Genomic DNA, 144,179 nt, shown 5'->3' on the forward strand with positions numbered 1-144,179 from the left:
CCGAAACGATTACTGCATCACGCTATCTGGACATTCTTCGTGAATTTGTGGCGGTACAAACTGCCTTAGACGACACTGCGATCACCTCGTGGTTTATGCAAGATGGTGCCCGGCCACATCGCACGGCCGACGTCTTTAATTTCCTGAATGAATATTTCGATGATCGTGTGATTGCTTTGGGCTATCCGAAACATACAGGAGGCGGCGTGGATTGGCCTCCCTATTCGCCAGACATGAACCCCTGTGACTTCTTTCTGTGGGGACACTTGAAAGACCAGGTGTACCGCCAGAATCCAGAAACAATTGAACAGCTGAAGCAGTACATCTCATCTGCATGTGAAGCCATTCCGCCAGACACGTTGTCAAAGGTTTCGGGTAATTTCATTCAGAGACTACGCCATATTATTGCTACGCATGGTGGATATGTGGAAAATATCGTACTATAGAGTTTCCCAGACCGCAGCGCCATCTGTTGTTGACAATTGTAACTACTGTAATTTCGAAAGTTTGTCTGCCTGAAAATGTACTGTTGTCCCAAGCATATTGCAACAAACGGTGTATTTCTATCGCTGCTCGTTTAGTTTGTATTGCCGTTTCAAATATACCGGTCATTTTTGAAACACCCTGTATGTTTCTGTATGCGCCGACGTGCGTCAATAATGAGGAGAACGAGAAAGCCGACGAACAGAGTGCTGACGAACGAACCGTTTCCTTTGAAGTACAGCACCGACACTGAGCCTAACTTATTCGTCGTTGCACAGAGTGGCGCGATTTTAGGTCCACAGCAGCAGCGTCGCGCTGTGCTGGACCTTTTTCTTGGTTTTGCGCCGCTTAACAGATGTGTTAAGAGTAACGTCCTTGTAGAGACGTGAATAACTAATGAAATGTAATGCAGTATTACTGTATAGGCTCTTTTCTGCATTATCGAAATGAAATCCCATGCTTCTTCACAGAGCCTAGGGGAATGATGCGGGACACCCGCAGTGCTGTACTAGGCAGGGTCCTAATTGAGGTGGTTTGTCGCTGCCTTTCTCCGACCGTAACGATGATGAATGATGATGATGGAGGCGACACAACACCCAGTCGTCTCGGAGCAGGTGAAAATCCCTGACGCCGCTGGGAATCGAACCCGGGACCCCGTACCCGGGAAGCGAGAACGCTATCGCGAGACCACGAGCTGCGAACTTCTGCATTACACAATGAATTATCAACTATGTTCTAAGATTTGCTTTCAGTTCCCACGTTAGGCACATTCCGCGTTATACAAAAAATCAGCATATAAAAGTGTACTAAATTATTTTGTTTTCATCGTATCCTACTACTAGAAGCTTCCGAGTCGTCTTCGCTCAAATTAAGGGAGAGGAGACTCCCTCTAAACCGTTTCCTCGGAGGCTCAATCACGTGCTATGAATCGTCTTCAAGTGTGTCTTCTAGTATCCGGAACGCCCAATGGCAAGAGGATCCTCGAATAATAGTTGTGTCTGATACAATGCCTGGCGGGGAACGCCTCAAGACTCGTCGTGAGGTGGAATCACGAGTCGAGAGCGCTTTCGGGCTCAGCTTGCAGACTGTACCCACATCAAAAAAAGTTTTGCATGACCTCGGTTCCGAGAGTTCCGGTACCTGTACAGAGGAATATAGATCGTCATAAGCATCATTTCCGCCCTTTTTATTGCTCGTGAAAACCAAACATTGCATGTTGTACCGCCAGACAACTTCAGAGGTGGTGGTCCAGATTGCTGTACACACTGGTACTTCTAGTATCCAGTAACACATCCTCTTGCATTGATGCATGCCTGTATTCGTCGTGTCACACTATCCAGAAGTTCATCAAGGCACTGTTCGTCCAGATTGTCCCACTGCTCAATGGCGTTTCGGCGCACATCCCTAAACCGAGCGAGGTGGCGCAGTGGTTAGCACACTGGACTCGCATTCGGGAGGACGACGGTTCGATCCCGTCTCCGGCCATACTGATTTAGGTTTTCCGTGATTTCCTACATCGCTTCAGGCAAATGCCGGGATGGTTCCTTTGAAAGGGCACGGCCACTTTTCTTCCCCATCCTTCCCTAACCCGAGCTTGCGCTCCGTCTCTAATGACCTCGTTGTCGACGGGACGTTAAACACTAATCTCCTCCTCCTCCGTACATCCCTCAGAGAGGCTGGTGGGTCACGCCGTCCATAAACAGACCTTTTCAATCTAACCCAGGCATGTTCGATAGGGTTCATGTCTGGAGAACATTCTGGCCACTTTAGTCGAGCGATGTAGTTTCCTGAAGGAAGTCATTCACAAGATGTGCACGATGGGGGTGCGAATTGTCGTCCATGAAGACAAATGCCTCGCCAATATGCTGCCGATATGGTTGCACTACCGGTCAGAGGATGGCATTCACGTATCGTACAGCCGTTAAGGCACTTCCATGACCACCAGCGGCGTACGTCTGGCCCACATAATGCCACCCCAAAAAAGCAGGGAACCTGCACGCCGCTGCACCCGCTGAACAGTGTGTCTAAGGCGTTCAGCCTGACCGGGTTGCCTCCAGACACCTCTCTGACGATTGTCTGGTTGAAAGCATATGTGAGACTCATTGATGAAGAGAACATGATGCCAATCCTGAGCATTACATTCGGCATGTTGTTGGGCCCATCTGTACCGCACTGCATGATGTCATGGTTGCAAAGATGGATCTGGCCATGGACGTCAGGAGTGCAGTTTCACATCATGCAGCCTAGTGCGCCCAGTTTGAGTCGTAACACTACGTCCTGCAACTGCGCGCAAAGCACTATTCAACATGGTGGCGATGCTGTCAAGATCCGTCAGAGGCAAAAGTCGAGCGATGTAGTTTCCTGAAGGAAGTCATTCACACGGTGCGAATGGGGTGCGAATTGTCGTCCATGAAGACAAATGCCTCGCCAATATGCTGCCGATATGGTTGCACTACCGGTCAGAGGATGGCATTCACGTATCGTACAGCCGTTAAGGCACTTCCATGACCACCAGCGGCGTACGTCTGGCCCACATAATGCCACCCCAAAAAAGCAGGGAACCTGCACGCCGCTGCACCCGCTGAACAGTGTGTCTAAGGCGTTCAGCCTGACCGGGTTGCCTCCAGACACCTCTCTGACTAGTGTCTGGTTGAAGGCATATGTGAGACTCATTGGTGAAGAGAACATGATGCCAATCCTGAGCATTACATTCGGCATGTTGTTGGGCCCATCTGTACCGCACTGCATGATGTCGTGGTTGCAAAGATGGATCTGGCCATGGACGTCAGGAGTGCAGTTTCACATCATGCAGCCTAGTGCGCCCAGTTTGAGTCGTAACACTACGTCCTGCAACTGCGCGCAAAGCACTATTCAACATGGTGGCGATGCTGTCAAGATCCGTCAGAGGCAAAAGTCGAGCGATGTAGTTTCCTGAAGGAAGTCATTCACACGGTGCGAATGGGGTGCGAATTGTCGTCCATGAAGACAAATGCCTCGCCAATATGCTGCCGATATGGTTGCACTACCGGTCAGAGGATGGCATTCACGTATCGTACAGCAGTTAAGGCACTTCCATGACCACCAGCGGCGTACGTCTGGCCCACATAATGCCACCCCAAAAAAGCAGGGAACCTGCACGCCGCTGCACCCGCTGAACAGTGTGTCTAAGGCGTTCAGCCTGACCGGGTTGCCTCCAGACACCTCTCTGACGATTGTCTGGTTGAAAGCATATGTGAGACTCATTGGTGAAGAGAACATGATGCCAATCCTGAGCATTACATTCGGCATGTTGTTGGGCCCATCTGTACCGCACTGCATGATGTCATGGTTGCAAAGATGGATCTGGCCATGGACGTCAGGAGTGCAGTTTCACATCATGCAGCCTAGTGCGCCCAGTTTGAGTCGTAACACTACGTCCTGCAACTGCGCGCAAAGCACTATTCAACATGGTGGCGATGCTGTCAAGATCCGTCAGAGGCAAAAGTACTGGCCATCCACTGCAGTTGTAGCCCTTGGGCAGCCTGAGCGAGGGATGTAATCGACAGTTCGTGTCTCTCTGAATCTCCTCCATGACCAAACAACATCAATTTGGCTCACTCCGAGGCACCTGGACACTTCCATTGGTGAGAGCCCTTCCTGGCACAAAGCAACAATGCGGACGCGATGGAACCGCGGTATTGCGTCTAGGCATGGTTGAACTACAGCCAAACGAGCCATGTACTTCCTTCCTGGTGGAATGACTGGAGCTGATCGGCTGTCGGACCCCCCTCCGTCTAATAGGCACTATGGTTGTTTACATCTTTGGGCGGGTTTAGTGACGTCTCTGAATAGTCAAAGGGACTGTGTCTGTGATACAATACCCACAGTCAACGTCTGTTTTCAGGAGTTCTGGGAACCAGAGTGATGCAAACCTTTTTTTGATGTGCGTAGTGCAGTACCATGCCATTCAGCCAGCTGACGGCATTTGTTCTCACGAGTGGAAAATAAAGAGTATCTGCCCGTAGCAGTTCGTCTTTCGTGATAGACTGTGGCTGTCGTCGCAACAGGAGCGCTACCATACACTGTATAAGATTCCAGCAGCTGCCCGTCGCAGTACATGTCAAGCAGTGCTCGTCTGAGCCGACGACTGCACAGTGCGAGCACAAAGGGTTGTCCGTAAGATGAATGGAATGGAGGCGCCGGGGTGTGGCAAAATTGCCGTTCAACACCACGTACGACAAGGAACCAGTGACTGTAGGCAGGTATGAGGTGTTAATGGCCCACCCTGGTCCAGCAGAATGTCGGGTGGTGCCGTTCGACATTGTGCGGGGTTGTCGTGCTTGATAAATGCGGCAATAGTCGTTTTTGCTCGTCGCCCTCGTCGCCGATAGATCCTCGGTCATGTAGTTCAGTTCGACCAGGAAATCTAGCTAAGCGTGAGAGACGGAGTTATGTGGCCCACGGCGACCGCCTGTCAAGGATCTCAGGGACTGACGATCTAAACAGTGTCCCCGTCAGTCTGGTGCTGGCTGCGGTCCTAGCGAGTCACATCATATGTATGTATAATGCCCGCTCACGGTTGTGGACATGAGTCAACCCCAGGCCTCCCACCAGCGGAGGCCTCGTTAAAGTAGTGTAGCAGACTTTGAGTATGTGACCTGTGCTCATAAAATTTCCACACGCCACCTGGAAACTATGGGCCATAGTGAAAGTGAGGGGAAGAATGTGTGCAAAATAATTAAGTGTAATGCGTTCAGTGAATCATATCCCCGTTGTAGTAGCTGGCGATATGTGGCTGTCACAGTTCGGTGAACTGTACTGGAGAACTGCGCTCCCAATAGGGTCAGTGTGGGAACTTTCTGAAAGGGGATCGCTGTCAGGTGGATAAGGCCATTTACGTCCTCTTGCACATGTTGACGACGCTGCCTGATACCATGCTGTAGTGACGCAACCACTGAAGCGTCTCTTGGATTTCGTCGCCCGACCGCGCCAAGTGCACTAGATCATCAACGAAGTCACCATATCAGAAGTTCACGACTTGTATGAGGATGCCTTCCAATCCTTAGCAAAGGCTGTGCAGTGCGGGTTTGAGGGTCGCCGTGAATAAGACTCCTGATAAAGGACATCCCTGTCGCACTGACTGCCCAAGAGTGACGTATCCATCTAAGGCCATTGACCGTAATCTGGGAGCGCGCCCCATGGTTTGAACGTAGGATCACCGTTGCTGACGCCTGCGAGAGGCGCATGTGTTCAAGCACTCTGTGAAGGAAACCGTGGTCAGCACGACCAGAGGAGTGATCTAACTCGACAGCGACAAGGGCGCCTCGGAGGCAGCAGGCCACCACCAGCCCCGAGACGTGGAGGTACACGCCAAGTGCCCTGTTGATGTTGTTGTCGCCGCCTAAACATGTCTGGTTAGTATGGATCATGTGTGCGATTGTGATCTGAAGACGGGTGCGAAGGACTAGGACGAAAATTTTATAATCCGCATTCAGGAGCGTAAGAGGTTGATAGTCGTGGCTATGGTCAGAACCACTCGCTTCGGAACCACTATCATGATGACTTCTAGGAAATGCATGGGGACGGTAAAACCGTCGTGGAGGGCTTCTGAATCCACTGACTCCCAACAGGGGATAGAAGGCGTTGTAGAATTCGTTTAGAAAGTCGCCTGGTCCCAGTGATTTGCCGGCCGCGGTGGTCTAGCGGTTCTAGGCGCGCAGTCCGGAACCGCGGGACTGCTACGGTCGCAGGTTCGAATCCTGCCTCGGGCATGGATGTGTGTGATGTCCTTAGGTTGGTTAGGTTTAAGTAGTTCTAAGTTCTAGGGGACTGATGACCAAAGTAATTAAGTCCCATAGTGCTCAGAGCCATTTGAACCATTTGAACCAGTGATTTATTTGGGGTGCCATGCGCCAAGGCCGCTGTTAAATCTTCAGCAGTTATTTGAGCCAGCAGAGATTCGTCCTGTGCCACTACTATGGAGACAGGAAAATCGTGCAGGATGCCTTCATACTCGCTGACAGTCAGCTGATCCTCGGCATAAAAAATTCTGTAATTGGACGAATGCTACACTGTGTGTCGATGCATCTACCCACTGCTGTCTCGGCTGATGTTATAAGTTGGCGCTTGTGGTGGCGTCCTTCTCTGATGACATGATGCACTGATGCCAATTCGGTGGGGATGGTATCCTGTGCCATCGCCCAGATTCTGGCTCCGTTAAGCTATTCCGTAATGAGATGGAGGAGGCGAGCTCTGAGACGATTAACCGCTGTCCGCCGACCTCGTGATGGTGGCTGTGTCATTAGTTCCCTTAGCGCTTTGTAAAACAGTTCCGACATCGCTCGACGCCAGTATATCCCATGAGTGTCCGTAGTAGAGGCACCAACGTGGAAGGAAGGATGTGCAGACTCCAGAGGCAGCAGTCCCTCGTATGAGCAATCTCCCGCTGACATGCGGCGTCATACAGATAGGAAACGTTCAGCGTCCATGGACAACAACTTCGCTAAGTGCGTTGATGGGGGAGTGTGATCAAACAAATAAATGCCAAATAGTCGGTGAAAGCTGTCAGCCACAGTTCCGCATCCCTTATCGCTGCTCGGAGTCCTCGGGATATGTAGATCCAGTCTAGGAGGCTGGCACAGTGGTCGGTTAAGTATGTATAGCGACAGCGGTCCCCATGGAGGAGACGCCCCGCGTGTTGAGTCGCCAGAGCCCGCACGAGTGCTCTTAGTACTGGGTAGGTACAGTAGTGTGGCGTTTGAACTGCTAGATCCAGGACGCAATGGCGCCTGTGACGTTGTGTCCCGTGTTCTCACTCAGGAGTAGAGCAATTTCATCGGAATAAAAGGTGATCCTTTCACCATGGTTCAAAAATGGTTCAAATGGCTCTGAGCACTATGGGACTTAACTTCTGAGGTCATCAGTCCCCTAGAACTTAGAACTACTTAAACCTAACTAACCTAAGGACATCACACACATCCATGCCCGAGGCAGGATTCGAACCTGCGACCGTAGGGGTCGCGCGGTTCCAGACTGTAGCACTTAGAACGGCCCGGCCACCCTCGGCTGGCCTTTCACCATGATGCGTATACATTGACAATAAAGACTGCTCCCACTGTAGTGGCAAGGCCTGGTGCAGGTGGCAGATGCGTGACGTCCGATGCCTCGATGCCATTGTGCAAGAGGATGGTGGTTCCTCCGGCACTGTTGCTAGATGGAACGCTGTAAGTTGTGTACCGGTAAATATTCAATTGCAGCTCTGGGTGGACTTCATGAAGGAGGGTGTTATCCAAATCTGCTGCCTGGAGCATGTGTTGGAGCATGTGTGTTTTGATGACACAATGTGTGCTGTTGACATTGATCATAACCACACAGTAGGATTGGGACATATTAATACGGAGTATGTAAGTGCAAATGGGGCCACTTGGCTACCGACCCTTCTGGTAGGCATGTTTAACGCAACCCTTCTGAGTGTGTTAGGCTTTCCCCAAGTGGAGCATCCGTCCTGTGTGCGGACCATGTTGGGGACCAGTACGGGCGTCTTCTACCTCCATTTCAGCAGCCCAGTCATCAAGCGCGGAAGGGGTCGGTGACGGTGCATCAGCGCCGTCAGTGGGTTCCCTCACCTGGTCTTTGTCTTAAGGGGCATCAGTCATGGGAACGTCTAGGGTGGACAAGGCCACTCTCCTGTCTGTGGCGTCAGACGCCTGCCTTGAGGCAGTAGTGTTAGTCTGTTGGCAACGGCGAGGCAGAGACGGTTTCGGCAGCTTGCTCCTTCCCTCCGCCCCATTGATCGTCTTCCGTCGAGAGGCGTCGTTTCTTATGATGCTTCGCTGACGTTTTCTCCATCCCAGTCGAAATGCTGGGGTCAGCACCTACGGCCATGTGGCTGGCGTCCGGAACCAACGCCCCTGACAGGACGATGGTGGTGGTGACGGGCATTGTGCCCTGCACGGGCGTCTCTACGTCCGGCGCCGCCGTCACGGCGTCGTCGGCAGCTGAGCTTCCGGTCGCGTGCGGCTGCATTACGAGCGCGGCGTCTGTGCACACTGGCCGCACTACTTGCACGTACGTAAGCGGTAACGCGGTCGGCACCGCTGTCTGTACTGATCCCGCACGTGCACCTGGACAAGGCGGCGCTGGAGGCAGTTTGATCGGACGTTGCCTTCCTGTCCACAGCCGCCACACGTCCGCGGTTGTGCGTCTTAAATAATGATGGCACGGCAACCGCCGAAGAACGCGTAAGACGGCACGTGTTTGCGGAGTCTGACGCATACCTGTCGGAGCCATTGTCAACGTGATAGGTTTCAAAGATGTTCCACTTCTCTTCCATGTAGCTTAGGACCGTGCCATATGACCGTAGCGCGTCAGTGACGTGCGCGGTCGGAGCTGTAAACGCCAGTTCGAATATGTGCACTGTACGCGCCCCGATACCCGTGTGGTCCACTGTTACCATGCTGACGTTACCGTCAGCATGTCAGCATGGCGAAGCCGTAGCCGTTGGTGCCTTTTCGTTCTTCATCTTGAGACAGGCCGTACTGGAAGTGATGGCAGATGGATGCCTTTCAGCTCGTGGGGACCGACATGTGTGTTGTCTCTCAAATACCTTTCGGTTTCAGAAGGCTTTTGACGCGCTTAGGAATCGTTGAACTTGACTTTCACCGTCGCCTTGCGGTAGGAGAACGCCATATCTACTGAGACCTCGAATTCACAACAACGAACGCAGTACTTCGCGCAGCGAGTAAAGAAACACACATGCTGGCCGCTGCCCACAGCGCCGTGCGACTTAGCCGTGTCACGGCTAAATGCCGGCTGACCGCTTCGACTATGTGACCGTAGTCAACAGCTCGGAGACTCGAAGTGGTTAACGAGACCACTCGCGGTAAGTGGGAAAACCGGGGGTTCGAGTCCCGATCCTGCACAGCTTTTCACGTATCGCAAACAGCTGACGTCGATTATTAGTTGCACAATCTGTTTCGTAATGTTTACCACAGCTGTAATCCTCAGTGACAGTAACGGTTCCTTCAGACTTGCATGCATGTCTGAAGGACATTTTCTATAAAGATGAACTATGCAGGATGTAACAGGTATAAGTGCAGATTTTTTTTATATGGTACTTTAGTATGTACACACAACATAACGCTGGTTATTTTTTCTCTGTGTCAAATATTCTTCTCACAAACATATCACAAACACAACACAAACTTGTTTTTAGCGTGGCCATACCTGGCCTGCGAAGTGAACGATGTTTGGTAGTACATACTAACCGTTTTGCTTCCACGCGTCGACACTACAACACCTGATCTTAGGCCTAGGGGAAAATAAGGATTAATGGCTCGTTCTTGTCGACTTTTCTTGGAGTTACTAACCAACCTAAAAGCATACGAGTTTTAATAACTATATTTATTAGTCTGCAAATGATGTAGGCCTAAATACTGGGCCGGCCGGGGTGGCCGGCAAGTTCTAGGCGCTACAGTCTGGAACCGCGCGACCGCTACGGTCGCAAGTTCGAATCCTGCCTCGGGCATGAGTGTGTGTGATGTCCTTAGGTTAGTTAGGTTAAGTAGTTGTAAGTTCTAGGGGACTGATGACCTCAGCAGTTAAGTCCCAAAGTGCTCAGAGCCATTTGAACCTAAATACTGACCTAATGTTGTTTAACAGACCGTCCTTAGTCACCAAGAGAAATATCTGCTCTTATACCCGTTACACCCTGTTTAAACACATACATTGTAAACGTCTAGGATGACACTGTTACGAATCAGATATCGCAGGTTCACTTTCACTCCGCTTTCCAACGAACACGATAGAACCGTATCTGAGCAAAACGACCATATAGCTGTTTTTACGTATGGGTGACTCCGTTGGTTGCTCTTTCGTCTTCCTCAAGGTCAGACTACCTTCTGAATTATTTAAAGTTTTTAACTATTACAGTTGTTTTTTTAGGTGCCTATTTGGGTTATCTTATTTCTAAGTTTGATTTTTCTCATAATTTGTTTTCTTTAAGTATGCTTTCTTTTGTTAGATTTGCTGGTTCTATATTTACCATCTTTGACGCAGAATTGTATGCAATCTTTCGGGCACTGGAGCAGATGAGACATTCTCCCAGTGTTAGATTTCTCGTCTGTTCAGATTCTTTGAGCGTCCTTTACTCCCTCCAGCGTTTGTACCCAGTAGATAAAGTAATCCTGACTATCCAGGGCCCTCCTCCAACTACAGCGACTGGGGAAGGAGGTGTCTTTGTGCTGGGTACCAGGGCAATTGGGAATTCTGGGGAATGAAAGAGCTGATCGAGCAGCCAAGGAAGCGTGTCGTGACCGTCAGGTCTTTCAGTGTGCAATTCCCCTGCATGCCCTCACCTCGCTGTTGCGGTGTAAATTCCTGTGTCGCTGGGAACATGAGTGGCTAGAAGTGACCGACAACAAGCTCCGTGTCGTCAAGCCAACATCTCGGCCGTGGCGTACTTCCTCCCAGCCACATCGACGGGACGAGGTCCTCCTTACTCGTCTTCGCATCGGCCACAGCCTTATGACGCATGGATTTTTTACTTCGGCGAGACGACGCTCCGATGTGTGGTGCTTGTGGCGTTCAGATCACGGTGCACCACATTTTACTGGACTGCATTTTATTTGCTGACCAGCGGACTGCAGCGGATTTGCCGGCGGATCTGGAGTCTCTTTTATGCAATGATCAGACGAATGTGGATCGGCCGTGCGGTTCTAGGCGCTTCAGTCTGGAACCGCGTGACCGCTACGGTCGCAGGTTCGAATCCTGCCTCGGGCATGGATGTGTGTGATGTCCTTAGGTTAGTTAGGTTTAAGTAGTTCCAAGTTCTAGGGGACTGATGACCTCAGCAGTTAAGTTCCATAGTGCTGAGAGCCATTTGACCATTTTTTTGAATGTGGTTCGCGTTTTAAAGTCTTGTGAATTGTCCCACGTTTTAACAAGATTTTGTGGAGATGTTTTTAATGTGTCAACAGGATGGCTGGCTCACCCAAGTTTTTTGTGAGTGGTCTGCCAGTCACATTTCCCTGTGCTGTTCTTTTAGCTCTTCTGTGTTTTGATTTCCCTATGTTTTAATTTCTTGATTAGCTATCTTGCCTTCTCATTGGTTATAGTGCATGTGGGGGTGTCTGTGCGATAGAGTAATTGTGTGGTCATTTCGTGCGCATGCGTGTACGACAGTTTTCGTTCTTATCCATATTCGTTTATTTTAATCATTGTTAGGGCGCTGATAACCTCTCCGTTGGGCGCCATAAGATCCCCAAACCACACACACACACACACACACACACACACACACACACACAGTCTTCTGAGGAGTTGGTGTCCATGTCTACATTCGCCATTACACGAGTGGAGATTCTGTCTTGTTGACTTTATTATTCTAAAGCACTACTTTAGGTGGCGGCTTCAGGATTAACAACTATACTGTGCTCACCATTATCATCATCATCATCATCGTCAATAATGCAAACATGACACTAATCTACATACTCACTCACTGCAGCCACCATAAACAAGTAACATGAAGACAACTACTACCCAAGTCGCTCAGGTTTCGTCAACTAGCCAAATGAGTAAATAAACTGCGAAATTGGGGTGTTACGCGGCTGTAGGGTAGATATGTAATAGAGTTCCCTTTTAAGGGATTTTCTGGAAACGTAAAAAATATTTTCACGTGGGTCTGCGACTGTTTCTCGGCTGCATCCTCATACACGTCGATGGAGACGGAAGGAAATAGGTCTGTCGCCCGTAGCTGAATGCCACAGTGGCTGGAGTGACAGCGGAATGTATTCACAGCGGCGCTGCCAACCCCGACATGAGAGCTGCGGCGCCACGTGCGAGTGGTCTGCGCCGCCACCTGCCTGCAGACGGACCGCTCCTGAAATATACATGCGCCAGATCGGAAGAGCCTGTCACTGCAGGTGACTCTCTGAACCAGCGATATTCGAAATCTCCACCGGCACGAAACAAGGCGCTTAGCCCAGGCAGTTAGCAGCGCAGCACTTCGTGTCTTTCGCATTGGCAGAACACGAATAACGTGCGATGTTTATTTTTTGTCATTACCTTTGTAATTTTCCTCCCTCTCCATCACTTTAATGAACTAGGCGCAAAAAGATGGCCCTCTAACAGAAGTACGTGTTTCGCTTAGGTTCATCTATGAGCCTACGTTGCAACGATTTACAAAGTTGTCAAGTGGATTGCTGTAGTCTACAGGGTTTATCATAAGTAATGGCGACAACGCATACAACTGAAAGTAAACGATACTAGGAGCAAAAAAAGTCTAAGTAAAAATACATTCGCAAACGAACCGCTTGCGACATAATTGCGACTTTGTGGTCACCAGGCAACACTGACGTGATTCTGTGGGGACGTCATCCCGCTTACGAAAGTGTGCCAGTACCGTACAACATTAAGAAAAGTTACCAGAGGGTTGAAGTGCAGAAGTTCTGGATGAACACGACAACAGTTAGATCACTGTACTTATAGTTAGAGGTGTTCAAAGTGTCTTCCCTGTACCTGAATGCCTAACACTTCCAAACTTGCCTGTATCATTTCGAAATTCTTGACAAGCTGTGTCGAAGCTGCTCAAATTCTACATCGTAGTAGCAAAATATGTCTGTGCTCAGTCTTGCAGATCGTTGCTCTAAGGGAACATCCTTAAGCAATCCACCAAAATGATTCCGTTAAAACCGAAAGTCATTCCTTCCATTGAGTCTATTGAGACGATCACCTAGTACCCCTACCCATACGTTCAATGAGAACCTTCGCTGATGTAGAGATTCACGTGCAGCATGTGCGTTGGTGTGAAGAACGTGAGAATTGCGATAATTAAACGTACCATAACGGGTGGGCCATGCTTCATCTGTAAATAAAATGTTATCGTCAACCGTGGGTTGCCTCCACTGACACAACGCTAGTCTGGGACCAAAGTACGCCTCGCTAAGACACTGAAGAGGTTCGCCAATTCCATTACTAAATTACGTTGCAGACCTGGACTGTGATAGAAGAAGAAAACCAATTGAATCGGTCACTGTAGAAAGAGGACAAGTTAAGATAGCCGTGTAAGTGTTAACAGCCCCAAAAATTTCTTTGGCCCATATACGTTGCTTTTTAAATGCCGAGCAGACTAGCGCAGGTATTCCGTTCATTTCAGGAATAGTGATTTCTGGAGAAATTTCGATAAGCTGACAAAGGAGTGTGCGATTCGGGGTAAACGTAAGCGTAATGAAAGTGACCATCACAGAAACGTAATCAAAAATAGTAAAGTGAGTGCACCATGTCAACAGCCCTGGAAAGACTGCAGAAGAACCATGTGGGTAAATGACAAACTGATTGTTAAGTAAGGATTGCATACTGACATTGAGTACAGTTCATAAGTGGTTACGCCCTCTTTTTGCCGCACTAAAGAGGTTGAAGCCAATATTAATACACGTTTCAAACTTTTCAGATGAATAAGAAAAGCTAAAAAATGTTGAGAGATTGAACTACGAAGATTTCATGCACACAGTTTCAATAATGAACTTGTTCGATAACAAAACTGAACAAGATATTTACTTGTAAAAAAGCCTAACGGATTTGCAACCAATAAAATAAAGGCAACAAGGGTCAGTGAGTATGATTGTAAGGGAAGATCTTACAAATACCATGTCATTAAAAATGACAGTACAAAGACAGAAGTGTGTAAGAAAGCATTTATTAGTGTGTGCGGCATAGCTTAGAATCAAGTTCAGAGACTGCTTAATTTGCTCTATCAGGGAGAATTCCTGAAGGGGATGGAAAGAAAAATGGAATACTACACCAGGAGGAAAATTACGTCAGATGCAGGAACATACCAAACAAAGGTAGTCATTACTGCGGCAAAACGACAAAGTATTTGGAGATTCGTCTGAGTGTAAAAATAATGTACAACTCCTTTAGTGCAAAACACGCTGATAGCGGTGTGAAATATAATTTTTATCTATACTACTCCACGAAAGGTTTTCAGTGCAGTTTGGCAGACTACAAATGGATGAGTGCAGTAAATGTGGGGAGCTAGGTGCTAAAATAAACTCAAAGTTGTATGAACACGCTAAGAAAGAAGCTATTGGAGAAATTATGGCTCATGAACGTTGCAATAAGAATTCTAATTATAAAATGCAATAAATGCAGGATAAATATAAAGAACGAGATGACTGAATATACACAAAACGAAGCAATTATAAGAAATGGGAAATCTAATGATATGGTGCACATGTACAGACAAAACAAATGATTAAAATTTCAGAAAAATTGGATGATTTATTGAAGAAAAAGAACACAAAGTCAGTAAGTTAATAACGCGCTTGTCCACCTCTGGCCCTTATGCCAGCGGTTATTCGGCTGAACACTGACTGACGGAGTCTTTGGATGTCCTCCTGAGGTATAGCGTGCCAAAATCTGTCCAACTGGTGCTAAGATCGTAAAAATACCGAGCTGATTGGATGGCCCTGCCCATGAAGATCCAAAGCTCTCGACAAGGAGAGAGCCGGAAACCTTGCTATCGAAGACAGGATTTGACAAGCAGGAAGACAAGGACTCGCAGCCTGCGGATGGGCATCATCATGCTGAAAAGCAAACCAGGGATTGCTTACCATGAAGTGCACCTAAACGGTGCTTAGATTATCATCTATGTATGATGTACCGCTGTGCTATAGTGCCACGGATGATAAGCAAAGGGATCCCGCTATGAAAAGAAATGAAACCCCAGACCATCACTCCAGGCTGTCGGGCCATCTGGCGGGCGATAGCGAGGTTGGTGTCCCTCCTCTGTTCGGGGTGTCTTTAGACACGCCTTCGCGGGTCATAGGGGCATCGTTTCTGAAAATCCTGCTCCATTCAGTGAGATTCAGGCTGTATCATATTTATTCGTCACATGTAATTATAATAATGATGCTTCATCTTTATTGATCTACAGCAATATAAAAATGTACATGAACGTATAAACACCTGAGAATGGGCACATGCTCGAAACCGGTCGTGTGACGAATAAATAATCTTTTATTATGACTGGTAGTGGAAATTTTTCTACACCCTATGGACTAAAATGTTTCCTTCAAAGAAGCTGATTACGTGCTGATGTTATGCAGAAATCCGGTGAAGAAAAACGGGAAGCATTTGAAACGTGATACTGTTGAGGTATGTTAAATATTAAACGGACAGATGAAGTACGAAATGAGCAGGTACTGAAAAGAGAGTAGCCGGCGAAAGAAAGTCTAACGAAGATCCTTGCCAGAAGGAAGAAATCGTTAGTGGGATATCTGCTACGGTATATCAGCTCAGTTAAGTTTGCAGTGGAAGGAGCAGAAGAGAGGAGAAGAGAAATAATAGAAGCAGACAATGACTGGAACATGCAAAACAAATTGTAGAGGACCTTGGCCGTAACAGAGATAAAAATAACAGCAGAATATTGGAATAGATAGAGAGGAATATCTAACCAGTTGAATACCTGGCGACGTAAAAAATCGTGTATTAAAAAAAAAATGGAAACGTCGTAGAGGATATTTTGAAGAGGAACAAATTAACGATAGGTAGCTATATTAGGTAAAATCCTACAACGACGATACATAGCGTCAAATGTATAGGGAAAATGCCTTTTCTAGGCCCACCTTTCGGGAGCAAGAGTGAGTTGTACCGCTGACATCTGTGTCGTCACTGCACTCAGCGGTCTCTATACTGCTGTGGACTGTTTAATGACGAACAGATTGGTTTTAGGAAAGGGAAAAGCACCAGAGAGGCAGTTCTGTCACTGTGCTACGCAGTAGAAGCGAAACACATTCATCGGGTTTGCCGACCAAGAAGAAAGTTCGACAATGTAAATAATTATTTAATAACAAATCATATTTTTATACATCATGTTTTTTTTTTAACGGAACTGCAGTCGAATACGAGTCTACAACAGCAGTACGATTTACTAATAACATGAAAATTTGCGCAGGACCTGGACAAGAACCAGGATATTCCGCTTTAGAGGAGTGCTTTAAACAATTATTTTATTTTTTTAATTTTTACCTTAAGGAACCAGAGTGGTCGACTGGGGTCGAAACTCGAGACATTTTCCCCCTTCCCGTTCCTGAACCGGCCTCTCTGATTTATTTATTTAACAGGAAGACAGGTTACACAATATTCTTTTTTTCGTGTGAGTGTGCTCATCTAGGAGTAAAGACGGTGTATAAACAGCAAAAATAAAATTAAAGCATAAATGCAACGTAAAGGCCGCCGTTCTGGCGGACCCAACAGTAGATACAACAGCCACTACTAGCGACATGACGTCCACTGATCCGTGTAACTCGTCATTGGGGCCAGGAGCGTCTTCACGTAGAAAGGGTCCATATGGTTCTGTATGTTGTTCCGCGCCATGAAATTGACGTCCATATAAGGTTAACTTCTCGTACACAGCACAATCCAACTGCGGGGATGGTCCAGGAAGACTATCCAGATACCGGTGGGGTGGCGTCGGAGCCGAGTGAGTCGTTCCAATAGGGAGATCCAGAAATCGAGAAAGTGCTTATCGCCATGCCGGTAAAGATGCAGTATGCTCAAATCCTTGGCCATTATCACTGCATGCTTGTTAATACGTGGGTAAAGCGTCATGTCCAGAAGAAATGTCGGAATCACTGTTGTTGTGGTCGTGTGCTGTATGACAGCCAACAGCAGTCTCGTCAGCCTCCACACCAGCACGGCAGATTCACATTCCGGACGGTGTTCAATCGTGTCAGGTAGATGGCACTGGAGAAACGCGGAGAGTTTGCAATATGTATGGAAAGCAATCTCTGGCGATTCATGTATTTGTTATTGACCAGCAAATATCAGGCCAATCTGTTGTACGAATAGAGAAGAGCGCAGTGCACAGAATTCCAGACCGCTGGCTAAATAACTGAAGGAGGCAAGCTTTCAATCGGATTTCGGGAATGGCGTCGCACCACCGGGCAATAAACTTCACGGGCAATTTGGAGGCACTCACCCAGTATATTGGTGTTAACGTAACACAAGTCCACAAAAAACTAACGTGAGATTGTGTCGGGGAAATAGGTGCCACTGCTGTTGGTGGTTCGTGAGAGGTGGGCGCCAGTTCTGCAATCAAAGTTCTCTGAAGTTGTCGCGGCAGCGAGTCCAGATCATCTTCATCATGGTGACATCTGCTCTAACCCGCCCATTGACCACTCTGATACCGCACTCTGCGAATGGCTGGTTGAGCGTATCGCATCGTACTTTGTTCATTTATACACTGGTGAAGTGACCACCCCTAGAGCACGGCTGCTTACTAAGAAATCCAGCATCCAGTACTGGTCTACCAACACGGCCTCGAGTCAGGGCAAAAGCTGCACTAAATCTCCAGCGTCGCACGAGTCGAACTTCCTACCATACTGGCGGGCCAGGTTGAGCATTCAGCTCAATATCAAGGCATCCGACATCGCAATCCAACTGAGTGGACAATACTGGTGATTGTAGAATGAAGGCTTTCTCGACCGGGTGACATGGCTGTTGATATACTTTCCGGGCTGCGAGGTCGTGGTCCAAGAACTTTTCTGCTCCTTACGTTTCGTCCAGGACTGCGCTGGACTTCCTCAGAGGCGACCTGTCGGCAAGACTCAGCGGAGCAGCGCCTCTAAGGATGTCCAGCGCAGTCCTGGACGAAACGTAAGGATAAGAAAAGTTCTTGGACCACGACCTCGCATCCCGGAAAGTATATCAACAGCCAATACTGGTGATGATCTGCGAGGAACTGAGTACTCCCCGAAACGGCGTGTGGATCAAACACGCACGTTGCAGTCACTGCCATGTACAAGGAGGGCTACTGAGGGGCCGTGCCTACCTCGCCAGCGGGCGGCAAACCGCCGCACAAAGGTGTCGTCGTCTTCCGCTCCGAGGTGATGCGATGCCTTCGGCAGCCGTGAATCAGATATCGGATTCAGTGGACTCCACTCCGGATTGTATAAACACCAGCAGTTGCGGAAGACATGGTAGCTACTTGTATTCTGAGTAATAAATGGAATAATCTTGAATACTGTGTTGTTGCATCTAACAACGCCACTCGGGTTCTCGGTCTGCAGTCTAACAAGACAGTACGGGTTTACAGCCCGGTAGTGGGCGACCGCTACAGCATTCTTATAGCATGTTCACTGACGCATTTCGAGGAATGAATTTCAGATCATATGCTTCGTCTTGTCTGAAAAAATAATTACTTTAACAAAGTCTGCAAGTAATTGTTCTCGAATTTTGCTGTATGTTTGACATAGGTAAAAGCTGTCTATGCCAGACGGCGACCCATAGAGAAGTGTGCCTTCGTGTGATCTTGCTTATCATAAACAATATCCCCGAAAATAAGAGCGGAAAATGGCGCAGTTTCATCAGGTGATATTAAATCTTCATTGATTGAAAATGTGAATTACACAAGTTTTGAAACACTTTCCTTAGAAATTTATAGTTATATTGCCGATGTGAGATGCAGTATCCTATGTGCAGGTTCTTAAATGTAAAAACATTTTCACTAATGACAAGATCAATGATCACATTCGTTTTTCCACAGTTTGAAGGACCAGGTATACTGCACCTGCACAAAAGTTTGCGTTTGCGGTCAGCCGCGGCATTTCCCTGTACCCGACCCATCGAATCTACTAATACGTTGTTCCGGCCACTGCCCTCTCCCCCCCCCCCCCCTTTCTGCTTTAGTCTATCGTGGGCTGTGACATGATTTTCAGAAGGGAGTGAAATTCTGGGAATCGGGGAAAAGTTTAATATCGAAGGTACGCCAGTATCACGTTGTAATTGACTTCACTTGATGATGTGACTAACGTTACTAAACCGGTCGTGCTCTTTATATAAAGTGACGATACAACTGCAGCAGTGTTTAACGTAGTGCATCTAAATATATCTGTAAATAGATAACCGTGTTAGTGATTGTGTGATTGTAACCATCTGATGGGAAGTTGAAGTGCATGCTTTTTGAATCGCGTACTGAATCATACTAAGAATTTTGCTGTCTTGTAGTAACTAATACATATAAGAGCGTTGCATAGATTCTTGTATATATCTCGTGATTTGGAATTCGAACAATTAACTTGAAGAAGAAGAAGAAAAAGCAAAGTGGATATCTCCTGAATCGTTTATCAACAACTTACGCATAGAATTTCATATAGCTAGCTACTCCTGTGGATCAGGAGCAAAGGTGATGGAATGGCTAAATAGAAATCGTGTGTCAATCCGTTAGATGCAGGCTACAAGGAACATGGCACCTGTTATGCAATGCACGCTGACAGTCCATCAGACAGACTTAGAGCAGATCAGTTCTGGCTGAAAGAGCATGGCACAGTGTGAAGGCGAATGCTAATTTTTGCTGAATTTTCATTGTACTTGGGTTCAGTAAAGATTAAAAGTTTCTGCAGTGTCTGGTATAATGAAAGCTAAAGTTAAAATGGCTATAAAGTGTATTATGTCATGTAGTAACCACATAGGAGCTGCGAAAATAGATAGTAAAATCATTTTAGAACTTTCTCGAAGAACAAAATCATCTTGCAGAGAGCGTGTAATACCCACCCATAAACGGTGAAGTTTTACCTGTGCATCTTCACCTCGGCTCAATCTGAAGAGGCTGGGCGGTATTCAGACTAAATATTAGAAGTCAAATTTATGCGGCTGCACGCCCGAAATTTTACAGATCAAATTTTACCTATTTATTTACTGCATCATTGGAGGTTTAGCTTATGGTACAGCAGGCATTGGTAAGACAGTTAACGATGCAAAGACCAGTCGTAAGCAGTTACCTGAGATGCAAGGACATAATCATACAATAGATGTAGTAAGCTTTGTGAACGGAATGGCTTGTAGTTAGGACCGTGTAGGAAAAATGTAGCTGGCCCCTGTTAGATGAAGAAAAATTTCTTCTTAAGCAGTCTGCGAACAAAAGTGATTACAAATATTAATTTAATTTAGAATATTACAATAAAAAACTGGAAATAAATATTTTTGAGATATACAGGGTGAGTCAGGAGGAAAGGTACATGCTTTGAGGGGTGATAGTACTCGTGATACTGAACAAAATACTTCATATGGACGTATTCCCTGTTTGGAATGGTTTCCGAAATAGAACACATTTGATATCACTTTTGTACGTTTTTCTTGAATAACTCGAAAACCGGACCCTCCAGCGAAAACGTGTCGCAGTACAAAATTAAACTATATTAAATTTCCTGTAAAAGGGCCTTATGATTTTTTACTCTAGAACTAACAGTTTGTGTGAAGAGAGCTCGAGAATGTTGAAAAACTCGCGCGACGCGCATGCGCTGTGTCTTACGTAGTTTTTGTAGGCCGACTGGAGGTAGTTTCCCGGCTTGATAGACAAGAAGTGTCCATATCAAACTGTTTGTCTCAACTTGCTCTACACTTCTGTGGTACGTTAAAAACAGTGACAATGTTTGATAGTACAGAAAATAAATAACAATGAATATTAAATGTGTTCTATATCTGAAACCATTCGGAATACGGCATAAGTCCATATGAAGTGTTTTATTCAGTATTACGAGTACTATCACCCCTCAAAGCATGTACCTATCCTCCTGACTCACCCCGTATTTATAAGAAACACTACCCAAAACGCCTACAAGGTAAGAGAGTGCAATTGTTAATCTCCAGATGGTAAGTGAATGTAGTTCACATTGGGTCTCTTACAAGAAGAACTCTAATGTTGTGTATCACTTCAATAGCGTCGGCAATTTCTTGCCTCCTACGGAAATACTGAGATATTTCAAAAAATTTGTAATTAACTATAAATACAATAAGTTTCAGTCGCCCAAAAGTCAGGGCTCTGATCAGCCATGTTTAAAGTTTCTGAAATCTATATAAATTAGCAAGTCTTTTAAGAAATACTTACAGAATCACAGTGGATATCATCGAGCAGGGTCTAACGTTAGCTGGTAAAAACTCAATTGTAACTGCTGTCAAAATCCCCATACAAAATTTGTATCATAACACTTACGAAATTGCTTCACTAAAATTATTTACTTACAGTTGCATACCGAATACTGCGCCGAAAAACAAGAGCTTCTGTTTCTGCGATCAGATAGGTAATCTGGGAAGACTGAACCTAGTTACTTTAAAACGTGGAACTAATAAACTCGATGACATTACTTCCCCCTCATTGAGGGAGGCAGAGTCATACAATATCAAAACACAGAAGATGAAGTTGAAGAAACGAAAAAAAAATCAGTGTCAGATTTAACATCGGCTACGATAAAACGCTCAAATGATGTGGAACAATGTGAATGTCGATTTTAAGCTGGATGATACTATAGGCCCAGCTTTAGGTTGTGAGAGAGATGTAACTGAAAAGTAAATCTTAAACACAGCTAAACATCCACTAAATATTAAAAAAGTTAATGTCCTATGCGCTTTTTGTAACATTCCTTAGGTTTCATTTCACAATACTGCCCCTACACGCTTGTTACACCAATTCTGGTCTACAGTATCTCCAGTAGATAAGATTTTGGTATCACGAATCCGCCCATTTACATGACAGTCGTGTAAGGTACGTTTCAGAATTAAGTACCTCAATAAGAGATCAAGAAGAAAATTTTGTTGATTTCGATGGTAAAGAAATAATCACTCGATAAAATTAACGAAACATAGTGGTCAGCATGTAGTGTCTGAAGAGGAAAAAGTGGATATGAGGAAGAAAAAGAAGGAACTGCAAAATGTGTTAACTCCTCACAAACGGCAGATAGTATCACCACTAGGTTATACAGTGCTATAAATAGCAGCATCGTCTATGAGAGCCGTCATTTGACATGCTGAGTGAAAAAGAAGAAAAAGAAGAAGAAGAGGAAGATAGTTACATTCGTAATCTAAGTGAAAAATTCTCTTTTCCGACTATTACTCGCTTTGACTATCACAAATACGAACCATTTGGTCTACCAGCTTTCGCTTACAACGATTCCATATCGATTGCGATACAAAATGAAAATAGTTATCTACTGCCTTGCGAGAATCTTCTGTATACTGAAGGAAGACCTGTCGATTAATCGGGAAATCAGAAACTAGTGACGTTGGTTTAAATAATTAATTGCCCTCTTCAGTTGTTTTCGGGAATTCATTATTGTTCGAATAATCAAACTATTGATGATGTGCGCAATCTGGATGCTACTATACTAATGGAAGGATCTGCATCTTTCACAGAAAATAACGCAATCGCACTGCAGAATGCTGGTTGGACAACAAGGAATGACCTAATGGTAATTCTTGCTAGTGATGAATGTTTGTGTTTCTGTATCCGCTGAGGATGGTACTGAGGTTCTCAGAGGATTAGAGGAAGTTTATTTTAAACGCTGGCCAATAACATGTACTGATTCGTAGCAGAGAGTACACTGAATGTATTTTATCAGATAATGCAGACACTTAAGTCGAAACTTCAGACGGTAGCATATACGCCGTTTCATGTTTATTGGGTTTCTTGCTGCTTGGTGCTCGCTCTGGTTGTCCCACTTTTTTTGGTGTGCATTTGTCTGGTCCATGGACCAACGGTCTGTGGATGAAGAATAAACAACGGTACTTCATTTATTTACTGGTACACATTCCATCTGCTCCTTTGTCCCTTCCTTTAACATCGTTTATGAAAGATCGTGAGTGAATCGTATGTTTGAGTGTCTGCAGCTATAGCTACAGATGTCTATCCAGGGTAGATTCATTGCCAACCAAACTTCTTGTGGAAGCTCGGCAGAGAACAGAAAATAGAGGTAGGAACAAAGATAAACGTTGGGGGTCGAACTTTAGTGCATAGTAGTTGGTCACGGAGGGTCGCTGGACATTGTGAAAATCTCGAAGCGGGGAATTTGGACCATTGTTACTCGCATGGCGTTTGTGCAAGAGATGCTCCAAGAAACGGTGGAGTGTCAGAGAATCTTAAAGATTGCTAAGTTACTGTTTTTTGAAATTCAACTAAAGCTCACAGCCAAATATTAATGCAAATCTGAATACGTTTGCGATCTCAGATAAATGACGCGTATCCAATAACATAAAAATAATTTCAACGCCTTTAGAACTACAGAAGTTAATGTTTCATAGCGAATAAAGATTTTCACTATGAACCCCTGAATTAAAATGTATTAATCGATTCATGTAATGTAAACAAACGGTATCTCAGATGCACTGCAGATATCATCCCTGAAAGCCTCATACCTGTATCTATTTAGTGATTTATTACGTCTTTTATATCTATTTTATCACCCATATGTTTCTCAGAACATTATGTTCTCCACATTTACACAGCTACTGAATACAGCATGAATACCTTACATATTGTCATATTTATATAGTTATTTAATGGAAGTTTATTATTTTGCTAGTAAATTTATTTAACTGTTGATCGCAAGTACTATTAAAAAACTAAAAAGTATGTGTGTTGTTTCCCTGAGCCACACGATCTTGTATCTCATCCTACCGACCCCTCCCCCCCCCCCCCCCCAACTCGTTCTCCTATTCCAGTTCGCACTACTAACTACACCTAATCTAGTCACGTCTGCCGTCACTGTTCTTCACACTTATTCACCCACAGACCTGCAACTCACATTACAATCTTTTTATTTATTTTTTCTTTGATATAAATTTCAGTTGATTTTTCACATTTCACTACCAGTCTACTCCCTCAGGTTTCATCTTTTTCTCCCACAGTTCATTCGTTTCATCCTTTTTCTGATTTTTCCCACATGTTTGGGTGTATTTTTGCGAATTTTTCGGACGTTATTCTACAATTTGAAGTATTTTTACGCGTCCCATATACTGTCCCTGCGTTGTTGCTTGGCTCATGGAATCCCCCCAAAGGGCCTTGCAATCAAATTACCCATCTCTGGCTGCCAGCCTTCTTTCCACAACAATATCCATATGTTCAGATTACATCAATCCTTAATCTTCACCAACATAGACCTGCAAAACCATACCAATCAGGACCAAACCCACCAGCAATACCTTCTCTCCATCCCCAAAATTCTCCTGCTATGCAATCCCAAATTCCTGGGTCCCTTATCACACATTGAAACTATTGCCCTACTTGTACCAGAGAAACATGCACCACGCCATTTCTAAAAACTCTACACCCTGTTCACTTCCTATTCCCGCCCTGGACTACAGTTATCCACCACCTTTACAACAACACTGAAACCTCCCCTAAGTCCTCCCATAGCTCAGAAAGCCTGTCTCGCAGACCTACTACATTTTCCCCTCCATCAAAAACTCCCTCCCACCCCCAAATAGAATCCAGAAACTAATAGGTCCGATAGAAAAGTCTCAGTCCCACAGAAGTATCATTACTTTCTAAAGGCCCGAACTTTTGCTTTACTCCCAAATTCAATCATGTAGGACTTGTTAAAGACTTTTTCTTCTTTTCTCAGTCCCTACAGTGGAAACACCTTTTCAGAAGCAAGTCTACCATTCAGATTTAACCAAAGACTAATGTTGAACCCTGCCTGACTCAGCTCACTCCTCCAAATCAACCCGTTTCCAGAATTTCTTAACCTCGAACATTGCCTCACCACCATTCCTCAAATCCCTCAAAGCGGAAGCTAACATTACATCCACCGTAAGAAACGCAGTCCACCACCTAAAAACTGATCCCGACCTTATAATACTACCTGCTAACAAAGGCTCCACCATTATCATTTTGAACCGCAAGGACTACTTGCAGAAGAACTCTGTTGTATCCTAGCCAGTAATGCCACCCGAGCCCGCTGCCAAAAGGTTGGAAGCATCAAAGTCCGGACGCCGTCCGCATAAGTAGCGCCAGCGAGACAGGAAATCGCCGCAAGTCTGCGCGCGCCACCGCTGGCTTCGGGGTTCTTAAGCGCTGGAGTCGCGAGCGCTAGGACAGTTCTGTATTCGCCGCTCAGTTGTATACTCGCCACCGAATTGTGTACTTGCGAGTCAGTTGTGTGTTCATCGCAGCAGAGTTGTTGTTTGTCGTCAGCGGATGCTGACCTAGCCGCTCCGACTCGAACTAGACAGATTTCTGTAGACACAGAGTTCACTACTGTGTTTCTGTATCTTCGTTAATAAAGATAAGTACCGACTTTTATTTAATCAGAGTGTTTGGGTTTTCATCTTTCTGTTCACTGTTCCAGCGGACCGGTCGGCCCGCTATTAAAAGTGTGGCGGTGACTTCGTAAGCCGTTTCTACAGCGAATTGCTTGTCGCTACGAACGCCGCCACAAAAAACTCCACCAACTGTCGAGTTAATCCACCTACAACCGCGCCACGGTGACCCAATTCCAGAAATGCAGCAGTATCTCCTATCTCATCAACAAAAGCAAAACAAGGATAATGGAATGTAGTCTAATTAAGTCGGGTGATGCTGAGGGAATTAGATTAGGAAATGAGGCAGTTAAAGTAGTAAAGGAGTTTTGCTATTTGGGGAGCAAAATAACTGATGATGGTCGAAGTAGAGAGGATATAAAATGTAGGCTGGCAATGGCAAGGAAAGCGTTTCTGAAGAAGAGAAATTTGTTAACATCCAGTATTGATTTAAGTGTCAGGAAGTCATTTCTGAAAGTATTCGTATGGAGTGTAGCCATGTATGGAAGTGAAACATGGACGATAAATAGTTTGGACAAGAAGAGAATAGAAGCTTTCGAAATGTGGTGCTACAGAAGAATGCTGAAGATTAGATGGGTAGATCACATAACTAATGAGGAAGTATTGAATAGGATTGGGGAGAAGAGAAGTTTGTGGCACAACTTGACCAGAAGAAGGGATCGGTTGGTAGGACATGTTCTGAGGCATCAAGGGCTCACCAATTTAGTATTGGAGGGCAGCGTGGAGGGTAAAAATCGTAGAGGGAGACCAAGAGATGAATACACTAAGCAGATTCAGAAGGATGTAGCCTGCAGTAGGTACTGGGAGATGAAGAAGCTTGCACAGGATAGGGTAGCATGGCGAGCTGCATCAAACCAGTCTCAGGACTGAAGACCACAACAACAACAACAACAACATCTCCTATCTCCCCTCAAATTCTTCGTCCCGTCCCAGAACCTTTCCCTGGAATCCATCTCTCTCCTTACCAGTACTACACCCCGCACTCCTAACTTCTACATGCTTCCTAAAGTCCATAAACCCAACCATCCAGGACACTCCATTGTGGCCAGTTACTGTGCCCCCATTGAGAGAATCTCTGCTCTCGTAGACCAACACCCTCAGTCTATTACGAACTTCCAGCATTCTGAAATATCTTGGATCGGCAACTTCTGTTAATAAATAGAACGAAAAGTTAGTCTAGGTTGCAAATTTTTACTTTTTATTCATTCATTACTAGTTTCGAGCTGAGACACATTTTCAAATCATTCGTACCATAGTCGTAAATGGCATTGCCGAAGACGTCAAAAATGTCCAATGTCGTCCACAACATCCAGCGTCACTGCCTTCTCTGGTTTCGGAGACCGAGCTAGGCGGCGCAGTGGTTAGCACATGGGACTCGCATTTAGGAAGTCAACCGTTCAAACCCGCGTCCGGCCATTCTGATTTAGGTTTTCCGTTATTTCCTTAAATTGCTTCAGGCAAATGCTGCGATGGTTGCTTGGAAAGGTCACTACCAACTTCCTTCCCCAACCTTTACTAATCCGATGGGACCGACGGCCTTGCTGTATGATCCCCTCCTCCAAATCAACCAACCAGGCAAGGGATGCATTCGAATATACAACAGATAACGTGATCAGACCATTTCTTACTAAACTGAAGTTTAGCATTTTCTTCTGCCGACCCCTTCGATTTTAAATAATCTCTCTCGTATTACCTCAATTATTTGTCTAAACACCGTTCAGTGATAGAAAAGTAAAGTACGCTAGTGTTTCCTGTCAGTCTTAAACTAGTAGAAGTGGAATAGTAGGTAATTTTCTGTCAGAGTTCAAATCTGGTTACTTATTTCGATATGACTCTCATGCTTTACTGAGGTTTGGTTACTCGTGTATCTCTGACAGCTGCAGTTCTAGAAAAACAATATACATACAATTTCAAATAAGCTAGTTACTTCACTTTTACCAGAGCCTTTACGAATATGTTTCTCAAGCACGAATGTATTCGATGGTGTTCAGAAGGACGCTATATTCACTGGTTTATACGGCGCAAAGCAACACCATAAGACATTTTCATAGTAACTGTAATATTGAGAGACGTAGCTCGAGTAGACGGAAATTAATTTCGTGCCTACAGGGAGACTGCCTCGAGTTTGAGTGGAGTTGAGACGCATAATTAGAGATTAGACGGCACTAAATCCCTCTTGCGCGATTGCGTTTCCCACTGGCAGCATGAAATATTTCTCTAAAGCTAATTATTCTACTGCAATATGAGATGCCTGCGCTCCTTTATACCGGGCTTTAAGTATTAAATTACGAAAGACTCCACTGTTCTATAGTTAACGACCTGAAAATAAAACAGTAATTGCGCAGTCCCAGAACAAGGAAGAAACAATTTTGCAACAACATCCTTAATTATAAGCCCGGTATACGAGGGCGGCACCTCCTGAAGTAGTCATTCTCTTCGCTTTGAGTTTTTCCGTATTTAGTGTTTCATCTCAATGTAATGTGTTAAAACAATGTGGCTATAGGAATTTGTAGGTATTAATTTGAATTAGACGCTGTGAATTTTCTGTGTTTGATGAAATTATTGACATCTTCGCTTTGAGTTTTTCCGTATTTAGTGTTTCATCTCAATGTAATGTGTTAAAACAATGTGGCTATAGGAATTTGTAGGTATTAATTTGAATTAGACGCTGTGAATTTTCTGTGTTTGATGAAATTATTGACATCTTCGCTTTGAGTTTTTCCGTATTTAGTGTTTCATCTCAATGTAATGTGTTAAAACAATGTGGCTATAGGAATTTGTAGGTATTAAATTGAATTAGACGCTGTGAATTTTCTGTGTTTGATGAAATTATTGACAACTGATGATATGCAAAAAAATATGAATAAAAGCTTGAGAATGGATTTAGTGTTGTCAATTTTGAGAGCCAATTGTCCTTGTTATTCTCGTTTCTTATTTTTATTTGGTATCTCAATCACCTCTCAGTCATAGAAACACAAGTGAGAGAACGGAAACTTTGGGTTATATTTAAATTTAGTTTTACTTTTCACAAGTGATGGTTAAAAGCTATGAACAGAAGATAAATTTGGTAAAAGAGAAAATAAAATTTCATTTGGATGCCGGTGCTCAAACGTTACTGCAAAATTTTATTAAGGATAAAAATTTAAGAGACCAATTATTAATGTCAACAGAGGACATATAGCGAGTATCATACAAGCAGCGAACCCTCACAGAACCGAAAGCTGTATTGCTAATCGTGGCACAAGATTGATTCTTTTGAAATTATTGCTCATCGACGGAAGATGTGTTCTGTAAAATTTAAGAACGAAAGAAGGAAAATTAAAGTTTGTCATCTCGTCAGCAACGAGGTGATTAGAGACGAAACTATAGTTGGGGAAGCATAAGGAAAGAAAACTGCTGTCTACTTTTCAAGGGAACCAGTCACGCCTTCGCCTTACGAGCGAATACGTGGAAATCCTAAACTTGGGATCGAGCGTGATTTGAGCTGGTGTACACCACCTTAACTAATGTGGCGCTTCAATAAAAACAAAAAAATGTACAGCTGACTCAGCTTCGAACATATTAGTAGATACTGGTCATGCTATTAAACTACGACGTCACGTCGATTTTGTTCGTCACACTCCAATCGCTTTGGAGCGTGGAATCTTTTTCCTTTTTCTCTACAAACACCAAGTGCAAGGTGTCTAATGGGATGTTCTAAACAGTATTTTCGTTGAATGAGGACACATCGTCTATATCAGCTATGTCGTATTTAGCAGCTCCAGTCACAACGCTGAAATGGCAGTTCGCAGGAGTCCGTTTTGGCGGAAGTAATGACGAAACTGTACACGGTATGGATTGTTTCTTGGGGATGCACGTGTGACTCAAGCATTAAAAGGCCAGAAATAACTTGTGAGCTAGTAACGAAGTCATTCCTACTCGCTGGCTACTAATCTTGTCTTCTTTCTGTGCGCTTTCCAGAGCCTTCAGGACAGCAGCATCATCTGTTGTCAGTTGTGAAATCACGATTTTTCACTCTCTCATCACAATTGTGACTGCGATAACATTCTGTGTTTTCTAACGTCCGTCAGCATCCCTTTCTAGTTTTCAATCACTCAAATGACGCTATGCAGCTAGAGTCCAATAGAATTATTCACAGTGTGCTGCAGCATCACAAGCATCACAATGTAGTTAGTTACCACAGTCACTGACAATGTGCTGGGGTCACAACCTGCAAACTGTTTGCTGCAGATACTTCCTGCTAATATTGTATTACGATTCCATGCTGTCAGAGCTGTCTGCTAGTGACATAATGCGTATACAGAGATTCGAAGCAGTAGCGGATGTTGAATCTTGCTCCTTCTATAATTACTTAAGGCGTCTGCAAGAGAAAGCAATCACACTTTTGATAGGAACTGAGGCAAGAAATTAATTTTCTGAGATACCAGTGTCTTATTACTTGTAAGGTCCCCTGAAAATTAGACTGAGTTCAGATAGTTAAATATTCTGCAAGTACATTGTGTCTCAGGAGGAATAGGAGGAGTAGTAAACATGTTCTGAAGTACAGAATAACTGTAATAAAACATTCTACATAGCTGTGTCCTATTTTTATTCATTGTGGTGATAAGTCTGTTACAATGTAACCGAAACAAATATTCCCAGAACGTGTTAAGGAAAGGCAGGCTACCGCCTCCATAGTTGAATTTCATAAATTACACCTCCGGCTTCTCTTGACAACATCATGTGTAGCCTTCCTGAGGTCGTCTTTGCGTTTGTGAGACAAGAACTATGATAATCAGAACGATCAGTTTGTCTCCTGTGTTTACTTTTTCTTTGTAGTCTTCCCCTTCCCAGCATTCCCACAGACTTTGGTGACAGAAAAACGTGACCATCACTGCCGGTCCACTTGCTAGGGATATTAGGTTTACATGATGTGACTAGAACATGCAGGTGCCCGTTATTTTGGAAAAACATGGGACCCTGTAAGACGATGCTGTAACGCAAGAGACACAATAATCTTATGTCATGCCACAGCACACATTTATGGAGAAGCGTTCGTGAAAATGTCTCCACAAAGACATGAGTATTTTCGTCGGATCCCGGATGTGGATTACGAGTGTTATCGACATCTCCACGAGTGAAAGTGGTCTCATGAATAAACAGGTTTGTGGGATTACTCAACAAAATTCCAGTGGTCTGTCTTCATCCCCTTTTTTAAAGTATTGAAACTGTTACGAATGATAAGGGTAGAGGACGGGAATTAGTAATGTATGCCACATTCTTGAGTGCGCGACACAGATATGTGTAGAAATTCTGTGTATGATAGTTGGATGACTACGTCCTGCTGACTGAATAATATCTTCCACATCAGCCGCACTCTATTCATTTGCACGTTGATATGAAATATAGTAAAAAAAAGAAAAAAAACCAAACGACGCACCACGCAGGAATCGGTAGATGTGGAGATCCGGTGACCTCGCTGACCAACACAAGGTTTGGCAACCACGAAGACAAGCAGTAGAAACTCTCTCCGTGTGCTGACGGGCATTAACTTACTGAAGTGTAAGCCATGAAGGACAAGAAAAAGGGGCATACAACATCGTCGTCGTACCGCTATGTTGTAAACGTGCCGCGTATGACAACCAAAGGGTACTTGAACCGTGTGTGGTAGCCACGCGGTCTGAGGCGTTTTTTCACGGTCCACGCGGCGCCCCCCCGTCGGAGGTTCGAGTCCACCCTCGGGCATGAGTGTGTGTGTGTGTGTGTGTGTGTGTGTGTGTGTGTGTGTCGTCCTTAGCGAACGTTAGTGTAAGTTAGATTAAGTAGTGTGTAAGCTCAGGGACCGATGACCTCAGCAGTTTGGTCCCATAAGACCTTACCACAAATTCCAAATTTACAAAGGGGACTTGATATGAAAACCAAAGAGGACCATCACTCTCGGTTGTCGGGCAGTATGGCGGACAACAGTCAGTTTAGTAACTCACCGGTGTCCAGGGCGTCTCCAGACACGTCTTCACTGGTCATCGGGGCTCAATTCGAAGCTGGACTCATCAATGAGGACAGTTCTACTCCAGTCAATGAGATTACTTGTCCGCCCAGTTATCTCGGAATTTTGACGATCTAACGCCTCAGACGCGTCGGTTGGACAGAATTAGACACGATATACACTATGGGATCAAAAGTATCCGGACATCTGGCTGAAAATGACTTACAAGTTCGTGGCGCCCTCCATCAGTAATGCTGGAATTCAGTATGGTGTTGGCCCACTATTAGCCATGATGACAGCTCTCACAGGCATACAGTCAAAGATCTGCTGGAAAGTTTCTTGGGAAATGGCAGCCCATTCTTCACTGAGTGCTGCACTGAGGAGAGGTATAGATCTCGGTCGGTAAGGCCTGGCACGAAGTAGGCGCTTCAAAACATCCCAAAGGTGTTCAGGTCAGGACTCTGCAGGCCAGTCCATTTCAGCGATGTTACTGTCGTGTAACCACTCCGCCACAGGCCGTGCACTATGATCAGGTGCTCGATCGTGTTGAAAGATGCAATCGCCATCCCCGAATTGCTCTTCAACAGTGGGAAGCAAGAAGGTGCTTAAAACATCAATGTAGGCCTGTGCTGTGATAGTGCCACGCAAAACAACAAGGGGTGTAAGCCCCCTCCATGAAAAACACGACAACACCATAACACCACCGCCTCCGAATTTTACTGTTGGCACCACTCACGCTGGCAGATGACGCTCACCCTGTCATCGGATCGCCACATTGTGTACCGTGATTCGTCACTCCACACAACGTTTTTTCTACTGTTCAATCGTCCAATGTTTACGCTCCTTACACGAAGCAAGGCGTCGTTTGCCATTTGCCAGCGTGATGTGCGGCTTATGAGCAGCCACTCGACCATGAAAGCCAGGTTTTTTCACCCCCCCCCCTCCTAACAGTCATAGCACTTGCAGCGGATCCTGATGCAGTTTGGAATTCCTGTGTGATGGTCTGGATAGATGTCTGCCTATTACACATTACGACCCTCTTCAACTGTCGGCGGTCCCTCTCAGTCGACAGACGAGGTCCACCGGTACGCTTTTGTGCAATGTGTGTCTCTTCACGTTTCCAACTCAGCCTCACATCGTAAACAGTGGACCTAGGGATGTTTAGGAGTGTGGAAATGTTGCACACAGGCGTATAGCCTGCCGGTGTGGCCGAGCGGTTCTAGGCGCTTCGGTCTGGAACCGCGCCATCACTACGGTCGCAGGTTCGAATCCTGCCTCGGGAATGGATGTGTGCGATGTCCTTAGGTTAGTTAGTTTTAAGTAGTTCTAAGTTCTAGGGGAGCCGGCCGAAGTGGCCGTGCGGTTAAAGGCGCTGCAGTCTGGAACCGCAAGACCGCTACGGTCGCAGGTTCGAATCCTGCCTCGGGCATGGATGTTTGTGATGTCCTTAGGTTAGTTAGGTTTAACTAGTTCTAAGTTCTAGGGGACTAATGACCTCAGCAGTTGAGTCCCATAGTGCTCAGAGCCATTTGAACCATTTTTGAAGTTCTAGGGGACTGATGACCTCAGATGTTAAGTCCCATAGTGCTCAGAGCCATTTGGACCATTTGAACAGGCGTATAAAACAAGTGACACGCAATCACCTGATCACGTTTGAAGTCCGTGAGTTCTGCGGAGCGCCCCATTCTGCTCTTTCATGATGTCTAATGGCTATTGCGGTCGCTGATATGGAGGACCTGGCAGTAGGTGGCAGCACACTGCACCTAATATGAAGATCGTATGTTTTTGGGGGTGTCCGGATACTTTTGATCACATAGTGTATTTCAGGAGTACATCTAAGAACTCAACAATCAATGCCAACTGCTTGCATAAGGGCCAGAGGTGTACCAAAGTGCTCAGTTCGTGAATCTCCATTTTTTATAACTCAGAGTGTATGGCTGCTGGTCGCTGCAACAGTCTTACGCAGTTTATTGACAACATTAGCAAACATTCTTGAATCTGGTACTCTGTGGTTAGGAAACCATTACCGCACTGTCTACAAGCAGCAGCAAAACCCGTACAGAAATACTGTACATGAAATCGCCATACTTAGCATATGTAAATATGTGCGACATGCTTAAACAATACCGTCTATTCGCCAACAGATCACATTCGTCGTTGAAAAATTCAATTTGTAAACTGAAGCACAACGTCACAACTTGAACTTCAAAGGAAAAAAATATAAGAATCGTTAAATAAACATGTAGAAAATGGAGTAGAAGCACGTGAAACGGTAACTTATCTGTGTAGCCAGCTGTATCCCTGTAGCTGTGGATTTCGGAATATTGAATTATCTAATGATTTTCGCAACGAAATGTCCCACGCGTTTAGTTTCAATTACCATTCCGCGTTCAAAGTCTGTTAATTGCCGTTGTGCGACCATAAACACATCTGAAACCTCTTACGTATGCATCATCTGAGTACAAATGACAGCTCTGCCAATATATGCGATACTACCGCCATCTGTAAATGTGCATAGCGCTAACCCACGACTTTCGTCATTTCAGTGTATACCGTCACAAGGAACACAGTTAGAAATGAGATAACGTACAACGGTGTCTTTCACAGCAATGTGTTTCGTATTACCGTCTTGTGCTCTGTAAGTGGATGTTTTGTTGCTAGACAAGATTTAGCAGAAGGAAAATTCACAAAATAATCGTTCAAATGGCTCTGAGCACTGTTGTTGTTTGTTGTTGTGGTCTTCAGTCCTGAGACTGGTTTGATGCAGCTCTCCATGCTACCCTATCCTGTGCAAGCTTCTTCATCTCCCAGTACCTACTGCAGCCTACATCCCTCTGAATCTGCTAAGTCTATTCATCTCTTGGTCTCCCTCTACGATTTTTACCCTCCACGCTGCCCTCCAATACTAAATTGGTGATCCCTTGATGCCTCAGAACATGTCCTGCCAACCGATCCCTTCTTCTGGTCAAGTTGTGCCACAAACTTCTCTTCTCCCCAATCCTATTCAATACTTCCTCATTAGTTATGTGATCAACCCATCTAATGTTCAGCATTCTTCTGTAGCACCACATTTCGAAAGCTTCTATTCTCTTCTTGTCCAAACTATTTATCGTCCATGTTTCACTTCCATACATGGCTACACTCCATACAAATACTTTCAGAAATGACATCCTGACACTTAAATCTATACTCGATGTTAACAAATTTCTCTTCTTCAGAAACGCTTTCCTTGCCATTGCCAGTCTACATTTTATATCCTCTCTACTTCGACCATCATCAGTTATTTTGCTCCCCAAATAGCAAAACTTCTTTACTACTTTAAGTGTCTCATTTCCTAATCTAATTCCCTCACCATCACCCGACTTAATTCGACTACATTCCATTATCGTCGTTTTGCTTTTGTTGATGTTCATCTTACATCCTCCTTCCAAGAAGCTATCCATTCCGTTCAACTGCTCTTCCAAGTCCTTTGCTGTCTCTGAGAGAATTACGTCATCGGCGAACCTCAAAGTTTTTGTTTCTTCTCCCTGGATTTTAATACCTACTCCGAATTTTTCTTTTGTTTCCTTTACAGCTTGCTCAATATACAGACTGAATAACATCGGGGAGAGGCAACAACCCTGTCTTACTCTCTTCCCAACAACTGCTTCCCTTTCATGTCCCTCGACTCTTATAACTGCCATCTGGTTTCTGTACAAATTGTAAATAGCCTTTCGTTCCCTGTATTTTACCCCTGCCACCTTCAGAATTTGAAAGAGTATTCCAGTCAACATTGTCAAAAGCTTTCTCTAAGTCTACAAATGCTAGAAACGTAGGTTTGCCTTTCCTTAATCTTCCTTCAAAGATAAGTCGTAAGGTCAGTATTGCCTCACGTGTTCCAGTATTTCTACGGAATCCAAACTGATCTTCTCCGAGGTCGGCTTCTACTAGTTTTTCCATTCGTCTGTAAACAATTCGTGTTAGTATTTTGCAGCTGTGGCTTATTAAACTGACTGTTCGGTAATTTTCACATCTGTCAACACCTGCTTTCTTTGGTATTGGAATTATTATATTCTTCTTGAAGTCTGAGGGTATTTCGCCTGTTTCATACATCTTGCTCACCAGATGGTAGAGTTTTGTCAGGACTGGCTCTCCCACGGCCGTCAGTAGTTCCAATGGAATGTTGTCTACTCCGGGGGCCTTGTTTCGACTCAGGTCTTTCAGTGCTCTGTCAAACTCTTCACGCAGTATCGTATCTCCCATTTCATCTTCATCTACATCCTCTTTCATTTCTATAATATTGTCCTCAAGTACATAGCCCTTGTATAGACCCTCTATATACTCCTTCCATCTTTCTGCTTTCCCTTCTTTGCTTAGAACTGGGTTTCCATCTGAGCTCTTGATGTTCATACAAGTGGTTCTCTTATCTCCAAAGGTCTCTTTAATTTTCCTGTAGGCAGTATCTATATTACCCCTAGTGAGATAAGCCTCTACATCCTTACATTTGTCCTCTATCCATCCCTGCTTAGCCATTTTGCACTTCCTGTCGATCTCATTTTTGAGACGTTTGTATTCCTTTTTGCCTGCTTCATTTACTGCATTTTTATATTTTCTCCTTTCATCAATTAAAGTCAATATTTCTTCTGTTACTCAAGGATTTCTACCAGCCCTCGTCTTTTTACCTACTTGATCCTCTGCTGCCTTCACCACTTCATCCCTCAAAGCTACCCATTCTTCTTCTACTGTATTTCTTTCCCCCATTCCTGTCAATTGTTCCCTTATGCTCTCCCTGAAACTCTGTACAACCTCTGGTTCTTTCAGTTTATCCGGGTCCCATCTCCTTAAGTTCCCACCTGAGCACTATGGCACTTAAAATCTGAGGTCATCAGTCCCCTAGAACTTAAAGATACTTAAACCTAACTGGCCTAAGAACATCACACACATCCATGCCCGAGGCAGGATTCGAACCTGCGTCCGTAGCGGCCGCGTGGTTGCAGACTGAAGCGCCTAGAACCGCTCAGTCACAACGGACGGCGAAAATTAACAAATAAATCAATACTTTCAGATATCAGTAGTGATAAATAAATGCACAGTTATTCCTACGTAGTCTCATCGTGTCAATGGAACAGAAACAAAGTTATGCATTATCGTACAAAACTAAGTTGCAAAAATATAAACTTAGTGGGTTCCAGACAAAAATGCGAAGTCGAATTGTGTCTTCACTGAGATAATTTAGAATAAAAAACTATTCCACACGTGTAATTTTAAATGAAAATCTGGATTCTACAAAACACTTATAATCTGACTGTTACAGTTACCACTGGCTGGCGAGCATTCTGTCCGATACATTTACGATATGTAAATATTCATCTAACCCCAGTTTACTAAACCCTCGTAAGACTACGACTGCACCTAGTACCAATTCGCGTTTCCCGCCGAACTAGTATTTCACTATAGGGTGTAAAACAGGTCTTGCATTTATTTTATATTGACATACGATTGCAGACCTTGTAATTGCAATTAACTAACGCATAAACTGTCAGTTACAACTTCCTTTGAATAAAATATGGAGTAGTTAAATTTATGATGGTTTAGTAAACATGTAATATTATCGTCCTTTAATGTTCTATGGTTTGAAGTTGTAATTCCTTTTGCGTCTTCGGTTTGTTTTACATTAGTGTAAAGTCCTGCCCACTGCACTAGTGTACTATAACAACAACGCTAGAGAGTAAATTTACCACGATCTCTAAGTTAACTGACTGCTTCCATAGACACTTTACGTCAGGAGTGACAGGTCAATTGGTTCTGGACTACTCTGTCGGACGCTGCAATCTATTTAAGCAATTTCTGCAAGTCATGTAAAATTCGCTTGTAAAGTAGCTACGAAGTGTGCTAAGAAGCTACAAGTGGGTTTTCAAGTGCTGACGCATATAACCTGGTAATTGACACAGTGTCAGGAAGATAATGCTGACAGTTTGTCCTGCACTTCGCTTAGGCCTGGAGCAGATAAACCTCTTCTTCGTTGTCCATTATATGTTTAGCTATCACCAAACTCAGGAATTTCGTTTTCTTTCCTCCCACGTGATCCGTTAACACTGTACGGTATATTAGCACCTCGGTTAAAGTAACATCACTCTGAACAACCTTCCCAGACAGCATTTCTTGACTGAGGGGTTAATGCGCTTGTTGTTTCATTTTCTGGGAAAACACAAATGCGCAATGTATTTCAGTTTTGCATCCCTGCCGAAGCAAAGCGCCCTGTTCAGCTGCCGCGGCGCCAGATTGCTGCTACCAGGAAAACCTAGCTTTAGAATATACTCTGTAGTTCCATATAATGCAGCGCTGCCCTGGTACTGTAAGACACAAGCTACTCTTACATAAACACTAACCAGTCGTTGTTGTATGAAACTTGCAAGTTTGTGACGCCGTCCATCGGTAATGCTGGAATTCAATATGGTGTTGACCCACCCTAAGCCTTGAAGACAGCTTCCACTCTTAAGAAACATACGTTCGATCAATGATGGAAAGCTTCTTGCGGAATGGCAGCCCATTCTTCACAGAGTGCTGCATTGAGGAGAGGTATCGATGTCGGTCGGTGAGGTCTGGCACGAAGTCGGCGTTCCAAAACATCCCAAAGGTGTTCTATAGGATTCAGGTCAGGACTCTGTGCAAGCTAGAGATGTTATTGTAGTGTAAGCAATCCGCCACAGGCCGTGCATTTATGAGCAGGTGCTCGATCGTGTTGGAGGATGCAATCGCCATCCCCGAATTGCTCTTCAACAGTGGGCAGCAAGAAGGTGCTTAAAACATCAATGTAGGCCTGTGCTGTGATAGTGCCACGCAAAACAACAAGGGGTGCAAGCCTCCTCTATGAAAAACACGACAACACCATAGCACCACCGCCTCAGAATTTTACTGTTGGCACCACACACGCTGGCAGATGACGTTCACCATTGCCACAATGAGTACCGTGATTCGTCACTCCACACAACGTTTTTCTACTGTCCAATGTCTACGCTCCTTACACGAACCGAGGCGTCGTTTGCCATTTACTGGCATGATGTGTGGCTTATGAACAGCCGCTCGACCATGAAATCCAAGTTTTCTCACATACCGCCTAATTGTTATAGTACTTCTCGTGGATCCTGATGCACTTTGGAATTCCTGTGTGATGGTTTGGATAGAAGATTGCGTAATACACATTACGACCATCTTCGATTGTTAGCGGTAACTGTTAGTCAACAGACGAGGTCGACCTTTACGCTTTTGTGCTGCAGGTGTCCTTACACGTTTCCACTTCACTGTTACATCGCAAACAGTGGACCTAGGGATGTTTAAGAGTGTGGAAATCTCGCGTTTGTGGACGACGTGACCCACTAACCACTCTGAGGGATCTACACGAAACGCCATTGAGGAGTGGGACAATTTGGACCAACAGTGCCTTGATGAACTTGTGGATAGTATTCTAAGACGAATACAGGGATGCATCCACGCAAGAGGACGTGCTAGTGGGTATTAGAGGTACAGGTGTGTACAGCAGTCTGGAACACCACCTCTGAGGGTGTATGGTGGTACAACATTCAATGTGTGGTTTTCGTGAGCAATAAAAAGGGCGGAAATGATCTCTATTGCAGTCTTCTGTACGTGTTCTGGAACTCTCGGAACCGAGGTGATGCAAAACTTTTTTTGATGTGTGTATTAATGCACTGGCTGCAAGTTAACACTGATTAAATGAATTGGGAAACCTCAATTTTTTTTCCTGATCGCGACTCGAACCCACGTCTCCTGTTTGCTAGGCAGAAGTGCTGACAACTGCGCAATACGGACACTGTGGTCATTGCAACTGCATGGACTGCCTCAGCACGCCTCCCGTCAGACCCAAATTCTCTACTTATCCACAAACTACAGTTTAGTGTCCCTTGCCCATTATCCCCGTTATTCGCGGAACTTCGCCGTTTCCCGTAAGAGTTCGAGCCTGCAATGCATTTGCACTGAAGAAATCAATGGCTGTCGTCACCTGAATTCTGTATATGTGGAGTCTGTTCTTTCAAACATGTGCGAGGGATCAGATACCATTTTGATCCAGCAGCCACTATGAATTAAGATATAATAGAATTACAGACACATCCGAAAGTACAGGCATCACATATATATAATTCAGGTGAAGACGGCCAACATTGTCGTTGGTGAAGATGCACACCAGTCTCTTGCGGGAATCGGCGAAACTTCGCTTGAAATGAGGTTAACGGGGATAGGGGACTACATTAGTAGTGTGTAGACGAGAATTTGGGTCTCGCAGGAGGCGTGATGGGGTAATCCGTGCAGCTGCGATGACCACTGTGTCCAGATGGCGCAGTCGGCTCATGGCCGTGACACGAGGCGGACGTGCTCGGAGCTCCGAGCAGCGCTCCGCTCCGCAGGTGTGTTGTTGTTTACATGTTAGCAAGCAGTACCACGTCGCTGTACTCATTCACGTTCTGACCTGCAATGGCGTTATCTTACCACTGTGCGACTATAAAAATCACCTTTCAAGCGGAACATGCGCGACCTCGAATTATTTATGACCAACTTCATCTCCCTCCTTTCTTAGTTTAGGCAGAACTGTAGAACTATTGCAGTAGGCATAGTTAGGGACCAGTGCCTGAATTGGTGCAGTTTTTTTAAGGGTCAAAGTGGCTGTGACAAATAGGTCTTTTTTGTATAGGTTCCTTTTTAATCAGGAAAATGAGGGAGGGGAAAAATGTGTTCCACGCATATCTTACGATGCAAGGGTAACGTGAGTTCTCAATTCTAGTCGCTGATAAAAAAAAAGAAGATAGTGCAGTGGTCAGCGCCTCTGCCTAGTAAGCAGGAGACTCCTAATCCTGATCCGACATAAATTTTCAATTTTACCCACGGATTTAAGTCAAAGCCCACAATTATGTAATTACTTTGTGTCTTAATTCTTGGTTTGTTTGCAGGAACACGTCTTCATTCCCAGTACACCCTAAAATCCGTGCGCCACAGTACTCTAATTCACCACTAGAAGAGAAGAAAGAAGACGGCATAGCCCACTGTAATAATGAGGGGTAACTCATTTTCTGCATTTGAAGGGGAACAACGCTACAGTAATCTGTACTGTCAATGTACAGCAACAACGTACCATTAAATGACCCAGTAGTCAAATGGTGCAGACGCTTCCATTGTGGTCAGTTGAGTATGAATGACGAAAGTTGAAATGGCAAACGATTTCCGTGTAAAGGAAACGGAATCGGCAAGCGGAGGCTGTGGTGTTGGGAGACACGCATATAGGGGAAAATTGAACTATGACACAACTAGACTAAAAGAAGGCTTTGTTGGATAGGACACATGTTAAGGCATCAAGGAATTTTTAATTCTGTAGTGAAAGTGTGTAGTGGCACTGAATTTACGCAGCACATTTCGCTTATTGGCCATAAGGTTGAGGCGCTCTTATATCACAAAAGGGCATGTGTGGAGGTGAGGAGGGGAGACGCAGTGGCAGCGCCACAATGAGCCTTTTTTTGGGGTAGCGTAACCTAGTGGTAGGCAGTTGGAAGCACCGAGCTCAATCGCGCACATCATATACAAGCCAGTGCTAGGACCACACGTCGAAAATGGCTGAGAACTGGCAACGTGTGTGCAAGATCACAGAGCTCATATTACCGATAGATGACACGTGTCGGAAAGTTAGATGAATGACAGTCTGTCTAGAGCCCTAGAAGCACTGAAACGCGGCTGTGGCATATTCCTGAGTATTAGGAATAGTCTGAAAAAATTGAGCAACATTGCCCGTACTCAAGATATAGTGGCTCTGTTAACATGTCATAGTCCACTTCCCAAATATCTGCATCGAGTGGAATGTAGTAACACATCAATCTGTCACCGTGGAGATGAAGGTTCCATTGATCATGTCGTTTTCAATGGCCCCCGTTTCCAGGTAGAAAGAGAATGCAGACAATTCGCCAGCAATCTACAAAAAATTGTGAAAAACTTATGGACTACAGTTAATGTATCTGCTAGTAGTAGGACAAAGTTCACATCATCCCAAAGTACTATTATCCAAGATGGCGGCGATGACGTCATCCAGAATGGCGGCCTGTAGACTTGGCAACAGCGCATTACGTCATCCAAGATGGCGACCATCATATCAGCTGATGACACAAGTACCATTACCCAAGATGGCTGCTTTTTGCGGGAAGTTTGAATTTTGACTTGAAGATAGGTCAACTGGACTACCTCCACTAACCTAACCCCCTCCCCTCCCCCAAAAATGGAGGGAAGTTCAAATTCCACCAGGACAATGAAACACACCATGGCTATCTCTACTAACCTAAGAAAATGGCAGGAAAATGGGTCACTTGGACTACCTCCACTAACCTAAGTCATCCGATCGGAAAGTCTTCCTAGAAATTGGTGGGAAAAGGACTCAGCCTGTGCTGGACATAAGTCTTTATTTTGCATTCAGTCTTTATTTAAACCATTAGAGTCAGTACCACCATCAAGTCTGTTCACCACAAGGTCTGGAGTCCAACTGACTTAGTACACAGTACCACCACACTGTCCCTTTCATGACATAATCCAATATGGCAGTCTGGAGAAAGGAAAATGGTGGGAAATAGTACGAACCCTTAATCCAGTCACTTGTTAGACTTCAGCCAGTAGGATGGCGGTATCGGGTAACTTCATTGGAGGGGATATAGGACCGGCTCAGCAGGTGTGTGTGTGTGTGTTTTCTCTGTGTAGCCAATAAAGCTCAGTCAGTTAAGTGATGGAGCTATAGTGGCTACACGTACGATTACTTTCCCTTCAAGTGTTTCTTTCTATATATGCCGACTACTTGTCAGTGCCTGGTGTAGTTAGTATCATGGCAGGGTGAGTGAAACATCCTCATCACAAGGACTTTGTTGCCGGTGTGAAGATGCAAAAGCAGACCTGAAGAAGAAGAAGAACAGAATTCTCCTTTCTGATAATATACAAGCAATTATTGTAGTTTCATCGAGTTTTGGGAAGACTAATGTTCTCATGACACTGCTAACATATGTAAATGGAGTCCAATGTGAACATGTTTGTGTATTCTAAAAAACACTGTTTCAACACAAGTATCAGATATTACAGGAGACATTGTACGGTGTAGATAGTGCTACATACACGACATTCAGTGAAAGCGGTGATATCCCTCCACCTGAAAAAGCAAAGCCAAACACTGTCTTCATATTTGACGATGTTTCTGTAGAAAACCAAGACGAAATTCGAAAATATTTCTGTTTCAGTCGTCATGTGGGTGCTGATGGATTTTATCTAAGCCAATGAGTTAGTTAACGACGTCGGTAAGAAACTAACCTACTTAACTGAAAAGTCGAAGCTATTGAGGGGAAAATAGAGGTAGAGTTCCTTGTTGTTGAGAAGGGGGAGCAGGTACATAGTAAGAGGAAGAAGATGTGCGGATAGATAAAGCCTAACGCTGTGGAGATGTCTGATTGGTATACACCGAGGTGCCAATGAAGCAGAAAGAGATTGAAGCGGGGAAAGCAGTTTGTGAAACATTACGGTTGCTGCGGTTAGGGCATATGGATCGACAGCAAACACTAAGAGCGGCCTTTAAGCCGGTTACTGAATCACTCCGACAGGTCTCAGAAAAAAACAAAAACACGCAATAACTATGGCGTTGCCATTAACGAATTCATTATCCGCTACGCCTCTGGTCAGATAGATAGAACATTCGGTGTTAGCAGAGGAAGACCGTACATGTTGGGTACGCATTCCATAACTGTAACTAATTACACAATACAGATTGGTGATAGGCGGTCTGAGAGAACACCTGGCTTAATGAATCTTGTTTTCCTAAGACCTACCAAAAAACCTATAAATTATTCAGTTAATGATAGGGAAACGTAACGTGAAATACTGCACATGACTGATGCACAAAAGATCGCGTAAAGCCTGAGCGACAAGAAATATAAAATCATTATAAAACCGATACTTGATGGCGAAAACTGCAACAACAGCAGCAGCAGTGATGGTATTGACATTGAGCATAAAGCAGTGAACAATCGAATCCCGCAGTAGATACGACGACCCCAACGAGCTAATAGATAGACTAAGGCTGCTCATGGTATCAGCTGCTGCAGGTAATACAGCTCATTCGAATGAGGCTGTTTCAGTGATCTCTGAGCTTAGAGAGAGAGAGGTATCATCGAATAAGTATGGAGACAGTAGTTCGAGAACTGAACAAACCAGCATGCAAAATATACCCTCGTAGGCATCTTATGATTAAAGGGTTGGATGACTTGTGGCAAGCTGATCTTGTAGATATGAGGGAATATTCATGAGAATAATGGATTCAAATATATTTTAATGGTTATTGATACATACTCTAAATTTGCCTGGGCATTACCCTTCAAAACAAAAACGGGTAGAAATGTCGCGGATGTTTTTGAGCGTTTGTTACAGACTGGAACGAATCGATCTCCAGAAAACCTCCAAACCGATCACGGTGGGGAGTTCTACAAGAGGCATTTCAAGACCGCGATGCAGCGGTACGGCATATATCACTACTCAACATTCACTCACCTGAAGGCAAGTATCTTGAAGCGTCTGAACAGAACAATAAAAGGTCGAGTGCGGATGCGTTTTAACCTTCGCAGCTCTCTATCTCTCTCTCTCTCTCTCTCTCTCTTCTGCAATGTCAGTGTACTGAGTAGGTCTTCTTGTTTACTGAATACATTGCCTTGTGCCATAGCAACTACTCACCGAACTGACTTGCGATACCCTCCTTATGACATCATGTTGCTGAATCGACACAGGAGCCACGTGCTTCACCAGGCGGAAGCGTGGCGTAACATGACTCTTAGTTCCCCTGGAACGAGACTGACTCAATCGCTGTTAAGCAGATGTCTCAAGATTTTCGTTTCTTGGGGGATGAAGAGATGCTTTTCGGATTCATGAAGAAAATACATAATCGTGGTTTTCAGGTGGCTTAGACGTTTTTCAAACGTATTCGAAGAAACGACACAGTCACTTCGATAGCAAAGACAGGTCATCCATTCAAGGTGTCGAAGTTGGTTGTTCATCGTACATTCGAATGTGGATGAAGACTTACGTAGTCCAAAGTCCATAACTTCATAGAAGCCCCCATTTGTTATAAAGACAGTCTCTCCCCTGTGAGCCTCTTAAATTTTGAGTTACGTCTGTCTGCATGTTCACAGCTGGGGAATACTTTGCTCTTTTCATGCAGTCCAGAGTGTCATCTATGTGCAGCAATTGGTAGACTTTTTATTCACGATTTTGTTCAGTTTCCAGTAGCCGATACAGAAACGACACGTGCCGTCCTTCTCCTTCACAAGGATCACAGAAGAGGACCAAGGACTCTTTGAAGGTTCAGTGATGTTATCGTGTAGCATCTTCTCCATCTCCTCCCAAATTATTCGTCATTTAGCTGATGACATCCTACATGAAAGCTATCGAATTGTTGGATGATCCCCATCATTGTTATACTGTTTTACCACGGCCCGCTTGGTCTGTTTTATCTTCACTTCGAAATTTGGCGCAGAACGAGTGACACTCGCCGGCGTTCTTCCTCAGCCAGGTCAGATCCTTTCGCAAGTGAATAGTAGCTTCCTCCATTGTGTTGTCTGTAGGATCAGTGTCTACAGTAGTAGCATCGATGGCACTGAACTACCCGTCATGGAGTGGTTGTGGTGTCCCTATGCTCATACCTGCCTTGTAGCAGCTCCTGACGATTAGTGATCCAAGTTCTCCTTACCACCATTAATGCTTATGATCGTAATTGGTGTGTGAACCCGAGTAACTTCACAGTTCAACTGAACATCTATAATGAAGAATGCAACTCGTGTCCATGAGGCGGGACGACAACGTCTTCAATGGCAGACAACCGTTCAGGGAAATTTTTGTTATGCATACTTGTTGAAATAACAACGTCAACCTAGAACTCTGACTTCCACCGTCTACGACGGCTTTTGATGTCTGCAGGAAGTCCCATCTCATAGTAACATTAGCGCGTAATTCTGATAAACGAGGAATTCAGATGGTTGCTTGTGTCATTAATAGTTATCCTTGTAATACATGTTTCTGTCGGTTGGACTTATTTCCCATTTTCTATCTTCAGTAAAACCACTTTCGTATGTGGAACATAGTCTTCTTTAGCTGGTGACTATAAGAAATCAACATTACGGAAGAGGAAGCAAATGGGTTGTCTCGCATCTGTACAGGTTGGCCGTCAATGAGCTTTCCAGACATTTTGGCAACTGTTGTTCAAGGACCATTTTCGTCTGTGGCGACCTCACCTTTTTTTCCTAAATTGGGTGACTAGGAGAGTGGCTGGTACCTCTTTAAGGGATGGGGAACGGTTATGGCGTGTGGGGGAGTGGCCTCATTTAGGGTAGGACAATGGACTTACGACAACGACACGAGCTTCAGTACGGTACACTCCCACTTCCCATTTAATATGAAGTTTCAACACTTTATGTTTTATCTTCAGTTTTCATTTTTGTTTTTATGCTTACATATGAGTGCTGTTACTTGTAGTAAGCCGACTGTCTTCGTCTCACAGGTCGACTCTAATAGTTTGCAGCTAATTAGCGAGAATAGGGCTGTTGATGCCTTCCGTCGTAACAGTCGTCGAACACTCTCCTTCTATCTCCCCAGGGCGTCCACAGTGGAATCTCTATCCTCCAAATATCTGTTCTTTTTCAGGGCGTTATACTTGGCGGAAGAGTAGGTACACATGCGTTGGTCAGATGCTGTATTGTCGTTTGATGGTTGCGACATAAGTACGAGCTGGAAGAGTCCATTCTTCATGACGCTTTCGACTGGTGTCAGAGACTGGTGCTAAAGATTGGTCCGCCTCTTCTTCAGTATTCTATTGCAGCTTTTGGCAATGCACCTTTCGTTTAATGGGCTCAATTGTTAATTTTATACCTTTAACTTCTGTTTGTTTTAATGTTTCGTGGTCTAGCGATAGCGTCCTTGAGTGGTAATCAAAACGTACTCGAATCCGGTTTGTAAACCTGCAACAGCTTAAACTTTGATTAAAAATCGTTAGCAATGGCAGCCGAAGGTTTTTGCCACAAAAACTCACTCCCGTTCGACCAACGACCTTGGCATAGCGGGTGGAGGAGCGGATATAACGTATGTTGACAGGACATGTGGCCTATAGTTGAAAAAGTGTCATGATGATTTATACAATGGTAAAAGATTACTGACTAGTCCCCCATTCGGGTCTCCGAGAGGGGACTGCCAATGAGGAGGTGACCATCAGAAAAAGATTGAATAACCAACGAAAGGATAACTTTCTACGAGACGGGGCGTGGAATGTCAGAAGTTTCAACGGAGAGGAAAGTTAGAAAATCTGAAAAGAGAAATGCTAAGGCTCACCCAGGATGTAGTGGGGTCAGTGAAGTGAAACTGAAAGAACACAAGGATTTATGGTCGGATTAGTGTAGGGTAACATCAACACAAGAAAAAAATGGTATAACGGGAGTAGGGTACATTATAAATAGGAAGATAGGGCAGAGAGTGAGTTACTGTGAACAGTTCAGTGATAGGGTTGTTCTAATCATAATCGGCAGCAAACTAACATCGACAACGACAGTTCAGGTGACATGCAGACAACACAAGCCGAAGCTAAAGAGATTGAGAAAGCATATAAGAATACTGAACGGTTAATTCAGTATGTACGTAAAAGGAGATGACAATTTAAGGGGGACTGGAATGCAATTGTAGGGGAAGGAGCAGACGAAAGGGTTGCGGAAGATGTCGGCTTGGTACTACGAATGAGAGAGGGAAAGACTAATTGAGTTCTGCAATAATTTTTAGACAGTAATAGTTCAAGAATCACAAGAGGAGGAGGAATAATTTGACATGCCGGGAGATACATGAAGATTTCAATTAGATCCTGGTTGAAAGCTTTATCCAGGGGCAGATGTAGACTCAGATCCCAATTTAGTAATGATTCAGAGTAGGCTGAAATTTAAAAGACTAGTCTGGAAGAAACACTGCGCAAAGAAGTGGGATACGGAAGTACTAAGCAATGAAGAGATATGCTTGAAGTCTCCTGAGGCTACAGATACTGCGATAAGGAATAAATTAGGCAGTTGAGTTGAAGAGGAATGGACGTCTCCGAAAAGGGCAATCACAGAAGTTTGAAAGAAAAACGTAGGTACAAAGAAGGTAATTGCAAGAAAACCTTGGGTAACACAAGAAATACTTCAGTTAATCCATGACCGAAAGTGGTACAAAAATTTTCAGGGAAATTCAGGAATACAAGTCACTTACGAATGAAATGAAAAGGAAGTGCAGGGAAACTCAGGCGAAAAGGCAGCATGAAAAAGTGTGCAGAATGTATGGGACTGTCGATATACCATCTGACACTCGGGAAAATAACATCCACACAATTACGAAAACTACAAGAGCTGGCAATGCGAGAATTATCGCACAGTCAGCTTAACAGTTCTTGCACCAAGTTGCTGACAAGAATAATATATATGGGAATGGAAAAAAATATTGACGATCAGTTTGACTTTAGGAAAAGTAGAGACGCCAGAGAAGCAATTGTGATGCTGCTTTTGACAATGGTAGCAGGACGGAAGAAAAATCAAGACACGTTCAAAGGGTTTGTTGACCTGGAACAAGTGTACGACAATGCAAAAAGGCTCAAGATATTCGAAATTCTGAGAAAAATTTGTGTAAGCGAAAGGGAAAGACGGGTAATATACAATATGTACAAGAGCCGAGGGGGAACAATAAGACTGGACCAAGAACGAAGTGCTCGGATTAAAATGGGTTTACGATAGATATTTAGTCCTTCATCCCATTGCTCAATCTACGCATCGAAGAAGCAATGGCTGAAATAAAAGTAAGGTGCAGGAGCCGGATTACAGTAAAAAGATCAAGGCATAACAATGGTGAGATTCGCTGATGGCATTTCTATCCTCAATGGAAGTGAAGAAGAATATCACAGTATGCTCAGTGGGACGAACAGTCTAATGAATACAGAATATGGCTTGAGGGTAAATCGAAGAAAGTTGAAAGTAATGAGAAGTAGGAGAAATGAGAACAGCGAGAAAACATCAGGACTGGTGATCAGGAAATAGATGAAGTTAAGGAATACTGATAAATAGGCAGAAGAATAACCCATGATGGACGGAACAAGGAGAAGATAAATAGCAGACCAGCGCTGGCAAAAATGGTTTTCCTGGTTAAGAGAAATCAACTAGTATCAAACATAGGCATTAATTCGAGGAGGAAATGTGTGAGATTGTACTTTCGGAGCACAGAATTGTATGATAGTGAAACATGGACTGTGAGAAAAACTGAAAAAGAGAATCGAAGCATTTGAGATGTGATGCTACAGAAGAATGTTGAAAATTAGATGGACTGATTAGATGAGGAATGAGGAGGTTCTGCACAGAATCAGAGAGGAAAGAAATATGTGAAAAACACTAACAAGGAAAAGGGTCTGGATGACAGGACATCTGTGAAGACATCAGGTAATGAGTTCCATGGTACCAGGGGGAGCTGTAGAAAGCAAAAACTGTAGAGGAAGGCAGAGATTTAAATAAATACATCCACCCTCCCATCTGTTAAGACATCAGATAATGAGTTCCATGGTACCAGGGGTAGATGTAGAAAGCAAAAACTGTAGAGGAAGGCAGAGATTTAAATACATCCAACAAATAATGGAGGACGTAGGCTGCAAGTGCTACCTCTGAGATCAAGAGGTTGACACAGGAGAGGAATTCGTGGCAGGCTGCATCTAATCAGTCAAAAGAACGATACCTCAAAAAAAAGTAAAAAAAAAAAAAAAAGCTTCTGATGTATGATGTCGAAAGTTGTCGCTGCAGCCTCTTACTTAACGCGAAAGCTCTCGTTGCGATAAAATTCTGTATCTCTTCTCTTACAATCTGGTGTACGAGAGAGGCGATGGTAGTAGTTCACAACTGCGATAGGGACACATTGTGATGACGTTTATACCTCTTACGTTCGACTTTTATAAGCTACGTTTCCTCCATACGCTGGTACCACTTGATGACTTCCTCGATTCTAAGAGTTTGGTACCAATCTTCTGCAACTCGTATAAGCAAGAGAGAGATTTTGACGGCTCCTGTCATATTATGTATCACAATATGGTATAGGATAAAAGCATTCTGGTGGGCCCTGTTCTTCAACTGGTCTTGCGCCGATGCCACTAGCTGCTGATAGTCACCAAATGTTTTCTCACTTTGACCTGGAATTCATCCCAGCTGCTCTTAGTTTTTCTTGAAGCCTTTCCGGTCTCTACCATCCAGGTGCAAGTACACATCTGCCACACACACATCGTGACATCCCACCTGTTATGTTTGGCGAGTTGATCGAATCCTTTCAGCTGTTTCGTTATCCTCTGGCCAGAGTCTCCCGAAAACACTGATGGATGTCTGATGAGCAGCTGACTTACTGCTGTTTTGGAATCAACTGATCACTTTAAAATTCTGATCTTCGGAATGATGTCTGATGACAGATTTCCAGCTCTGTTCCCGATTCTGAACTTTCTTTCTCAGTTGTTCCTCCCTCCGCCACACACCGTCAGGTGGCTTGCGGAGTATGGATGTAGATGTAGGTGTAGATGATGTACTGCTTGTATTTCGGTTCCTGTTGGTGTAGGTGATGGTTACTGTGTTGTCTAATCGGAACACGCGGATTAAAACAACGTTACGTCGTAACCACAATCAACTCCAAATTCGAAAGCAGGGTCGCCAATGAAGTCTTACACATAGAACTAAAACCACGCTTATTATAGACACGAACAGGAAGCATATAACTGTCTCATGGATGGGAAGTGCTGTTATTTATCGAATATTCCATAATTGTCAAACATTTCAAACACAAGAATTTTCGATACTAAATAACAAATGTTTGCCAGTGATTAGATGTGGACTGGCGATCTGAAGCACACAAGCCAGCGATGCCAATTACTGCTCCGCACAACGCGCAGCACAGCTCGTGGCAATATTATTCCTTTTCCATAAAAGTTATGCTGCTGACCTTTTCTGACAGCTGCTGACAAACAAGTGCACGCAGTGATTCTTGAATGTCAGCGGTCATTGCACTTTACAAAGGTCACCACTGTTCCGTAGAAATTACGCCGAAATATTAATCGAAACTTGTGGGCCGCGTCCAATTCGTGGAACGGTTGCAAAAACACCCGTTGTCGATAAAAGAGCGCAGTAACATGTCACTGTATTGTGACGCGTCAGGCTTTTGCCCTGGAACTGGAAAATAAGCGTGGGACTCTTTAAGCGGAGTATCTAAGGAGCCACTTCATACATAACTGATTTTTCTCTTTCCCCGTACGCTGTAGATGTCGGTAGCTGTCAGATGTAATCCCACTAGCACTTACCTTTTTATCTTTTAGCTCCCCTGTTTTTATTCTCTTTCTCTCTCTCTACACACACACACACACACACACACACACACGCACACAGAGACAGGCACACAGGCACCACTACTAACTAAAAATCAGACATGACCAGATTTCCAGCTCTGTTCCCGATTCCGAACTTTCTTTCTCAGTTGTTCCTCCCTCCCCCTCCCCTCCCTCCCCTCCCTTCCTCCCCTTACCCTCTGCACCTTTGACCCGGAACTCCAGCAACTGTCGTCGTTACTGTCAAGCTGAAATTACTGCGATGTCCTCTGAAAATGAGTTATGACGTACTACATCACTGGAATACGTTAAAGTTTTTCAAGCTTTCCGAATAAGAAAAAATATTTTCGTTTCGTTCCAGCTAATGTGCAATACCAGTATAACGAGAATTAGGATAGGCGAACGTTTACGTACGCCCTCCAACGAAATTTGTGCGTTAGGAGAAAGTAATTCATTTCCTCCAGGAGCACACTACCTTTGAATTCTAACTTCATAACTTCTCCGTCATGGCAGTATCTGTATACTGCGCATGCATCAGTGTACTGTACCTTTAATCTTACACGAATTTAATTGGAAAATGAGCAAAAGCCGATAAAGAAACTGTATGATTTTTGGTTTGATCTTCGCAGAATATTTTCATGAAATACTAAACGCTACACGAGGAACCCACATCGTTTGAACACATTACCAATGATTTGGTATCTGCAATCTGCGTGGAGTGATTGAAGACAGAGTGAGACAAATCTCTATTTATGGGGAAATATGCGAGTACTGGCCAGTTACTGTCTGTTGTTGGTCGTTCTCAGGTGGGGAATATTCAAAGCATGATGATATGCTTTATCGTTCCATTGACAGCGGCATCATTAGCTATCGAGCGCCAGCTCGGACGGGTGACGGATGGGGAAGGAAATCAGTCGAATGGAAGGTAATCAGACGAACCCTTATCAGGAGAACCATCGCGGCGTTTGCTCTAATGAATTACGGAAAACCTGGGTCTGGATCACTGCAAGTGGTTTTGAGCCGCAGTCCTCTCGAATGTGAATTCGATGTATAACCAGTTCGCCACCTTGGTCGGTAAGATTCGAAACAGAGCTGAGCGATTTGTCGCTGTGTGTCTTTATTAAGCAGAAAGGTTTAACAAACTCCACTGGGAGAGGCTGCGGGGAAGGTGCTGTGCGATGCTGCGGTCTCAGAGGCCACGTTTCAATACTGTGGAAGAGACTTGTCACTTGTTGCAACATACACCTTGTAGTAATTGTTGATGGTAAACAATTCCTCCAACTCCCGAGCTCAGAGATTGTAGTATGTTAGAACGACCGAGAGGTATGGTTTGGATGAGAGGGATAACTCACGCCGAAGCATGCAGAGAAACACAGACAAGGGTATCATTCACTTTATTATATCGAAGATACAGAGAGGACCCTCTGCTGAACTCGGTGATGGCGCCACCCAGCGTGTGTGGCACAGCGCCAGTGGCGAATGCTGGAATCTGCAGCGTCGGCGCTCGTTCGCCAAGTGGCCACCGCTTGCTTTAACTGTGCCCAAGGCTAACTGTTCCCTCAAAAGCAACTCTTAGACCCCTTGTAGAGCGCCGATGGGAAGCAGCCGACCGCCATCGTTGTAGTGCGCCTCAGCAGCTCCGGCCGCCCGCCCAGGACAGCTCGTGCACTGCCGGCAGACAGCTCTGCACCCGGGAGGCCGTGAGTTTGCACCCTGGCCCCGCCCCTGCGGATGCCATGACAGCCTGCAGTCCGCGGGACGATGCCACCCAGAGAGCGCAGGCTAGAAGCCCTCACGCACCTTGCGCAGGAGCAGCTCCGAGGTACGACTCGTCCCGCCACAACAGTGACTCGTACGTGCAGCGGAGGTTGGAGGTAGCTTCTACGGGCCAGTTGGCGCCGATATTCGTCACCGAAAGGTCGTCGTGGTTGGCCTGCAACTTAAACCGTCGTCATTCTCTCCTGTTCTAGATGCGTACAAAAGGCGACACGACTGCTCTCCTTTGAGCCTCTGGGCTCGCTTATTTATACTTTACTCTACGCTTCTGACTTTCCTCTGGAGGGGACAAGTGGAATGTTCTTTGATAATTACATCGTCAGCTTTCCTCAGCCCGCTTCGGCCCCTACACACTGGTCAGTGGCCGCTGTTGCAACTACAAAGTGTGGGTTCTTCACAGCACTTCAGTGTCCTGTGCTGTCCTGATTACTTCACATTTGTATACAGTGCCCGGCGGGCCGTGCCTTCTAGCCTGCTAGCGGTGTCGTAAGACTGCCTCGCAGAATGGTTTGCAAAATATCAACATCGCCTGAGCGTGCCATCCGATGTGCCAGTCCGTGCCTCAACTACTGCCTCCAGCCATAGCTACGCGATATTTACGAGAATTGTCCAAATCCAGGCCTGTACTTATTCGTGGCCAGCACAATCCTACTCTACCTAAAACAAACTAACTCAACCTGACCTAACATAAACGGACCAAATGCAACTCACCTGAGACATTCGTTGTTAGGTGAACCGAGTCTCATTCTTCCCGCACACTGAACTACATCTTAAAAGGAGATTTGTCTGTCGTGGGGGGAGAGGGGAGGGAGAGAAGGGGGGAGAGAGTCGGATGCGCTATGTATCCCTCATGACGCAGAGCACAGAGGCTTGCGACTTGTAAGTGTAGGTGTGTTAATAATTTCAGTGGCAGTGTCTTTAGTGTCTTTCTGATGAGAAAATACTGATCAAAAGACTCGTATTGGGTTACCGACGTTGTGCAAAGTTACATCTAAATAAGTACGAACAGTCATTCAGACATTAGAGTAAACCTTAGTAGGGGAGAGTGTTGTACTTCGGAACACCGTTGAGATTTTCACCTCTAATCACACCTGTAACAGAATTTTAATATATTTTCTTATTCGATTGTGACGTGATAGCCGTCGCTTTATGTGTGCTGCAGTCTATTCCTGAAATTACAAAAATTTTCTAGTTTCTCCAAATGTGAAAAACTGTTCCAAAATGCAACATGGTCATGTACTGTGGAACAAATATTCTATTCAAATTTAAAAGTTTTGGTATCGAGAAAATATTTAACTGTCTATTTGTTATTCTATTACACACCAATAATAAGGACGTGAATCAAATTAGGGAGAAGTATATTATTACAAACCAGTTGCAAGTTATAACATTCTGAAATAGAAGCTATTGGTACGTAACACAAATTTCCAGTTTCGAGACAGGGAAAATTTGTTAAGACGTTAAAGAAACTCAGTTCATTAGCAAATGTCACTTGTTCCACGGTAAAAAGTTAGATGTGGTACAGGACTGATGAAGTGTAGCTTAATCATCAACGCTAGCTAGTTTTAAAATTAAAGATAATTTTGATTGCAAGGATAGTCGTAGGTGTCAGACTTGTAAATTCTTTATTAAACGTTTCGACCGTTACGCGGGTGAAATGCGTAGTAAATAAGTCACACATCTGCAACCTACGACTGTCTTTACAGTAAACTTACAATAAGGTTGCTGCAGCAATCCGCCAACATGGCATGTAATAGCCTTTATACAGAATCTTACTCATTATAAAACTCAGTAACAGAAGAATAATATTATCCTCAAAGTAACTCTAATATACAGCACTTAGATATGTACAACTCTTAACATTTACAAACGCTGCACATAACACAAACTCATGTCTCACAATAAAAAAGCAAAAGAATAGAAAACGGTAGAAAATACCGGAAAATGCTTAGGGCGGACTACAGTGCGCGTTCCCTCAAGTGATTCTAAGATCGGTCACTGGGTTGAAACACCAACCAGGAAGCATCATGTGTTCTATGTATAGTGTCATCCAGGTACAACACTAATCGGTGTACAAAAACATGTCGCAAGAGTTACGTTTGAAGGCAATGACCAAAGGATAAAATGAAACAAATTTGTTTACCTGTTGACGAAACTGCACTTACCCTCAGTAATTCTACTTTTGTATCCCTCGGCAACACTTAAACATGCATGTGATTTTCACAGCTTGACGTGGAATCGATCAACTATGGAAATTTGGAAATATATACAAGTGTTGCAATGTACTATGCCGATCATCAATATTTTAATTGTTATTTTCGTTGTCTACTCCAAGGGGTAAGGCGAGCTGTTTCGGATCCAGTCCATCATAAATAAACCTTCAATCCATGTTAATAAAATGTACGCTGATAATGGGTCAGAATGGGGTCCCAATTAGGAAAAATATGGGAGGGATCATCAGTTCCCGCACATACCCTCATAACCAAGAGAAATCCTCAAAAATCTATTCGGAACCGGGAACTGGAAGTACTTTTTATTTATTTCCGGCGGAATGTTGTCCATCGCCGCAGTTGAAATCAAAATTTTTGTTGTTGTGTGATTGCGTGTGTGTGTGTGTGTGTGTGTGTGTGTGTGTGTGAATTTGAGTGTGTGTCATGCGCATGTGTGTGATGTAATGTAAGTGTGCTAGTTGGGGATAGAAGAGAGTACAACTGGTTCAGGAGCCCACTCGAAATGTAAATGGTTAATAACATATGCTTGACCTCCTAGTTGCAAATATTCCTGACCATGACAGATACAGGGATTGGTGACCGCGAGATTGTTGTTGTGTTGCTCCTCGACAGAAAGCTGTAACATCCAAATCCACCAAAAATAAATGCAAAATACATTTTTAAAAGAAAAAGATAAAAATTTGCTTAACACCTTCCTAAGAGAGAGTGTGCACTCCTCCCAACCTAACTACATAAGCGTAGACCAGATGTGGTTTAAATTAAAAGAAATGCTATCGATGGCAATTGAGAGATATATACCAAATAAATTAATAAGAAATGGTACTTGATCTCCCATGGTACACAAAGCTGGTCGGAACACTATTGCAGAAGTAAAGAAAAAAGCATGCTAAATTTAAAAGAATGTAAAATTCGCAAGATTGGCGAAGTTTTACAGAAGCTCGAAATTTAATACGAACTTTTTCCACAACGAAACTCTGTCTCTAAACCTGGCAGAAAATCCCAAAGAGTGTCTGGTCGCACCAGTGTCAAGACGCAATCAATACCTCCACTGAGTGATAGCAATGGTGATGTTATTGATGACAGCGCCACTAAGGCACAGTTACTAAACGTTGTTTCCCGAAATTGCTTCACAAAAGAAGACGAAGTGCGTACTCCATAATTCGAATCAGGAATAACTGCCAACATGCGTAACTTATAAGTAGATATCCTCGGTATAGCGAAGCAGCTTAAAACACTTACGAAAGAAAGGGCTTCCCGTCCGATCGTTTACCCGTCATTGCTTTCAGAGTATGCTGATACAGTAGCCCCTTACTTAGCAATCATATACAATCCCTTGCTCGTAGAAAGATCCATACTTAGAACTGTGAAGTTGCACAAGTCACACCAATATGCAATAAAGGAAATGGGACTAATCCGCTGAATTACAGACAAATATCATTAACATCGATTTGCAGTAGAATTTTGGAACATACGTACACAGCACTCGAACATTATGAATCAGCTCGAAGAAAATGATTTTTTGACAAATACCAATACAAATTCAGAAAATATCGTTCTTGTGAAACGCAACTATCACCCTATTCTCACGAAATAATGAGCGTTATCGACAGGGACTGTCAGTTCGTAATAATTGACGGAAAGTAATCGAGTAAAACGTAAGTAATATCTGGTGTTCCCCAAAGAAGTGTTACAGGCCCTCTGTTGTTCCTGATCTACCTAACCGATTTAGGAGACAACCTGAGCAGTCCTCTTAGATTGTTTGGCACTGATGGCAGAGGGCATGGGTCACATAGCAGTGGTGCCAGTTGAGTCTATCAATTGATCGGGTTTCACTAGGCTTGGCCTGCACCTTAATAGGTGTGGGAAGGGGAGGCTGGCAAAGCTCATAGATGACAGTGTAGTGGGTGGTGGTGGGATCACTCACGGAAGAACGCTGTAGTAGTTGGTGTTAGAGATGCACCTTTTTCAGACTGAAGTGAGCTGATAGGTATAGCTGCTAAAAGGAAGTCCCTCTAACTAAGGAATCACCTTCAGAGGACGTAATGTTTCCAAGTGGAGAAGGAATTAGCATATTTCATAAAAATATAAGAGACATTAGAGATAACGTAAGTGAACTGCTTATAGATGTTGTCTCTGAAATTACCGGTATATCGGGGCACCACTTAAATAATTTGGCAATTCAGAGGCTTCCTTTACCAGGATACAGATTAGCTGGCCGTTTTTCAAGGAGTTCCTTGCAGAGTGGGCGAGTGGCCACGTACGTAAAAAACAGTATTCCGTTTGAGTCCATAGACGTATCACGGCGCTGCACTGAACAGATATTTGGATGTTGTGCAGGGGCAGTTGAATTTAGTGAAATTAAACTTCTGATTGTTGTTGTTTGTATGTCCCATAACTCTGACATCAGAGCATTTCTGCTCAAGCTAGAGAGTTTCCTTGATTCACTTTATAGCAGGTATCAGTAATTAGTTATGTGTGGTGACTTCAATAAAAATTTTGTGTATTATTATGTAAGGAAAAGAACGTTGGTAGTTCTCCTAAACTCATATGATCTGATGCAGAGTGTGTTTTTTCCAACTAGAGTGCAGGGGAAAAGTACCACATCCATACACAATATTTTTATTCATTCCTCATTACTAGATGGGCATTCTGTTAGTAAAAGTGTGAATGGCCTTTCAGATTATGATGCACAAATTTTAACACTAAACTGCTTTTGTACTAAATCAAATGTCACATATAATTACAAACTACGTAGGAAAGCTAACCCAAAGGCAATAGAGAGTTTTTCAAACCTCGTCAAAAAACAAGAGAGGTAGGAGGTTTGCAGTGCCGATAACACAAATGACAAATATAATACTTTCCTTAACACATTTCTCATTCTCTTTGAAAGCTGCTTTCCATTAGAACAGGGCACTAGCAGTAAAAGGCAGTCTGGGTGGCTGACTAGTTGGATAAGTAAATCATGTAGCACAAATTGGGAATCATATCAAAATATTAGAAGTAGTCACAATCAAGCTACAGCAGCCCGTTACAAACAGTATTGTAAAGTGCTTAAAATGGAATTAGGAAGTCAAAGAGTACGTGGTACGAAAATAGAATAGCTAATTTGCAGGATGAAATTAAAACCACATGGCCAGATGTGAAGGAAGTGTCTGGTCAGCAGCACAAGGTCGACGATATGAAGTCAGTTCGTAGTAAAAGTATTTCTGTTGCTGATAAATCAGATATATGTACAGTATTTAACAATTATTTTCTGAACATAGCTAGTGAATTAAACAAAAATTTTGTTGCTACAGGGAATCATATAACTCTCTTGGCAAATGCCTTTTCGAGACTGATTTCTGAAATACTCCTCTGCGATACTGGAGAGGTAGAGATTGAGACAAGAATTAAATCATTGAAGACTAAGGTCTCTCTTGGATATGATGGAGTGCCTAGCAGAATATTAAAGTACTGTGCTCCACATGTTAACCCTGTTTTTAGCCATATTTGTAATTTTTCCTTTAGGAATGGTCAGTTTCCTAAACGATTAAAGTACTCAGTAGTAAAGCCGCTTCATTAAAAGGATGAAAGGGAAAATGTAGACAGTTTTAGATCTATCTCTGTTCTGTCAGTGTTTGCTAAAGTTATTGAAAAGGATAATTGATCATTTTATATCACATAATTTGCTATCAGATGTACAGTTCAGCTTTAGAAATAGTTTAACAACTGAAAATGCCATATTCTCTTTTCTCTATGAGGTTCTGGATGGGTTAAACAAAAGGTTTCGAACGCTAGGCATATTTTTTTAATTTAATTAAGATGTCTGATTGTGCAGACCACAAAATATTGCCCCAGAAGTTGGGTCATTACGGAAAATGGGGGTGCCCCAGGGATCGGTGTTGGGGCCACTCCTTATATATATGCCCTCTAGTATTATGGGTAATTCTAACATATTTTTGTTTGCTGATAACACTAGTTTGGTTGCTCGGTTGCAGATAGTGCAATTCGTTAAATCACAGCAAGGCTCAGTTTTTACAGTTTCTAACACATAATACAACAAAACCCGATGTCTTATTTTCACAGACTGGGCATATGGTTAGTGAAACTGAACAGTTCAAGTTTCTAGATGTTCAAATAGATAGTAAACTGTCGTGGAAAGTCCACATTCAGGATCTTGCTTAAAGAGTTAATGCTGCCATTTTTACTACTGGAAAGGTATCTGAAGTAAGTGATCGTTAGACACGAAAATTAGTCCACTTTGCTTATTTTCATTCGCTTATGTCGTATGGTATTATATTTTGGGGAAACTCTTCCAATTCTAAAAGGATATTTTTGGCATAGAAACTGGCGGTTCGGGCAATAAGTGGTGTAAGTTCGCGAACCTCCTGTCGACCCCTGTGCACTAGTCTGGGTATTTTGACAGTGGCTTCTCAATATATATATTATTTACAGTTGTTTCTTGTTAACAATATCATCTTATTCCCAAGAGTAAGCAGCTTTCACTTAGTTAATACTCGGCACAAATCCAACCTACATTTGGATCGGACTTCCTCAAATGGCTCTGAGCACTACAGGACTTAACATCTGAGGTCATCAGCCTTCTAGAAGTTAGAACTACTTAAACCTAACTAACCTAAGGACATCACACACATCCATGCCCGAGGCAGGATTCGAACCTGCGACCGTAGCCCTCGCGCGGTTCCAGACTGAAGCGCCTAGAACTGCTCGGCCACTCGGACTTCCTTATTTCTTGTGCAGAAAGGTGTGCAGTATACTGCTGCATCCATTTTGAATAAGCTACCACAAGAATACAAAACTCTTAGCAGTAATCCATGCGCTTTCAAATCGAAACAGAAGAGTTTCCTCATGGGTCACTCCTGTTCTGTTGAGGAGTTCCTTGAAAAATTAAGCTGATTCTTAGGTTATATTGTTGATTGCGTTTACTTAAACTTATGGATTCAGTTTTTTGGGTTCATAAACATTTTATTTTTATGTGTTATTGCTTTTATGTTATAATTTCATGTATTGTCAGGTTCCATGACCTTGGAGATTTGCTCCTCAAGTTGGTCCTACGGAACTTGAAGTGTAATTAAAAAAAATTATGCTGTCATATACTGTCATGTAGTCATCAGATGATCAAAACAAAGGAGTACGACAGACTCATCCTGGTGCCCTTCCAACCACGTACGTAGACTGCGAGCCGTGTGACACATTGCATTGTCCTACTAGTATATACCATTGTGATGAGGAAGAAGCAGACAGTATGTGGGGATAGAGGTGGTCCGCAAGGATAGGTGCATACTTATATTGACCCTTGTGCGTTCCAGAACGACGACTTCACCCAGGGAATAGCACGAAAGCATTCCCCAGACCATAACGTACCCTCCTCTCGCATGGACGCTTCCGATAATCGTTGCAGGATCTTACACTCCAACGGCCATGTGTTCGACGGAGCATTAAACGTGATCCATCTGAAAAGGCCATCTGTCGCAACTAAATGGACGTCCAGTTGCGATACTGGCGTCCAGATTCCAGCCTCGTCGGCAGTGAACACTAGTCAGCATGGGTACATGAACCAGGCGCCTGCTGCAGAGCGTCACTGGCAGCAACGTTCGCTGAACAGTCGTTAAGCAGATACTGCTGATATCCCCTTTGTGCATCTGGGCATTATCCCATACACAACTCCGCAGCCGTCGTTCACTTCTGTGGTACACAACAGTTGGCTCGACTCCAATTTTGGATAACTCCATTTTGCAAGGTTCGAAACACTTTAAGCAAGGCGCCACGCGAACAGTTTACAGGCTTAACCATTTCGGAAACGCTTCCACCCTTGGCCCGAAAGCCAATGATCGTGCCATTTAGGACATTAGATATATTGCTCCGTATGCATTACGACAACGTCTGACTGTTTTCGGCGCCCCCCCCCCCCCCCCCCTATCACCGACACGCTTTATATCTGCTCCACTGTGATTGCTGCCACCGACCGACAGTGATTGAATATTGCGCTTTAATGTCGAACATAGGCGGTTGTGACGTTAATGTGACTGGACTGTATACCTTATGCACTTACTCTTAAAGTAGCAGAGGCCGAGCGACAGAGGCTCGAGGCAAAATAGAGATCCCCTGTGGGAAACATCAATATATGAGCTCTAGAACTATTAACTGTATAACAAGTTCAGCGCAGATCATAAATATACACTTATATTTGTATCTTTATAAAGCGACATCGATAATTTATGAAGGTAAGTTAGGAATTTCATGGGTGTAATCCACTAGTGCTTCTATTAACAAAGGATGCCCCCGACATAATGGAGCCGGCCGCGGTGGCCGAGCGGTTCTAGGCGCTTCAGTCCGGAACCGCGCGACTGCTACGGTCGCACGTTCGAATCCCGTCTCGGGTATGGATGAGAGTGATGTCCTTAGGTTAGTTAGATTTAAGTAGTTCTAAGTTCTAGGGGACTGATGACCTCGGATGTTAAGTCCCATAGTGCTCAGAGCCATTTGAACCATTTTTTCGACGTAATGGCTACGTAGAAATCCCAATGAAATGAAATAACAGTTGGTCCTGTGGGTAACGTGATACAGATAGGAGTTTGGATGTAATGGGTAAATGGTGAGAATGAAGTGCAAAAATGTTTTTAATGAAAAACAACATTAAGAATAATCCCCCACCCTACTGGAACAGACTTCAACATAATTCGTGGAACATTCCATGCTTATTTTACTGAAGTAAATTTGTGTCAAAATTGGAGAGTTGTGTAACAAGTAATACTTATTCGTTGTTATACATGTGCCACAGTTGTGTTCAGCCCGTGTGATGTTTTCACTTATAGAAGTATCTAGATGAAAATGTATCCACGGTTTTCAAACCTGTAGAAACGGACGTCTATATATTTTGTGAATATAAGAAATGTCAACTCCAACTAATGAGGAGACATTTATACATCGATTAATCAGGATAATTATTTTTCAACTGTATCTTTTCATGAAAAATTACAAGCATTTTTTACTGTGTCTTGCACGTAAACAGTTCTGCCTAAAATATCACTGCGGTCTTTTTAACATCATTTTTCAGATATTTGTTCATAGAAATTTCGCGATATGGGTAGGAAATCATCTTAGGTGAATGAAGCAGCTAAGAAAAAATAAAACTCAACGTTTGGATGTACAAGAATTTGAAAAAAAGAACCATAACATTCTGTGCATAAGAGTTTGCAACTATGAATGCACAATCGTTAACAATTGTTCATCTGTCACTGACTGACGCCCACCTCAGGGTAGTGCGTAACAGCACATAGATATTGTTGCGTAATTTTCAAGTGTTCAGAATGATCGGAATATGATACACGTGCACTTGCACTTGATTGTATGTAACAGTAGACACCGAAATACCTGCACTTTGAGATTATGGTAATTGTAGAACAGCACCATTGCAAAAACGGAGAGTATTTTTTGTGGGTTACGAATTTGCTTGTTTGGTTGACGCTGCTTGTGTTATTCATAAACTGGCAATTGAATTGTTTCGTGGATGCTGTATCGAATGCATGTCAGTTTAAATTTCTATTTACAGTGAAAACGTTCTGTATGAATCGAATGCATAATTATACTACTAGCTGTTCACTAAAAATTCAAGCAACAATGAAACGTAATTTAATCATTTTGCTTGGTGAACTTTTGCTTCTTCCTTTTACGTCCCTGTCCTCCTTTTCCGTTATGAATAAAAGAAGACCGCTGTTACTTAATCGTAATACCGGCAGAGACGAAACGCAATAAGTACATCTCGTCGAGGGACTCAGGTATTCATCCGGAAACGTACAAGCACTCTCTCGTGTCTGCAAGTAAGAACCTTACGCTGTTGTTCCGCGAAAAGTAGCTTTACTGTTGCCTGCTCGTTCATGGAGTGGCTTCTTTTTTACAGTTCGCCGTCATATGATAAAAACTGCTTCTTGAAATGCATGAGAAGCCTCTTTGCTTTACAACCAAATCGAAAAACGTGACTCTTCCTGAGCTAACGTGCTGCATGTTTTCACAGATCCAAGTCCCGTACGGGCGACGTGCTCTGCTATCAACAGTTTCATCGTTACAGCAAATTCGGCGAGATGAACAAAATAACATACGAACACATTCTCCCCTTCCTTATAGCGTACGCATTGCTTCTGAGCTGTCATGTTATGAGCTTCGGTACTCAGACGATCCTCCTATTTCATAATAGACTAGAAACTTGAAGAACTGAGTAAATGGACTCGCAAAGAGCCTAAAGTAGCTATAAGAGTACTTCGCTGGTATTACTAAAATAGAAGTTTGCTTTTCAAGGCCAGTGCCAGCCGCAATTACAATGAAACCCCAGGAAACCAGGGATTCAGAGTTTTAATTAGGCGCAAAGAAATTACAGTTCCAGTTGCAATTTTGTTTTCTAACACCACGACCAGTTTCAGCCACCTTCTGTGACGGTGTGGGTAGTGGAGGTGGATTTATCATCCGCGCTTTTTTTTTCTTCCTGTTTGTGCACATTCCTAGCCGGCCGGTGTGCCCGAGCGGTTCTAGGCGCTTCAGACCGGAACCGCGCTGCTGCTACGGTCGCAGGTTTGAATCCTGCCTCTAGCATGGATATGTGTGATGTCCTTAGATTAGTTAGGTTTAAGTAGTTCTACGTCTAGGGGACTGATGACCTCAGATGTTAAGTCCCGTAGTGCTTACAAGGGAACCTCCCCATCGCACCCCCCTCAGATTTAGTTATAAGTTGGCACAGTGGATAGGCCTTGAAAAAATGAACACAGATCAATCGAGAAAACAGGAAGGAGTTGTGTGGAACTATGAAAAAAATAAGCAAAATATACAAACTGAGTAGTCCATGTGTAACATAGGCAACATCAAGGATAACTTGAGTTATGCAGTGCCATGGTCTCGTGGCTAGCGTGAGCAGCTGCCGAACGAGAGGTCCTTGGTTCAAGTCTTCCCTTAAGTGAAACTTTAATCTTTTATTTTCAGACAGTTATTATCTGTCGGTCCGTCCGTCCGATGCGAGGTAACTGCGCCGTAGTATGGGGACGCTACACCTAAACAAACATCGAAACACACGACGTCAGTCGACTACAGCGCACGGAAGAGAGTATTCATGCTAACGAGGCTCCCTGGCTGGCAGTTGACTGTTCGCTACTCTGGACGAGAGTGCATTAAATACGTGAGATGTATTCCGTGGGCAATATGAATCCAGCAAATATAGCTCGCAACTTCAATAACATTCGCGCGGTTGTGCGGTGCGGTCGCAAAACACAAACACTAAACTTATTACAGTGAAGAGAGACGTCAATGAACGAACGGACATATCATAACTTTGCGAAAATAAACTTTTCACTAGAGGGAAGACTTGAACCAAGGACTTCTCGCTCCGCAGCTGCTCACGCTAACCACGGGACCACGGCGCTCCTTAGCTCACAGTCTCCTTGATGTTGCTTATGTTGCTAATGGACTACTCAGTTTGTATAATTTGCTTATTTTTTTCATAGTTCTACACAACTTCTTCCTGTTTTCTCGACTGATCTATGTTCAGTTTTTCAAGGCCTATCCACTGTGCCACCTTATAACTAAATCTGATGGGGGTGCGATGGGGAGGTTCCCTTGTTAGAGCCATTTGAACAATTTTTGCATATTCCTTGTATCTGGTTTTGTAGTTTCCGCTCTTTTGGCCGATATAAAAAGCTACAAAATAAGTACCGCAGAACACAATATTAGAACAATGACAATAATCTTACGATTTTTCGCAGGATGGAAAATATACATACAGAGTGTAACAAAAGTGTACGATACAAATTGCAGGACGAGTTCCTCACACGTACACCAAGAAATTACATTGTATAAATATGTGACTGGAAACGCTTTTATACCATGTTATGTCTCATTTTCTCAACTCAATAATCATGGGAAAGACACAAGAACAGAACGTTGGAATCGTGGAGAACATGCACTCTTCGTGATGTCTGGTTAAGTTGCGCACCGTCTATGTTTCCTTTTACATGACCCTGTTGCCTTGTAACGTACGTCATAGCTTGTTTACAGGTAACAGCACCTGTTACAGCGATCAGTACCCATTCCAAGCGGACTGGTTACTATGTATCGTTAAATTTCCTTTACTGTACGTGTATGGTCACAAATTTTTTTTGGCATCAGACTAAAAAAAAAAAAAAAGTGACCATAGATGTTTAGTGAATTAGTGAAGGAAGTTTATTCTATATTCGGGTCACTGTTCAATTCACGACCATGTCGCAGCTTGTGACACGTAGAGTTGACCACTGACTTAGCTCGTGCATTGGCAGTGCACACAAATGCGGAGAAGGCAGACGCCCATTTGATGTATGGGACGCTGACGGAAATGGCCCTCGCGCTCAACATCGCATGAGAAAAGATTTCCAGGACGGAGGTGCCCCAACAGGAAAACACTGAAGACATTGATCGTCGTCTTAGGGAACATGGGGCTTTTATGTCTGATACTCGCGACCGGAGAAGGCCTAGAAGGACGAGGACACCGCAGTAGATCGTACCGAGATGCGTTCAAAGGGAGCCCTAGAGAGTTCACAAGACGGCCAGGCCAAAAATTTCAACTTCCTTAAACGAAGAAATGGCATTTTCTGAAAGGACGTCTGCATATGAAACCTTACAAAGTTACAATTACTGCAGCAATTGTGTTCCTGTGACCGTAACAGAAGGTACGAATTTTGATTTTCAATTCACCACGATATGTCAAAGGATAATTTTTACGAACGACTCATCATTTCGAAAAAATTGACGTTTATTCTTAATGCAAGAATTTGGGGGTCACGAAATCCGGTCATCGAACATGAAAGAGAATTGATCGAAACTTAATGCGTTTTGTGCTGTTTCTATTCACAGAGTTTATGGACCTATCTTTTTTGCGGAGGAAACTGTGACAGGCATGTCATACCTGGACTTGCGGCAAAACTGGTTGTTTCATCAACTTCACGAAGATTTCAATGATTTCGTTTTTGTGTATGATAGCGCCCAGCCTCACTTTCACTTTGAGGTGCGGTGTTGTCTTAACATCACGATCCCGTAACGTTGGAGTGGAAGAGGTGAACAAAAGGATCTTGTTCGTTGCTCTTGGCCTCCCCCGTCACCAGATCTCACACCATGCTATTTTTGTCTGTGGGAGATAAATGACAGAGTCTTTCTCCCACCTGTCGCAGGTTATCTCGAAGAGCTGAGAAATCGAATTGTTGAAGCTGTCGGTTCAGTAAAATGGACTACCGGTTCAAAATTTTTTGAGCAATGCACGGTGCTCGTATAGAATGTATGGTATAGTGTCTGTGCGAACATAAAACTTTGGGCCCGCATCTCGTGGTCGTGCGGTAGCGTTCTCGCTCCCCACGCCCGGGTTCCCGGGTTCGATTCCCGGCGGGGTCAGGGATTTTCTCTGCCTCCTGATGGCTGGGTGTTGTGTGCTGTCCTTAGGTTAGTTAGGTTTAAGTAGTTCTAAGTTCTAGGGGACTGATGACCATAGATGTTAAGTCCCATAGTGCTCAGAGCCATTTGACCCGTAAAGCTTTGAACCGTTCTCCATCCAACGGCATGCTCAATGTGTATCTACCTTTCAGAGTTTGTCCGTAATAAACAACAGGAACCTCTTCTTTATTTCTGAATCACCTTTACTTTGTTTCTCTTTTAAAGCTTTTTTGGAGGGGGAAGAGGGGTTTATAATACTCGTATTATTTAATTTATTCTACAGTCTTGTTTTGATACTGTTTGTTGCTACTACATCTACATCTACATCTACATGATTACTCTGCAATTCACATCTAAGTGCTTGGCATAGGGTTCATCGAACCACAATCATTCCACTCCCGAACAGCGCGCGGGAAAAACGAACACCTAAACCTTTCTGTTCGAGCTCTGATTTCTCTTATTTTATTTTGGTGATCATTCCTACCTATGTAGGTTAGGCTCAACAAAATATTTTCGCATTCGGAAGAGAAAGTTGGTGACTGAAATTTCGTAAATAGATCTCGCCGCGACAAAAAACGTCTTTGCTCTAATGAATTCCATCCCAGCTCGCGTATGATATCTGCCACACTCTCTCCCCTATTACGTGATAATACAAAACGAGCTGCCCTTTTTTGCACCCTTTCGATGTCATCCGTCAATCCCACCTGGTAAGGATCCCACACCGCGCAGCAATATTCTAACAGAAGACGAACGAGTGTAGTGTAAGCTCTTTAGTGGACTTGCTGCATCTTCTAAGTGTCCTGCCAATGAAACGCAACCTTTGGCTCTCCTTCCCCACAATATTATCTGTTGTGGCGTAACGAGACAGCTACGCCACACTGAAGTAGCCGAAAGGCACGCGTAATCTCACTTAGGCTAGATAGAGGTCTGAAACAGGATACGTGATGAATGGTAGCAAGAAAAGTACGTAGCTGCTATTATACTTAACTTTTAATCCTTGTTGTATACATCGTTCTTGATGAGACATTTCATACGATAACTATCAAACTATGTAAGGCTAATGGCGCCTTGCTAGGTCGTAGCCATTGACTCAGCTGAAGACTATTCCAACTGTCTCTCGGCAAATGAGAGAAAAGCTTCGTCAGTCTAGTCGCTAGCAATGTCGTCCGTACAACTGGGGCGAGTGCTATCCCGTATCTCGAGACCTGCCTTGTGGTGGCGCTCGGTCTGCGATCACACAGTGGCGACACGCGGGTCCGACATGTACTAAATGGACCGCGGCCGATTTGAGCTACCACCTAGCAAGTGTGGTGTCTGGCGGTGACACCACATTCCTCCCCCGCAAATCGGTGTACGGTTGCGTTATAAGGCTTCCGCCCGCCGTGGGGAGGACCCCATGTTGACGTATGCGAGGAGGTGGGGAGCCTAACAACAGGCGAGGCTGTGCCACCCGCACCCGGCCATTCGGTCCGAGGGGAGCTAGGAAACGCCTGAAAACCTAGTCCAGGGTGCACGTCAACATGCGGTGTATGCGCCCGTAAAGAGACAGGAGGGGCCGAAGAGTCGACCTCCATTGCATCGGGGTATCCGACGCGCGAAGACGCCATGTGGTCCGGAGCGGGCAAGAGTTCCATGGCGGAGGACAGCTGATCACGGGAAGCGATCGGCGGCGCGTGACCCAGGGAGACGCTTGGCGGCTGCAGCGAAGCGTCCACTGCGGGCGGCGCCGGCGGGAGAACAGACGGCGGGGGCGGCGGCTGCGGCGGCGCGTCGCCATGGGGCAAAATGGAAGGCATCGTCGGTAACACCTGGGGATGAGGCGAGCCAGTAGATGGGTCCCCAGGGCGCTGACCGGACGGCACCGTCGCTGAAAGCAGACGGGGAGCGGCAGAACCCGTGCGACGACAGAGGCACAGCTGATTGAGATGCCGACGCACCTCACCAGAGGCCCCCAAAACCAAATACATCGCGCGGCCGAGGCAGCGAAGAATGCGCCCTGCGAGCCAACGCCGTGAAACTCGATAGTTGCGATAGAACAACGTCGCCTGGAGCAAAAGCAGGAGTCCGTCGCTGCACAGGAACCTGATGCGGCGGATGCAGCAAAAACATCCAGGTTCGATGAGGACGACCGTGGAGCAACTCAGCCGGCGAGCAACCATCTCGGGGCTGAGAGCGATACGATGACAGAAAGAGCAATAGCGCGTCCTCCCGAGAATGCGACTCTTTCAATTTCAACATCTGTGACTTGAAAGTCCGGACCAATCGTTCAGCGGCACCGTTTGACTGAGGCGAAAACGGCGCGGATGTCAGATGTTGAATACCATTGGCCTGGCAGAATGACTGAAATTCTGCGGACATGAATTGTGGGCCATTGTCGGAAACAATAGTCTGCGGAAGACCTTCAATGCAAAAGATAGCAGACAACGCTTGGATGGTGGCAGAGGACGTCGTGGAAGACATCCGGACAACAAAAGGAAAATTACTGAAGGCATCTACCAGAACCAACCATCGAGCATTCCAGAATGGACCAGCAAAATCGATGTGCAAGCGTTGCCAAGGGGACGTGGCTTTTGGCCATGCAAAGACTTTCCGCGGCGGTGCAGATTGGTGTTCGGCACACGCTATGCAAGAAGAACACATATTCGTAATCGCAGCATCGATTCCGAACCAAGTACAGTGCTGACGAGCAAGTTGTTTCGTTCGCACTATACCCCAATGTCCTTGGTGAAGAAGCCGTAAAACAGAGGACTGTAACGAACGTGGGACCACGACTCTGGACTGATCATTATCAGAACGCAACAACAAAACACCACGTCGAACAAAAAGTCTCTCCCTGTGAGCAAAAAACCGGCGAACCAACGGATCCTCGATCCGAGACTTTGACAAAGGCCATTGCGTAGCAACAAAACGCAAAACGCTAGCAAGGACCGCGTCAGCAGCTGTGGCTGTAGCTACACGACGAAAATCAATCGGAAACGATTCGACCACTTCATCGGTTTCCGAATCAATGAGCGTGCAAGCAAGTTCGGAAGAATCGAATGCTTTATCCTCAGCAACAGGCAAACGGGACAACGCATCGGCGTTTCCGTGCTTAGCAGTGGACCGATACAAGATATCGTAGCGGTACTGCGAGAGGAAAATAGACCAGTGAATGAATTTCTGCGCTGTACGCGGAGGTACAGGTTTGTTCGGATGAAAAAGTGACGTCAAAGGTTTGTGGTCTGTGATGATGGTAAAGTGACGACCATACAAGAAATCATGGAACTTAGTAACACCAAACACGAGAGCCAAAGCTTCTTTCTCTATCTGGGAGTAATTTCTTTGCGCAGACGAGAGCAATCTTGACGCAAAGGCAATAGGGCGATCATGCGACCCATCTTTGTGCGCAAGCACAGCATCGATCCCGAAATCCGATGCATCTACCATCAACAAAAGGGGTTTCTGGGGATGGAATGGTGTAAGGCAAGTATTAGAAAGCAACGCCGATTTCAACTGGCGAAAGGCGCGTTCGCATTCCGTCGTCCAGACGAACGGAACACCCTTACGGCGTAATCGATGAAGCGGAGCTGAAATGGAAGAGGCATTGCGCAGAAAGCGATGATAATAGTTAATTTTACCCAACACACTCTGTAACTGCTTCACATTTTGTGGCGAAGGCAAATCTTGTATGGCACGGAGGTGCTCTGGACTCGGATGTATGCCTTGGGCATTGATTACATGTCCCAGGTATGGTAAGTCACGAGCAAAAAACACACATTTGTCCTTCCGCAAGCGAAGACCATTTTGCCGCAATACCTGAAATAATGTTCGTAGGTGTGCTAAATGCTCGTCGGCTGTCTTTCCGGAGATCACAATATCGTCCAGATAGTTCGCAGCAGTAGGGACCGACGCACAAACAGTTTGTAAATATTGCTGAAACAATGCAGGGGCGGAAGCACACCCAAATAGCAGTCTTTTGAATCGGTACATACCAAGATGCGTGTTAACCACCAAGACGCGCTGGGATTCGGCGTCCACTGGGATTTGCAAGTACGCATCTGCTAGGTCCAGCTTGGAAAAGTATTTACCCGGGCACAGTTTATCAAAAAGATCTTCCGGGCGGGGTAAGGGAAAAGTTGCAATCACGAGTTGTGGATTCACTGTTGCCTTGAAGTCCACACAAAGTTTCAGTTTTCCGGAAGGTTTTGGCAAAATTACTAAGGGTGAGGCCCAGAGAGAAGCTTGCACACGTTCAATTACACCTTGGAATTCTAAATCGTTTAACGTTCTTGCGACCGCATCACACAATGCGTGGGGAACATTGCGCGCTCGGAAAAATTTCGGTTGCGCGTTTACGTTCAGGTCCAAATGTGCTGCATAGTTTTTAGCGCAACCTAAGCCCGGTGCAAAAATGTCTGCAAATTCTTCACACAGACGAGAAATACTGTCTGAAGGCACAGTCTGATTCACTGATAGGACCTGATTTACTATAGACATGTTAAACAATTGAAATAAATCTAAACCAAACAAGTTCACTGCAGAAGAAGAACGAAGAACGTAAAATGACACAAGTTTTGTTTGTCCCCTGTATGTTGCAAGAAGAGTGCACTGTCCTAACACAGGGATCTGCTGTCCTGAATATGTAGTGAGCTTAACAGTTGCGGCACGCAACGGAGGTTTGCCCAGTTGTTAGTACGTGTCATGATTGAGCAATGAAACTGCTGCTCCGGTATCGAGCTGGAATGGTATGACCTTGCCATTAAAGTCCAAATCTACAAAAAGTTTATTGTCCTGCTGGCGACAAGAGCGACTGTCTCGTGCAATTTGAACTGATACAGGTACAGCATCACTTGCGAATTGACGTGATTTCCGGCGACGTCGACGCACAGTATGTGTGGGACGAACACAGTCACTGCTAGAGACAGTGGCACTGGACGAAGTGGAATTAACTACATGAATGTCCATGGGCGAAGGTTCACGAGCCTGAGTATTCTTGGTTCGATTCCGGCGCGAAGCAAAGGGCCTGGAATGGTTGTGATTGTCTGATCTGAGCTTTTTCTGGCAAACACTTTGAACATGTCCTTTCTTATTACAGAAAAAGCAAATAGCTTGGCGTGACGGGCAATTTTCACGCGAATGTCTAGTAGCACACCTCGGGCATGATTTCACTGCATTTGTATGCTGGCGTGGCACACCTGGTTTAGAGCGTGGCGGCAGCTGCGCGGATGTGTGCGAGGGGGCCGCGCAGCGCGCCCGGCGGGCCGGTTAATGTTACACACGGCCGGCGAAGTCGCAAATGATTCCTGAGCAAAGTCAAGTGTGTCCTGTCTATCTAATATGTCTATCACTTGCTGAAGGGAGGGATTAACTAGTTTCAAAATCTGTTCCCGTATGCGAACATCAGAAACGTTCTGTGCTATAGCAGCACGTACCATTGTATCTGAATAAGGGAGTCCACATTCACACTCAAAAGCACAATCCCTTGTAAGGCCTTGCAATGTTGCAACCCACTCCCTATTAGTTTGACCGGCTGTACGTTTTGTACGAAAGAAAGTATACCTCTTTGCAACGACATTAACTGTTTCTTTGAAATAGGCGTCCAATGCCGACAAAATTTCTTCGTAGGACAGAGTTGCTACGTCGCGTCGGGGAAACAATTTCACTATCACACGGTACATTTGCACCCCTACACACGACAATAAATGAGGCTGCCGCTCGTTACCTTGAAGTCTGTAGGCGGCGAGATGAAATCCAAACTGGCGTGACTACTCGGTCCACGATTCTTGCGCCGCATCAAAACTGCGAAACGGCGGTGCAACTGCATGTTGTGGCTGCGGTAGCGGTGAAGCGGCGGCTGCCGCATCGTGTTGCAGTGCACGTTGACCCTGGACGAGCTGTCACAGGGCATCCAATAACGCCTGCGTCTGCTGATTCTGCAAGCGATAAAATTCGGACAGTACATCTGGCGAAGCCATGACACAAGTGAATGGAAGCAATTAGAAAGAACAAGACCCTTTCTGTTGACTCGTCGCCAACTGTTGTGGCGTAACAAGACAGCTACGCCACACTGAAGTAGCCGAAAGGCACGCGTAATCTCACTTAGGCTAGATAGAGGTCTGAAACAGGATACGCGATGAATGGTAGCAAGAAAAGTACGTAGCTGCTATTATACTTAACTTTTAATCCTTGTTGTATACATCGTTCTTGATGAGACATTTCATAAGATAACTATCAAACTATGTAAGGCTAATGGCGCCTTGCTAGGTCGTAGCCATTGACTCAGCTGAAGGCTATTCCAACTGTCTCTCGGCAAATGAGAGAAAGGCTTCGTCAGTCTAGTCGCTAGCAAAGTCGTCGTACAACTGGGGCGAGTCCTATCCCGTATCTCGAGACCTGCCTTGTGGTGGCGCTCGGTCTGCGATCACACAGTGGCGACACGCGGGTCCGACATGTACTAAATGGACCGCGGCCGATTTAAGCTACCACCTAGCAAGTGTGGTGTCTGGCGGTGACACCACATTATCTGTGTGGTCTTTCCAACTGAAGTTGTTCGTAGTTTTAACACCCAGGTACTTAGTTGAATCGACAGCCTTGAGAATTGTACTATTTATCGAGTAATCGAATTCCAACGGATTTCTTTTGGAACTCATGTGGATCACCTCACACTTTTCGTTATTTAGCGTCAACTGCCACCTGCCACACCATACAGCAATCTTTTCTAAATCGCTTTGCAACTGATACTCGTCTTCGGATGACCTTACTAGATGGTAAGTTACAGCATCTACTGCGAACAACCTAAGAGAACTGCTCAGATTGTCACCCGGGTTATTTATATAGATCAGGAACAGTAGAGGACCGAGGACGCTTCCCTGGGGAACACCTGATATCACTTCAGTTTTACTCGATGATTTGCCGTCTGTTACCAGGAACTGCGACCTTCCTGACAGGAAATCACGAATCCAGTCGCACAACTGAGACGATACCCCATAGGCCCGCAGCTTGATTAGAAGACGCTTGTGAGGAACGGTGTCAAAAGCTTTCCGGAAATCTAGAAATACGGAATCAACTTGAGATCCCCTGTCGATAGCGCCCATTACTTCGTGCGAATAAAGAGCTAGCTGCGTTGCACAAGAACGATGTTTTCTGAAACCATGCTGATTACGTATCAATAGATCGTTCTCTTCGAGATGATTCATAATGTTTGAATACAGTATATGCTCCAAAACCCTACTGCAAACCGACGTCAATGATATAGGTCTGTAGATCGATGGATTACTTCTACTACCCTTCTTAAACACTGGTGCGACCTGCGCAATTTTCCAATCTGTAGGTACAGATCTATCGGTGAGCGATAACTTTTTCCACTAGGACTTTGCTTTTTAAAATTGTTCAAAAATGGTTCAAAGGGCTCTGAGCACTATGGGACTTAACTTCTGATGTCATCAGTCCTCTAGAACTTAGAACTATTTAAACCCAACTAACCTAAGAACATCACAGACGTCCATGCCCGAGGCAGGATTGTAACCTGCGACCGTAGCGGTCGCGCGGTTCCAAACTGTAGCGCCTAGAACCGCTCGGCCATTCCGGCTGGCTTAAATTTGTTATTTATCTTTATTCAGATGTTGCTTGTGTAGTCTTCAGTCTGAAGATTGGTTCGATATAACTCTCCATGCAAGACTGTCCTGCGCAAGTCTCTTCAATCCTGCAGAACTACTGCAATGTACATCCATTTGAACCCGTTTACTGTAGTCAAGCTGAGCCGTGGCAGCTGCAGTTCATTTTATTTCCGTCTCCCTGGTGCCTTCTCTCACTGCCGCCTCGATAGGAGGCGCGAATTTAACTTGCAGTATTCGTAGATGACCAATGGCTAAGAGAGTTTGAAATACCCCGGAAGTGGGTTGTGAGGTGAGAACGGGCAGGAGGGGCGCAGCGCGAGGGTATCACGAGTTGGTCTTCGCGTGCAACGGTTCCTTCCCGCCCGACTTGTCACTGGGGTGGTGGCAATGACATTACTGCATCAACAGTGACCTCCTGCAGCCTTCAGTGGATTTGCACTTCCCTGTTTATCCATGCTATGCGGACCTGGACGCTTGCAGTTTTGCCCTCATCGTTTCCGCGTATGTAAGGACCATTACTGGAACTTTTGCGGTCACTATTGTTCGCTCTCTGCTCTATGTGCCTCTGCTGTTGGTGCCTTGTGGACCACTGGAACATTTTAATTTATTGTACCTTCTCATTTATTTCATTGGTTGAAATTTTAGGTGTAAATTAGTGATTGTCTCTACCTTGGCGATAAAGTGTACCACAAATATCTTTACTTGCTGTGGATTACCAACGCCATAACATGTGCACCACTTTCAAATTCACTGGTTTACTAGTGAAACTTAACTTTCGCCCCATGTGCTTGGCAATTTGGTGTCTCAGTTTTAGTGTTCAATAAAGTTCTTCACTCAGTTTTATTACCTTAGTCGTGAACCGGCATAATTCCTGTTCACTAAGCTTTATACTTTTTTTACGTTTTGTGAGGTTTGTAATTTTACCTTTTAATTATTTCAAGGGGTCTTCCCTGTATTAATATGTATGTTTTGAAACTAGGTTCTAGATCGCTGTCAAGCCTGAGGACTGATTTAAGGAAACACGTTTGTAATGCCTAGTCACTAAGTATTTCCTTGGAGAGGTAAGCTTAATCACTCATTTGTTCCATCTGTTTGATTTAAGTGAGCACCTGGCCGTGCAGTTTTAGTGTAAAGTTTCCATAACTTGTTACGTTAAATACTATATTTTTATACTCCGTTACCAGTGATACAAGATCTATTCCCTTTATGCACTTTTTTTTTTGGAAGTAATATTTGCTTCCTTATTTTATGATCGACTTTTTGGGCTTATAACCGTGGTTTCTTAAGAAGGTAGAGATTATTGTTCATTTAAACTGTATTTCTGTAGCCTATACCTCACTTATGAGGTATTCGTTAGCAGCGCCTCCTGGCCTTGTGAAGCGAGAGCCTGACGCTTGGGCGGCTGTCGGCCGCAAAGGCATGCTGCTGTTGTGCCCAAGGGTTTAGGTGTTACGTGCCTCCCGGCTGTGTTTGAGGCGTGCCCGCTATTGCTATAGTGGAACTGTTCGCGTTTTCCTTCTTAAGGCTCTGTTGTATTTGCTTTAACTTCTAAATGTTCTGCGTAGAGGCCTATTTGTGAGCGAAATTGTAATTAAATTTTGAAGTAGTTCCTTTGCCTGTTCAATTAGTTGCATATGCACTTGGTGTGCTGATGAAAATTTTAGTGTAATTTCCGTTTTGATTGCCATCGCCTTAGATTTCTAGTTTTAATTCTAACTCACTATTCTTTCCTTGTGCTTAATTAGTCATTTATCCGTTCAATGGATGTAAGGAAGTTTGTGAGATCTGCCATGTTTATTCTAAATTACCACTTCTTAACATGATGACTGCGACTGTGTAAGAAGATGGTGCAAGAGTCATATTTCAATTACTTATTGTTTAAGAGAAGTTTTATTAGGATTTTTTAAAAATTGTTTCCGGTACTGATTCCTTTGGGTAGCAGGAATTGAAAGTTTAGTCGTGTCAGTTTGTGGTTAAAATTTAAAAAGGCTTACTTTTATTTAACAACCTCTAATGTTCAGAGATATTTGGTGATTGTTATATTTTACTTTTTGGTATCATGTACTCTGTAAACAAATGTGATCATTCAAAGAACAAATAATGCAAGAATTGTGGACTCTACCTTCAATGTGATTCTTTTCCCGTCCCAACTTGTATCTTGAGGTTTCACAAGCCTTGATCCCCCTGTTCGATTTTAACCTCCCGCAGTCCATTCCATTACCAAACTCACAGTTCCTCGATTCCTCGGGATGTGTGCTGTCAACGGATCCCTTCTTTTGGTCAATTTATGACATAAATTTTTTCCCTGCTCGACTGAGACCTCATTTGTTATTCGATCTACTGACCTCATCTACAGCAATTTCTACAGCACCACATCTCAATAGCTTCTCTTCTTGCCTGACTTGCTTATGCTCCGCATTTCACTTCTATACATGACTGTATTTCAGTCAAACACCGTCAGCAAAGACTTCAAAACACTTAAATTGATAACAAATGATAAGAAATTCTTCTTTCCATCTAATACACTATCTCATTTCCTAATCCAGTTACCTCTGCATCGCCCGATTTAACTCTACTACACTCCGTTAACTTTGTTTTATGTTTGTTAATGTTCATCTTATGCTCTATTTTCAAGACTATTCACTCTGCTCACCTGCTCTTCCCAGTCCATTGCCGTCCCTGACGGATTTGCAATGCCATCGCCAAACCGCAAGTTATTATTTCCTGTCCCTGAACTTTCATTCCCTTTCCAAATTTCTCCTTGGTCTCCTTTACTGACTGCTTACTGTATCGATTGAATATCAGGAACAGGCTACAACCCTGTCTTACACCATTCTCGTCTACGACTTCCTTTCATTCCTTCAACTAGTTTTCAGAAAACCACTCGAAAATGGTTTGATGTTTGAAACAGGTACTAGTGGTAGAAAATAAAATTGCAACTGCTGCTGCAATTTTTTTTCCAATTAATTACTACAGGCGCCAGTCTCCTGAACCATCCCCTGCTGCTTAGCTTCCTTTCTTCTGAAATATTTGCGCATCACGTCTCCGCAGGAGGGGGGAGGGGGGGGGGAGTAAATTATGATCCACAAAATAATCCATGACGGATGAAGCAAGGAGGGCATAAAATGCAGATGAGCACAGGCAAAGAGGGCATTGCTGGCCAAAAGAATTCTACCGGTGTCAAACATAGGTTTTAATTTGAGGACGAAATTTTTGAGACTGAACAAGAATGTACATTTGTAACACAGCATTGTATGGTAGTGAGACATGGACAGTGGCAAAACCGGAGCAGAAGTGTTGTAACGGCAACCGGAACAGTCGCGGGGTTGTAGTGACGGTAACGCGGTGGGACCCGCGGAGCGGCCCGCTAACAACAGCACAACTGGAGAGGTCGGACACGTCCAACGAAGGACCTTACGACACAACAAGAACGGACAACAGAGTCACGAAAACCAAACAAGACAACCACGTCCACTCGTAAAGAAAACACGAAAGTCAATACGCTGTCTAATGCGAGGCGATTTGTCCTGACAAGGGAACCTCACCATCGCACCCCCTCAGCTTTAGTTATAAGTTGGCACAGTGGATAGGCCTTGAAAAGCTGAACACAGATCAATCGAGAAAACAGGAAGAAGTTGTGTGGAACTATGAAAAAAATAAGCAAAATATACAAACTGAGTAGTCCATGCGAAAGATAGGCAACATCAAGGACATATAAGCTCAGGAGCGCCGTGGTCCCGTGGTTAGCGTGAGCAGCTGTGGAACGAGAAGTCCTTGGTTCAAGTCTTCCCTCGAGTGAAAAGTTTAATTCTTTATTTTCAGACAATTATCAAAGTTCAGGCACTCACACATAATCAACTTCACTCTCCAAAATTCCAGGACATGTTCAGATTTGCTTGGACGTATGCAGGATTTGCGGTCTACACACGGACAAATTTGAAAACGTTAAAAACATGTTTTGACAGAGCACAGGGAAAACTGTGCGACTGTGAAACTGTTGCATTCATTTTTTGTTGTTTATGTGACAAACTCTTATGTTTTCATCACTTTTTTGGGAGTGATTATCACATCCACAAGAAAACCTAAGTCGGGCAAGGTAGAAGAATCTTTTTACCCATTCGCCAAGTGTGCAAGTTAGGTGGGTCCACAAAATATTCCTGTCATGTGACGCACATGCCGTCACCATTGTCGTATAGAATATATCAGACGTGTTTTCCTGTGGAGGAATTGGTTGACCTATGACCTTGCGATCAGATGTTTTCGGTTCCCATTGGAGAGGCACGTCCTTTCGTCTACTAATCGCACGGTTTTGCGGTGCGGTCGCAAAACACAGACACTAAACTTATTACAATGAACAGAGACATCAATGAACGAACGGACAGATCATAACTTTGCGAAAATAAAGAAAGTAAACTTTTCACTGGAGGGAAGACTTGAACCAAGGAACAGTTGCTCACGCTAACCACTGGACCACGGCGCTCCTAAGCTCATTTGTACTTGGTGTTGCCTATCTTTCGCATGGACTACTCAGTTTGTATATTTTGCTTATTTTTTTCATAGTTCCACACAACTTCTTCCTGTTTTCTCGATTGATCTGTGTTCAGTTTTTCAAGGCCTACTCACTGCGCCAACTTTTAATTAAATCTGAGGGGGGTGCGATGGGGAGATTCCCTTGTGAGACGTACGCAAGGTTAGACTGGCGGCTGAGCGACAGGCAGGGGCCTAATTACTCGATCGGGACGCCGCTATTGGCCGCTGCAACCACGTATTCCACTGTGGCGCCCTCACATTAACGTGGGCCTAGAGGCGCGCGCCGCCGTAGCTTACGGCGCGATCGTGCACAGACAACGAGCTAAAATTTCATAGAGTGGCTGAGATACTAGTTACAGCGCTCCTAGCGGCAACCAACGCTAACTCGGCCGCCATGTTCTCCTTAGTCAAAACATTAGGAAAGCGTCACTGTTGTTTGTGTTGGAAGTGTGTCAGCTGTTGTGATATTACTGCAATATTTAACTTTTCTAATTGACTTTTTTGTTACAAAATATAAAGTCAACATGCCTGAAGTGTGTTCAGCGTTCAACTGGACAAATCGAAGCGATAAAACAACAAATATTTCATATTATAAGTAAGTATATTAGTACCGAAGTACGACACACGTTTTTTAATGTTTATTAAAGAGTCATTTGCATTGGAACTGTAATTATGCTTAAGACAAATGCAGAAAATAATTTATTTATAGTTGATTACAGATTTCCTTTAAAAGATAAGGAAATTACAAAAAGAAGGGTTATAAATATGAAGCGAGAAAACTGGTTTCCTACTACAGCCAGTTACCTCTGTTCAGCTCATTTTGAAGAGAAATATATGTACCACACAAATGTCCAGAGGCGCCTTTTGTCAAAACCAGCACCTAATATCTTTAACTTTCCACCACATTTACAAAAGCAAGATAAAGTATTACGACCACAATCCAGAAAGCGATCTTTCGACAATTTGCAAGATAGTGCCATTACAGTGACAACATTAGCACAAAGTAAGTCAATAATTTAATTTTATTCCGTGTTCTTATTACTTTGAATTACATACTTTCTATTATAATCTTATGGTGTAACTCTGTTATAAACTTATGATGTAACTACATTCTTTCAGTGCCTGTCGGACACACATCTGTTTCTGCTGACCACAATTACTGTCTACCAAGCCCTAAGAAGTTGAAAACACAATATAACAGAGTACAAGCAGAGACTGTGCGACTAAAGAAGCGGATTAAGCAAATGAAGCAACTTAGTGTACGACACAAAAGAAGAATAGTGCAGTTACAGACTTTAGTTGCTGGTTTGAGAAGAAGGCTATGTAGTTCAGTTTCTGATATGTTAAACAGTGCAGTGCTAAAGTATGCCATTATTCTCAGCAAATAAGGAAATTTGCCCTGACCCTACACTTTTATTCTGCCAAGGCATACAGCTACTTACGAAAATTTGTGAAATTACCCCACCCAAGAACGCTTCGACTTTGTTATTGAATTACTATGCTTGTGTTAACTACTTGTAACACATATTTCAAATAAATTCTCGTTCACAGTGTACTGGTTTTTGAGGCTTTGACTGTTTACTTTGAAATAGCGACAAAAATATCGCATTTCTGCGCCCGTTACTGTTTCTAATAGTTAACCACAGCATGTTTAGAAGTTTCACCGTAATATTCTGGTGGTACCTGCTCTAATTGCATTAATTTATGGGCAACAAGTAACGTTATAGTGGATGGACAGACTTATTTGAGTTGTCTTGTAGTGTTATCTACATCGAAAAGTTTAGCCATATTTCGACAAAAACATCCCTTTTTGCTGTCAGTGTACACTGAAATCACTGCTGTCTATTGCTTGTTTTAGAAAAAATAAAGCTAGTATGGGTTATTTCAAGTAAGTCAAACGCAGTTACAAGGGGGCGGGACACAGCAGACGAATGCCTTGACTAAAGAAAACATGGTGGCCAGAACTTCAATTTGCTTCAAACATGGCGGACCTATAGCCACTCTATGAAATTTTAACTCGTTGTGCAGAGACCTCTATGGGTCTTCGACGTTCATGACGTCTGGCGAGGATTCAAATTCCGCGGCGCGCGGTACCAGTAGAAGAGAATCGAAGCGTTTGACTCTTGGTGCAACAGAAGAAGCTGAAAATTAGGTGGACTGATAATGAGGAGGTTCGCAGTAGAATCTGCGACGAATGTCACACATAAAAAACACTGACAGGAAGAGGGAACAGCATCACCGGACATGTGTTAAGACATCGGGGAAAAACGTCCTTGGTATTAGTGGGAGCTGCACAGCGTAAAACTGAAGGAGAAGACAGACTGGAATGCATCCAACAAACAATGGAGGAGATAGTGTGCCAGTACCACTTTGAGATGAAGAGGTTGGCGCAGGAGAGCAATTCGTGGTAGGCCGCATCATACTAGTGTTCTGACTATACGATGCAAGGAAAGCAGGAGGACTGGGTTTGAGCGTCACGTTCACGGTAAAATCATTACAGACGCAGCACAAGCACGAATTGTGTAAGTATGAGGAAATATATCGACCGCGTTCTCAAAAGAACCGGCCAGGGATTTGTTTAAGCGATTTACGAAAACCAGGGTAAGGCTAATCTGAGATTTAAATCTGGTTCTTTCAGGAAACATCTTAACATTTGTGCCATCGAAGTAACTGAATTCAAAATGGCAAGCATAAGATGAATCGACAAAGCTGTTGAGCAGAATATGGACGCGTAGAGAGAATAGGTATTGTCTCTCGTGATCAACAACCACGGAAATTGTGAGTCATGCCTCGCCGGCCGGTGCATAGGGTGTATAGGGGCTCAGAGAGGAACTTTTGCAATCTTGCCTCTGTGCAGACTAGCATCAACACCGCGGAGGATTCCACCGAAAGAGGGCTTGTACGCATTGCAGGTACACTGTGCAGCTTATGAACAGACAACTGAATGGATATTTTCATCTAACAACCAAGGCTGCTGATCCCTTCCTATGAAACATAAATAGATGTGTATGATTTTTTGTAATGCAGCACATAGCTGACAGCTCTTTTAACTTATGATGCCCGCATCATCATAATTTGTTTTGTTGTCAGTGTTCTGACTTGACTGAAGTGGCCCTCCACGAATTCCTCTGGTGTGCGAAACTCAGCATCTCAGATTAGCATTTCTAATCAATGTCCTGAGTTATTTATTGGATATATTCTAACCTCAGTCTTCCTCTACAGTTTTTACCCTCTACAACTTCCTCAACTAGTTATTCCTAACGCATATCTGTTCTTATATTCATTTTTTCCGCACTCTGCCCTCCTCACAGAGTCTGTGGAGAACATCCTCACTCCTAATATTCCACCACTTCAAACACTATGAATATCTTTCTTTTCTGATTCATTAGCACACATTGCTGTGTTCCAAAGTTAAATTCTCAGAAACTGCTTCCGAGGCCGATGTTTGCTATTAATACACTTCATTTGGCCAGGAATGCCCACTTTGCCTGTTCCGTTTTTTATGTCCTCCTTGAGTCGTTCGTCATCATTTTACTTCCAAGGTAATAGAATTCCTTCAAAGAAAGGAAGATTAGAGTTCAACGACCCGTCGACACAGACGTTATTAGAGACGGGGCTTAAGTTCGAATTGTTTCAAGAACGGGAGGATATTCAGCCGTGCCCCTTTAAAGCATGGGTGAACCTTCTGCAGTAAAACTGAGTCTTTGACTTTCAGTTACAATGACTTGTTACAGTGGATCATCCAGTCTCACCTACAACTGGCTGCTGCCCCCTGTAGCCGTACGGCTGAGTCTATTTGGAGCTGCCATCAACTGACTCCTGGAGCCGGCCGGGGTGGCCGAGCGGTTCTAGGCGCTTCAGTCTGGAACCGTGCGAGCGCTACGGTCGCAGGTTCGAATCCTGCCTCGGGTATGGATGTGTGTGATGCCCTTAGGTTAGTTAGGTTTAAGTAGTTCTAAGTTCTAGGGGACTGATGACCTCATATGTTAAGTCCCATAGCGCTCAGAGCCATTTCAACCATTTTTTTGACTCCTGGAAGCCGCCAAGGCATCCGTGGTTCACGGTGCACGCCTTGTTGCATCTTGCATCTCATATACTGTGCACTGCTAGCGGGTCGGTTTATTCACTCCTTCTGGAGAGGCCAGCCTGCACGCGAACCTGCCGTCACTACAAGTCTGACGTCAGCAAGGACGTGCCTATCGACGCACTTGTGCCGGCCTAGTGTCCCCGTCTGCGTCGAACCCGGCGCGCGGCCGGACATTCTGCCGTGGCAGACAAAGCTGTCTGGGGTCAACGCCCGCCATATAGCTGCCGTCTACAGTGGCTGTCTGAATCCTGTTCAATAAAATATATTGCTGATATCACTGCTATTGCGATTCCACCACACCCGAGGAACTGGATCAGCACACCGACCGCCGAGGCAACCATCCTGAGACGCCGCCTTGGCGTTCTTCGGAGTCTATAACTCTCGAACCACTGTGGCGTCTTTTCTGGAAAATTGGTGTTTGTTGCGCCTTGATCTGTTTGCACTTATTCGTTGGCGCAATATCCATGAGGTGATAAAAATCATGTAATACTGAAAGGTGGCTACACTGAGTCACAGCGCCAAAGAGTATTATTCAGCAGCCTCCACTGGCAGTGCTTGTTGAGATGTTTCAGTAGCGAGTCGTAGTTGAGAAGTTGCGGTAGTGAGTGCTTGTTCAGAAGTTGTAGTATTGTTTTGATGGGCTAGACACCAGATGTTGTTGGATTGGGGATGCTGTAATGATCAGAGTGTACCTTTCGTCAATATATATGAAGGTAAAAAATTCCTTTTTTTTCTCATTATTTCAATGTCTTAAACAATAATGCCTCTTGGTCACAGGTTCAGTCAACAAAGCATCTGGCTCGTGTTCTTGTATTAGACTGTATTTCTGGTTTCTATGTGCAATTATAGTATTTCTGTTTTTTTTAATTACTTCAGTATAAATGGTGTTTAAAATATCTTGTCTTATTGAGGAAGAACCGTCCCAGATGTGTACGTTGAATCACACTTCCACACACAGAACAGTTACACTTGTGCTTTGTTGTTTCGTAGGTTTTATAGTTGCTGGGGACTTAATTAATTAATTGTGTTAACGGAAATTTCCTTTCATTCTTTGTTGTTATGCTATGCAGTCAGACTGCGGAGTAATATTAGTCAGGGCCAACCGGTTACGAGACTGCGTAACCGGACATACAGCGACTAAAAATTAAAAATATCTGCATTATATATAATTAAGCCCCCATGCACGTGGCGACCGCTGCTTCGGATCGTCCCTTGGAATTCTTCTGATTGTAAAAATAGCAGACAGTAGTATTGTTGTAGTAATTTGTAGTTTAGTAATTGTAGTCTATATTGCATGTGTAGATTTGGTAATTGAACATTTGTAGTTGTCTTGTCATTCTTCTAATGGTATTTTTGCAGTATTTAATTTTTGTTGTCTTGTATACGGGTTTGACAATTTTGTGTAATTATGAAGATTTCAATTGTTCGTTAATCGTGTTTGAGGGAAGCATTTCGTGTGAATGATATTGTTGGTGATAAAGTGTCATTGTGTGTAATTTTCGTATAGTGACGAGTTTTGTATGTTTTGTAAATGATTACGCGATCGATGAAAAAGGCAAAAATGATGAATAGTGAGAATGACGAAACTGTTAACATGGCGAACTCGCCAACACAGGAGAACAGGATGATGAATAATGAAGTTGAAAACAATTTAATAAGTCGGGAAAATAGTCCGGAACCAATTAAAAATTTTTCACAATCAAAAAATTTTGAGAATACGAGATTAACGACAGAAGATTCTGGAATAGTATCGAAGACAGATAGCTTTACGGCTATGACGAAGGAAGTTAGTTTTATGGGAAATGTTAGGGGCGAAAAGAATTTTGAACCAGTTAATATGGAGCAGTTGATGAGTGCAATATTAAATTTGGGATCACAAATAGGAACAATTACAACTGGTATGGGAACAATGGAAGCACGGTTAGACTCACTGGGATCATAAATAGGAACAATTAAAACAGAGATGGGAACTTTGGCAACATGTTTAGAAACTGATATGGGAACAATGGAAACACGGTTAGACTCACTGGGATCACAGTTAGGATCTGAATTAAAATCAGAGATGGGAACTTTGGCAACACGGTTAGAAACTGATATGGGAACTATGGAAACACGGTTAGACTCACGAATAGGGACATGCTTCAAAAACATGAAAGATGAATTAAAGAAAGAAATTAGAGAAGAAGTACAACCGATTTTGAATGCTCACAATAATAGATTAATTTCAATAGAAATCAGACAAAAGGAACAGGATAGAGAATAGGAAAAAAGAGATCGCGTGATAGTACAAAAATTTTCAGAGTTAAATTTACAACGTACACACGATAAGGAAGAAATATTTGAAAGAATCGAGGAATCCGTACCAAATGACAGAATAAATAACCTAACACAACAGTATGAACAGTTAACTACTAAATGTGTCAATACTGAAACCCGAGTTGCGACACTTACGGAAGACGTAAATAAACAGAAAGAACAAATAGGTGACTTATCGGAAAGAGTTGAGGAGATTTCAGATAGCCTGACAAGTCTTAGTTTAAATGGGAACAGAGATTCAGATGATACAGCTCCATTGCCATTTGCAGAAACCGAAGAGTACCAGAACATTAATAAACATGTTGAAAATCAAGGAAAATTTAATGAACGCGTTAAAAGGGAATTTGAGGCATTACAAAAGCAAGTCAAACAAATTGAAGGCGGGCCGGCCGCGGTGGTCTAGCGGTTCAGGCGCTCAGTCCGGAACCGCCGGACTGCTACGGTCGCAGGTTCGAATCCTGCCTCGGGCATGGATGTGTGTGATGTCCTTAGGTTAGTTAGGTTTAAGTAGTTCTAAGTTCTAGGGGACTGATGACCACAGATGTTAAGTCCCATAATGCTCAGAGCCATTTGAACCATTTTTGAAATTGAAGGCGAAATCGTAGGAAAAGACAGCAGAAGAAATTTAGAATCACAGACAGCAGAGGGGTTTGAAGAAAATAATTTGTTTCATTTACGGGATGGAACAAGAGAGCGCCAGGTGCGCGAACTTGACAATAATCGACATTCGGACTGGGACAGACGCGGTAGGTCTTTGTCGCCACGAGGAGAAAACTTTGACTATAAACACTTCTTAACTGTTCAGAAATTTAAAATCTTTCGCAATTCTAAGAACGACATACATCCATGTTCATGGTTAGATCAATTTATGTACGCACTTCCACCAAATTGGCCACTAAGTCACAAACTGGAATTTATGTGTGGATATTTAGAAAACGAACCGGCGACGCGCATGCGTGCACTTATTAGAGATTGTAATAATCTAAATGATTTTTATCATGCATTTCTATCGGCATATTGGTCCGAAAACACGCAAGACAGAGTCAAACATAGTCTTATTATGCAGCGTAATTTTAAACAGTCTGAGTTCCGCACACCAGCAGAATACTTTGAAGACATGATTCGAAAGAATCAATTCCTGTCCAACCCTTATAGCCCGACTGAATTAATTCGCATTTGTTTAACTAAGCTGCCGCAATCGATAAGACAAATTGCTTTAGCCGGAAGATGTAAAGACGACATTGAGACTTTTAAGACGTTGCTACAAGAACTTGAGTATGACAACGACGACGGGACTTCTTGTAATTTTTTCAGTAACAGTAATTACAATAGATTTTCAGAGAAAAGGGATAGTGATCGGAACGGACGTTATATGGGTAATTTTGAGAATAACAGACAGGACGATAGATACCAGCCTTATGACAATAACAGACGTTCTAACAGAAATTACACAGACAATTATAATAACGGTAATTCCTACCGCAATGATCAATCATACGGAAACAGTAAACGGTATCATCAAGACAGAAATTATTCATACAATAATAGAAATTCTTACTACAGAAATAACCAGGGTAGTAGATCTAACAGTAATTTCAGAAGTGACAGTCGAAATTACACAAGAAGTAGTTATGCAGACAGGCAGGAAAATAGAAATTTTAATAACAGACACAACCAAGAATTTGCATCCAGCAGACAGGAAGGACCTAATTGGTATCCTCCACGTGACAGAACTTCAGAGAGACAAGTGCAAATCGTAGAAATTGATCCGCGAAATGACGCGAATAATCAAAGACGTGACGCAGGCAATCGACAATGACTTGTAGCTTCGGCTTCTGGCAGCAATATAGACGGTTCAGAAAGTAATGACACTACGACTTTACACTACGTACGCCTGGAAGACATGAGAGACATTTTGCTAGACGAAAAGGAAAATAATGTAGACGCATTTTTACATCCTGTTATTGAAGTATGTGTGGGTAAGAATAAGTTCACTGCGGTTTTAGATTCTGGGAGCCTATTGAATGTTATTAGTGAATCAGTTTTTCGTATATGTGTAAGAACTATTGCTTGTGCTGTGTTACCTGTTTCTAAAACTACAATTCGAGGAGCTATTTCTGGAAAAAGTGTGGAAGTCAAACAACAGATCAACTTAAATTTCATTTGTCAAAGATAGGAATTTTCTGCTAATTTTATTACTGTTCCATTACTTAGTACACAAATTATATTAGGTATGGAGTTTCTTAACACACAGAAGGCAATTTTGAACTTTAAAGAAGGAAGTGTGAATTTGACTGTTGCCGGAATGCCGAAATGTTTGAAATTTTTCGAGTGTTTAACAAGATCTGAATCAGATACAAAATGTTTAAGGTTTCTTACTTCTGATGTTTTCGCTGAATATTATGACGACAATGTGTTTATTCATGACAACGACAATAGATACAGAGACGCGGTGGATGATGTAATTAATAGCGAAGAATTAATTAATGAAAAGGTTAAGAAAGCTGAAGTGCCAGATGACGTTGCAAGAGAAGAACTGCACCAAATTTTGACTTCACATGCTACAGTATTTAGTCATCACACAGGAACTACACAAGGCTTACAATATTTATTTAAAGTAAAAGAATACACACCATTTCGAGGAAAAACGTACGCTATTCCTTTGGCTTACAGAGACAAGGTTAAGAGTGAACTTCAATACATGTTAGATCAAGGCATTATTGAGCCAGCAGTCAGTCCTTATACCAGCCCATTACATGTCGTTCTTAAAAAGGATGGGTCAGATCGTTTGGTTCTGGATTCCAGACAGATAAATAATATCATCATTCCTGAAACTAACCGTCCACAAAATTTAGATGAACTTCTTCAACATTTCCATGGAATTAAAGTTTTATCCACGATTGATATGCGCGCAAGTTTTTGGCAAATAGAACTCCACCCTGATTGTAGAAAATACACTGCCTTTTTAGCCTTTGGTAACTGTTACCAATTTCGGAAATTACCGTTTGGACTTACTGTATCTTCTGCAGCATTCATTCGTAGTTTAAACGAAATTTTACCTGTTTATCTTCGTGACAATATTACTTCATGTGTTGACGATATTCTTATTGCTAAACGTTCTTGGAGTGAGCATAACGAAGTTTTGGATTCATTATTACGTATTTTTGCAAGAGTTGGCATTACAGTGAACTTGGAAAAATCTGAATTTGGTCGTTCTTAGGTGAAATTTCTTGGTCATATTATTTCTACAGAAGGTACTCTTCCTGATCCAGAGAAACTATGCTGTACCTACCACAAAACGTGATGTTCGTAGTTTCCTTGGTGTCTGTAATTTTCTTAGACGCTTTGTTAGATTGGACGATTTTTCCACACCTCGTTTATGTGAACTATCTGGAAAGAATTCTAATTGGTGTTGGGATGAGGAAGCTCAGTCAGAATTTGAACAACTTCGTGATGCTTTAGTTGCTGCTCCACTTCTTTCACACCCGGATTTATCTAAAGATTTTTGTTTGGCGACGGACTCATCATACAAAGGCCTAGGTGCACACTTATTTCAAGAAACAGAATAAAACGGCGTTGTAGTACAGAAAACTATTGCATTTGGAAGTCGTGTTCTCTCTAAATCACAGAAGAATTATTCGATTACGGAACTTGAAGCTTTGGCTGTTGTTTGGGATCTCACAAAATTTCGCATATTTTTGTTTGGCAGACATACTAAGGTTTACACCGATCACCGAGCTCTGGAATTTCTTATGTCAACAAAATTAACTCATGGAAGATTGTCACGATGGGCACTGTATCTACAGGAATTTGATTTTGGTATTGTTTACATACAGGGATCTTCAAATATTATTGCTGATGCTTTATCACATGCACCTATGGGTTTGAAACAAAGTGCTGAGGAGGACTGCAAAGAAAACAATTATTGTTTGATGTATATTCAAGGTGTTGCGTTTGAGAATTTTATTTCGTCTTCGCTCCAGGACATCGCTAAGGAGCAAAATAAGGATCCAATCTGGAAGGACATTAAGGAGAAGTGGAGGAGAAAGGAAAGCGTAGCGATTAGACAGTATTATTTAGTTCGCAATGATATTCTTTTTAAACGAAAATCGGTCAACAACTCTGTTTGGTTAGTTTGTATTCCTGATGAGTGGGTCAATAAATTGATTTGGTACACACATTTCAGTTATGAACACTTTGGTCCCAGAAAATGCTTTCATAAATTACGAGAAACTTGCTACTTCAGTAATATGGAAAAACGTATTCGATCTGTTCTTGCCAAATGCAAATTATGTCAAAAGGCTAAGCCGCCAACTATTTCTCACAGAGCACCGTTGTTTCCTATCATTCCAGCGAAATTAAAGGACATGGCTGCAGTCGATTTGTTCGGTCCAGTGGTTCGATCTACTAATGGTTTTGCGTACATTTTGGTAGCAGTGGAATTGACATCAAAATATGTGTGTTTTACACCTTTACGCAAAGCGACAGCTCGTTCAGTATCTAACGCTTTCATCAAACATTTTCTTAAAGAAGTGGGTCATGTTGATAAGGTTATATCAGATAATGGATCACAGTTTCGCTCTAAAATTTGGCTTCGTACTCTACGGCGTCGTAAAATTAAACCAATTTTCATTTCACTTTTTCACCCTCAATCTAACGCTTCAGAGAGATGGATGAAGTAAATCAATAAACTGTGTCGTCTTTACTGTCATCAGAATCACAGAACTTGGGATCAGTATCTTCATATTTTTCAAAACATTCTGAATGAACTCCCTAACGATTCAACTTCTTTACCGACTATATTGATATTGACCGCAAACAATTACTTCCTATGTCACGCGTACCTACAGCTGATCGAGCGCTCAGTGCGAATGCACTGACAGCCGTAAACAAATACACAATGTAATTCCTCCGCATAAATTCAGTATAAAGCTATAGTAACTTGATAAATTATGTTATTAACATTCAGTATTTTTCAGGATACGGTTGTATAAAATATTTAAGAAGTACAGGTAAATTCTGTGTGTGTCCGACGTTAAGAGGACTTGCTATCGAGAAATTTTCAGGAAGAATGTAATTTCGAAGAAGAAACTAATAAACTAAAAAGGTAACTATTAATTGAGTTTATTTTTCAGGTAACATATTTCCACTTAGGTACGTACTTTAGACGTAATTTGCTGCTCGCGATTACGTGATTTATACTTTGTGCTAAATTTTATGTTCTATGAATTTACTTGTGAAGCGACGTGCTTGCATACATTTGCTGATTTTGACAATGTTTCATTAATGAACAGGGTTATTACTTGTGTATATTATGCATCGCTTGGCTGCTATGCTTTTTCACTGATGTCACATGTTTTTACTATGTGCCTGCTGTGCTTATTTATTTAAATTATAATTGACACCTGATTAATTGTGCTGATATGGTTATGTGTAGGCTATACTTTGTGATTTATCTGCTTGCGTCTTCATGTTTACGTATTAAGATTACATATGAACATTTATTTGCTTATGCTGATATGATGCTAATGACCTGTTTGTTAGGTAAGATATATATTTGCTGCTTTGCGTATGGATTGCATATTTACACATTTCTGTTTTGTTGTCATAAATACACTCTAATTTGGTATATAGAAATGCTGATATAAGGGGTGACGAACATGGAGTTTAGGCCACAGTATGGTGTTAATTATAGATTGTTCACTTGGCAGAGCCTCGTTATAGGGATTGTGCTGCATCCACTTGTTGACATTCTCTTCTCTACTGGTATATTTACTCGCTATTGCATGTTTTGCTTACGCCCAGTGCTTTATATTTTAAGATAAGAAAATGAACTGCTATAATGCTACGAATGACATTGGTACAAGAAACTTCACTGAAGTCACATGAGCTGGAGGTTTTATGGAAGCTGTATAAATGTATGCTAATAGGAAGGAAGCTAACGACATGACATACCAACACTAGGTTTAGACCATTGACAGTTATTACACTGCATTCTTCGTGAGCAATTGAAATAGCAAGTGACACTTGACACAAGAAATACTCCACATGTTTGCTTCTGTTTTGCTATGATTCTTGAAGTGGTGTACACACTGTGAAATATTATGATCATTCACACTCCGTACTCGTACTTACTTACTGAAAGTTATTCAAACTAAAGGCTGTTAGAGGTTATGTATGCATTTCTTTTATTTAATGATTCATAATGATTCATAATGAGTAGAAGATTTGGGTCAGATGGATTACACAGAGGTTGTGTGTGGACATTGTGTCTTCGGATTGTATGGGATGATGAATTGAATTGAAGTTTGCACTAGGATTTTATCTGTACTTGTTCGAGCAGACTGACTAGAGAAAAGAGTTGTTATGGAAGTGAAATGATATTGGCGATAAGGTTTATATGTGTCGGCGTATTGAAGAGGTATTATTGAGGTATTGAGATTGTGTGAAGTTGATGATTATTGGAGTTTTGGTGGACAAGAGGTAAGGTAAATGATATTGATGATAAGGTTTATATGTATCGACGTAAGAGGTATTATTGAAGTATTAAGATTATGTGATGCTGATGATTATTGGAGTTTTGGTGGATAAGAGGTAAAGTAAGTGAGGAGCATGTTTTTTTTTTTTTTTTGTTGGTTTATATGGAACAAGGAGGATGAAGATGGCAGACTAGAACACTCAAGTGGAAGGAAGATTGACTACACACACACTTTGTTAAACCACTAAGCAGTATATACTTTTTTTTTTTTGGAGAGAGGAAGCATTTGCATATCTTGGCACACTGACAGTTGTTCAGAAACCGTACATTTTGATTTGGCTTGGCAAACATTGGTCTTGACATGATGACTATGACGTTGACTAACTATTATTGACTGTTATACACTGCTACCACTACCACTTGATACATATGTCGAACAACAAATATTTGACAGAATTGCATTTACACAGTTAACACTATTCAATTACACAGTAGTACTTAATGTGGATGAAAGATGAGTGAGTGTGTTTTCCTTTCCTAATACCAAATAATTGGTACCGACCTATCTCCTAAATATTATTTTACTTGTTTGTTGCGGCTTGCACTGACACCCATAAATATACTGATGTTACTGATATTTGTGTATTTGTAATATTTAATATGAGAATTATCTGATATCATTTGTGTGTTTATTATTCTTTTTATGTTTAGTGTAAGACCATTGATGATAATTTTGTAAAAGCAGTTGTGTGTGCATTCAAACTGTTGTTCGTGCTTGCACCTGTTCAACATTCATGGGTGCCACTTACAAATGTTTAATTTATCCTAATGAACTCTGATGAACTGTCTAATTAGTGATAGTGAATATTATGGACTGTTACCTGCAATTGTTTAACATTGGTGGGTGCCACTTGGAAATATTTAATTTGTGCTAATGAACTCTGATGAACTGTCTAATTAGTGATAGTGAATATTATGGACTGTTACCTGCACCTGTTCAACATGATGGGTGCCACTAGGAGATGTTTAATTTCTGCTGATGAACTCTGATGAACTGGCTAATTAGTGATAGTGAATATTATGGACTGTTACCTGCACCTGTTCAACACTGCTGGGTGCTACTGTTGGGACTGCTTCTACTGAGATAATGTCACTTGTTGGTGTCTGCACCTGTTTAACAATGCTGGGTGCCACTGATGGACTGCTTCTACTGAAATGATGTCACTTGTTGGTGTCTGCACCTGCTCAACATTACTGGGTGCCACTGATGGACTGCTTCTATTGAAATGATGTCACTTGTTGGTGTCTGCACCTGCTCAACATTACTGGGTGCTACTGATGGACTGCTTCTACTGAGATGATGTCACTTGTTGCTGTCTGCACCTGTCAACATTACTGGGTGCCACTGATGGAACTGCTTCTACTGAAATGATGTCACTTGTTGCTGTCTGCACCTGTCAACATTACTGGTTGCCACTGATGGAACTGCTTCTACTGAGATGATGTCACTTGTTGCTGTCTGCACCTGCTTAACATTGCTGGGTGCCACTGATGGAACTGCTTCTACTGAAATAATGTCACTTGTTGGTGTCTGCAACTGCTCAACATTGCTGGGTGCCACTGATGGAACTGCTTCTAATGAAATAATGTCACTTGTTGGTGTTTGCACCTGTTCAACAATGCTGGGTGCCACTGACGGACTGCTTCTACTGAGATGATGTCACTTGTTGCTGTCTGCACCTGTCAACATTGCTGGGTGCCACTAATGGACTGCTTCTACTGAAATGATGTCACTTGTTGGTGTCTGCAAATGTTCAACATTACTAGATGCCACTGATGGAACTGCTTCTACTTAGATGATGTCACTTGTTGCTGTCTGCACCTGTCAACATTACTGGATGCCACTGATGGAACTGCTTCTACTGAGATAATGTCACTTGTTGGTGTCTGCGCCTGCTCGCCATTTTTGGGTGCCACTGTTTAAACTGTTTAAATACTGCTGATGAAATGATATGAGACTGCTATTTGCACATGTTGATCATTGCTGGGTGCTGCTGTTGGAACTGTCAACTACTCTGAGGAGTTCTACTTGTTTATTGAACTATTGACAAGATTTTATGTGAATATTTGTATAAACTGATTTTTTGTGTATTTACTGTGTATGAAATGTTATGAGACTCTTACCTGCACCTATTCGTCATTGCTGACGCTATTGATTGAATTGTTTAACCATATTATACTTGTGTAAACTATTATGTAAAATCATATGTATGCAAGCATTTGTATTCCTTACTGTATTTTATATATTAGGTTATTGAAGGGTCAGTGCAAAGCCAAAATTTATTTAGTAATGTGATATTTACTTATTAATATTACTTTTTAATTTTTGTCTGTATTTTTTGGACGAATTTGGTGGTATTTTCACCACCAATGCTGGCAAAAATACTATCTAATTCTATCCCGTGGGGGAGGGGCATATGAAAGGTGGCTACACTGAGTCACAGCGTCAAAGAGTATTATTCAGCCGTCTCCACTGGCAGTGCTTGTTGAGATGTTGCAGTAGCGAGTCATAGTTGAGAAGTTGCGGTAGTGAGTGCTTGTTCAGAAGTTGTAGTATTGTTTTGATGGGGTAGACACCATATGTTGGATTGGGGATGCTGTAATGATCAGAGTGTACCTTTCGTCAATATATATGAAGGTAAAAAATTCCTTTTTCTTCTCATTATTTCAATGTCTTAAACAATAATGCCTCTTGGTCACAGGTTCAGTCAACAAAGCATCTGGCTCGTGTTTTTGTATTAGACTGTATTTCTGGTTTCTATGTGCAATTATAGTATTTCTGTTTTTTTAATTACTTCAGTATAAATGGTGTTTAAAATATCTTGTCTTATTGAGGAAGAACCGTCCCAAATGTGTACATTGAATTTCTGTTTTTTTAATTACTTCAGTATAAATGGTGTTTAAAATATCTTGTCTTATTGAGGAAGAACCGTCCCAAATGTGTACATTGAATCACACTTCCACACACAGAACAGTTACACTTGTGCTTTGTTGTTTCGTAGGTTTTATACACTCCTGGAAATGGAAAAAAGAACACATTGACACCGGTGTGTCAGACCCACCATACTTGCTCCGGACACTGCGAGAGGGCTGTACAAGCAATGATCACACGCACGGCACAGCGGACACACCAGGAACCGCGGTGTTGGCCGTCGAATGGCGCTAGCTGCGCAGCATTTGTGCACCGCCGCCGTCAGTGTCAGCCAGTTTGCCGTGGCATACGGAGCTCCATCGCAGTCTTTAACACTGGTAGCATGCCGCGACAGCGTGGACGTGAACCGTATGTGCAGTTGACGGACTTTGAGCGAGGGCGTATAGTGGGCATGCGGGAGGCCGGGTGGACGTACCGCCGAATTGCTCAACACGTGGGGCGTGAGGTCTCCACAGTACATCGATGTTGTCGCCAGTGGTCGGCGGAAGGTGCACGTGCCCGTCGACCTGGGACCGGACCGCAGCGACGCACGGATGCACGCCAAGACCGTAGGATCCTACGCAGTGCCGTAGGGGACCGAACCGCCACTTCCCAGCAAATTAGGGACACTGTTGCTTCTGGGGTATCGGCGAGGACCATTGGCAACCGTCTCCATGAAGCTGGGCTACGGTCCCGCACACCGTTAGGCCGTCTTCCGCTCACGCCCCAACATCGTGCAGCCCGCCTCCAGTGGTGTCGCGACAGGCGTGAATGGAGGGACGAATGGAGACGTGTCGTCTTCAGCGATGAGAGTCGCTTCTGCCTTGGTGCCAATGATGGTCGTATGCGTGTTTGGCGCCGTGCAGGCGAGCGCCACAATCAGGACTGCATACGACCGAGGCACACAGGGCCAACACCCGGCATCATGGTGTGGGGAGCGATCTCCTACACTGGCCGTACACCACTGGTGATCGTCGAGGGGACACTGAATAGTGCATGGTACATCCAAACCGTCATCGAACCCATCGTTCTACCATTCCTAGACCGGCAAGGGAACTTGCTGTTCCAACAGGACAATGCACGTCCGCATGTATCCCGTGCCACCCAACGTGCTCTAGAAGGTATAAGTCAACTACCCTGGCCAGCAAGATCTCCGGATCTGTCCCCCATTGAGCATGTTTGGGACTGGATGAAGCGTCGTCTCACGCGGTCTGCACGTCCAGCACGAACGCTGGTCCAACTGAGGCGCCAGGTGGAAATGGCATGGCAAGCCGTTCCACAGGACTACATCCAGCATCTCTACGATCGTCTCCATGGGAGAATAGCAGCCTGCATTGCTGCGAAAGGTGGATATACACTGTACTAGTGCCGACATTGTGCATGGTCTGTTGCCTGTGTCTATGTGACTGTGGTTCTGTCAGTGTGATCATGTGATGTATCTGACCCCAGGAATGTGTCAATAAAGTTTCCCCTTCCTGGGACAATGAATTCACGGTGTTCTTATTTCAATTTCCAGGAGTGTAGTTGCTGGGGACGTAATTAATTAATTGTGTTAACGGAAATTTCCTTTCATTCTTTGTTGTTATGCTATGCAGTCAGATTGCGGAGTAATACTAGTCAGGGCCAACCGGTTACGAGACTGCGTAACCGGACATACAGCGACTAAAAATTAAAAATATTTGCATTATATATAATTAAGCCCCCATGCAATACCTCCTAATATCGTATCGGTCCTCCTTCTTCCGTAGTAAGTGCAGCATATCGACACAGCATAGACGCAAGTCGTTAGAAGTCCCCTGCGGAAATGCTGCCTCTATAGCCGTCCATAATTGCAAAAGTGTTACCGATGCAGGATTTTGTGCAATAAGTGACTCGCGATTATGTCCCACAAATGTTCGAGGAGCTTCATGTCGGGTGACCTTGGTGGCCAAATCATTCGCCAGAATTGTCCAGAATGTTCTTTGAACCAGTTGCGAACGACTGTGAGCGGTGACATGGGGCAATCATCCATAGAAATTCCATCGTGTTTTGAGACCACGATGCTCATGAATGGCTGCAGATGGTCTCCAATAGCCAAACGTGAACATTTCCAGGGAATGATCGGTACAGTTGGATTAGAGGACCCAGTTCATTTCATGTGAAGATACCCCACAGTATTATGGAGTCACCACCAGCTTGCACAGTGCCTTATTCGCAACTTGGGTCCATGGATTCGTGGAGTCTGAGCCAGACTCAAACCCTACTATAAGCTCTTACCAACTGAAATCGGAACTCATCTGACCAGCCTCGGTTCTACAGTCATCTAGGGTCAAACTGATAGGCTCACCGTCCCAGGAGAGCCACTGCACGTGATGTATGTTTAGCAATGACAATTGCGTCGGTCGTCTGCTGCCATAGCCCATTATCGCCGCATTTCGCTGCGCTGTTCAATCGGATATGTTCGTGGTACGTCCAACATTGATTTTTGCGGTTGTTTCACGCAGTGTTTTCTAGCACTTCATCTCTACGCAAACGCCGCTGCTCTCGGTCGTTAACTAAAGGCCGTCGGCCACTACGTCGTCCGTGGTGAGAGGTAATGCCTGAAATCTGGTATTCTCGGCACACTTTTGACACTGTGGATCTCGGAATACTGAATTCCCTAACGATTTCTGAAATGGAATGTTCTATGCGTCTAGCTCCAGCTACGATTCCGTGTCCAGAGTCTGTTAATTCCGTTGCGCGGCCATAATTACACCGGAAACCTTTTAACATGAATCGTCTGAGTGCAAATGACAGCTTTGGCAGTGCTCTTACCTTTTGTAACTTGTGTACGCGACACTTCCACCACCTGTGTATGTGCATATCGCTGTACCATGATGTTTGTGATCTTAGTGTATGATACTGACTCCAAAAAGCAAATGCCCAATTCACACTAGAAGTTAAAAGAAATTGTATTCCACGTAGATCCGGAGATGCCAATAGGTAGATTTAGACACTCTTATCATATAAAAGATATGCTTACTCAAATATGCGGATATTACCACTTACGTTTCAAAAGTGTTGACGTTTAGGAGACTGTGATTATTTTGTGTATAGTCTTGTGCCTGTACTGATGACAGTGGAAAAGAGGGAGAGAGAGTGAGAGAGAGAAAGAGAGAGAAGAGGGAGGGAGGGTTGGATGAATGGGTTGGGGGGGTGGGGGGCAAACTGGTTCCAGAAAAAGGGTTAACTCCTCTCGAGTAGAATGAATGGAACCACCAAGCTGAAGGTGTCAACCTATCGGGAGGATCAGGTGCCCCACCTCATGAAACACTATGGGGAGGCCTGAAATTAGGAATGCTATGCCAGAATTTCTCTCCTCCTTCAACGACAGTTACAATTTTCAAAATATCTGCGAGAACCAGCATTCGAAATGGAACTTCGGCCTGGCACGAACATGCACTACCGTGTGTTGCCGACCTGATCTTTTGATGTGTCCCAGGAATAAATGGATTGGCGTATACGTATGAGACACTACTCAGGTAAATTGCAGTTCGTATACGTCAGTCATACAAGGTTAACTTAGCGCGCTATCGTAGGCGATGCAAACTGCCCTGAATGTCAGTTTCTCTCAGCAGCGATAGAAGTCACATGATCTTCGGACGCTTTCCTGCACTTGTACTTCAAGACGATTGAACTAATGCTCGGTTGTAAGGATACTGTCTGTACCCTGTTTATTCACATGTGTCCTGCATCGAACATGTCTGCAATTTTGTCGTTCTGCTTTCCCCTCATGCTCGTCGTTTGATAAAGAACAGAACTTGTGATTTTTAAGATACCTTGTATTTTCGTCGTGAGTGATGTATTCAAATCAGTACTCAACAACAGTACAGTAACCACAAGAAATTATTCTTTTGATTTGTCCTAGTGGTAACCCTTCGTTCACGCAAATCTTGATTAATCGATGACGATGAGTGGGATTCGATTCCGTGTTTCATTTGAACACTGATAATTCCTCCATTTAAGCACTAGTACTTGGTACCACAACATCATTATTGTGTTACGAAGTAAACTAAGCTAAATATGACTCGAACTACGCTAAGAACTATAATATGTTCTAGTGCTGAAATGGAGGAATTTTCAGCGTTCAAATTAAAACTAACAACAATGCGTAGATCACTAATACGACTATCTTTAAACGGAACTAAATATTGTGGACTGAGTAAAGTATATCGTATGGTTTCTCGCGTGACAGTGCACATTACATGATCGGACAACATAATATGCATATGGTACACAACGGAAATGCCAAGCGCCGTTTATACTAGCTAAAATTATACATTACAGTGCTGTATTACATGTTTGGACTCTTAATTTATGTAGCTGTTGTATGAAGTAAAGCATATCTATGCATCCAGTCACGGTAGATTGCATAACCGATACAGTACCTTCGAAAGGGTACAGTATTGCCCAACATAGAAAAGATGTGCAACAATAATTTTGTTGTTCTTGTCATAACAGCGTTTTTTGTAGAATAACACCATTTTATTTAATACACCGAAGCCGGCTACCAATGTAGGAAAGAAAGGCAATTTGCATGTTTAATTATTCAGATGTGCACTTCCTTCAAATAGATCCCTGAATCCAGTTTGGTAATGTTTGTGAATTGAATGAGTGGCTGGTCGTCTGCTGACTATAGATAGTGAAGGTAGATTCTATAATCATCTTTGAGACGGTTCTCTGTTCACCTTTGGCCGAACCAAAGAGAGGAAGTATACCAGAGCCCCAGAGGGCCTGGAATGTGGCTGACCAATACGGTGGCAAGGTTCTCGTCGACTTCTGTGGAAGCGCGGGAAGATCGGATGAACGGCCATGTTTCAGCACTCTGTCGCTGGTTCCTGACGTGTGAAGACGTGCTCTATGTGTGCTCCAGAAAAACAAAGTTAAGTGAAAATGGTATGCATATGGAATATTTAGGAGTAAATGAACTAACAATTTCTCTTTTCAGAAACTTTTGGTGGGAGGCTGATGTAAATTGTTCTGAAAAAGATAGGCAGGTAAAAATTCATGGGGAACATAGGAGTCTTCGTAAGTTACAAATAAACCACGTGTTGTAATTATAAGACGAAATACTAGCCTGTGGTAATATTAAGATGAAATACTTGTGTGTGTAAATCTAAGTTGAAAATAATTAAGATTTCCGTGTGCAGAACGTGAATTAGAGACAAGCACTTCCACGTGGTAAGTACAGTGTGAGTCTCAACCTGACTATGAGACAATAAAAAGAATTATAAGTGCTTGTTGTAGCATTCAGTTGAGGATCCGTGTGTGAGGTAAATAAGATACCAAAACTTACATTATGAGATACATTCGTGTGACGCCACCTTGATATGCAGATACTCTGGGAGTGAATTAGGGTGAGTCAGCCATCTACCCGGCAACTCCATGTGGGCTGCATTTCACAGGGAGATGTGCCTAAATCCTCCAGAGTTTGTGGTAGGAAAATTATTACGTGGGTTAGTGACGTGTGAATCTGGGATGACTATTGTTTGATGTGGGAAAGCAGAACGAGTAGAAAACCAAACATTTTGTTTTTGAGATGTGTTTTATACTGCAGTGTGTTTATTATGTGTATTTAATCTGTGTCATTTGCATGAGACAGTAGAAAATTAGTTTCAAATACGGTGGGACAAGCATGATTTTTCCTAGTGTTGCACGAGAGTCAGTAAATTCGTTATGTTGGTAATGAATGAGGTTAAGAGTGTGTGGGAGAGAATGAAGTAGCGAAAGATTCCTTACCAATACAGAAAGTGCCCAATAGCAGTAGACAGAAACATTATGAGACCATAGAATAGCAAAATGCTTATGTTATGTTATGCGCATTGGGTGGAGAATCCCTTGTTTAATTATTGTGTTTAAGTGTAATGCAAGAAATTTTGCAACATTAGCGGGAAAGAATTTATTGTAATAAAAGAGGAAATATGTGAGACAAATAGTGGTCTTCATTATTGAGTTGTGGGTAGCCATTTTGTTAAAGTATTTTACCATAACCTCATTTTTCTTGCTGGGATGTCTAAGGTTTGGGCAAAATACATACCAGAGGAAGGAAATGTGGCCTTGCCAGGGTGGAGTGAGTCCATACGATATGTGCACTAACTATTAGTCAGATGAGTTATTCACTCCGTTCCGTTAAAAAGTAAGGACGAGAATAAATTATAGCTTAACTGATAGGCACTAGGGCTCATATTTCAAGCATAGTTGCAGTGGATATGATAAATCATGAAAATATTTATGATGTACGAATAATAAATGAACTCGCTTGGCAAGCCACTCATCTAGTAGGCCTGACTACTAGATGCCACAGAAAGGGCATCCCACCTGTTAATCATTTAAAATCTTCTTCATTCGGTATCAATATGTAGAAGCATGTGATGTAAAGCATGATGGCTGCCGTAAGTAATGATGTTGGTCACATAATAATGATTTACTATTGTGTACATTTTTTCGCTTTTATCGATTAAATTTCAAATAAAGGTAGTGGCTTATTCTCGTTATAGCGAAAGAATACAATAAAGGCTTTCACGGCCATTGTTTGCTTCCGTTAAAGTGTCGGGACCGAGAAGCCGTGATCAATGAAGAAAAGAATTCAGCAACGTTTGGTAACCGCCTGTGACGGATGTTAGCCAAAATAATTCTGCATAGGCCACGACCTCTCACACCTGAAATTTTAACAGAATTATAGTTGAACGTCAGGAAAAAAACGTACAAGTGCGAGTAGGACTTGCACTCTGAGGATTCTGTATAAACTTAATTTTGTACGTAAATTTATATTAATAATTTCGTGTGGTTCAGTGGACTGATGCGCGTTCTTCTATTGGATGCCACTTGGCGGCTTGCTTCTCCTAATCAACCCAAGTTATTCAACTGGGGAAAGGGAACCTACAGTTTAAGGTGGAATCCGAACCACTTGTTGGTTTTGGCTACTCCGCATATCGTTGAGAGGTGAAGGCTGGTTTAAAATAAAGAATGAAAAATCCGTAGCCCGACCAGATTCGATTCTGCCCAATTTCTGTCTCCAGGCACGCGCATTACCGCTAGAACGCCAGTCCCGATATGCTTGTAGGTAATCCATGTATAGGTTTCGATGAGTGAGTTTCGGAATATCAAAATATGTGACATTCATGGCCGCATCTTTTGATTACATTGAGTTAGAAGCTTAAATTATTTTCACTACCAAAGGGCAGTAGTTCTTAACGTCTGACGCAAATTTCGACTTGATATGTTCATCCGTTTCTGAGAAAACGGGATCTTAACAGACAGGTGGACCAAAAAAGAAAGATATAATTACAGATTAATAATTTTTTAATTCCTTCCTTTAGTTGTAAAATGAAACCTTGCTTCTTGTAAAATTTCGTGATTTTAGGTAACGGGAAGTACCCTATAGGTTTTGATGTGTGAATTTGCGAGTATCAAACTCCATACACATTATAAACATATATCTGTGTCTGTTAGTATGTATGTATACAAGTTCCACTTTACCTCGTAAACTACTGGATAGATCTCAGCCTAACTTGGTGTATATATTACTTACTGTCTGGAAAGAAACACTGTGGGGTTAAAAACCTCTCAACGGGATGGCGGTGTGGGTGAGAAAGAAACGTAGCTTAGGACGCGCAAATAGCCAGGCTGTATTCATCCATTATTTGAGAATTAGAGCACTTGGTGACTTGCAACCAACTGTTTACGATGCTTTTTACCGCTGATATCACCGCCCCCCCCCTGGCCCCCCTGCCCCCTCCCCCGCCCCCCCCCCGGCCCCCCCGCAAACTGATGATAACAAACAAGTCCATGCAGTAAAACTGCCGCATCAGGCATGACCTTCTAACTTATTGCTTCTTTACTGCTAATTCTATTTGCAACACCTTTCCTAAACAGTATTCACATATACCACCGAACGTATTTGCAAAAATATATCATCGTACGACACAAGCTCAGGAACTATGGCATCATAAACATTGTTATGGATGTGGAATTTGAAGACATTGCAGGTTGCATAAAACCCATAGGTAGGATCAGATGAATCACCCTGTATGTGACATGTGGGTACACGGTCAAAGCCACGCTTAAAAAGCTGCTCCTAAACTCCTGGCTCGATCTCAACCAAGCCTGGTGCACGTATTATTACTGATCGAAAAGAAATACTTCTTCTTCTGTTTCCGCTTATGCAGGTCTTTCACAGAGCCTCTTCAAAGCTTCTCTTTTCTCCCACAGTTCGTCACTAATGATCTCTTCTCATTTCTGTCCTCTTTGGTTCACATCATCCTTCCCCTGGTTCCTCCATCTTTTACCTGGTCTTCCAATTGGTCTTCACCCAGATTTTATCCATTCTAGTACTCGCCTTGGAAGTCTTTCTGCTCCCATTCTATTACTATGGCCAAACCATTTAAGCCTCTTTCTCTCCATTGTTTATTGTAGGGGCATGATCTGCAGGGTGTTTCGTATTGTTTCATATCTTGTCCTGTCCATTCTCGTTTCACCCAGGATCTCTCATAGAAAGCGCATCTTTGTTGCTTGTATACTGCTCAGATCTTTCTCTGTCCACGTCCAATATTCTGATCAGTAGGTCAAAATCGGCTGATAATGCGACATGTATATCATGATCATTCCTTTGGCAGTTATTTTCCAATTTATAATTATGTCTGATACACAGTAACAGAATTTCGAACAATTTTCTATTCTCCCCGCAATGTCATGATTGGTGTTTCTTTTCTTTGTTAATTTCTTTCCTAGGTGCCTGAAAGCATCTACTTCATTAATATTTTTTCATTTCAATTCACATACTTCATTTTTTTCATTTTTCCTGCTGATTTTCATTACTTCACTTTTTGTTAAGCTGACTTCCATGCCAGTTTGTTCATTTGCTCTACACCAGGTATTTATTTGTTCTTCCGAGTTCTGCTCATTTTCTTTCCAAATCATCACATCATCTGCATGTGTTATGATTCTCGTATCATCTGCTGTAAGCACGTGGCGAATCTTCCTTGTGGTGTTGTCCATGACTGCATTAAAAAGCACTGGTGGGAGCACACTTGCTTGTCGAGCCCCTTCGTCCTTTATAAACCATTCTGACTTTTTGAAGTCTGTTATAACACAATTCAGGCATATTTTGTACTGTTTATGGTTCTCAGTTGCATTCATTTGACAATTTGTCTATTCATCACTTTCCTGCTAACAGTAGTATAAGCCCTTCTTGTAGCAACTACAATGTCCTCCCCAAATTTCGATTTCTTTTCTACTACCTGTCTGACTGTAAATATGGCATTTATAGTTATCTTCCAGATCTGAATCCATGTTGTTCTTCTCTTAATTGTGATTCTACACTATTACTGATTTCCTGTACACCTGCTGTTGTGGTCTTCCGTCCAGAGACTAGTCGGATGCAGCTCTCCATTCTACTATATCCTGTGCAAGCTTCTTCATCTCCAAGTAACTTCTGGAACCTACATCATTCTGAATCTGCTTGGTGTATTTATCTCTTGGTCTCCCTATGCAATTTTTACCCTTCACCCTGCCATCCAGTACTAAATTGGTGATCCCTTGATGCCTCATAACATGTCCTACCAGCCGATCCCTTCTTCTAGTCAAGTTGCGCCACAAATTCCTCTTCTCCCAAATTTTATCCAGTACCTCCACATTAGTTACGTGATCTACCCACCTAATCTTCAGCATTCTTCTGTAGCATCACATTTCGAAAGCTTCTATTCTCTTCTTGTCCAAACTATTTATCGTCCATGTTTCACTTGCATACAAGTCTACACTCCATATATATACTTTCAGAAACGGCTTCCTGACATTTAAATCTATACTTGATGTTAACAAATTTCTTTTCTTAAGAAACGTTTTCCTTGCCATTGCCAGTCTACATTTTATATCCTCTCTACTTCAACCATCATCAGTTATTTTGCTTCCCAAATACCAAAACTAATTTACTACTTTACGTTTCTCATTTCCTAACCTAATTCCCTCAGCATCACCCGATTTAATTCTACTACTTTCCAATATCCTCGTTTTTCTTTTGTTGATGTTCATCTTATATCCTCCTTTCAAGACACTGTCCATTCCGTTCAACTGCTCTTCCAGGTCCATTGCTGTCTCTGACAGAATTACATTGCCACCGGCGAACCTCATAGTTTTTATTTCTTTTCCATCGATTTTAATTCCTACTCCGAATTTTTGTTTTGTTTTCTTCACTGCTTGCTCAATATACAGTGGAATAGCATCGGGGATGGGCTACAACCCTGTCTCACTCCCTAGCCAACTACTGCTTCCCTTTCATGCCCCTCGACTCTTATAACTGTCATCTGGTTTCTGTACAAATTGTAAATAGCTTTTCGCTCCCTATATTTTACCCCTGCCACTTTCAGAATATGAACGACAGTATTCCAGTCAACATTGTCAAAAGCTTTCTCTAAGTCAATAAATACTAGAAACGTAAGTTTGCCTTTCCTTAATCTATCTTCTAAGATAAGTCGTAGGTCAGTATTGCCTCATGTGTTCCAACATGTCTACGTAATCCAAACTGATCTTCCCCGAGGTCGGCATGTACCAATTTTTCCATACGTTTGTAAAGAATTCGTTTTAGTATTTTGCGGCTGTGACTAATTAAACTGATAGTTCGGTAACTTTCACATCTGTCAACATCTTTCTTTGGGATTGGAACTATTATATTCTTCTTGAAATCTGAGGGTATTTCGCCTGTCTCATACATCTTGCTTTGTCAAGGCTGGCTCTCCCAAGACTGTCAGTAGCTCTAATGTAATGTTGTCTACTCTTGGGCTAGTTTTGTAAATTTATCTTTTCATAAATACGTGAGATTTTCAAAAAGTAATCTCCGATCAGTCACGAAATGGGAACTACTGTGAAAATGCGGTGAAGTTGTGCACAGATGTATTGGGTAGTGTCTCTAATATGCTCATCGAGAGCATCACGTCGCTCTTTTAAATTCTGAGTGCACAGCGAGAACGTGAAGATATCTAGAAAACAGTGTCTCCCGCCAAGTATAAGGACCTGTTGAGAGATTTCGCCTGATATCATGCAGCCCACGTAACATAACTGTCATGCTTTCCATTAATTCTCGGCTGCACTCTGCAGGGACAATGAAGATGCTCGTGAAGCGTTTTCAACATGGAGTGTTTGATCATCCACAGCACAGTCCATAATTGTCTCGTCCTGAGTTTCATCTCTACTTACGTGAATAGCTAGCTATGAAGACAAAATTTCGGCACAAACAACGAGCTGTAGACGAGTGTAGAGAATTGTCGGAAACCACTGGCAGCTGCCTTCTATGACGAGGGCATTGGAATGTTGGTAAACAGATGTCTAAATCGGACCGGCGACTACGCAGAGAAATAGCTGTAACGTGTAGCTGACTATTGCAAACAAAACGGTTCTGATTTTCACAGAGGATTCCATTTCTTGACCGATCGGAACTTACTTTCGGAAGAGCCCTCGTATTCATGTGTTGGCACAGTAGTGCTAGTCCTCCGTAATTGTCACAGAGGACCTTGTTACCCTTTTTTAAAATATGTTCAATAACTATCTTTGTCCAATCATGAGTAATATTTTCATATGCCCATGCTATCCTTATTATAACATACAGCCACTGAATTCCGACAGGTGTTACAGACTGATCGTTTCCACTCTTGTGTCATCTACTCCAGGAGGTTTGCCGTGTTTCATTTCTAATACCGCTTTCTTTACATTCTACTTTTGCAAATCTTCTCTTTATCTTCTCTTTCTATTTTGTCGGTGACTTTTCTTTCGTCTGTCTCTCCCCATCTCATCACTTGTATTTGTGCCATCCTGTCTTTCATACAGTTTTTGAAAGTATTCTTTCCATGCTTTCAAAACTTCTTCTTCCTCCCACACAGGTTTTCCTCCTTTGTTGATTGTTTTTGAAGTATTTTCTTTTCGCTTCCTTCTGTTACCTAGTATACAGTATTATATCTTCTTGTGATCCTTAAAATTCTCTTCTATTTCTTTTGTGTGTTTTTCCCAAGACATGTTCTTAGCCAATGTTATCATTTTCCTTGCTGCTCTGCTTTGTTGTTTCCATTTTTCTCTGTTATGTTCCGTTCTATTTTTGAAGCATTCTCTCCATGCACTGTTCTTCTTCTTGATAGATCCTGCAACTCTCTTATTCCACAATGGAGTTTCTTTGTGTCTGACTTTCGTTGCTGTCCCTCCACATGCATCTTCCATTGTCTTGAGCCTGTTTGAACCTCCTCCATAATTCCTCTACATTGTTTCTCTCTGTGGGTTTATCTTCTTGCTGTATACTTTTTGGACTTTTATATCTTTCAGTTTCGAGCATTTACTTTTTGCTAGTCTTATTCCCCCATTTGTACATTTTCTGAACTTCTTCAGTGTCCCTATCAATAGTCTGTAGTCTCCGTCGAGATTAATGCTTCTTATCACTTTCACTTCTCTCAGGCATTTTTTGAGTCCTTTAGTTATTATTATATAGTCTATGATTGATTTCTGTTCAAAATTCCAACTTTATCCGGTAAACTTGTGACTATCTCTCTTCCTATGTCATCCATTATTAGTAACACATTTATTTCTCTGACATTTGTCTAGTAATATCTCACCTTACCGATTTCTGTGATCTTCTACGTGGCTTCCTATTACCGTTTCATGTCCTCTCCCACCAGTTTACTATAATTACAGTCTTGTCAGATATTAAAAGTCTTCCAGTTTAATGATAAACTCTTGTTTGTAATGTATGTCACAACCTATTTGAGGGGCATGAACCTGGACTACATGAAAATGACATTACCTTAAGTTTAATTATTCTGTCGCTTACATTTTCTGCATTAAGTAAATTGTTCTCCAGTTTTTTAGCTAATATTATTACGCCACCATTTCTTCTGTTGTCTCATCCTGACCACCACATTTTATGTCATTTTTACAGCACCTTACTATGTGTCCCTTTCTTTCTTCCCTCACTGACTCCCATTATTGGTGTGTTTCTATCCGTGATTAACCGTGTGATTTCCTGAGTTCTTGCATCCTTTTCCGGGGGTACGACAGTAACAGCCCCAATTCTTGTAAATTTCTTCAAACACGTCTTCCACCAGGACCATGTTGGAAGTCATGTCTGGCAGATCTGCTCAAAGGCTTTGTCACTTACGGTATTGGTTTTGATGCAAAGCTCGTTTGATTGTTGAAAGCAAATGGGTCACGCTTGCGGGGCCTGTCGTAGCTTCGCCAGAGTCCCGTTGGCCGTCACTTTCAGAGTTCCTGTTGGGACTTCACAGCTACCGTATCAGTCTCGGGGCGCACACAGTCCCCGCTGCATTTCGCTCCTACAGGAAGTCCTCTACTTACGAGGACAACACGGCAAGTGACATCATCCGATTTTCCAGAAACTTCGCTCAGTGGAAGAGGGCTCAAAATAAGTGAACACGTGTCTCGGCTTATCCGTAGATACTTGGCTGTTTCTGAGAATACGACAATGAAAGTTTTCGAGGTATTTTTCCGGTACTTTATGTGCCTTTACTGGACGGATTGGTTAGCGGTCCGACTTCGTAATTCTGCGCCCCGTATTCGGAACTCGATTAGCACTTTACTTTTGTTTTTCATCTGTATACCCCTATATACAGAAGATTACTATAAGAAAATTTTCCAGTGTATGTTAATATAACGTTGTCCATATTCGCCTACTAATTGTATGTCAGATGAATGAATTTAAAAAATGAGGAAATACTTGAAATTGTTTTCGGTGAAATTCATAATCTACTGCAAGCGCCAGATTTCGGGAAATTAATCCGTTATGCATGGATTGCTGCGAAATCATTGCCAACGCGAGAAATCTTTACCAGTGTTAACGACGATTATTTTCCGAGTGACATTCATACGAAGAAATGTGACTGTGGCAAACCTGCGTTCGTACGATGCTGGTGCTGTTCCGACTATCTGTGTTTCGAATGTTTCTAAGATCGACATCATCCAAGGAAATGCACAAAATCTTCCTGAAGAATAAATATATCAATGAAATATAAGAATTAATATAAAAATTGATAAGAGAATGGATTATCAGGATATGAGAACTTAAAAAGGCTGTAACCCATCAACATACCATACACGTATATATTATATCATAAATGTGTTACTCTTATTGTGAAATCCAGTCGTAATGTTATAACTAACATAACGCCCTTGTACCCATAATTTTATAAAAAAAACATTCGTGCAGTAGTATTATAAGGATGTGGGCACATAAATGAAAAGAATAAAAACAAAATGAAATAACATAAATGAAAACAATAGTCGGGTTTCGAACAAGGGACGAAAAGTTAATAAGCCACGTCGCTAACCATTTTTTTTCATTTTTATCTGGAGTGTTTTTCAAGTGACAAACTAATTACAATTTCTCAATGCTTTGCCACTGAGCCACCAGTTCGTCTGAGAATATTGCACGGTATAAGAAAGGCACCCCCCCCCCCCCCCCCCCCCCATGAACCATGGACCTTGCCGTTGGTGGGGAGGCTTGCGTGCCTCAGCGATACAGATAGCCGTACCGTAGGTGCAACCACAGCGGAGGGGTATCTGTTGAGAGGCCAGACAAACGTGTGGTTCCTGAAGAGGGGCAGCAGCCTTTTCAGTAGTTGCAAGGGCAACAGTCTGGATGATTGACTGATCTGGCCTTGTAACAATAACCAAAACGGCCTTGCTGTGCTGGTACTGCGAACGGCTGAAAGCAAGGGGAAACTACAGCCGTAATTTTTCCCGAGGGCATGCAGCTTTACTGTATGATTACATGATGATGGCGTCCTCTTGGGTAAAATATTCCGGAGGTAAAATAGTCCCCCATTCGGATCTCCGGGCGGGGACTACTCAGGAGGATGTCGTTATCAGGAGAAAGAAAACTGGCGTTCTACGGATCGGAGCGTGGAATGTCAGATCCCTTAATCGGGCAGGTAGGTTAGAAAATTTAAAAAGGGAAATGGATAGGTTGAAGTTAGATATAGTGGGAATTAGTGAAGTTCGGTGGCAGGAGGAACAAGACTTCTGGTCAGGTGACCACAGGGTTATAAACACAAAATCAAATAGGGGTAATGCAGGAGTAGGTTTAATAATGAATAGGAAAATAGGAATGCGGGTAAGCTACTACAAACAGCATAGTGAACGCATTATTGTGGCCAAGATAGATACGAAGCCCACACCTACTACAGTAGTACAAGTTTATATGCCAACTAGCTCTGCAGATGACGAAGAAATTGAAGAAATGTATGATGAAATAAAAGAAATTATTCAGATTGTGAAGGGAGACGAAAATTTAATAGTCATGGGTGACTGGAATTCGAGTGTAGGAAAAGGGAAAGAAGGAAACATAGTAGGTGAATATGGATTGGGGGAAGAAATGAAAGAGGAAGCCGCCTGGTCGAATTTTGCACAGAGCACAACATAATCATAACTAACACTTAGTTTAAGAATCATGAAAGAAGGTTGTATACATGGAAGAACCCTGGAGATACTAAAAGGTATCAGATAGATTATATAATGGTAAGACAGAGATTTAGGAACCAGGTTTTAAATTGTAAGACATTTCCAGGGGCAGATGTGGACTCTGACCACAATCTATTGGTTATGACCTGTAGATTAAAACTGAAGAAACTGCTAAAAGGTGGGAATTTAAGGAGATGGGACCTGGATAAACTAAAAGAACCAGAGGTTGTACAGAGATTCAGGGAGAGCATAAGGGAGCAATTGACAGGAATGGGGGAAATAAATACAGTAGAAGAAGAATGGGTAGCTTTGAGGGATGAAGTAGTGAAGGCAGCAGAGGATCAAGTAGGTAAAAAGACGAGGGCTACTAGAAATCCTTGGGTAACAGAAGAAATATTGAATTTAATTGATGAAAGGAGAAAATATAAAAATGCAGTAAGTGAAACAGGCAAAAAGGAATACAAACGTCTCAAAAATGAGATCGACAGGAAGTGCAAAATGGCTAAGCAGGGATGGCTAGAGGACAAATGTAAGGATGTAGAGGCCTATCTCACTAGGGGTAAGATAGATACCGCCTACAGGAAAATTAAAGAGACCTTTGGAGATAAGAGAACGACTTGTATGAATATCAAGAGCTCAAATGGAAACCCAGTTCTAAGCAAAGAAGGGAAAGCAGAAAGGTGGAAGGAGTATATAGAGGGTCTATACAAGGGCGATGTACTTGAAGACAATATTATGGAAATGGAAGAGGTTGTAGATGAAGATGAAATGGGAGATATGATACTGCGTGAAGAGTTTGACAGAGCACTGAAAGACCTGAGTCGAAACAAGGCCCCCAGAGTAGACAATATTCCATTGGAACTACTGACGGCCGTGGGAGAGCCAGTCCTGACAAAACTCTACCATCTGGTGAGCAAGATGTATGAAACAGGCGAAATATCCTCAGACTTCAAGAAGAATATAATAATTCCAATCCCAAAGAAAGCAGGTGTTGACAGATGTGAAAATTACCGAACTATCAGCTTAATAAGTCACAGCTGCAAAATACTAACACGAATTCTTTACAGACGAATGGAAAAACTAGTAGAAGCCAACCTCGGGGAAGATCAGTTTGGATTCCGTAGAAACACTGGAACACGTGAGGCAATACTGACCTTACGACTTATCTTAGAAGAAAGATTAAGGAAAGGTAAACCTACGTTTCTAGCATTTGTAGACTTAGAGAAAGCTTTTGACAATGTTGACTGGAATACTCTCTTTCAAATTCTAAAGGTGGCAGGGGTAAAATACAGGGAGCGGAAGGCTATTTACAATTTGTACAGAAACCAGATGGCAGTTATAAGAGTCGAGGGGCATGAAAGGGAAGCAGTGGTTGGGAAGGGAGTAAGACAGGGTTGTAGCCTCTCCCCGATGTTGTTCAATCTGTATATTGAGCAAGCAGTAAAGGAAACAAAAGAAAAATTCGGAGTAGGTATTAAAATTCATGGAGAAGAAATAAAAACTTTGAGGTTCGCCGATGACGTTGTAATTCTGTCAGAGACAGCAAAGGACTTGGAAGAGCAGTTGAATGGAATGGACAGTGTCTTGAAAGGAGGATATAAGATGAACATCAACAAAAGCAAAACAAGGATAATGGAATGTAGTCTAATTAAGTCGGGTGATGCTGAGGGAATTAGATTAGGAAATGAGGCACTTAAAGTAGTAAAGGAGTTTTGCTATTTGGGGAGCAAAATAACTGATGATGGTCGAAGTAGAGAGGATATAAAATGTAGGCTGGCAATGGCAAGGAAAGCGTTTCTGAAGAAGTGAAATTTGTTAACATCCAGTATTGATTTAAGTGTCAGGAAGTCATTTCTGAAAGTATTCGTATGGAGTGTAGCCATGTATGGAAGTGAAACATGGACGATAAATAGTTTGGACAAGAAGAGAATAGAAGCTTTCGAAATGTGGTGCTACAGAAGAATGCTGAAGATTAGATGGGTAGATCACGTAACTAATGAGGAAGTATTGAATAGGATTGGGGAGAAGAGAAGTTTGTGGCACAACTTGACCAGAAGAAGGGATCGGTTGGTAGGACATGTTCTGAGGCATCAAGGGATCACCAATTTAGTATTGGAGGGCAGCGTGGAGGGTAAAAATCGTAGAGGGAGACCAAGAGATGAATACACTAAACAGATTCAGAAGGATGTAGGTTGCAGTAGGTACTGGGAGATGAAAAAGCTTGCACAGGATAGAGTAGCATGGAGAGCTGCATCAAACCAGTCTCAGGACTGAAGACCACAACAACAACAACAAGAAAGGCACATGAAGAACGTCGATAATATCTCGGAAACTTTGAACGTCGTTTTTCAGAAACGATCAAGTACCTATGCATAAGCGTGTGTTCACTTATTTTGACTACTTTTCCACTGAGTGAAGTTCGTGGGAAATCGGATAGTGGCACTTGCCGTGTTCTCTTCGTTAGTGAAGTTGCCCGTCTTCCGCGACGTGGGCGAGCATTTGGTCTTGTGTGAGATTATCTGCAAAGAAATACTGGGATAAAAGGCAGCAGCCATCTACTGGGGTAGCGGTGATTACATGGAGAGAGAGTATGGAGGAGGAGATGGAGGCGGAAGGAGATATACAGACAGAGGAGGATGGGATGGACAGAGAGCGAGGGGGGGGGGGGGAGAAATGGACAGAGAGAAGGCTCAGGAGTAGAGGGATAGAGAGATGGGGAGGAGGGGATGGACGAAGAGTATGGGAAGAGGAGTTAGGAGAGGAGGAAATGGGCTTAGAGGGAGCGAGATGGACTGAGGAGGAAGGAGCAGATGCAGAGAGTGGGGAGGAGCAGTTTGGCAGAGATAGTGGGAGGAGGAGATGTAGAGAAAGGGGGGAGGAGGAAATGGACAGAGTGGGAGAGAGGGAGGGAGAAGGAGGAGAGTGGCTAACAGAAGATTGGAATAAATATATAATGGGCAACGCCGTGTACTCCGTTGGTATGTGAAGTAAGTGACTGTATCTTTTGATTGCATTGACTTACAGGCCTAAGCTTTTCACACCTCCAAAGGACCACATACCTTAGTACGACACTGTAAGGACTTGCAACTCGGCGACCGAACTTCACAGGAGGGGACTTCCGGCCACCAGCACCATACGATAATTTTTTCTCTGACTAAATGAGAAAATGTGATGAAAACTTAGACAAATAAAGAAAAAATGGAAGAAACCAAGTTCCAAGCCACAACACTCTATTTCAATACAAAATGGTTCAAATGGTTCTGAGCACTATGGGAATTAACTTCTGGGGTCATCAGTCCCCTAGAACTTAGAACTACTTAAACCTAACAACCTAAGGACATTACACACATCCATGCCCGAGGCAGGATGCGAACCTGCAGCTGTAGCGGTCGCCCGGTTCCAGACTCTAGCACCTAGAACCGCTCGGCCAATCGGGTCGGCTATTTCAATACAATCTGTACCTTTAATGGAGCTGTTGAAATTGTCGACAGCCAAGACGACAATAGTACAGCATTACTAACGATCGCAATAAACCTAGCATCGAAGTAGAAAGGCTCAATAGTGTGGCTTTTTCATATTGGCCCACAGCCGTCGTAAATATCTTAGAGGATACCATTTTCCTGGGTAAGCTGTTGTTTTATTGTGAAATAAACGGTTTGTTTCATATCTTAGCGATTAGCTAATTTCGTCCCCATGGTCATTATCAAGCTACATGGTCGTAAAAACAATTACAAAAGTTATGAGAGCTTCGAGGAAAATAAGAAATAATAATAAAAGATACACGCATAATTTACTTACATCGTAATATAAAATTTTATGGTTACAGATTGTTATATTCCACACATCACTATGGGGAAGAATCTACACTATGAGGAACAATCCTCCCTAATGAGTTCTGCCCCATCATAGTAGGTACCGGCACAACCTGTTTGTATATCATTATTTAACAGAGTTCACATTGAAAAACTGAACATATGAATTTCATGCGATAATACCGTCGAATGACTCAACAACCATACCGAAGAGGAAATATATCTGTAAAATGGAAAACGTGCAAGTCTTAAAATATTTAGCTTAAGTACTGAACTGAAAACATACATGGCATGGCAATAAAAAATATAGAAATGTCTATCTACACTCCTGGAAATTGAAATAAGAACACCGTGAATTCATTGTCCCAGGAAGGGGAAACTTTATTGACACATTCCTGGGGTCAGATACATCACATGATCACACTGACAGAACCACAGGCACATAGACACAGGCAACAGAGCATACACAATGTCGGCACTAGTACAGTGTATATCCACCTTTCGCAGCAATGCAGGCTGCTATTCTCCCATGGAGACGATCGTAGGGATGCTGGATGTAGTCCTGTGGAACGGCTTGCCATGCCATTTCCACCTGGCGCCTCAGTTGGACCAGCGTTCGTGCTGGACGTGCAGACCGCGTGAGACGACGCTTCATCCAGTCCCAAACATGCTCAATGGGGGACAGATCCGGAGATCTTGCTGGCCAGGGTAGTTGACTTACACCTTCTAGAGCACGTTGGGTGGCACGGGATACATGCGGACGTGCATTGTCCTGTTGGAACAGCAAGTTCCCTTGCCGGTCTAGGAATGGTAGAACGATGGGTTCGATGACGGTTTTGGATGTACCGTGCACTATTCAGTGTCCCCTCGACGATCACCAGTGGTGTACGGCCAGTGTAGGAGATCGCTCCCCACACCATGATGCCGGGTGTTGGCCCTGTGTGCCTCGGTCGTATGCAGTCCTGATTGTGGCGCTCACCTGCACGGCGCCAAACACGCATACGACCATCATTGGCACCAAGGCAGAAGCGACTCTCATCGCTGTAGACGACACGTCTCCATTCGTCCCTCCATTCACGTCTGTCGCGACACCACTGAAGGCGGACTGCACGATGTTGGGGCGTGAGCGGAAGATGGCCTAACGGTGTGCGGGACCGTAGCCCAGCTTCATGGAGACGGTTGCGAATGGTCCTCGCCGATACCCCAGGAGCAACAGTGTCCCTAATTTGCTGGGAAGTGGCGGTGCGGTCCCCTACGGCACTGCGTAGGATCCTACGGTCTTGGCGTGCATCCGTGCGTCGCTGCGGTCCGGTCCCAGGTCTACGGGCACGTGCACTTTCCGCCGACCACTGGCGACAACATCGATGTACTGTGGAGACCTCACGCCCCACGTGTTGAGCAATTCGGCGGTACGTCCACCCAGCCTCCCGCATGCCCACTATACGCCCTCGCTCAAAGTCCGTCAACTGCACATACGGTTCACGTCCACGCTGTCGCGGCATGCTACCAGTGTTAAAGACTGCGATGGAGCTCCGTATGCCACGGCAAACTGGCTGACACTGACGGCGGCGGTGCACAAATGCTGCGCAGCTAGCGCCATTCGACGGCCAACACCGCGGTTCCTGGTGTGTCCGCTGTGCCGTGCGTGTGATCATTGCTTGTACAGCCCTCTCGCAGTGTCCGGAGCAAGTATGGTGGGTCTGACACACCGGTGTCAATGTGTTCTTTTTTCCATTTCCAGGAGTGTATATTAAACCAGTAAAAACTCATTGACACTCATTGTTATTTTACAGAGTCTCACAAGTGAAAACATATCGCAGGCATATGAAGCTTTAAACAATACGGGTGGAAGTGGGAGAGTGCAACATTTTTATTATGTGTGTGCGAAGGATGCAGTCAGCAAAATTACAGTAAACACTACGAAATAATAAAATACTATGGCATACTTGGGCCACAAAGCTGTTGTAACATATGGAACGAAGGTCTGTTGCCACGAAGACTTCTGGCTTATGGACAAGCGAGGGGCGTTGCCATTTTATATGAAAGCTGCATTTTTAACTTCCGATAAAACTCCTGTAAAACTATAGAGAATGTTAATAAGCTGAAAACTGAAAGTAAATACTTGTGGTAAACATATAATGAAACTTAAAATTATCTCCAAACATCTAAAAAATGATGGAAGGCTCACTCCACACAGAAGGGAAAAAACCACACTAAAGTTTACAATAGTTTCGATTCTATACGAAAGTTTTCTAGAAACCGTCTGTTTTTCAAATTCCGCTAATAGGTTTTCCTGGTGTTTACTGAAGTGATTACAATGCAACACTACATTAGTATCTTGTACAAGTCAGAATTAAATGAAGATTCGCTGCTGTCGCTAGGAAGAACGTGTTCCCTGAACACGACATTAATTTATCAAAATAGGTCAAATGGCTCTAAGCACTATGGGACTTAACATCTGTCCCCTAGACTTAGAACTACGTGAACCTAACTAACCTAAGGACATCACACAAATCCATGCCCGAGGCAGGATTCGAACCTGCGACCGTAGCAGCCGCGTGCTTCTGGACTGATGCGGCTAGAACCACTCGGCCACAGCGGCCGGCTGATTTATCAAATATGAAGATTGTCACATGTGTCACAGCTGATATCATGAAACCTCGACTGGGCTGTTTTTTGGTTGCAGCGTGCCGGATTAACTTACGTAACGAGTTACTGGTTCGGAAACAATAATGCACTCCCCTATAAACTGTAAAGCATTAAAGGAGGCGAGGGGTGATGTTATGTTGCTGCTAGTTTATTGCTCCCCACTTTCTTCAAAGAAAGTCATATTTATAGGTCGTGCATTAGTTAATTACAATTATTGAATCTCCAGTGGTATGTTACACCCTACTGCAATCGTAAATTTTACGAGGATTTAGTAATCGAAGGTTAAGGAACGAACGTGTCTCTCTACGAGATTTTCTGTCATAGCAGGGGAAGTACGGTTATTATTGTTTTTCTTCGACTTCAGATTGTCTGAAAATTACTGTATTGAAATCCATCTTTATGCAGTCATGTTATTTTTATCCAGTTGGTCAGACAAATTCATTTCGTGACGGTCCTCAACATATCTTTCTACATCGATAAATCGTGCTGAATCTCTTCATTCCTTAGGGATATTTTTAAGATCCTCTCTATAACTGATATGTATTTTTGTGTGGCATTAATAGATGTGGGTGACTGTGTTGTCACAGGCTTCCAGTATATACTCAAATTGTGGCTGCCATTATTGTACGCAACTAGCCAACGGCTGCAACACATCGTGAAACCCGGTTCACATGAAGATCGATTGGGAATCTGATAAATTAAACTCTGTTGTTAAAGGCTTTCAATAAGTACTGAATTGGTGGATGTCATTATTGTACTCAAGTAGCTAATGGATACTACAAGTCGTGAAACCTAGATCAAAAGACGGTAGATTTGGAACCTCAAAAATTAAACTCTCCTTCTTGTACCAGATAAAGCAGTTTACCAACCATGCACAGCACGACAGATGCATGTTGGACTGAAAAGTAAATCAAGATTTTACCTACTTTCGACTGGAAAGCGTAATGTCACATTGGTGAGGTAATTTCAATACCTGGCGTTCATTCCCTAGTCACTAACAGTCCATTCAACTATTAAAACCTTTAGGCGTCGCTGCGAAAGCACTCCGGCAGAGGTCGTTTTCAGAAGGCGTGTTGTAATAGGGAGTGTCGATAGCTGTCTTCTTTTTTTGGATTACGGCAAGCCTTTTTTCCGATGTATAGCACACCGAAAGCCAATCGATATTCGTGCGCGGAAAAGAGGCCGTTGTGTACGCCGCTTCCGACGCACTAATGAAACGTCAGTCAGCCGCGCTGGGGGACCAGCCGACGCGTCGCGTGTTCCCAGCTGAGGCGAGACGGCGCTACCCAGTCAGGAAAACCTGTAAGGAGCAGCGGAACGCTTTGTTACTGGTTGTGGCCGCTGTACTGGATTTATTCAAAATTTCAAAAAGGTGAACAAAATTATACAAACGAAAGCCGTGCAGTCATAGGGGTTTATTTTCAAGAAATGTCCAATCAAATTCATCGTCTCGTGGTAGAAGACAATCTCATCTACATTAGTAATATCGTTTACATTGCATGACTCTTATGTGAACGGATATTTAATATCACGAATGCAATTTCACTGTCAAAATATAGATTCAGACGACTTCAGGAACTACGTTTTCGTACGCAGACGTTTGAAGCACAAACAAAACACTTCTGTCAACTTTGCACAGATTGTTCGGACTAGAAATTGTAAGTAGGCTGTTTAGGTTTTCTTATTGGTAACGCCACGTAGTGCTCTGTATGAAAACCACTGGCTGTGCTGTGTGCAGTCTGTGGCTAGTTTGCATTGTTGTCTGCCATTGTAGTGTTGGGCTGTTGGCTGTTAACAGCGCGTAGCGTTGCGCAGTTGGAGGTGAGCCGCCAGCAGTGGTGGATGTGGGGAAGTGAGATGGCGGATTTTTGAGAGCGGATGATCTGGACGTGTGTCCATCAGGGACAGTACATTTGTAAGACTGGACGCCATGAACTGCTATATATATATATATAATGACTTTTGAACACTATTAAGGTAAATACATTGTTTGCTCACTATCTAAATCTTTCATTTGCTAACTATGCCTATCAGTAGTTAGTGCCTTCAGTAGTTTGAATCTTTTATTTAGCTGGCAGTAGTGGCTCTCGCTGTATTGCAGTAGTTCGAGTAACGAAGATTTTTTGTGAGGTAAGTGATTTGTGAAACGTATAGGTTAATGTTAGTCAGGGCCATTCTTTTGTAGGGATTATTGAAAGTCAGATTGCGTTGCGCTAAAAAATATTGTGCATCTGCACAGTCGCAACAGATGGCTGCTGGCCGTCTCTACAAAGACTGCACTGGGTCTGCACCTTTGGTGGCCCACCAATACCGTAATCTCTACCAGGACTACAGTTGGTCTACTCTGTGATGACCAACCTACCAATATTCTTCAAAACTTCGGCTGACTCTGCGGTGGGTTTGCTCTGTTGTGGCTCATTACCTGTCTGCATGTCGAGAGTCAGCACTGTCTTTCCGTTGGAAGGACAACACTACTTCAAGACTGCATGGAAATCCACTACTTCCGTGTGCATTTTCTTTTACTGCTCAGACTTTGAGAAAAACACTGTTATTTTACTGTGATGAACGATCAGGACTGTCTTTATGGACTGTGGGAAAATTTTAGCTTTTGACCGACATTGTATCAATAAGTGTGTGTATTTGATTTCTTTGTTATTGTAATTGTGAAAAAATTTTAACAAACATGTATCGGCCAGTGCCCAAAACAATTTGTAAATTTTTTTGTGGGGAGCATGGGGGCTATGTAAGAAGGCTGTTTAGGTTTTCTTATTGGTAACGCCACGTAGTGCTCTGTATGAAAACCACTGGCTGTGCTGTGTGCAGTCTGTGGCTAGTTTGCATTGTTGTCTGCCATTGTAGTGTTGGGCTGTTGGCTGTTAACAGCGCGTAGCGTTGCGCAGTTGGAGGTGAGCCGCCAGCAGTGGTGGATGTGGGGAAGTGAGATGGCGGATTTTTGAGAGCGGATGATCTGGACGTGTGTCCATCAGGGACAGTACATTTGTAAGACTGGACGCCATGAACTGCTATATATATATATATATATATATATATATATATATATTATGACTTTTGAACACTATTAAGGTAAATACATAGTTTGTTCTCTATCAAAATCTTTCATTTGCTAACTATGCCTATCAGTAGTTAGTGCCTTCAGTAGTTTGAATCTTTTATTTAGCTGGCAGTAGTGGCGCTCGCTGTATTGCAGTAGTTCGAGTAAAGTTTTTGTGAGGTAAGTGATTTGTGACACATGTAGGTTAATGTTAGTCAGGGCCATTCTTTTGTAGGGATTATTGAAAGTCAGATTGCGTTGCGCTAAAAAATATTGTGTATCGGTTTAAGCACAGTCATGTATAATTTTTCAAAGGGGACGTTCCAAGATGTAAAAACATTTGCTTCTATTTCAGTACCTATTACGGTTTATAACTTTATTTGTCCAAGATTGTACACAGCAGCTCAAATATTATTATGCATGTTGGTACTGTTGGGCACCGTTTGTAGCTCGACAGATATCGAAATGGTACGCCGCTTCTCGCCACATGTTCATAAACATGACCATTGCTATGGCCTCTACAGCGGCGTAGATCCGTTGCCTCAAATGTGTCGGATCTCGATTCCTTGTTCTGTAAACGATGTCCTTGATAAATCCCCAGGCACTAAAGTCCAGCGAAGTCAGATCGTGAGACCAAGGACACCACGTACATCGATAACGTGGTTCCACCGAGAGAGCACTGAAAAATCTGCAGCGAGAAAGTGCTTGGACGAATGAGAAAATATATCAAAGAAAACTGAAAACTTATTTTCCCTCGGCAAAAATGTTCCTACAATTTTATTGCGAAATAATGTATAGAAAAGGATGAACATAGCTAACAGAATGAAGCGGAAAAAAAGAAAAATGTTCCGTGCGATGGCAAAAGTGAACGACCTCAGCTCTGAAAGAGCTTTCAACACACACTACTCTCGAGACTTGTTTGAATTCACATTACTATTTGAGTGAATGATCTATAATATTTGTTGTATTGGTTTTATATAGGCCAAAGAGGCAGTTAAATTATATGTCATGCACATCCAAAAGTTAATGAAATAATAATCATAAATTGAAAATAATTCTGAAAATAATGACAATAAAAATAATAAACATACAGTCTAAGGATTTATTTCATTCGAAAGACTGATAATAATGAACAGATTTAAGGATAATACGAACCTTAAAATGTCATTAGTAATGAACACGTTTTCGCCGATCGGAAAACTTTCGATGTAAATAAATATACCCAGAGAAGGCAGGAAATTGCTTATGTGCGACAATGAATGAAACAACATACCAACATAAACCAAAAGTAAATGGAATATCCTGAAGTAAAATGTATCAAAAAAATGGCTCTGAGCACTATGAGACTTAACTTCTGTGGTCATCAGTCCCCTAGAACTTAGTACTACTTAAACCTAACTAACCTAAGGACATCACACACATCCATGCCCGTTGCAGGATTCGAACCTGCGACCGTAGCAGTCGCGCGGTTCCGGACTGAGCGCCTTAACCGCGAGACCACCGCGGCCGGCGTCAAATGTATCAAACTCAATGGAAATTAAATTGTATTTGTCAACCTATCCTCGTATTTTGTATTGTCACCGGCTCAAAGTGTGGCTACATTAACTATTAACTTATTTGTGTTGCCCCAGGTTTCTATCTACCAGCCGTTAACCCTTCAGTAGATGTTCCGTAGCGGAAACCTTTTTTTTTTGTACATATGTTGGTAAAAAAAGTAAAGGAATTTGGGTCACACTGTTCATTGAGATTCCATTCTATCGAGTTTTCATATACTTTATAATATTGCTTGAGATTTACTACCGTGCTTACTAACTTTTTATAACAGACGCCACAAGAGACCAAAACTACTGAAATGCTGAACGGCTCCACTCTTCGTACTTAAAACGCCCTAATGAGACTTCCTCTGGCAAAGGTTGCTTCTCTTAAATTATACTACTCCCTGGATATCCTTCAACGACACACTACAAGCCGTACCTTCCACAGCAGTCTTCCATCTGTCACACACATGTTTATCAGCCAATGAAGTTTCCACCCGTGCCACCGATTCTGAGAATGCCCCCAGGATTTCTTTTATCATGAAACTTCGAGTAGAACGCTTCCATCGTATCTCCGCTTTGCGTCACTTCATTTCTTTCTTAACGTCATCGCATCTCTGCCAACTTACATTAAATAAAAAAAGACAGAAAAAAATACGTTGAGGTTTGGGGTTGAACAGACATCTCGTTTAGCTCAGGAGCCATTTGTTGTGTCGTAATAGTACGCAACACAGGACTGAGTCATTACGCTGCGACAAGTTTCATCACAACTTACCAACCAGTAGCAGCGGACCATTAGTTTGCTACAGACGCTGCACTCCGCTGGAGGACAGAAACAGAAAAAGTCCTAGGCAGCCTCATGGAAGATGAGATATAGAAATGTTTTGGGGAATGGAAGGAACAAATGCAAATGTAGCAGGGCTTAAATCGTTCCTAATTTGAGGACGGTCAGCATTACTTAATAGGTACAGAAATTTGCAGTATCAGTCTCATTTTTATTGTGTCATACCTAGAGTTTGACATTTTCCACTCAAAGTTTGTAGTAAACTACCAGACCCTCGTAGTCACGAAAATATCGTTCTTGTGCAAGTATTCATTTAGCAGAAGCCACTGAGATGTCATCATTCGTTATCATTCTGCAATAATATTTCGCTGGAAAATCACCGTTCACATCTTTGTATGTTGTATATCTTAGTATTTTTTTTATCTTCCATTTTAAATGCTGTCTTAAAATAAAAGTAGAGACTCACCATATTTCTCTCCTCGTTTTCTGTAGCGAATAGACTCAGCCATTCGTAAAAGTGACGCCGAAAACCCATATTCCCCTCCTCATCACCAGTTCTAGTGTTTAAGGCCACATTCATCAATGAATCCGGCACACCGTGCTATTACGTCTGGTCCGCAAAAAAAATCAAGTAACTCTCATTTCCACATTATAAAATTTGTCCCAGTATCTACCGATTTTACCAATTCCAATAGATTCTTCTTATCGCTGCTTACACTAAAGCTGCTTTCCTTTCATTTCCATTCCAAAAACCTTTTCCCTACTGAAAATCATCACATCAGCTCCCTCCCCTATGACCCTTCAGACAAAATCGATAGCCAGCATTCTGAGGACCAGATGCATTCTGCCCTCCAAACCTCAATTCCCCTGCTCATTTACATCCTAAATCATCATCCGTCGGGACACTTCTTCGCATAAAACCCACTACAAAACTAAACAGGCTTCAGCTCCTTGGAATTAGTTTTGTTTACTATTAATATCTTTATAAGTTTGCTGTCCACTGCATATAAAAATTAATCCATATTTTCTTTATCAGCCAGAAGTTTCTGTTTCACGTAAAATCCTCGTCTTTGATATGGGAATCGATTTCTCCATAATCTTATTTCCATTTTCAACTGTTTTTCACATCTTTCGTTGTCCATTACCTTTCCAACATACAAACCATATAACTGTGGCATCAATTAAAAATCATATGGCATTATTTGCCAAGAGACCCTTCTGGGGTTATTCGGCCACCTGGTGCAAATCTTTCTACTTGATGTCACTTCGAAGACTTGCGCGTCGACGAAGATATAATGAAATTATTGGTACAGCACAAACACCCAGATCCCGAGTGAAAAAAAAAAAGAAATCCCAGTCCTGGCAGGGAATCGAATCCAGATTCGGCCGAACACAATGAGCATCCGTGCCGGCAACGGCAAATAACAAACAGTAGCTTCAACTGAAACGTATCCTTCACTATACTGTCAAATAGAATTTATACGATCCTCTGCCCGTCGTTCGCATTATTAAAATGTTTTATAAGGTTCCTCTTCGTTTGTTTGCTTACATGCCCCACTGTTTACGTTTTCATATGATCTTGCCAGGGCATGACAAGCATTCCTACATTTATTCCAGCTGCAATAAGCTTATATGCTTAGTTATGAATTTTTCATGGCTGACTCTATATCGTTAACAAAAATCAAGATTCACATCTATGTATCTCTCTAGCTATACTAATTATACGAGGAAAACTGTAAAACTTTCATCTGTGTCTGTCTGAATACGCTAATCATCTAAATTGCTTCACGAATTTTCATGCGGTTGTCACAGATAACTTGCATATAGCTTGAGGCAAGGTATAGGCTTTATTTCACCAAAATCGGATTACGAAAGAACAGAATAAAAAGATGACGTGATTTCAAAATGTATCGGAGAGTCGTCTGCTCATCTTAGTAGTTCGGATGGTTAATCATCACGCTGTAGTACACCAAAGAATCAACAAATGGCTCTGTTAGTTTCGCTGCACACTAAAGAACCAATAGATGGCACTGTCAGTTTTTTTTCTTTTTAATTCAGTGAAAGACATATTTTCAGAAGCTGATGTCAGTGACAGAATTGGTTCAAAAATGGTTCAAATGGCTCTGAGCACTATGGGACTTAACATCTATGGTCATCAGTCCCCTAGAACTTAGAACTACTTAAACCTAGGGACAGCACACAACACCCAGTCATCACGAGGCAGAGAAAATCCCTGATCCCCGCCAGGAATCGAACCCAGGAACCCGGGCGCTGGAAGCGAGAACGCTACCACAAGACCACGGGCTGCGGACAGTGACAGAATTAAGTGCCGCAATCTTATATTTACGAACACAAACTAACAGCGAATCTGATGGCTAAGATATATGGATTTATTTATTTCACTTTGTGTATTAAAAACTCCGTGGTATAGGGGTAGCGTCTTGGATTAGTAATCAAAACCTCTTCGGTCCCGGGTTCGAATCCCGCCACTGCTTATATCTCGATTAATAATCAACATTGGCAGCCGAAGACTTCCAGCACCTTCATCCTACGAACGGCCTTATCAAAGGGGCAGAGGATCTGACAGAGGTTCAGGGTACTCTCTTGTCCTAGGGGTGGGAAATTGCCCCTAAAGGCGGAAGAATCAGCAATGATCAACGACATGAGGATGCAGAAGGCAATGGAAACCACTGCATTAAAGACACGTAACGTGTATCCACAGGACATGTGGCCTGTAATTGAAGAAGTATCATGATGATCTCTCCATTGGCAAAAGATTCCAGAATAGTCCTCTATTCCGATCTCCGGGAGCGGACAGCCAAGGGGGAGGTGGCCATGAGAAAAAGATTTAATAATCAACAAGTCGGGGCGTGGAATGTCAGAAGCTTGAACGTGGTAGGGAAACCAGAAAATCTGAAAAGGAAATTCAAAGGCTCAATCTAGATATAGTATGGGTCAGTGAAGTGAAATGGAAAGAAGACAAGGATTTCTGGTCAGATGAGTATAGGGTAACATCAACAGCAGCAGAAAATGGTATAACGGGAGTAGGATTTGTTATGAATAGGAAGGTAGGGCAGAGAGTGTGTTACTGTGAGCAATTCAGTGATTGGGTTGTTCTTATCAGAATCGGCAGCAAACCAAAACCGACGTTACAGACTGACGATGAAGAGATAGAGGAAATATATGATGATATTATAAGGGTAACGCAGTACGTAAAGGGAGGTGAAAATCTAACAGTCACGGGGGATTGGAATGTAGTTGTAGGGGAAGGAGTAGAGAAAGGGTTACAGGAGAATATGGGCTAGGGACAAGGAATGAGAGAGGAGAAAGACTAATTCAGTTCTATAATAAATTTCAGCTAGTAATAGCGAATACTCTGTTCATGAATCACAAGAGGCGGAGGTATACTTGGAAAAGACCGACAGATACGGGAGTATTTCAGTTAAATTACATCAAGGTCAGACAGAGATTCCGAAATCAGATACTGCATTGTCAGACGTATCCAGGAGCAGATATACACTCGGATCACAATGTAGTAGTGACAAAGAGTGGGCTGAAGTTAAAGGGATTAGTCAGGAAGAATCAATAAGCAAAGAAGTGGCAAACGAAACTAAGGAATGACGAGATACATTGAAGTTCTCTAAGGCAATAGACACAGCAATAAGGAATAGCTCAGTAGGTAGTACAGATGAAGAGGAATGGACATCTCTAAAAAGGGCCATCACAGAAGTTGAGATGGAACACATAGATAGAAAGAAGGTAACTGCGAAGAAAGCATGGGTAACAGAAGAAATACTTCAGTTAAGCGAGGAAAGGAGGAAATACAAAAATATTCCGGGAAACTCAGGAATACAGTAATACAAGTCGCTGAGGAATGAAATAAATAGGAAGTGCAGGAGAGCTAAGACGAAATGGCTGCATGAAAAATGTGAAATCGAAAAAGAAATTATCATCGGAAGGACAGACTCAGCATACAGGAAAGTCAAAAAACCTTCGGTGACATTAAAAGCAAGGGCGGTAACATTAAAAGTGCAACTGGAATTCCACTGTTAAATGTAGAGGAGAAAGTGGACAGGTGGAAAGAATGCATTGATAGCCTCTGTAAGGGGGAAGATTTGTCTGATGTGATACAAAAAGAAACAGAAGTCGACTTAGAAGAGATAGGGGATCCAGTTTTAGAATCAGAATGTAAAAGAGCTTTGAAGGACTTAAGACCAAATAAGGCAGAAGGAATGGATAAAATTCCATCAGAAATGCTAAGATCATTGGGGGAAGTGGCAACAAAACGACTATTAACGTTGGTGTGGAGAATGTAGGAGTCTGGCGGCATACCCTCTGAATTTCGAAAAAATATCATTCACACAATTCTGAAGACTGAAAGAGCTAACAAGTGCGAGAATTATCGCACAATCATCTTAACAGTTCATGCATTCAAGTTTCTGACAGCAAAAATATATAGCAGAATGGAAAAGAAAATTGAGGATGTGCTAGACGACGATCAATTTGGCTACCGAGAAGGTGAAGGCACGAGAGGGGCAATTCTGGCGTTGCGGCTGATAATGGAAGCAACACCAAAGAAAAATAAAGACATGTTCATAGAATTAGCCGACCTGGAAAATGTAAAATGGTGCAGGATGTTCGAAATTATGAGAAAAATAGAGGTAAGCTCTAGGGAGAGATGGATAATATACAATGTGTACAAAAGCCAAGAGGAATAATAGTGGAGGACTAAGAACGAATTCCTGGAATTAAAAAGGTTGTGGTACAGGGAAGTAGTCTTTCGCCCCTACTTTTCAGTCTGTACATAGAAGAAGCAATGATGGAAGCAAAGGAAACGTTCAGGAGTGGAATTAAAATTCAAGGTGAAAGGATACGATGCGCTGGTGGCATTGCTATCCTGAGTGAAAGTGAAGAAGAATTACATGATGTGCTGAATGGAATGAAAATATAATGAGTACAGAATATGGACTGAGAGTATATCAAAGAAAGACGAAAGTAATGAGAAGCAGAAGAAATGAGAACAGCGAGAAACTTAACATCAGGATTGATGGTCACAAAGTAAATGAAGTTAAGGAATTCTGATACTTAGGCAGTAAAATAACTAATGACGGAAGGAGCAAGGAAGACATCAAAAGCAGACTAGCAAAGGCAAAAAGGGCATTCCTAGTCAAGAGAAGTCTACTATTAACAAACACAGGCCTTAATTTGAGGAAGATATTTCTGAGAATGTACGTCTGGAGTACAGCATTGTATTGTAGTGAAACACGGACTGTGGGAAAACCGGAACAGAAGTGAATCAAAGCATTTGAGATGCTACAGACGAATGTAGAAAATTAGGTTGACTGATAAGACAAGGATTGAGGAGGTTCTGCGTATAATCGGAGAGGAAAGGAATATGCGGAAAACACTGATACGGAGAAGGGACAGGACGATAGGACATCTGTTAAGTCATAAGAGAATGACTTCCACGGTACCAGAGGGAAATGTAGAGGGCAAAAACTGTAGAAGAAGACAAAGATTGGAATACATCGAGCAAATAATTGAAGACGTAAGTTGCAAGTGCTACTCTGAGATGAATTTGCACAGGAGAGAAATTCGTGGCGGGCTGCGTCAAATTAATCAGAAGACTGATGTTACACATAAAAAAAAATTTAAAAAATATTAAAAAATTAACGACGCTACTTTGCTTCTTTAGACACGTTTCATTTATATTTTACTTTCCTAGAAAAGTTGTTTTACCTGAGTGAGAAAAACATTTTCGGGAGTTTACGTCAGTGACAGAAATCAACCTTAATCTCCTCTTTATGAATACAGACTAGCATTGAATATGCTTGGCAATGATATAAGCATACAGTGATTTTGCTTCGTGCTTCAAAAACTTAACATGATTGGATTGTTTCTTTCAATAGGTTCTGTTTATATTCCTTGCTAGGAGAAACATTAAGTTTACTTTCTGATTTGGATGCCTCCTCATCACATTTTGATTTCATTTCTCACGAATAAAAACGCCTAGAAAACATTCGATTCTTTCTGAATACACCAAAACAGCTAAAAGACTGAGGATTATATGGTCTCAGGAATCCAATGAAGATCATGAGCAAGTCTTGCTGCGACTGGAGAACATTATTCCTCTACAGCCTGCCTGGTTCTACTGCACGGAACACTTTTATCACCTTGCCGATGTGTAGTTCAATGTCATTACGTCGTCTTTGGTAATAGGGGAGCTTAGTAACACAAAAACTATGTTGTTGTTGAGTTTTTATCCAATGAAATGATTTGCTTGATGATAATAATGAGAGTAATCGGACTCCGTTAAAGACATAGATTGCAGAGTCGAGTATATAAATGTTTAAATGCATAAACGATGGAGAGCTTGATATTGATTCATTTTTGAAAAAGTTCAGAGTCCGATACACTGCGATTTAAATCACTAACCTTCGCTTGAAATTACCTGATCAGGTTAATACCAGTCTTCCATAGTAAATGTGCACAAGATGCCCTGGGACAGTATCTCTGTCTGGTATTTTTTTGCATTCCTCTTTACTGCGCAGTTTTAAATCAATAATGCGCACAGCGCGCACAACGCTCCACAATGACGATTAGACTTGCGGGAGACAGTATTACCGGGCTCCCTGCGCCAGAGTCCAGTGCCATTTACACGACCGTCCCAACTACATGTTGAGCGTAAGTGCACATAAAACCGTTCCACACCACTGTAAGAAACCCTTAATAGTTGATTTAGTACCGTAAGTGAGCCTCAGTTCGCTGATTACTACTCCGTATTTCACTTAGTTCCCATCGGTGATTTAGTTTTGGTTGTCCTTCTCAACATAAACACTAGCATCATATCTTCACAAAAGCACCTCACAGTTTCATTGCATCCCAACAATAACATTTTCGAAGTTGCGTTCAACTGTGGCATAGTCTATCAGGACCTATTATTTACAATATGTGTTTTTGTGTCACCGCCACAGATCTCAACATTCTTTTCAACGGGAATTAAAATATTTACAAGATTGATATGCATAAATTTCAATGGGACTCGTCCCATAATTCATAAGAACATAGCATTGCATACAATGACATATTTAATCTGAAGAATCTGGCCTGAACTAGCGATCCCTCCAAATTCCTTGGCATTTCATAATTTGTAGAAGATAGGACAACATTACCTATCAGTTCATAGGATAAAATTGGCCGGTACCTATTTACATTAAGTCAAACCATAAGGGGACGCCTGATAACAGACAGAAAATAAGTTCAAAGCAGAGCAGAATAACTACACAATTGACTAAGCGCCAAATCAAATATAAGTTTCCAATAATTTACATCTATGGTCACAAACTCTTTGTTAACAGATTACTGGTTTCGGTCTTTAATGACCATCATCATATCTGTTTCATAGAAACAAAGTCCTAGTGTACTGCAGTCATATTATTACATATACGGGTCACTGTTTTTTCACGACAATGTCACAGCTTGTGAAATCAAATATAGTCATTTGAAGTCCGACCATACGTAGTAATGTAATTACACATGGCTCTAAATTCTGCAAACACACGCTCAAATGCTTATATTCATATCATACCAGCATGTTACACATTTAAAGATAATTAGCAACGAGTGCACCTAATACATACGCCTTTTTTATTTCATTTGGTACAGAAGAGCCACAAAAAGGAAATATTTTTTTACCACTTGTACTATAAACCGAGATATACTAAAGTACTTGTATACCAAAACATCTCCATATACATAAATGTAGTTCTTGCCCTTTTAAACAAAGGCCAAATAGGCTTGCACCATATTATTCCTATTAAGCTACCAGAGGCACGTTTGGCTTGTTGTACACTATGTGCTTCAGTACACAGAGCTTGTACTCAATGAATCGCAAATTATGCTACTTACTAAGAGACAATCAAGTATTCATTTGATTTCACTACAAACATTAACAAACAACAAGCAAGATCATCACTGTAGATATTTTTAACAGCATTGTGTGAGTACAGTCCTTTTATTTTGTGTGTTCTAGGATCGGCCAACAACTACTTTTTGTAGAATCATGATTATTTTTTCTGGATATGTGTAAAGTAGTTGCCATTTACGACTATTACAGTATAAATGTGAAGATTTTGGATGAGTTTTAAACTGTATGTTTTCACCTATGTGTTACCTTTGTACATACTGTCATACTGGATTTTCTGTAATTGTGTTTGTTCTTTAAGTGAGATAATGGTTTGCCTTAACTTATCCTTCCAGGGACACTCTTCTGTAACTTATCTTCCAGATAGCAGCAAATGTAGAGATAAGCCCATTAATTTCATGGACAATTCTTCTCGTGGTGTTACCCTCTGGGTGAAATTTTGATATAAGTATTTGATTTGGTGTTCCTGTAAAAATGCTATCCCCTTTCTGCCAGTCAAATCTGAGAGTTCTTAGACAGTAAGGCAGTAGGCTTGCCAGTTGTTGGCATTTAATCACTTACAATTCTTTTAATGATTAGACCTGTTGTGGTACACTTCCTGGCATAAAGTTTAACATATTTCGAAAAAATATCGTAGAAATGCTACTACATACAATTTAGCTCCACATATAGCTGAAGGCAAAGACAGGATAATATTAATAGAAATGATTTGTAATGGTTTCGCTGGTAAGATAAGATGGAGTTTTGTACGATTAAAATGCTTCGACGGTTTGGTTTTTTGACGTAAGACAAATGTTTTGCTGCTAAGTACGCCTCTGCATGTAAAATAGCGATACAGATTTATCTTTCTTGTACATTTTTTGCACCATAATGTTCCCATACATGATGTGTATACCAAATTAAGACACCATGACAGGTGTCTAGAATGCAAGAACACCACGTGTCAGATCATATACTCTAAGACAAATGACGAACCATGAAAGGATCAGCTGAATGGTACGATAATCGGTAGATGTGACCTACGTGTAGAGACAAACAAATCAATACAGTTTCAGAAAAATTAGATGATTCATTCGAGCAAAAGAGCTTCAGAAATTGAGCAAGTCAAAAACGTATTGGTTCACCTCTAGCTAATATACATGCAGTTATTTGGCTTGGAATTGATTAATAGATTTGTTGGATGTACTCCTAAGGGATATCATGTCAAATTCTGTCCAATTCAAGCTTTGGATCGTCAAAATCCCGAGCTGGTTGGAACGCCCTGCCCATAATGCTGCAAACGTTCTTAGTTGGGGAGAAGCTTGACAAGCACTAAGACAAGTAGTAGGAACTCTCGCTCTGAGCAACCAGGCTCTATCCTGCTGAAATGCAAGCTGAGGATGGCTTGTCATGAAGGGCAACAAAAATGGGGCGTAGACTATCGTCGACGTATTTTTGTGCTGTAATGCTGCCGTAGATGACAATCATAGAGGGCTTGCTGTGAAAGAAAAGGGACGCCAGGCAACTACTCCTGGTTGTCAGGCCATGTGGTGGGGGACAGTTAGATCAGTATTCCAATGCTGTCTGGGGAATCGCTAGACTCGCCTTTGCTGATCACTGGGACCCGTAATCTCACTAACTGAAGCAGAACTGTCTTCAGTGATGAATCCCACTCGTTAATGAGCCCTGGTGACCAGCGAAGACGAGTTTGGAGATGCCCTGGACAGTGATGGGACACAAAACTGAGTGTCACTCTCATATGGCCTGACAACCAGAAATTATGGTCTGGGGCGCCATTTATTTCATTGCAGGACATAGCCGGACAGCAACCTAACAGTGCCGCAGTACATCGACTATATTCTAGATACCGTTTCGTTAACCTTCAGGTTAAGCCATCCTAGTCTTACATTTCAGCAATATAATGCCCATCTACACAAAGCGAGAGTTTCTACCGTTCGTCTTCGTGCTTGACAAGCCTCACCTTAGCCATAAAGGTATCCAGATTTCTTCTCAATTGAAAACTTTTTGAGCATTATGGTCAGGGCCTTCAACCAGCTCGGCATTTTGACCTTGGACAGAATTTGGCACGATATCCCTCAGGAGGACATCCAATGACTATCAATCAACACCAAGCCGAATAACAGGTTGTATATGGGCCAGAGGAGGATCAACATGCTATTAACCTAATTTGGTCAAGCTCTTTTTCTTGAATAAATCATCCAGTTTTTCTGAAATTGTAATAATATGTTTGTCTGTACTTGTAATCCACATCTACGGATTTCTGTCCCATTTGGATAATTCTTTCAAGGTGTGTCGTTCCTTTTTGTCTTTGAGTGTATATTTCGTCTAAGGAACATAATTTCATTATGATTTTTTTTAAATGTTGATCTAAGTTTTTAGTTCAATCTTGCGAAGTCAATGGTTTAATTTTCCACCAGCATATATCCCCTTCCTATGTAGGGGTTGCTGTCAGTACATCATCAACGTACGAAGTTGCTTTATCTAATAAGTTAGGCCTAAGATTGTGTCGAATGCAGTAATGATCTCACCTGACCTTACCTTTAATCCTAATGGCAGTACACAAAATTGATAATTCCTCTTTCCAAATATGAAAGCAGTATTTTTTGTAGTTTCTTTGGATAAGATCACCTGCCAATACAAAACTCTCAAATCGATATTGGTGAGATACTTAATCATGAAAATTTGCAAGTATTCATCTAAATTCTCTGGGCTGTTGCCAACAACAATAACGATTTTGCCGATAACCATTGCATCTAATACCAGCATGAGGATGCAATGCATAAGGCAATGGACACTACTGCAATAAGTACATTTACACTGGCCTCTGCCACAGCTTATATATATATATATATATATATATATATATATATATATATATATGTGTGTGTGTGTGTGTGTGTGTGTGTGTGTGTGTGTGTGCAAACCCCTGAAACCACATGATGTCAAAATTGCATTACGGTAACGATATATAAAGCAGAAAAAATAAGTAAAATGATAACAAAAAATAATAAGTCAAAATATGTTATTAAACCAGTCGTATGGAGTAAAACTGCTTGCACGGCGTTTGGATACAAGACCAACAACCCCAAAGATCATAGCATCAGGATGAGGGGCAGTCGTACGCATTGAAAACTAGAGACAAACGTATTTTTTTTTTCATTAAAAAAAGTAAAAGTTACAGAATATAAAAAGGTTGAAAGGAGTATACTGGGGTAAACTTGTACGTGGCTCCAGAATAAGATAAGTATATTAATAAATTAAAATGGAAGTAATGTACTATAGACAATGAATGTCTCTGATAGGCTCGATAAAGTGGATTGCTGTCTGTGCGCGACCACAGAGCCAAAGATAGTGTACTGCTTTGTTGGAGTAAGAGAGCGCTGGGCGCACAGTTGCAGGTGGCTGTCTGTGAGGGAAAGGCAGTTTTTGGGGTGTGCTGTGTGGAGCCACCAAGAGTGAAATTAATTTAGGGATGCCAATATTGTTGCACATGGAAGCAGAAGTCTTCATGAAACCAAGGTAAAGATATTAAATAACTATGATTTCTGTTTTTTGCCAGCGCATTAGTATAGATGAGTTGGCCGATAATTTGTGATTGTTGAGTGCCCCAGAATGTACGTAAACGGTTTTGATCGAAATGCTAGTTAAATACTTCATTTTTCTAATGCTTTCAAGATTTGTTAACAGAGCTATGTGTAATTTGATGATTTGCATTTATGTTCAATTAATGAAGTTAGATAATACTTGCTGTAAAAATCTCGTTGTTTGTGAATCAATTGTGAGTGATGTAACTGAGTGTTAGTAATTCACCATAATCAGTACCGCCTCCCAGGCCAAGTCATATATTTTTCAAAAAAGTTGGATTCTCTTAAATGTTCTCGTTCATCATCCAAATGAATTTCATGTGAATTTTAAGTATTATGGGCAGCGTTGCACACTGCCGAGCCTGTAGGTAACATTTATATTTATCTTTGAGAGACCAGAATATATCGCATTACTCCGTTGCTGCTTTAGAGGTAAGACAATTTAATTTACTTGTTATGTGAACAGGGCCTTAGGACTGTATGTCTTTATTGGTATTGGGAGCTGCATTGCCCATCGATTCGTGTAAAGTTTTGCTGACAATAACACAGAGAAAGCACACCACTTCAGTTACAACACGCCACACGACAATACGAGTTCAGCACTCATTCCACGGATCAGACACTGATTGAACATAATCGTCATCATTCTCATTCTTTTTATTAAAGAACATTACAAGGTAAGGTCACCTTGGGTAAATAATGTCAGGAATGAGCCCCCTTTGAAGTATAGCTCCCTTAACTTCGTTCACAACAAAACGAACTAGATAAAAATTATGCTGTCGACAAAATAACCTGTATCACTGTAGCAACATTCCAAACACTGGTAGCATTGTATCGCAGTATACCTGGTTTCTCAGTTGATCGATCAGCAACTTGTCTTTATCAGTATAGAGATGTTTAACAATTTCCAGGTTCTCGAGTAGATTCAGCTTTTCTCCCATCTGAGCAGGGTGTAGTTTTCTCGTTTTCTAGTGTGGGATACTGGTGTCCTATTGACTTAAGATGCTCAGCAGACGCGAAATTCTGGTTAATCTGGCCTTTCTTATTTAGTATGTACTCGCTGAACCTGGTCTTAAATATCCTGCCTGTTTGTCATGTACATGACATTTCATACTCATTACACTCTAATCTGTATACTCCCGACCCTGCATATTTATTCTTACATGGGCGTCTTCACTTTACCCACAAGTCTTTGGGGAGCGGACAGGGCTTTCGTGCGTTCGCGGCTTGACTATGGCTGGACGTCGTATGGATCAGCGAGGTGTTCTCAGTGTACATTCCATGGCAAGGAATTCATCGTACCAATAATTTCAGTTGTTTGCCTGTATGTCCCTGTAAGCGCCCTAATGTCTCGTGTCATTGACGCTGTCCACCGTAGGGCTATTCCACTGACCACGGGTGTTTATAGCATCAGTCCCATGCCCAGTCTCTGTGCTGAAGCTGGGAAACCGCCACTCACCATCCGGCGGCGGCTCCTCATGGTGCAGCAGGCATGTAAGTTCCGACTTCACCCGCATATTATACTGTTGCCCATCCGCCTCTGAAGCGTCTCCAACCGCCCACAAGCCACAATGCCATTCAGGATATGCGTGCAGCATGTGTTTGAGTCACCAGGTGTGGAGCAAGTACAAACCCAAATTCCGAGTTTAACCGTCTGCCGCCCTGGGTACTGCAAAGGTCCAGCGTCATTTAAGATTTAGTGTAGTACAGGAGACAGTGCACTCCAGATTCTGTCTGCAATTCGCTATTTTGTACGAGCACCGCGACTATATAGCTGTCCTGACGGATGGGTCTAAGCAGGGGGGCTCCGTTGGTTGCTCTGTTGTTGTTTTCCCAGATCGTGTCTCAAGATCCGGCACTGGAGCAGATGCGACGTTCTTCCAGTGCTAAATACGCTGAAGAACCAAGGAAATTGGTACACCTGTCTAATGTTGTGTGGGGCCCCCGCGAGAATGCAGGAGTGCCGCAACACGACGTGGCATTGACTCGATTAAAGTCTGAAGTAGTGCTGGAAGGAACTGACACCATGAATCCTGAAGGGCAGTCCATAACATCTACATCATACTCCGCAGGTCACCTAATAGTGAGTATCGGAGGGTACTTTCGGTACCACTATCTGATCCCTCCAACCCTGTTCCATTGGCGAATAGTGCGTGGTTCCATTGGCAAATAGTGCGTGGGAATAATAATTGTCGATAAGCCTCTGTATTGGCTCTAATTTCTCGAATTTTCTCCTCATGGTCAATACGCGAGATGTATGTGTGTGTGGGGGGGGGGGGGGGGGGAGGGGGGGGGGAAGTAATATGTTGTCTGACTCCTCCTGAAAACTGCTGTCCCGAAATTTCAATAGTAAATCTCTCTGTGATGCACAACGCCTCTCTTGTAACGTCTGCTAGTGGAGTTTGTTCAGCATTTCCGTAACGCTCTCTCGCCAGCTTAACGACATCGTGACGAAAGACGCCGCTCTTAGTTGGATCTTCTCTATCTTCTCTATCAGTCCTACCCGATAGGGATTCCAGATAGGTGAACAATTCTCAACAATCGGGCGAACAAGCGCCCTATAAGCCACTTCTTTGGTGGATGAGCTACATTTCCTTAAGAGTCTTCCGAAGCATCTGAGTCTGGTGTCTGCTTTTCCCACTATCTATTTTATATGGTCATTCCACTTAACGTCGCCCTGGATAGTTACGCCTAGTATTTTACGACACACCCTGTCTCCAGCTGTGTGTCAGGGGGGTGGCGATCTCTTCTGAAAAGCACATATCGACGATGTTTCGCTGAATAGTTCGCACGCTGGCAATTGTTGGTGGCCCAGTATCGGAATCTGCAGCAGTTTGTTTTTATTTCTAGTTAATTATCCGGCTTTCTTTCTAGATGTGTTTCGATCCCGAGTCATGTGTCTGGCCCTTTTCTATCGTATTTCATTACACATGATAAATATACCAAAAACAAAAGACCCACAACGATGCTAACTAAATACACACGTTTCATAACACGGAACTAACCAAACCCTACTGGATCCTTCCGGACAAGACGCGATTAAGTGTCACATATTCTATTGTGATCACGGAGATGGGCTTACATTAGATAAACTTCGCACGACATTGCGTGAAGCCGAATTTTTGATGGCTGCAATTCATGGTTGCAACTGGGTCGTTAGAGAAATAAATACAGGAATCGCGTTGTAGCGGTGTAGCGCAGTGGTTATCGCTTAAACCCGACGCGGGAAGGGTCGTAGGTTCGGATGTCGTCAGTTGCGACCAAATTTGTTCAACGTAAATCTAATCAGAAGACACAGATTATTTTTTTTTCGATTAACTGGTTTAAATGAATATTTTATTTCTGTTACTTTTCCACGTCATTTTCATCAGTACATTGAACCTTTTAGTTGCTCTTACTTTTCTTCCTTGATTCTCTTTTAACTTGGAAGCTGCTTGTGTCGCCTATAATTTGTAAACAGCTTCCAACCAGGACTGCTCATCATGTGGTAACCAATGATAGCGGGAAATTATAATTTGCGCTTAGCGCTGAAGCTGAAATTTTTCTCTCTTGGCTTTGCTCATATAGGCTAGATTTAATCGCCATTAACAAAGTGATCGTGATTTTTGTTTTGCTGCAACTATTGACCGGTCGTTTTCTCGGATACATTGGACACCACAATGTCGTGGTTGGGTTAGGACGCGATTTTAAATTCCGGGCCACAAATCAGCTGACGACACAGCGTCTTGCATTAGCGTCATACCTCGCGGCGGCCGCTTCGAACGTTGCTCCGCGTTTCACATTAGCAGCGCTTGTGAAGTAGCCCGCCGTGTTCGTGTGTCGCATATAACCGAGCGGTAACCGGCAGCCTTTGTGGCAACGCTGTAGTTGTGACAGACGTCAACTGTCAAGTTATTTTAATCGGACTATAAGAGAAGAAACTGGTTGACAGGACACATCCCGAATCATTAAGGTAATGTAGGAAAGAATCAGTGGAAAAAGTATAAAAGACTCGATTACAGTAAAGCGGTTCCAGTGGATGTAGGCTGCAATAGCTATAGGGAGATGAAGAGATACTTGATAGTCCAACATGGATAGCTGGTATTCGGACTGAAGACCACGTCAACGACGTATGACAAGCGTGAGCATAAACAGAAGAATAAATCTAGAAACTGAAATTTACAATTACTAAGAATTCAGTCTCAGAAAGCAAGAACATGAGTGCTGCACCTAGCTAATCACGACCTCTGTTCAGTATCAGATGTTGTGGCCGACAAGAGCAACGGTGCGCGCGGCTCGTAGCGGCTGTTCGTCATGGCGCTCCTCTACGCTAGAGCGGCGGTGACGTTAAGGAGATTGTTGTCTGCCCCGTGGCAGCCTGCGCTTGTCCCTCCTTCAGGGGTAACATGCCATCACGCGCGGCGCCGCCTCTCAGCCGAGAGCCGGCGCTGGGGTTGCAGATGAAGGAGCCTCTTAAGCCCACGTACTGAAGCGCTGGAGTTTCATCTCGCTCCGGCTCTCCCGGGACGTCGTTTCTGAAATGGCGTGCCGCACTCGAATCTCTGCTGCCGGGGTCCTCTTGTAACATCCGCAGCGGATTACGTTATCTTTCGTGCCCTTCTCGGGGAAATTTTCACCTGAAACACAGATAGAAATAACAAGGAATGAGTTTTTCTTCGGCCCTCAGTGTACAGTCCATGGCAAAGAATACATCGTACCAATAATTTCAGTTGTTTGCCTGTATGTCTCTGTAAGCGCCCTATTGTCTCTTATCGTTTTCTTTTTCTTTGTTCATAATCCCTTCTCGAGTATATGTTGGCGGCAGCATAATGGTAGCACAGTCTTTGTCGAATGCAAGTTCCCTAAAGTTATGCAGCAGGTTTTGTGAGAATTGCATCATCTTCCAAGAACTCCCACATACGTTTCGCGGGAAATTACGTTGCGTTTTCCTAACGGCTCTTATAGTCCTAGAAGCGAGTCTCACGTGTGATGTCATGCCTACTTGCTAGGGACTAATAATATTCTAGAATTACTTTTACTAACTTCTTGTATGCGATTTCTTTTACAATGCTTCACACTTTCTCAGAACCATTCCAATAAATCTGTCTTCCACTCATCTTCCCTAATAATGATTTTTAGTGATTGTCCCACGTCACATCACTTCATATATCCCTAAATTCTTAAACGACGTGGTAATCTCAAACCGTTCACCACTGCTATGTAATCAGACAGTATGTGGTCCCTTTCCTTAGGTTTAGGTATTGTTGTTGTTGTGGTCTTCAGTCCTGAGACTAGTTTGATGCAGCTCTCCATGCTTATCTATCCTGTGCAAGCTTCTTCATCTCCCAGTACCTACTGCAACCTTCATCCTTCTGAATCTGCTTAGTGTATTCATCTCTTGGTCTCCGTCTACGATTTCTACCCTCCACGCTGCCCTCCAATACTAAATTGGTGATCCCTTTATGCCTCAACACATGTCCTACCAACCGATGCCTTCTTCTGGTCAAGTTGTGCCACAAACTTCTTTTCTCCCCAATCCTATTCAATACCTCCTCATTAGTTATGTGATCTACCCATCTAATCTTCAGCATTCTTCTGTAGCAACACATTTCGAAAGCTTCTATTCTCTTCTTGTCCAAACTATTTACCGTCCACGTTTCACTTCCATACATGGCTACACTCCATACAAATACTTTCAGAAATGACTTCCTGACACTTAAATCTATACTCGATGTTAACAAATTTCTCTTATTCAGAAACGCTTTCCTTGCCATTGCCAGTCTACATTTTATATCCTCTCTACTTCGACCATCATCAGTTATTTTGCTCCACAAATAGCGAAACTCCTTTGCTACTTTAAGTGTCTCATTTCCCAATCTAATTCCCTCAGCATCACCTGACTTAATTCGACTACATTCCATTATCCTCGTTTTGCTTTTGTTGATGTTCATCTTATATCCTCCCGTCAGGACACCATCCATTCCGTTCATCTGCTCTTCCAAGTCCTTTGCTGTCTCTGACAGAATTACAATGTCATCGGCGAACCTCAACGTTTTTATTTTTTCTCCATGGATTTTAATACCTACTCCGAATTGTTCTTTTGTTTCCTTTACTGCTTGCTCAATATACAGATTGAATAACATCGGGGAGAGGCTACAACCCTGTCTTACTCCCTTCCCAAACACTGCTTCCCTTTCATGTCCCTCGACTCTTATAACTGCCATCTGGTATCTGTACAAATTGTAAATAGCCATTCGCTCCCTGTATTTTACCCATGCCACCGTCAGAATTTGAAAGACAGTATTCCAGTCAACATTGTCAAAAACTTTCTCTAAGACTACAAATGCTAGAAACGTAGGTTTGCCTTTCCTTAATCTTTTTTCCAAGACACGTCGTAAGGTGAGTATTGCCTCACGTGTTCCAGTATTTCTACGGAATCCAAACTGATCTTCCCCGAGGTCGGCTTCTACTAGTTTTTCCATTCGTCTGTAAAGAATTCGTGTTAGTATTTTGCAGCGGTGGCTTATTAAACTGATTGTTCGGTAATTTTCAAATCTGTCAACACCTGCTTTCTTTGGGATTGGAATTATTATATTCTTCTTGAAGTCTGATGGTATTTCGCCTGTTTCATACATCTTGCTCACCCGATGGTAGAGTTTTGTCAGGACTGGCTCTCCCAAGGCCGTCAGTAGTTCCAATGGAAAGTTGTCTACCCCGGGGGCCTTGTTTCGACTCAGGTCTTTCAGTGCTCTGTCAAACTCTTCACGCAGTATCGTGTCTCCCATTTCATCTTCATCTACCTCCTCTTCCATTTCCATAAAATTGTCCTCAAGTACATCGCCCTTGCATAGACTCTCTATATACTTCTTCCACCTTTCTGCTTTCCCTTCTTTGCTTAGAACTAGGTTTCCAGCTTAGCTCTTGATGTTCATACAAGTGGTTCTCTTATCTCCAAAGGTCTCTTTAATTTTCCTGTAGGCAGTATCTATCTTACCCCTAGTGAGATAAGCCTCTACATCCTTACATTTGTCCTCTAGCCATTCCTGCTTAGCCATTTTGCACTTCCTGTCGATCTCATTTTTAAGTCGTTTGTATTCATTTACTGCATTTTTATATTTTCTCCTTTCATCAATTAAATTCAATATTTCTTCTGTTACCCAAGGATTTCTGCTAGCCCCCGTCTTTTTACCTACTTGATCCTCTGCTGCCTTCACTACTTCATCCCTCAAAGCTACCCATTCTTCTTCTACTGTATTTCTTTCACCCATTCCTGTCAATTGTTCCCTTATGCTCTCCCTGAACTCTGTACAACCTCTGGTTCTTTCAGTTTATCCAGGTCCCATCTCCTTAAATTCCCACCTTTTTGCAGTTTCTTCAGTTTTAATCTACAGGTCATAACCAATAGATTGTGGTCAGAGTCCACATCTGCCCCTGGAAATGCCTTACAATTTAAAACCTGGTTCCTAAATCTCTGTCTTACCATTAAATAATCTATCTGATACCTTTTAGAATCTCCAGGGTTCTTCCATGTATACAACCATCTATCATGATTCTTAAACCAAGTGTTAGCTATGATTAAGTTGGGCTCTGTGCAAAATTCTACCAGGCGGCTTCCTCTTTCATTTCTTAGCCCCAATCCATATTCACCTACTACGTTTCCTTCTCTCCCTTTTCCTACACTCGAATTCCAGTCACCCATGACTATTAAATTTTCGTCTCCCTTCACTATCTGAATAATTTCTTTTATTTCATCATACATTTCTTCAATTTCTTCGTCATCTGCAGAGCTAGGTGGCATATAAACTTGTACTACTGTAGTAGGTGTGGGCTTCGTATCTATCTTGGCCACAATAATGCGTTCACTATGCTGTTTGTAGTAGCTTACCCGTATTCCTATTTTCCTATTCATTATTAAACCTACTCCTGCATTACCCCTATTTGACTTTGTGTTTATAGCCCTGTAGTCACCTGACCAGAGTGATTTCCCTAAATCGCTTCAGGCAAATGCCGGGATGGTTCCTTTGAAAGGGCACGGCCGATTTCCTTCCCAATCCTTCCCTAACCCGAGCATGAGCTCCGTCTCTAATGACCTAGTTGTCGACGGGACGTTAAACACTAACCACCACCACCACCACCACCATCACCTGACCAGAAGTCTTGTTCCTCCTGCCACCGAACTTCACTAATTCCCACTATATCTAACTTTAACCTATCCATTTCCCTTATTAAATTTTCTAACCTACCTGTCCGATTAAGGGATCTGACATTCCACGCTCCGATCCGTAGAACGCCAGTTTTCTTTCTCCTGATAACGACATCCTCTTGAGTAGTCCCCGCCCGGAGATCAGAATGGGGGACTATTTTACCTTCGGAATATTTTACCCAAGAGCACGCCATCATCATTTAATCAGTAAAGCTGCATGCCCTCGGGAAAAATTACGGCTGTAGTTTCCCCTTGCTTTCAGCCGTTCGCAGTACCAGCACAGCAAGGCCGTTTTGGTTATTGTTACAAGGCCAGATCAGTCAATCATCCAGACTGTTGCCCTTGCAACTACTGAAAAGGCTGCTGCCCCTCTTCAGGAACCACACGTTTGTCTGACCTCTCAACAGATACCCCTCCGTTGTGGTTGTACCTACGGTACTGCTATCTGTATCGCTGAGGCACGCAAGCCTCCCCACCAGCGGCAAGGTCCATGGTTCATGGGGTGGGTTTAGGTATGATCGTCAAATGACGATACTTTCCCTTGCACATCTACATCGCCAGAAATGTTGTAGTCTTTCTACCCTTCAGTTCAGGGAGGCGCCAGATACGTGTGGAAAATATGTTTGTCTACTAACGTTTAATCATATGCCATAAATGAATATCCTTGTGATATTGTTATATTGTTGCTCTGAAAATTCTATAGGTCATTCAACAATGTCTCTGTTCAAAAATGGTTCAAATGGCTCTAAGCACTATGGGACTTTACATCTGAGGTCATCAGTCCACTAGACTTGGAACTATTTAAACCAAACTAACCTAAGGACATCACACACATCCATGCCTGAGGCAGAATTCGAATATAGCGACGGTAGCAGCAGCACGGTTCCGGACTGAAGCGCCTAGAACCGCTCGGCCACAGCGGCTGGTGATGTCTCTGTTGTGTACTGCTTCATACACAACGGTAAGGAAAGGTGGGCTAGGGACTGGTGCAGCAACTGTCATTGTAGGAAAACCCGACAGGAGCTTAATGACTAGCAACAAGTTAAGACTGCCAACAGATTTACTTAACGCGTATTTTTCAACCATACGAGCACTCATTAGAAATAATGCAACAAGAAATACAGTCCAATTATCATAACATCAACAAGGATGAGGCTCTATGACCTGAACATGAACGATGGTTTGGAGCCACGACTAGGTGACAGCTCCGTAGCGAAGCGTCTCTGAGCGCGTGTCAGATGAGTGTCTTCCGCCAGCCATCCTATATTGCGGCAGCAGAGGGCGCTCGTAGCCCAGAGCCGCTAGAGTGTGCACTATTGAGTGCCCGAATCCTGCCTGACCACTATCGTGTCTGACGGAAACTTGCAGTTCCATTGCCAACTTTGACACCTGTGTGGTGGTATCCTCGCCATTGCCGTGTAGCGTAGATGAGCAAACGACGATTGAGGGGAGTGGGGGGGGGGGGGGGGGGGGGGAGCAGCTGTACGCAGGTGACGGCAATGGGGGCAAGGAGCCGAAACTGAAGTCGGTGCTGAACTCCCGTCTCTGCCCCGGCATACGCCCTGAACCCACCCGGGAACACCAGTCGAGAAATTGGGCAGAAGACATGCACCCATATCCAGAGATGGAGCAGCAAACGAAGACGGAGGCCTCTCGATGACTGCAGAGGGATACAAGGCGGCTAGTGGGACAGCCGCCAGGAGGAGGGACTCATCCCCAGACGACTGTGGCTGTCGAGATGGCAGAATTCCCTCTGCCCTGAGGCCAGAATGAACAGCATAGGGCCTGCAGGAGCCAGATGCAAGGAGCGCTGCCGCATCCCGGCAGGCACTGATTCTGAAGGCACCAGACCTGCGACAGAACAACGCAATTTACGTGGACAAATTTGATTCTTGTTGCGTCTCAACAATCCTTTCGGTCCCTGCAGGAGAAACATAGAATGTCCAAGAGAACGTACGATGTTGCTTCACACCCAACAACTGTGTCCGACATACAGTCTATAAAAGACCGAATCGTTAGTGTGATACTTCGTCTTCTGGATGGAGTGGGCACCGCCCACCGTGATGGATACAGCAAATGAAGCAAGGTGCAACTCCGCCACCGATGACCCATCACGTGGCTGGGAGCGGCAGCAAAACAAGAAGAGCAATAGAGCTTGATCCCATGTGTGGGAAGCATGAAGTTTGTCAATCTGGTTCTTAAAAGTTCGTACAAACCGTTCAGCTTCGCCGCTGGATTGATTGTGCAACGGTGTACTCATGAAGTGCTTGAAGATGGAGGCACTGCAGAACTGTTCAAATTCAGCGGCAATAAACTGAGGTCAACCGTCAATCACAATCACTTCAGGCAATCCCTCGAGGAAAAATGTTGACCACTAGGCCTGGATTGTGGAATGAGCCATACTAGAGTGCTTAGCAACCACGAAAAGAGATTTACCGAAAGTTACAGTGACGATGAGCCAACACGTATTCTAGTAAGGACTCATGAAATCCAAGTGCAGACGTTCCCCAGATTCTTGAGGTTTGGGCCATTCAAAGAACTGCTGATGTGGGGCTGACTGATGTTCAGCATGGGCTTCGAACTGAGAAGTCAGCTATTTCCAGATCGTGCACAGTGCAAAGACGTCACGCCGACAGCTTGGTGCAAATGACGCCCCAGTGACCTTGGTGTAACAAACCAAGCACTTCTGGCTGCAGATCCCGACGAACCACAACAAGTGATTGGTCATCATTGGTATGATGCAAAATGACAGCTTGGCGAACTTAAAAAAGACAAAATATTGACGAACCACAGAGCTACGAATCTGTCTGGCTGAACGTGGCACATCGGGGGAACTGTAGTATAAAAGAAT

Source organism: Schistocerca americana, chromosome 2, assembly GCF_021461395.2.
Source record: "Schistocerca americana isolate TAMUIC-IGC-003095 chromosome 2, iqSchAmer2.1, whole genome shotgun sequence".
NCBI lineage: Eukaryota > Metazoa > Arthropoda > Insecta > Orthoptera > Acrididae > Schistocerca > Schistocerca americana.